At 37.8% G+C, this 142,704-nt stretch overlaps 13 protein-coding genes across 17 annotated transcripts in view; 7 read left to right on the top strand and 6 right to left on the bottom strand.

The window, feature by feature from the left end:
* The window catches only part of LOC120463765 (polyunsaturated fatty acid 5-lipoxygenase), an 8,588-nt gene extending 4,379 nt beyond the window's left edge, over positions 1-4,209 (top strand). Inside the window, exons 6-14 of the mRNA XM_039653092.2 lie at positions 123-295; positions 380-526; positions 615-812; positions 1,045-1,131; positions 1,328-1,497; positions 2,331-2,443; positions 3,395-3,495; positions 3,575-3,745; positions 3,830-4,209. Coding sequence (XP_039509026.2) covers positions 123-295; positions 380-526; positions 615-812; positions 1,045-1,131; positions 1,328-1,497; positions 2,331-2,443; positions 3,395-3,495; positions 3,575-3,745; positions 3,830-4,009 — 1,340 coding nt within the window. The 3' untranslated portion in view covers positions 4,010-4,209. The remainder of the gene's footprint in view (positions 1-122; positions 296-379; positions 527-614; positions 813-1,044; positions 1,132-1,327; positions 1,498-2,330; positions 2,444-3,394; positions 3,496-3,574; positions 3,746-3,829) is intronic.
* A 4,209-nt stretch (positions 4,210-8,418) lies between these two features.
* On the bottom strand, positions 8,419-18,588 carry LOC120463775 (polyunsaturated fatty acid 5-lipoxygenase). Its single transcript, XM_039653103.2, has 14 exons — positions 18,378-18,588; positions 16,566-16,764; positions 12,709-12,790; positions 12,360-12,482; positions 12,059-12,165; positions 11,745-11,917; positions 11,491-11,637; positions 11,205-11,402; positions 10,911-10,997; positions 10,540-10,709; positions 9,679-9,791; positions 8,940-9,040; positions 8,690-8,860; positions 8,419-8,600 (listed from the first exon to the last, which is right to left on the bottom strand). Exons 1-14 carry the CDS (start codon positions 18,525-18,527, stop codon positions 8,421-8,423), a joined length of 2,001 nt encoding a protein of 666 aa, XP_039509037.2. The 5' UTR covers positions 18,528-18,588; the 3' UTR covers positions 8,419-8,420.
* Positions 18,589-24,139: 5,551 nt separating this feature from the next.
* nudt12 (nudix (nucleoside diphosphate linked moiety X)-type motif 12) lies at positions 24,140-33,198 on the top strand. The gene is made up of 7 exons (XM_039653169.2): positions 24,140-24,280; positions 25,390-25,580; positions 28,258-28,784; positions 29,834-30,001; positions 30,075-30,188; positions 31,669-31,868; positions 32,847-33,198. The coding sequence occupies exons 2-7, from the start codon at positions 25,393-25,395 to the stop codon at positions 32,955-32,957; spliced, it is 1,308 nt and encodes a 435-aa protein (XP_039509103.2). The 5' UTR covers positions 24,140-24,280; positions 25,390-25,392; the 3' UTR covers positions 32,958-33,198.
* A 173-nt stretch (positions 33,199-33,371) lies between these two features.
* On the bottom strand, positions 33,372-55,508 carry LOC120463805 (interleukin-6 receptor subunit beta). 2 transcript variants are annotated; one of them, XM_089119930.1, is made up of 18 exons: positions 54,820-55,506; positions 54,688-54,747; positions 54,104-54,139; positions 53,917-54,021; positions 53,727-53,832; positions 52,359-52,486; positions 50,327-50,457; positions 49,990-50,140; positions 41,825-41,907; positions 41,644-41,751; positions 40,987-41,095; positions 39,754-39,936; positions 38,654-38,752; positions 38,442-38,582; positions 36,901-37,041; positions 35,072-35,153; positions 34,915-34,996; positions 33,372-34,341 (listed from the first exon to the last, which is right to left on the bottom strand). In XM_089119930.1, exons 2-18 carry the CDS (start codon positions 54,737-54,739, stop codon positions 34,090-34,092), a joined length of 1,989 nt encoding a protein of 662 aa, XP_088976056.1. In that variant the 5' UTR covers positions 54,740-54,747; positions 54,820-55,506; the 3' UTR covers positions 33,372-34,089. The 2 variants fall into 2 exon arrangements, with proteins under 2 accessions (XP_088976056.1, XP_088976057.1); XM_089119931.1 differs by lacking the exons at positions 49,990-50,140; positions 50,327-50,457 and having other exon boundaries at positions 54,688-55,508.
* A 1,588-nt stretch (positions 55,509-57,096) lies between these two features.
* On the bottom strand, positions 57,097-59,317 carry shld3 (shieldin complex subunit 3). Its single transcript, XM_039653151.2, has 2 exons — positions 59,157-59,317; positions 57,097-58,351 (listed from the first exon to the last, which is right to left on the bottom strand). The coding sequence occupies exons 1-2, from the start codon at positions 59,172-59,174 to the stop codon at positions 57,347-57,349; spliced, it is 1,023 nt and encodes a 340-aa protein (XP_039509085.2). The 5' UTR covers positions 59,175-59,317; the 3' UTR covers positions 57,097-57,346.
* Positions 59,318-59,333: 16 nt separating this feature from the next.
* On the top strand, positions 59,334-60,873 carry srp19 (signal recognition particle 19). Its single transcript, XM_039653174.2, has 5 exons — positions 59,334-59,491; positions 59,729-59,804; positions 59,891-59,962; positions 60,056-60,164; positions 60,426-60,873. Exons 1-5 carry the CDS (start codon positions 59,454-59,456, stop codon positions 60,554-60,556), a joined length of 426 nt encoding a protein of 141 aa, XP_039509108.1. The 5' UTR covers positions 59,334-59,453; the 3' UTR covers positions 60,557-60,873.
* Positions 60,674-74,653, bottom strand: LOC120463918 (protein FAM240B). 2 transcript variants are annotated; one of them, XM_039653183.2, is made up of 4 exons: positions 74,541-74,653; positions 63,522-63,656; positions 63,303-63,427; positions 60,674-61,017 (listed from the first exon to the last, which is right to left on the bottom strand). In XM_039653183.2, exons 3-4 carry the CDS (start codon positions 63,422-63,424, stop codon positions 60,927-60,929), a joined length of 213 nt encoding a protein of 70 aa, XP_039509117.2. In that variant the 5' UTR covers positions 63,425-63,427; positions 63,522-63,656; positions 74,541-74,653; the 3' UTR covers positions 60,674-60,926. The 2 variants fall into 2 exon arrangements, with proteins under 2 accessions (XP_039509117.2, XP_039509131.2); XM_039653197.2 differs by lacking the exon at positions 63,522-63,656 and having other exon boundaries at positions 74,541-74,629.
* lrrc2 (leucine rich repeat containing 2) lies at positions 74,543-81,701 on the top strand. Its single transcript, XM_089119932.1, has 9 exons — positions 74,543-74,700; positions 75,287-75,411; positions 78,698-78,753; positions 78,828-78,984; positions 79,068-79,204; positions 80,462-80,607; positions 80,687-80,839; positions 80,931-81,058; positions 81,245-81,701. The coding sequence occupies exons 1-9, from the start codon at positions 74,561-74,563 to the stop codon at positions 81,292-81,294; spliced, it is 1,092 nt and encodes a 363-aa protein (XP_088976058.1). The 5' UTR covers positions 74,543-74,560; the 3' UTR covers positions 81,295-81,701.
* Positions 81,702-85,668: 3,967 nt separating this feature from the next.
* On the bottom strand, positions 85,669-100,727 carry slc71a2b (solute carrier family 71 member 2b). 2 transcript variants are annotated; one of them, XM_039653229.2, is made up of 12 exons: positions 100,531-100,727; positions 100,006-100,101; positions 99,868-99,930; positions 98,791-98,918; positions 97,666-97,780; positions 96,298-96,516; positions 93,899-94,012; positions 93,652-93,723; positions 92,990-93,102; positions 91,314-91,411; positions 88,271-88,416; positions 85,669-86,658 (listed from the first exon to the last, which is right to left on the bottom strand). In XM_039653229.2, exons 1-12 carry the CDS (start codon positions 100,549-100,551, stop codon positions 86,443-86,445), a joined length of 1,401 nt encoding a protein of 466 aa, XP_039509163.2. In that variant the 5' UTR covers positions 100,552-100,727; the 3' UTR covers positions 85,669-86,442. The 2 variants fall into 2 exon arrangements, with proteins under 2 accessions (XP_039509163.2, XP_039509169.2); XM_039653235.2 differs by having other exon boundaries at positions 100,006-100,098.
* A 438-nt stretch (positions 100,728-101,165) lies between these two features.
* spinb (spindlin b) lies at positions 101,166-105,335 on the top strand. Its single transcript, XM_039653246.2, has 5 exons — positions 101,166-101,337; positions 102,514-102,583; positions 102,661-102,709; positions 102,795-103,279; positions 104,890-105,335. Exons 2-5 carry the CDS (start codon positions 102,544-102,546, stop codon positions 105,081-105,083), a joined length of 768 nt encoding a protein of 255 aa, XP_039509180.1. The 5' UTR covers positions 101,166-101,337; positions 102,514-102,543; the 3' UTR covers positions 105,084-105,335.
* Positions 105,336-106,978: 1,643 nt separating this feature from the next.
* Positions 106,979-117,281, top strand: plpp1b (phospholipid phosphatase 1b). Its single transcript, XM_039653254.2, has 6 exons — positions 106,979-107,327; positions 109,335-109,486; positions 111,636-111,907; positions 112,018-112,075; positions 112,411-112,587; positions 115,755-117,281. Exons 1-6 carry the CDS (start codon positions 107,270-107,272, stop codon positions 115,872-115,874), a joined length of 837 nt encoding a protein of 278 aa, XP_039509188.2. The 5' UTR covers positions 106,979-107,269; the 3' UTR covers positions 115,875-117,281.
* A 305-nt stretch (positions 117,282-117,586) lies between these two features.
* ark2cb (arkadia (RNF111) C-terminal like ring finger ubiquitin ligase 2Cb) lies at positions 117,587-141,003 on the top strand. 2 transcript variants are annotated; one of them, XM_039653264.2, is made up of 8 exons: positions 117,587-117,908; positions 124,814-125,102; positions 129,523-129,651; positions 129,735-129,858; positions 133,009-133,113; positions 133,221-133,316; positions 135,318-135,421; positions 135,505-141,003. In XM_039653264.2, exons 1-8 carry the CDS (start codon positions 117,848-117,850, stop codon positions 135,620-135,622), a joined length of 1,026 nt encoding a protein of 341 aa, XP_039509198.1. In that variant the 5' UTR covers positions 117,587-117,847; the 3' UTR covers positions 135,623-141,003. The 2 variants fall into 2 exon arrangements, with proteins under 2 accessions (XP_039509198.1, XP_039509206.1); XM_039653272.2 differs by having other exon boundaries at positions 117,687-117,908; positions 129,526-129,651.
* A 1,568-nt stretch (positions 141,004-142,571) lies between these two features.
* loxhd1b (lipoxygenase homology PLAT domains 1b) overlaps positions 142,572-142,704 on the bottom strand; it is a 59,961-nt gene continuing 59,828 nt past the window's right edge. Inside the window, exon 40 of the mRNA XM_089119929.1 lies at positions 142,572-142,704. This exon is cut by the window's right edge and continues 410 nt beyond it. Coding sequence (XP_088976055.1) covers positions 142,634-142,704 — 71 coding nt within the window. The 3' untranslated portion in view covers positions 142,572-142,633.

The raw sequence follows: 142,704 nt of genomic DNA, 5'->3' as shown, positions 1-142,704 counted from the left end.
CATTTTATTTTTTATATAAAAATGAGCTGTCAATCTTATAATTGAGTGGATTTTCTTTACATCAAAGCAAAGACACACATCGTTTGCATCCCTAAACTCACTGGCATTATTCCCTTCGACAGAATATGTGATGCACAACTGGGAAAAGGACTTCTTGTTTGGCTATCAGTTCTTAAACGGCTGCAATCCTGTGATGATCAGTAAGTGCACGAATCTTCCTGATGGGTTTGCAGTCACACAGGAGATGGTGAAAGGCTCCCTGGATAGAGGTCTCACTCTACAGGAGGAGTTAAAGGTCAGAAAATAAGTGAAAGAGGGACACTGGAGAAATTCCCATTATTATTCAATGGCTCCAACACTAAATGGCTCTCTAAAACAGGCAGGAAACATCTACATCGTAGACTATGCGATACTGGAGGGAGTGCGAGCCAATGACACAGACCCCAATACCCAGCAGTATTTGGCTGCTCCCTTCTGCCTGCTGTACAAGAACAGCCAGAATCAAATCATGCCGATCGCCATTCAGGTGCCTGTACTTCAAAATATGAAAATATATAAAGTTAGTGCTTGGAGTTTTTACCAAACATTCTGTTCGTTTACTTGATGTGAAACAGCTCAGTCGTGGGGAGGCGAACACGGTCTTTCTCCCGAGCGATAATCGCCACGACTGGATGCTAGCCAAGATGTGGGTAAAATCCTCCGACTTTAACGTCCACCAGCTGGTCACACACCTTCTCAGGACACATCTGACATCGGAGGTTTTTGCCATTGCCATGTACAGACAGCTCGCTGCAGTCCATCCTGTGTACAAGGTAGCCATCCTTTAATGCGCTCACTGCTATGAGATTTGATGTAGTTGATCTGATTTAGGGAATGCCAAAGAAAGAAGGTTTGTGGATATTGAAGTGGCTGAAGGTTACTGTCATTCATGGTTTTTGTGCCATTTCCCATTGCTGTAAATGCACTTGCCGGGGTGTTTTTACCTCCTACTGCTGAGGGAGATTTATTGCTGTATTGAAGGCAAGTCATTTGTTCTCCTCGCAGTTACTGATCCCTCACGTCCGATTCACCATCGCCATCAACACTGCGGGTCGTGAAATACTCATCAGTAAAGATGGGATCGTTGAGAAGGTATCTTAAACATGAATAAATTTCCTTGGAACCACAGTTTTTCTTCATGTTTTGAAGAGGTGTACAGTCTTTACAACTTGACATTTTCATTTAGCTGTGGCTTCCGTTTTGTAGAATTCACTGCACTTCTCCAAAGAAGCATTTACAAAATGTGGTCTGAGACTAGAAGATTCACTGGTGTTCATTTGTTTCAAAGTTTGTTAGTGCTGGTGGAACTGGAACTGTGGAATTGATTCGAAAGGCCATGAAGACTTTAACCTATAAGTCCCTGTGCTTCCCTGAGTCCATAACATCTCGAGGAGTGGAAGATCTGCCCGACTACTACTACAGAGACGATGGCATGATGGTCTGGGACGCAGTGAAAAGGTACTTTACAGTTGTTCAAATTCGGGGTGGAACAGTTCGAATTATTCACGGTTCGGTTTTTGGTCACCGGTTTGGTGTGTGCTTGTATTGTTATAAGGTTTTGACACCAACATTTTAGATGTCAGTGAAAATTTCACAATTCTCCATTCCAGTTTTGAGACCACAGCAAAAACTACGATCCCAACTAGTATAATTTCAAACATTATTAACATTAACAGCCAGTAATAAAATGGAACAAATGAAAGTTAGTCATAGCCAAGAGCAGTGTGTGTGGGTCTTTCCTTGTATTTTCTTGCTGTTTAACATTTTAAAAACACAAACAAACAGAGGCTACTTTCACTTTAAGACATAATGCATGGATCAATATACAGATACTGTACACATGTGCTGCCCTTAAGACTTAACTAACTGTTTATTAGGATACACTCCAAGATGTGCATTTTGAAAATTGTATAACATTGTCCATTCAAGACCAAGAAGACATGAAAGAACTCAAATTAAACGTGCGCACTTCAATGTTTAAATTGGCAAGACTGAATGTATATAAAACATAAATTATCTATTTTTTAAAATGCAGCACTGACTTTTTTATTTATGTAATTTTTAAACCATATTAAGATGCATGGTTAGATTTGAGATTAACCGCTGTGTAAATGCGCACCGAACCGTGTGTTTTATTTTTTCCGAAAATGGTTACATCCTTCGTTTCAGCCATTAGCATTTGAACTAAGAACAAATTAGCAAAGCATTTGATTTGACACCAAGGTGTTTTGTTGTTGTTGTTTTTTTTTTTTACATTTTCTGATTCATCATTTAACTTGATCTTCCTCCAGTTTTGTTTCGGATGTGGTGAAGATCTGCTATAGCAGTGATGAGGCGGTTCAGAAAGACAAGGAGGTTCAAGCATTTGTCCAGGATGTTTGCTTTTCTGGTCTGAAGAATTGTGGTGAGTACATGATCATTTAAAATGTAAACGTTTTTATCCCCCCAACCCCGCGAGAAGTACCGGACGAGCCCCCAATTTTCACATACCTTCCCAGTCTAGAGAGGGGGTAAGACAGGAATTCATATTTGTATTCCTATTTAGTGTGTTAATCTTCTTGGTATCGTTTTAATCCTCTCTAGTTCACAGAGTTACACACATACAGGAAATTACAGTTAAATGTATGATTCTATGTGCAACCCTTTTTCTGGTTAGTAAATGTAAAAGGCTGTAAACTATGCAGATGAGCTGCCTTGACAGGACAAAAGGGAAACTTCTCTCTCTCGAAGGTGATTGGTAGGTTCACTAATCGATGAATGGGATTACTAGACAGTTTATGGCCAGTTATTAAAATGCTTTCCCCTTTTTTGAGCTAAGAATCGCTACACAAAATAGCAATCAAATTGTAAACCGTTTTAACTTCAATCCATCCTTAAGGGTGTCGGAGAACTTAATTAAAAACAAAGTCATCTTCAGTGAACAATATGGTGTACAACAAGATAAAAGCACACTTACTAATGTCTGGGGCAGGAGAAAAGCGCCTCAGCCGCCAGGAGACAAAAAGGCTTCTTCAAACTTTGATTGGCAGCTTTTGGATGAAACTGAGATAAATGGAGTCGGCTAGAAGCAGAACACACACATTCCACTTAAAAAAATGGTAGAATAGTATAAATCAAATCAATAATAATGTCGAATTGCCATCTTGTCAGAAAAACAAACTAGACATGAGTTAGCAGATTAATGTTGGTGGACGTTAAAAAGAAAAAATGGTGAGTATTGACCATTGTAGGTCTTTGCGAATGGTGAATTACACCCTGGGATGTCACGTTTACAATGTTTGTATGATTCCATATGCATTGTTTACACCACTCTAATAATGCATACACAAAGTAAACTCATACCTGATGTTCACAGAGTTCCCGGAGTCTCTGAAAACTCAGGAGCAGTTGATCGAGTTCCTGACTGTTGTGATTTTCACAGCTTCAGCACAACACGCTGCGGTCAACTTTGGACAGGTGCGTTCACACACACTTTTCAGGATGAATATGAACTATCCATAGGCTGATATATCTGTGTTTCTGTCCTGGGTTCCAGTATGACTGGTTCTCCTGGATCCCAAACAGCCCGTCCACCATGCGGAAGCCCCCTCCCGCTCAGAAGGGCCAGGTGGATATGAAGTACATCATGGAGAGTCTGCCGGACCGCGGACGTTCCTCTTGGCATCTAGGAACAATTTGGGCCCTCAGTCAGTTCCAGGACAACGAGGTTTGATGACTGAGTCTTCAAAACTAGTTTGCATAAACTTTTTCCTTCTACAAGTTGTTCTGATTTTGTGCAAATCTTCTCCAGATATTTTTAGGCAACTATCCAGATATGTACTTCACTGAACAACCAGTCATGGAAGCCACCAAGACTTTCCGCAAGAAATTAGCCGAAGTGACCAACATCATCAAGAGCCGAAATGAGAATTTGCAAGTGCCCTATTGGTATCTGTCTCCAGACCGAATCCCCAACAGTGTGGCCATCTGAGAGGACGTCGGTGCGGAAACTAGCAAGAGCCGTTTCAAGGTTTTGCAGAGTTTCTTTCGTAGAGTCACAAGATGAAGATGTGAAGCAGTATTCTGTTTTTCCTTTAGAACAACACTTGTTGAATTTGTACTGGTTAGATGAAACGTGCAATTGAGATTATTCAATAAACCAACTAATTTTCCCCATCACTTCACTTTGGCTCTTCTCTGGCTTTCTCATTCAAACTTCAGATTGTAAATACAGTTTGCATGTCTTTTGTGTTAATCTTCTGGCAGGACATATATTTTGCAAATGTTAGAATAGCTAATATCCACTCTAAGAGCTATATATTTTATATATATATATTCTCGAGGCTGGGGGTGGTCTCTTTCGAAAGGTCTCGGTCCCGTCTCCACTCGATAAAAATTAGGCATCGAAATGCATATGGTTTTGTTCAGTTCGGCGAGACGATTCGAAAGAGCCCGATCTCCGACGGATACGTTGAGTTTTAGCCAAGACATTTGCGTTTATTGCTTACGGAGGAGCTTTGGGGGGCTGTATCGGGGGTCCATTAGGCTGGGGGTGGTCTCTTTTGAAAGGTATCGGTCCGTTCTCCACTCGATAAAAATTTGGTGTCGAAACGTTGATTTTTCGCCGAGATATTTGCGATTTTTCTCCCGAGCTCGTGGCGCCATTTCAGAGCGCGGCCGACGGTTTACAGCTAATATCTCCGTAAATACTCCACCAAAAATGACGAAACGCATATGGTTTGATGGTATGATTTTTCGCCGAGATATTTGCCCAACACTCAGGATGAGCTCAAGGCCGATATCGAAGTATCCTGGGCCTCCATAACACCTCAGCAGTGCCACAGGCTGATTGCCTCCATGCCACGCCGCATTGAAGCAGTCATGCAAAATTATTCCCGACCGAGGCCTATTGATTGCATAATAACTGAACATAATTATTAGAAGGTTGACTTTATTTGTATTAAAACACTTCTTTTATTGGATGGTCAGATGAAATATGCTCATTTTTTGAGATAGCAATTTTGGGTTTTCATGAGCTGTATGCCCAAAATCATTAGTATTAAAACAATAAAAGACCTGAAATATTTCAGTTGGTGTGCAATGAATCTAAAATATATTAAAGTTTAATTTTTATCAATATTACATTATGGAAAATAATGAACTTTATCACAATATTCTAATTTTTTTAGAAGGACCTGTACAACTCATCTGGTATCACAAATTATCATTCCAGGTTCAATAAAAAATTAGAGTTATGTTAAATGCTCAATATTAGGGCTGCACAATATTGAAAACCTTAAATAAAATATTTTGTTTATCTGCTGCTATTTATTTAGAGGAGTGAATTTGCATTGAAAATTATAAACAAATTACAAGCATATATAAATTCAAAAGAAGAAAAATACAATTGAAATAAGTAGTGCATGATGTTTTTTTAGGAAAATCTAACTTATCAGGTACGGAAATTGAATTATCGAATGTAAAATAAGTCTTTACTGAGGTACAGCCTCTCCCTACTCTTATATAATTATAAACAACCAGCCTGAAAAACACATGTTGTGTGAAGACTGTTTAAAACACCCCTCCTAATCCTCACAGAATTTGCAAGACAATGTCTACAATAGTGTGTGTAATTCATTACCGTCAACAGAACCGATAACATCTGAGCTTATCGATACTGCAGTCATCCTTAATTTGGCCCCAGGGCCCATTTAATGTTTAATTCCGGGTTTCGGACCTGCTATCCCTATGTATGGGTGAGTTCATATGGGTGAAGGCCTGTTGTGTTCGGTCTCTTGGTTTGTGGTAGTGGCAGCTATTGTGAAACTCACCTTCCGTCATCATGTACTAAGTGTGGATGGCATCAAGATCTTGTCCTGAAGAATCACATGGTCAAATGATTGATATCTCATCTGGTAACAAGAGCATAGCCATAACTTTAAAAACTCTAATGATATCTTTACCCCCTGATAATGTATTGTGGATATACATACATTTTAGAGTATGAGCCATGAGTAAACTGGACAGATGTTTGTGAAAAATAGTTGTCGACCCCCTGAATTCAGCATTTGAAAATAAAAAAAAAATTCAGTATTTATCAGAAAAAACTACATAAAAAATACCTTTGAGTTGGACAGTATGGTGTCTGTCTCATTGGCCAACATAATTAAAAACACACCTAGAGAAAAAAATATTTATACCAATGACCATTATCCTGTTATAATAGTTAAATGAATTATTATAACTGTGACCATTATAAGTTATAGGCGTTTGTTCCTCCTCATGAAGAGTTTAGCACTAACACACCTGCCTGTAAGTTCTCATTGATCCTAATGACCTTGATTATCTGACTCAGGTGTGTTTAATTAGGGCTGGAGATAAAATGGGACACCCCTGCCAGTGCTCGCTTTTGATATTGAAGCATTAATAGAAAAATAAATGTAAAAAATAGATTTTAACAATACTATATTCATAGTTACAATAATTTGTGCTCAGCAGCTTAAAAAAAGTGAATCGTATTGTGTTTAGTATATTAACATTCTTCAATGTGACTGTACAACTGAATTGACTCGTTCTTGACTAACATCATGTTTTCTTTTTCAGATTTCAGAGAGCCCAAAGGAAAAGAGGCAGAAGTCAAATCTCAGTGAGAGGCCAGTGAGATTGAAGACCTTATTTCAATGGTCCTTAAATTTGCCCCTCACAGGCATTTAAAATGATAAGCAATCATGTCAGTTTTGTTTAAATTAGGGCTGTGCAAAAATTAATTGCGATTAATTGCATCCAAAATAAAAGTCTGTGTTTACATAATATATTTGTGTGTGCTGTATATAATTATTTTGTATATATAAAAACACACACATGCATGTATATATTTAAGAAAATGTGTTATTCATATATAAAATATTTATATTTATATAATATAGATTATGTATTTGTATATATATATACAGAATTTAAGCGCAAATAATTCTTAAATATATACATGCATGCATAGGTATTTATATATACAAAATAATTATATACAGCACACACAAATATATTATGTAAACACAGACTTTTATTTTGGATGCGATTAATCGAAATTAATTTTTGCACAGCCCTAGTTTAAATTTTAAATCTACATAATGCAAAACCAATTTTTCTCATGTCTTTTTTGACATGGTTTATAGGCTGATATTAGTTTTAGCGACATCTACTGATGAGTGGCTTGGAAACTTGGAAAGTATAATTACTAGTTGAGTGTAAATTATTGGTGAAGTGAAATATCATATCATCAGTCTAATCAGCAAAACTTTATTATTGCACACACCACTGATTTGCAGTTTTGAAAACTAACGATAGGGTTGTATTAAGGACATGTTTGCATAATGTTGTAGACACAGGCGATCCTAAAAGAGTCAAAAAGTCGAGACAGGACCCATCGTCAGTTTCTTTGTCCACCACTCTAGTTTATCCAAAACAAAATAGAAAATAGACTCAATACCGGATTTTTTCTTTTAAGGCTTGCAAGTGACTTTAGTTGTTTCATAGAAGTATAATTTTTATGATTATTATTATTTTTTTTGCAGTAAAACTAGGGCAAGTTAAAAACATTATACAAATGTTTAGTAATTGTTGTAGTAACTGCCTTGCAAATAAATTAATAGCTTTTTTTAAAATAACAACTATGGCTGCTAAAATTTATTAATTTACCGGTCATCGGCACACAATTCTTAACTGCACTACAGTTTCATGTTCACCATACACCAGTTTCATGTTCACCATACACCAGTTTCATGTTCACCATACACCAGTTTCATGTTCACCATACACCAGTTTCATGTTCACCATACACCAGTTTCATGTTCACCACCAACCAGTTTCATGTTCACCATACACCAGTTTCATGTTCACCATACACCAGTTTCATGTTCACCATATACCAGTTTCATCTTCACCATACACCAGTTTCATCTTCACCATACACCAGTTTCATGTTCACCGTGTGTAAATGTAAATTTAGTTTAATATAGCCTATGAACGTTTGCGGAACGTTGTGGGAATGATCCGGGAATGTTCCCATAAAGTTTCCAGAACATTCCGTTTACCTTAAGGGAACATTCTATTTACGTTAAGAAAACTTTCCTGGATTATCAATAGGGAAAATTCTTGGGAACGTTCTGGAATCCAAAAACTAACATTCCCAGAATATAAAATTGTTAGCTGGGTCTAAGTTTTCATCCAGACTAGCATTTTTTTATTTTTTTTTACTAAAAATCCTTGCAGTTACTGTAGTATTTATTTTGTTGGTTGTGACATGTTGTGAAATAGCCCAGTTAAGTTTTTCTCTGCCTTTTATATATATATATTGGATAAAATTGCTGCAAAAAGGGTTTGCTGACTTCTCCACCGACGTCCTCTCAGATGGCCACACTGTTGGGGATTCGGTCTGGAGACAGATACCAATAGGGCACTTGCAAATTCTCATTTCGGCTCTTGATGACTTTGGTCACTTCGGCTAATTTCTTGTGGAAAGTCTTGGTGGCTTCCACGACCGGTTGTTCAGTGAAGTACATATCTGGATAGTTGCCTAAAAATATCTGGAGAAGATTTACACAAAATCAAAACATTGCATCAACAAATTTATAGGAGCTTGTGCAAACTAGTTTTGAAGACTCAGTCATCAAACCTCGTTGTCCTGGAACTGACTGAGGGCCCAAACTGCTCCTAGATGCCAAGAGGAACGTCCACGGTCCGGCAGACTCTCCATGATGTACTTCATATCCACCTGGCCCTTCTGAGCGGGAGGGGGCTTCCGCATGGTGGACGGGCTGTTTGGGATCCAGGACAACCAGTCATACTGGAACCCAGGACAGACACACAGATATATCAGCCTATGGATAGTTCATATTCATCCTGAAAAGTGTGTGTGAACGCACCTGTCCAAAGTTGACCGCAGCGTGTTGTGCTGAAGCTGTGAAAATCACAACAGTCAGGAACTCGATCAACTGCTCCTGAGTTTTCAGAGACTCCGGGAACTCTGTGAACATTGGATTACCCGTGTATACATTTAAGAGTGGTGTAAGCAATGCACATGCTAGCATGCAAACCCAGACACCCCTGACACTCTTAAGGAGGGATTTAAGTTGAAACTGTTTACTATTTATTTGTTGTTTTGGAAGCAGTATGGATACGTGTGTTCTCTGTAGTGATGGGAGAAATTAAGTGTTTTGAAACATTGAATCGGTTGCACCACTTGCTTCACAAAATGATTTGAAGCGCTCGAAATGGCACACTGGTGACCTCTGCTGGTCAAAACAGTGTAATTGCTCCAAATTCAAACATGTATAAAAACACCTTTAACAAACCAACTACAAATATTTTAAGATAATCTATTGAATGTAATTAGCCAACCATCTAATAAGGTAAGAATAAGTTTATAAAGTACTCCCCTCAAGGTCAGAACTTTTATTTTTGTTATTTTCGCCAGGTCCCCTGGGACAAGACAGGAGAGCTCGTGATTGCTTGATAAGGTTGTTTTTTTTACCCATAATTTCTCTTGTTATCCCCTCGTCATGTAAGAATTGGGGGCTCGTCCGGGATTTAAGTCCGTGATTTGAGGAGGTAACACGTTATCCCTCACACATTTACATTTAAGTTAAATGATCATGTACTCACCACAATTCTTCAGACCAGAGAAGCAAACATCCTGGACAAACGCTTGAACCTCCTTGTCTTTCTGAACCGCCTCATCACTGCCATAGCAGATCTTCACCACATCCGAAACAAAACTGGAGGAAGATCAAGTTAAATGATGGATCAGCAAATGTAAAAATACATCTTGGTGAATCTTTTTTGTTCTTAGTTTTTCATTCTCACTATTAGCATTTGAACTAGGGATGTAATATTTTCGTTTAAAAAAAATTAACTGAACCAAACTGCTCTTGGCTGACTAACTTTTGTAACTTAAATAAGGATTCATCTACATTTAAAGTTTGATTATTTATTCTTATTTTATTATTTTCTGTGTCTTTAATAATGTTTGAAATTTATATTAGTTAGGTTTTTTGCTGTGAAATCAACTGGAATAAAGGAATGTGAAATTACACTGGTATATTCCCAGACAACAAACTGACATTGAATCAACGTGGAAACGACGTCTCTCATGAGATCGAAACAACGTTGATTTTGCTCATCGAATTAACGTTGAACCAACGTCAGACGCGGCATTCTTCAAAGCTAAATGAAAATCGAAAATTGGTTTGCTTTCATAATGTTGAAACAACGTTGATTTTCCGTTAGTTTTGAAAGAATGACGTGTCTGACGTTGGTTCAACGTTAATTCGATGAGCAAAACAATGTCAGATCAACGTTGTTTCGATGTCATATTTCCACGTTGATTCAATGTCAGTTTGCTATCTGGGTTTAAAACTTTGTTGTCATAACCTATTACAATACAAGAACATTCAAAACCGTGACCCTAAAACCAATCGTGAGTAATTCGAACTGTTCCACCCCTAATTTTATCCCTGTGTATACCTTTTCACTGCGTCCCAGATCATCATGCCATCGTCTCTGTAGTAGTAGTTGGGCAGATCTTCCACTCCTCGAGCTCTTATGGACTCAGGGAAGCACAGAGACTTATAGGTTAAAGTCTTCATGGCCTTTTGAATCACTTCCACAACTGCAGTTCCACCAGTGGCGTTAGCCTTTGAAATACAAGGACACTAGTCAATCTTTGAGTCTCAGACTTCATTTTTGTAAATGCGTCTACAAAACAGAAGCCACAGCCTACAGCTAGATGGCTGAATATCAAATCAAAGACTGTCCCTCTTCAGACCTCAAAGTAACGTGAAAGAACCAGGAATAAACATGAAAAGAAAAACTGTGGAACTGTTTATATGGGGTACCTTATCAAAGATCCCATCTTTACTGATGAGTTTTTCACGAGCCGAAGTGTTGATGGCGATGGTGAAACGGACGTGAGGTATCAGTAACTGTGAGGAGAAAATAAAAGCTTTCTATAATCTGCAAGACAAGGGTCTTCAATAAAGCAATAAAGCAATACCCTTAGCCGTATGTGGTATCATCCCTGTGGTGAACACGTGCCTTTTTTCTTTTATAGCAAAAGCAATATGATAAAGGTTGTTCAATAAGTACTTGGACTTATTGACAGTTATAGTACGAAGAAAGCGGATGGCTACCTTGTACACAGGATGGACTGCAGCGAGCTGTCTGTACATGGCAATGGCAAAAACCTCCGATGTCAGATGTGTCCTGAGAAGGTGTGTGACCAGCTGGTGGACGTTAAAGTCGGAGGATTTCACCCACATCTTGGCTAGCATCCAGTCGTGGCGATTATCGCTCGGGAGAAAGACCGTGTTCGCCTCCCCACGACTGAGCTGTTTCACATCAAGTAAACGAACAGAATGTTTGGTAAAAACTCCAAGCACTAACTTTATATATTTTCATATTTTGAAGTACAGGCACCTGAATGGCGATCGGCATGATTTGATTCTGGCTGTTCTTGTACAGCAGGCAGAAGGGAGCAGCCAAATACTGCTGGGTATTGGGGTCTGTGTCATTGGCTCGCACTCCCTCCAGTATCGCATAGTCTACGATGTAGATGTTTCCTGCCTGTTTTAGAGAGCCATTTAGTGTTGGAGCCATTGAATAATAATAATGGGAATTTCATCCAGAATTGACCACTGCAACCTTACGATCGACACCACTTATTTTCTGACCTTTAACTCCTCCTGTAGAGTGAGACCTCTATCCAGGGAGCCTTTCACCATCTCCTGTGTGACTGCAAACCCATCAGGAAGATTCGTGCACTTACTGATCATCACAGGATTGCAGCCGTTTAGGAGCTGATAGCCAAACAAGAAGTCCTTTTCCCAGTTGTGCATCACATATTCTGTCGAAGGGAATAATGAAGTCAGCTGCCAGTGTGATTTTGGTTGTTTATTTTTGCATTCCAATTATTTGCAAAATGTAGAATTTAGCTCATTTGTGTATAGTTAGAAATTATATATTTTTTCTCCAAGGCATTTCAAACCTGAAACAGGGTTCTTGATTATCGTAAATATTTCTTGAAAATCTGCAAGATCTTTCCAAGAGTGCTGGAACAAACTCTTAAGTTTGTTAAGACCAAGATTCGCAATCCTGAAAGAGATCATGGCAAAATAAAAATAATAATAATAAATACAGCTGAATGCTCATAATTAGATTTTCAATGTTCAGTTTCAGCTACAATTGTTTCTCCTGGTTAAGCAGTCAAACTGTTTGACAGAAAAACAACAACATGCATATTTGTTAGGGATACATGCAAATGGGTGAACACAAACTGTATAACCTACGCTGTAGCGAAGTTTACATTGAAGTCCATAGTTTTTTCAGCTTCAAACTGAACATCAACAGGAAGTTCATTGCTTGAGTTGGCGTCTATGCTCATGGGGAAACCAGGCTGCCACTCCTTCCACCTTCAAGAACAGGCAACATTAGCCTTTCAGATATTGGACTGAGAATTATATTTGGTGATACACCAAGTTTTCCCTCTGGTATAAGTGAAATTACAATATAAGTGTAAGCATTTTTAAACTGTAAATATGAAAAACTGCCAACTGAATCATCTAGAGGAAAATAAAGACAAAATTTACACCACTAAGTGATTGAATATTGTCCAGGATTGTAACTGTAGCCTCGAACCTGAAAAGTTGTTGTCTGGATTCCAGTTCTGTGCGTCTCTGTTCTTTTAGCAAACTGGTTTTATCATCCTGAGGCAATTGAGCTAAAGGAACACACACAAATGAAAGTCAAGTCAGGTCAAGTCAAATATATTTATTTAGCGCTTATCACAATACAGATTGTCTCAAAGCTGCTTCACAGTATCAATAAAAAAAAGACATCCAATTTTGGTAGAGCTGATCAATGGTATGATGTGTCATTTAATTTGAATATCCCCAACTGAGCAAGCCAAAGGCAACAGTGGCAAGGAACCGAAAAACTCCATCAAAGGACCCAATGGTGTCCTAAAACTCCATCAGGTGACCCAATGGTGTCCTAAAACTCCATCAAGGGACCCAATGGTGTCCTAAAACTCCATCAGGTGACCCAATGGTGTCCTAAAACTCCATCAAGGGACCCAATGGTGTCCTAAAACTCCATCAGGTGACCCAATGGTGTCCTAAAACTCCATCAGGTGACCCAATGGTGTCCTAAAACTCCATCAGGTGACCCAATGGTGTCCTAAAACTCCATCAGATGACCCAATGGTGTCCTAAAACTCCATCAAGTGTCCTAAAAGTGTCCTAAAACTCCATCAGGTGACCTAATGGTGTCCTAAAACTCCATCAGGTGACCCAATGGTGTCCTAAAACTCCATCAGGCGACCCAATGGTGTCCTAAAACTCCATCAGATGACCCAATGGTGTCCTAAAACTCCATCAGGTGACTTAATGGTGTCCTAAAACTCCATCAGGTGACCCAATGGTGTCCTAAAACTCCATCAGGTGACCCAATGGTGTCCTAAAACTCCATCAGATGACCCAATGGTGTCCTAAAACGCCATCAAGTGACCCAATGGTGTCCTAAAACTCCATCAGGTGACCCAATGGTGTCCTAAAACTCCATCAGGTGACTTAATGGTGTCCTAAAACTCCATCAGGTGACCCAATGGTGTCCTAAAACTCCATCAGATGACCCAATGGTGTCCTAAAACTCCATCAGGTGACCCAATGGTGTCCTAAAACGCCATCAAGTGACCCAATGGTGTCCTAAAACTCCATCAGATGACCCAATGGTGTCCTAAAACTCCATCAAGTGTCCTAAAAGTGTCCTAAAACTCCATCAGGTGACCTAATGGTGTCCTAAAACTCCATCAGGTGACCCAATGGTGTCCTAAAACTCCATCAGGTGACCCAATGGTGTCCTAAAACTCCATCAGATGACCCAATGGTGTCCTAAAACTCCATCAGGTGACTTAATGGTGTCCTAAAACTCCATCAGGTGACCCAATGGTGTCCTAAAACTCCATCAGGTGACCCAATGGTGTCCTAAAACTCCATCAGATGACCCAATGGTGTCCTAAAACGCCATCAAGTGACCCAATGGTGTCCTAAAACTCCATCAGGTGACCCAATGGTGTCCTAAAACTCCATCAGGTGACTTAATGGTGTCCTAAAACTCCATCAGATGACCCAATGGTGTCCTAAAACTCCATCAGGTGACCCAATGGTGTCCTAAAACTCCATCAGGCGACCCAATGGTGTCCTAAAACTCCATCAGATGACCCAATGGTGTCCTAAAACTCCATCAGGTGACTTAATGGTGTCCTAAAACTCCATCAGGTGACCCAATGGTGTCCTAAAACTCCATCAGGTGACCCAATGGTGTCCTAAAACTCCATCAGATGACCCAATGGTGTCCTAAAACGCCATCAAGTGACCCAATGGTGTCCTAAAACGCCATCAGGTGACCTAATGGTGTCCTAAAACTCCATCAGGTGACCCAATGGTGTCCTAAAACTCCATCAGGCGACCCAATGGTGTCCTAAAACTCCATCAGATGACCCAATGGTGTCCTAAAACTCCATCAGGTGACTTAATGGTGTCCTAAAACTCCATCAGGTGACCCAATGGTGTCCTAAAACTCCATCAGGTGACCCAATGGTGTCCTAAAACTCCATCAGATGACCCAATGGTGTCCTAAAACGCCATCAAGTGACCCAATGGTGTCCTAAAACTCCATCAGGTGACCCAATGGTGTCCTAAAACTCCATCAGGTGACTTAATGGTGTCCTAAAACTCCATCAGGTGACCCAATGGTGTCCTAAAACTCCATCAGATGACCCAATGGTGTCCTAAAACTCCATCAGGTGACCCAATGGTGTCCTAAAACGCCATCAAGTGACCCAATGGTGTCCTAAAACTCCATCAGATGACCCAATGGTGTCCTAAAACTCCATCAAGTGTCCTAAAAGTGTCCTAAAACTCCATCAGGTGACCTAATGGTGTCCTAAAACTCCATCAGGTGACCCAATGGTGTCCTAAAACTCCATCAGGTGACCCAATGGTGTCCTAAAACTCCATCAGATGACCCAATGGTGTCCTAAAACTCCATCAGGTGACTTAATGGTGTCCTAAAACTCCATCAGGTGACCCAATGGTGTCCTAAAACTCCATCAGGTGACCCAATGGTGTCCTAAAACTCCATCAGATGACCCAATGGTGTCCTAAAACGCCATCAAGTGACCCAATGGTGTCCTAAAACTCCATCAGGTGACCCAATGGTGTCCTAAAACTCCATCAGGTGACTTAATGGTGTCCTAAAACTCCATCAGATGACCCAATGGTGTCCTAAAACTCCATCAGGTGACCCAATGGTGTCCTAAAACGCCATCAAGTGACCCAATGGTGTCCTAAAACTCCATCAGATGACCCAATGGTGTCCTAAAACTCCATCAGGTGACTTAATGGTGTCCTAAAACTCCATCAGGTGACCCAATGGTGTCCTAAAACTCCATCAGATGACCCAATGGTGTCCTAAAACTCCATCAGGTGACTTAATGGTGTCCTAAAACTCCATCAGGTGACCCAATGGTGTCCTAAAACTCCATCAGATGACCCAATGGTGTCCTAAAACTCCATCAGGTGACCCAATGGTGTCCTAAAACTCCATCAAGTGACCCAATGGTGTCCTTCAGTCTGTCAGCCAATTCATCAACAAATGCATCTAAAGTTGTTGTCGTCGTAGGATGTCTGTGTATATAATTTAAACGTTGTTTGTATAGTGTGTAACCACACGTTTATAAATATATTTTTAAAGATATTGTATTAAAAACTGCATATATGTTGTTGTTCTGTAAGTTAGCCATCTTCTCACATTTGCCACAGAAGCACCTGTATGACAAGTAAACATGACGCCACAGATCCCTCGCATAAATGCAATTTCGCTTGTACGTAGCAAACTTTATCACAGAATGTGTATGTAGTTTAAAAAAATTGGGCCAGCGTTAGTGTTTGTGTGTATCTGTGTATGTGTGTTGCACATCCATACTTGCAAAAAGACGCGATTACAACTCTACAACTCTAAGTACATAAATGTATCAAATAACCATACCGAGACGTACTGGTCCATTCTCATTTGTGTTTATTCTGCCGGAGTCTCTTCGTGCTATTTATATATTCCGATTCAAACGTACGCTGAATGACATTCAAAACAGCACGTCTCTTAGAACGGCTCTGTCTCTCAGTACCGACTGCCATAGGTATCAAGTTACGCCCTCATCCAAAGGCAGGGCGGGGATATGCAGCTCATTTGCATTTAAGGTGGCATACACCAAAACAGCTCATTTTTAATCAGGCCCCAAAATGACATTTTCAAATGGTTATAATAAATTAACTATGGGGTATTTTGAGCTGAAACTTCACAAATACATTCTGGGGACACCCGAGACCAATATTACATCTTGTAAAAAGGGGCATAATAGGTGCCCTTTAAAGAGCGCGATGGATTGTAGGGCGAAAGTATCTAAGACATGCTTCATTAGTCGGGATAGGACTCACCCGTGCCTTCTCGAAGAACCACTGCATTTTCACTCCCGATCCAGCGATAACAGGGGAAGTCAAAGCGATCTCCAGAGGGTGACGTCACACTGATGCATCTGCAGTACCACTGATCATTGAACACGAAGTTCTCCTTCTCGAGCTTCACCAGCACAATGTCTCCAAGCTTCTCCTTCGCACTGACCTCGATGGGCATCACCTTTAACAACAGCTTCTGTTAGACTAGACATAACCAGAGCCTATGCAATGTGGTGGCCCGTTTCAAAAACCAGTTGGAGCCCAAACTGAGGGTTGTGATTAATTTTTTAATTAATCATAATAACTAACATTTATTTTTCTTGCAGGAACAACTTTCATATGTTTTTGAATCTTAAATGTTTCCAAACCCTTTGGTCGAAACCTCGTGACTTTGAGTGTGTGAGTGTATAGGGGAAATGAAACTAGACGGCTGTCTTGGTTTAAAAACTTGTAAAGTAATCAAGAAAATAGAATTTACTTCTACCTAGTAACAGAAGGGTTTGCCTATGAAGAACAAATCAAATTGTACAAAAATAAAGTAATTTTCGCCACGCTCCTATTCTGTAAAAACTCGTCTCTTTGTGGGACTCTTAGGCGGGGTTAGATTGTGGTCAGGAAACTACTTGATCACTGTGAAGATGGTGAGGGCTGTGAAAATATGAGAAAGCTTCTTTCGAAAGGATATTAGGCTGTCGCCGGATAGGTGAGACAGCGTCAGGAGACCACGGTGTGCAGGCGAAGTCTGCAGAAGAGAGGCTCACTTGTTTCGACGGCGAATCACAGTAAAAAGCTCCGGGACATGTGTACTGTCGCTGAAGGAGTATAAATCTGCCATAAGGGCGAATTCGGGGGTCTATTTAGACTAGGTTACGCCCCCTCTGTGGGCTCTGATGTGGGGCTCCCTCATTGGTCACACGTCAGAGTCGCCCCCGCCATTGGACGTGCAGTTGCTGCAGCAGAGCCTATGAGCGTGTCAGACGTGTGGTGGCGGTCCAGCTGCAAATGCATTTTACATTAGGCTTCAGTAAATCGAGGAAAAGGAGTTTCCCCACTGCGTATAGCAACCCAATACGAAGGGAACTCTAATTCTTGGGCATTTTATTTATGCGGTAAGAATACTGTAACTACGATTCGGCGTCAACGTACTGTACGTGTTCAGAAGCAACTCAACTCAGTATAATATTTTCAGGTGTCAAGCACGCTCGGTTCAACCTAAGTCCGAGTGCGTAGGGGGAAATCTACAAGTACCACAGGTCACTTCTGTTGGTGAAAACATCGGCAACTACCGGACATAACTCAATCACACAGGTTATGTAGCCTACAAAAATTAAAGAATATTTAATTGGGGACGAGACGAATCAAAAATACCGCCCCAATTTTCATGGCAGTCAGGATGCCCTGGTTTTAATTAATCTCATTAGCCATTTTTTTTTTAATAGTATAATATTGTTTTTTTATGATTCTCATTTTCAACAAACATGTAGGTTAAATTAGATGATCTGTCAGATATTGCTGTGAATGAACTGTGAAGGAATTTGTGGAAGCTTTGTAAGGAAAAAGTGGGGTTACAGCAACTTTAAACACCAGTCATCTTTAAGACTGTGATTTCTCAAATTTTTGTGAGGAAACAAAGGTTTTTGATGACACCCACAGTTAAAGGAGAGTGATAATATGTCTGCAAATATTGAGATATCAAGAAATAAATCAATAAATATCATGTTTAAATAGGGATAAACCTTTTCATGTTTTATTTAATTTGAACTGAAATTGAAAGGGGAAGAAAATAATTCTTACCGTTCCTCTTGCCAAATGTTGAAAGAAGGATTCGTCCAGCAGAGTCCGGTCGCTGGATCTCTCCGTGCCCGTCAGCGTCAGGTAAACGTAATCAATGGTCCCAGCATACTCCTGTTTACCAGTAGACACAGAGACTGTGTACGTGAACATTGTGCTCAGATGGGAGGACAAGTATAACTGACTCTCTGCTCTCACAGCTGTGGCTTTGTGAAATTCATTTCTTGATTTGCATATTTTATGGGGGTGTGGTCTATCGAACCAACTTGTGATGACAACTTTGTGATCTTTATCTTATGTTGTTGGCACCAATAATCTACAACTCCTTCAGATTCCAAACTAAAGCCTGATCCAGACAGATGTAGTGGCTGTTAAAGCAATACTAATTAAGATTTTTTTTACCTAAAAATAATGTTTCCAAAATCGTTTCAGCGGTTCATTAAGTCGTAACAGGGTGAAGCATTCTGCCTCGATTTGCGGTCCTTTATCTGCTATAATGTAAGATTGCTAGATTGGGTTGTGTTTCTGTAGTTCTTATGAGACATGAGAAAACTACAAATTTGACTTGCTTTACGTCTTGACTTGCGTTACATTAGTCGTTATTTTGTTTTTCTTCGTTTCTGATGTCGCAATACATCATACATTCATGAAATCATGCAACAAACTCTGCCTTGTCTGTGGACATCGTTCATTTCAAAGCTGCGCTAGGATAAATTATTTACGACAGCGGTAATGGACAATTCTGCTTCAAACCTGTAGGGCGACCGCAGAGGAAAAGTTACTTGGTGTTGCTTTGTCGTTAAAACATTTACAGTGAATGTTTTTCTAGGTTGATCTCTGTTTAATGGAATATACAGTACCAAAGCGTATTGTTTCCAAAAACACATTTGATGTTTCAGTGAAGGAAAAGTATATTCTGCATCTTTGATAAAAAGAACACAAAGAAAAGTTTTAAACATGTTTCCTGTAAGTGTTCTCTCTTCAATGAAATTAACATTTTGGTCTGGAGTTCCCCTCCTGGAATTTATCCAATTTTTCTGACGTCATATGACCTGAGCTCATTGTCTTGTCCCTTTTGGCCAATAAGAATCTGATGAGGAGGTTTTGACCTTGCAAAAAGTGGCTTGTCTGCTTTCTCTAATTCCAGATGCACTTCAAGAAAGATAAGGAAGCCAGCCAGATCATCTGCTCTCACATTTGCTCAGATGGCGAACAGACACATGTTTAGTGTCAGAGCTTCATATGCGCGGATCATGGCGTTTAACTTCAGACATAGACATCAGACCAAATGCACCAATCACATGTTTGACATGGAAGCACATGCACTGATGGCGTTCAGACAAGTCTATGGGCCACACACACACACACACACACACACACACACACACACACACACACACATAAGAAGTTGATGAGAATATATACACATGAATGATAGACTGCAGATGATGTTTGAACGCTGACAAGCGCTGATGAGCGGCCACGCCCCTATAATCAGCACACACACACACACACACAACAATAACAGAACCACGAGACAAGCAGCAGATAGCCTATAGGATTTCTACGTCCACATTAATCCGGATACATTTGAAAACGGCGTTTTCGTTTAAAAACGCTTCCGTCCACAGTAGCGTTTTCAAGCATTTCTCGACATTTCAGTGTGGATGAGAAACTTCTAAATTAACTTTACTGCGCATGCGTGGAACTTCACAAAAGCTCAATGAGATGATACAGATGGGAAAATAAATAATAAAGTTATAGCACAATTCTGTTAGAGAAAACTAAACTGTTATAAACAGGATAATTTTATTTAGCAAAATATCTCACCATCACTGATGCATCCAGGTTGCATGTTTGGTCTAAAACGCAACTGCTCAGCTGTTTTCCCGCAGGACAGCAAATGTGAGTAGACTATTATCTGTCATCTTTACAGTAACGTTATGTGCTATGAAGAATGTGCAAAGTGACATATTTTAGTAATAGTGTAAAAGTCAATAGCACATAACAGGCACAATACCGATAAACATGAAAGCAGACTTTTGCGTTTTAACCGTTGACACGGAAACGCGGCGGTGGAGCGTTTTTAAGATTTCCACTCTGGAGGGTGGTTTCACTTCTTTGCGTTTTTAAGCCTCAAAAACGCCGTCGCCGTAAACGAAAGGCACATCCGATAAAATGTTTTTACGTTTTCACCCGCGAGCGTTCTCGTGTAAACAGGGCCCCAGAGTGGAAATCTTAAAGACGCTCCACCGCCGCGTTCCCGTGTAAACGGTAAAAACGCAAAAGTCTGCTTGACACTGAAGGTTGTACGCAGGCGCGTGGACTTGGTGTTGTTGTAGTATGCACTCCTAGCCGCCTGAAGTGCATACTACATCGAATTTCACACACTTTTGCGTCACCATTTGCACGCGGATTTCCCGCACAAAACGCAGACGCAATGATGACGCAACGACACTTTTGCGTTTTCAGAATCGTTTCCGTGTAAACATAGCCTTAGTGTGGACAAGGCCTTGGACAACGACCAGGACTTCTTGAAGAGCATTTAACAGGAAGGAGATCGTCAAACCATTACTAAATTAAATCAGAGATATTTGCTTTAATATTTTGATTCGTTTGTGTTTTATAGTGGATATTGGTGGGACTCTTCTGAAGAGATCATCATCGGTCTCTTGCTGCTGGTCCAGCTAAAGTTTCTACCGGCACGAGTTTGACTCGCCATTATTAAGTAGTAGAAAAGCAGTAGTGCACAAACCAGCTCAGACCACCCTCATGTGTCCCAATTTACTCTCCATTTTCACTGTCCCACCACCATCCAACAGAATCTGACATTACTGAAGTGTGTCTACACCACTATTATAAACCTGTAATACAAGATTAACGGCACAAGCATTCCATCCGAAATTCAAGTTTAATCTTGAACATTTCCTTGTGCTTTAGCTTTACAAACATTCAATAAGTCATGAGCCAGTATGTCCCATTTCCACGGAAGCGCTGAACCGGCAATGGGGAGAAAACTTATCTCGTTATTTCGACTTAAAGGGGTCATGAACTGGCTTTTTTATTATAAAAAAGCCTTTTTTATTATAATTTTTTTTATTATATTGTTGTCTGAGGTCAACTTATGATGTTCGCTTGGATTTTGCATTTAAAAACATCAAAATGAATAAGTAATACGCTACTTTCAACCCTAGCTTTGAGACCAGCGCAGAATCGCACGGTTTTTAATGGGCGTCTCACTGAAGACTTGGAAGTAAACGCCCACTGCTGTGAGTGGATAACAGTTTTGCATATTATAATGAGTTTCGACTCACCTGTCGATGCTCTTGGGGGAAATGGTTTTGAAAACGTCCGATTCGCCCATAAATGTTTGACCCAGAGTCCGTGTGTTGCACTATTCCTGTCAGATCCAATATAGACGGCACAGCACGAGGTAGACATCTATGTTATTTGACTATGCGTGTAATGCGCGAATCGGTGGGCGGGGCTAAACCGGCCGTGTTGAAGTAGGCGTTGATCTTCTTCTGTGGGGGTGGTGTCTTTTATCCTCTTTGATGTCATAATTCCCCACTTTGAAAAAGTAGTTGTTTGCTGAGCCTGGTGTCAATAAAAGCTTTTATTGGACTAACAAGGATGTTTTTAGTTCTGAAACTTACAGGATATTCTTATGATGACCTCTTAGATGTCAAAAGCTCAAGGAGAATTTGATTTCTCAGTTCATCACCCCTTTAAGTTGTAATTTTTTCGACATAATATCTTGTAATTAAAGGTATAGCGGAGGATTTTCTTTTTCCGGGTGGGTAGTCTATACTATTGGTCGATCTAAGTGTCAATCATTCTGGTGATATGTTTATGTAAGGCCGTCGTACGTGCTCATCCCTATGTAGTTTTCACTTGTAGTGTATTATGTCGGAGTTGCGGTTTCAGCCATTCCTTTGAAAATGGCTGAGGGTCGAAAGAGAAAAAAATGTATACGAAGTGTATGATAAGAAGAGAAAGGCCACAGAATATAGAAACAAGACCAGAGTGATTTTGGGTGAATATCACATGCTGGCGTGCGCTAAAAGCACAGGTTGGGCTTCTCACTGACGCCGCAGTCGCGAAGATTCTACTAGACAGGTAAAGTTTGTCACGCTATTTGGAGAAATCCATTTAAAATCACTAGTAAAAGTTAATGCAAGCTACTTAGCAATGCTAGCCCTGGCACGAGTCATGCACCGCATAGACACGGTAAACATCTCAATTTGTCTAAAGTAGCCTTTTGACCAAATGGTAAATGGTATCACGCTGAAATATTCTAAAACTTTGTGTGTTCATGTGTTCATATTCTAAAACCTTGTGTGTTTATTATTACACAAATGCAACAAGCTACTTCTCCATATGCAACTATGTATAAAAATAACTTATTAATACCTACGTATTAACAATGAGACATATTAGGTTAAGGACCAACGTAATAGCACTGCTTATATGTTGCTATGTAACGTAATTGTGATTTGCAAAATAGTTTCCTCAGAACGTATTTTGTGTGATACAGGGTTGGACATATCATGTCTCGAGTCCTCGGTCTCTCAATCGATCAGTATAATAAGTAAATAAAACACGGAAGGGCATTTGACATGTCTTTTTTATGAATATTTTTGAGTTAGTTTACAATTTGCAACATAATTGTGTAAGGCGTAATAGTAGGCGTTCCCTCTCGGGAGTGTGTGTTTGTGCATGTGCATGTGCATTTTTTTTTTTTTTTTTAAATTGGAGAGGGCGGGTCTTCTCTAAAATTCGGAAAGATCCTCCGCTATACATATAACATCTTGTTATGACATATCTCGTTATTACAACATAATATCTCGTTCTTTCGACTTAATGAGTCATTATCATGACATATCACGTTATTTCGACATCTCGTTATTTTGACAAGTCGTTATTTCAACATAAATATCTCGTTATTTCGACATAATAAGGGGCACATTCTAATGTGCATTAAGCTACATTTAGAGTTCTTATAATGCAGTGTTTCCCAACCCTGTTCCTGGCGGCACACCAACACTGCGTGTTTTCTTTGTCTCCCTAATCAAACACACCCGATTCAACCCATCAGCTCATTAACCCACCTGATTATGAGCTGATGGGTTGAATCAGGTGTGTTTGATAAGGGAGACAAAGAATACACGCAGTGTTGGTGTGCCGCCAGGAACAGGGTTGGGAAACACTGTTATAATGTGTTTCTATGGGAGGAAAATGCTTAACGTCAAATGAAAAGCTTTGTGTTCATATTCTGGATTTATCTGTTTTTTGTAGTATACTTTATGAGTTTAGAATCATATTGATTAAGAAATGCACGACAATAGTTAAATTAATAATATTATAATAATATTTCGCAGACAGTAGGCCTAGTGGTGGGCTAAGGCAGTGCAAGCCAAGTCAAGAAAAACAGAGTCGATCTCTTCTGTCAGGACTCTGTAGTTTATTTGGCAAATGTTAGAAGAAAGTGAAAAATAACGAGTTCAGATCTGTGTGCTCAACCTCGCTTTCCTTCAATGTCCGCTACAACTTCTACATGAAAAACTAAACACTTTTTGTTTTCAAAAATAAAAACAAGAGTTGTATAGGTAGGCCTATAATAGCCTATGTTTGTCTACAAAATGAATTTAAAGTATTTAGGCAGAAACCTGTTGATTTACTGGTTTTGATGAATAAGGGAAAATTAAATTCAGTGTGTGACTGTCCAAACTTTGCAAAATGTTGTAATTGCCGCCTCTCTCCACTAAGTGTCGCGCTTGCGCAGGAAAATGTCACTGATGCTTCAGTGCGTCATAACCGAGCGACAGGCAAACAGACGCGTTACAAAACATCAAAATCACTCTGAACTTCAACCCAACCTATGAAATAAATAAACAGTTTGTCTGGTGAGTAATTATATTTTTTTTTGGCAATTTTAACATATAATAAAATGTCTAAATACTCTATCGTTGTAATGTGGAGGAATACCTATAATAAAATATAGGCTAACATTAATATACAATCATCGTTTATGTCATTATGTCATGGATCAAATTTACTGCCGCGCATTCTTCAAAACAGATTAAAATATCTTCAAATGAAAAAACAAAGTTTTACTGAATACAAGCTGCTGTTACTGTCGTGTGTCATAATCAATCTGAAACAGTGGCGTCCAGATTCAATATCTAGTTCATATCTCGCCCCAAAAATGTAAATTAAAAAAATATTTTTTTTTATTTTTAATGTTTTTAATGTTACTAAACGTTCAGGGAACATTCAAAAGTTCCCATAATGTTTGAAGAATGATAAAATGGAATGTTGCATTAAAATGTTACATTTAAAAAAATGTTTTCATAACTGGGAACACTAACAACGTTCTTAAAACATATTTTTGTTAAACCTGGATGTTAATCCGTGATTTCCTCATAACAGTGATTTACAGGAAAATTAAATAATAAAACGTACTTTATATATAATAAGATTAAATAAATTAAAGTTTTTGCTTATAATGAACGTAACCTTATTTGCTAGTTGTTATTTGAAGGGATTGTAGTTACACATTACTACATGTACTCACTGTAGTAATAACAGTAAATTATGCATAATTACAAGAAATTAAACCAAACCCAAACCATGACTCTATAGTAAGTACATAATTCATTAATAATACTCAGTTCTCATTAGGGATGCAAGCTATATCGGTATCGGCCGATATATGTTAATTGTTATTGCCTTGATAAGAAAATTTGGCTGCTATATTAAAGCTATTAAATAATGTATAATTTTATTTTATTGCACTTTACTCTATTTTCTTATTTGAAGTGATTCCAATCATATTTCAAGCAATTCAAGATCATCAGTGAAATAATACATTAATTATCGGCTTTAATATATTGGACACATTTTTTTTTTATGGGACAATAACGCTAACATAAAAATGAACATATATATTAAATGTGAACTAACCGGACCTGATTGTAAAGTTGTGATGATGAGATCTCGTTGGCGTTCTCAGACGATGTTCTCAGACGAGCTGCTGATGCGGTTCCTGGACGCCTCGTCTCGAGGGGACGTGGAGAAGGTTTCGGCGCTGATGACCCAGTCCGCAGAGCTCCTGAACCAGCGAGGAGAGACGGGCTGGACCGCGCTGATGCTGGCCGCCAGGAACGGACACTACGACGTGGCCAAAGTCTTACTGTCCCACGGGTGAGAGAACGACACTAGCATTCACTAACACTTCATTCAATATTCAACAATAATACAGATCTCCTGCACTGACACTATTATAGCAGAACTGAACTGAGCTGGACGATGACATCACGGTTTACTCCAGAGCGGCTGAATATATATATAAATATATATATGAACCAAATTAATAACTATATTACAACAGAAATGAACATCACTGAACTGACTTTAGCTGGACTGTGACGCTATTCTCTTCCAGACACACACACACACACTCTGTGCTTAATATTGATGACTTAATATTCAAAGCAGTTTCTCAAGGGAACACAAAAGCACTGAAATATTCATATGTCCATTTAGGAGTCGTTCACTTCAGAATTAAAATTTCCTGATAATTCACTCTCCACCACGTCATCCGAGATGTTCAGGTCTGTCTTTCTTCGGTCGGAAAAGAAATGAAGGTTTTTGAGGAACACACTCCAGGGTTTCTCCATATAGTGACGTCAATGGGGTCCAACGGGTCGAAGGTCAGATGTGAGTTTCAGAGTCTCGACACGATCCAGCCGAGGAATAAGAGTCTGATCTAGACAAACCAGCGACATTTACAACAAAACACACATTTATATACTTTAACCACTAATGCTGGACTTGCTCGAGCTGTGATGCGACACATGTTACGTCATCAGGGTGAAAGGTCAAGCGGGACGTAGGCGTAAGAACAGACCCAGTGTTTACACGTTCGCTTTGTAAACACTAACTCAAACGCCGTTTATAAAAATAAAGGGTAAAACGATGTTGGGCGATTTTTAAGTTTTCACCCTTCCTTACATTCCTGAACTGGAACACGCTTGACCTTTCACCCTGATGACGTAACATGTGTCGCATCACAGCTCGAGCAAGACCAGCATTAGTGGTTAAAGTATATAAATGTGTGTTTTGTTGTAAATGTCGCTGGTTTGTCTAGATCAGACTCTTATTCCTCGGCTGGATCGTGTCGAGACTCTGAAACTCACATCTGACCTTCGACCCGTTGGACCCCATTGAACACACTATATGGAGAAACCCTGGATGTACATTTCCAGAAGAAAATGTGAAGGGTGCTGATGTGCTAGGGTGTTATGATTTGTTGTTATTGTGTTACTAGGTGGTTGCTAGGGTGATCTGGGTGGTTGCTAGGCAGTTGCTAGAGTGTTCTAGGTGGTTGCTATGGTGTTGCTAGGTGGTAGCTAGGGTATTCTGCTGGTTGCTAGGCAGTTGCTAGGGTAATCTAGGTGGTTGCTAGGGTATTCTGGGTGGTTGCTATGGTGTTATGATTTGTTGTTATTGTGTTACTAGGTGGTTGTTAGGGTGATCTGGGTGGTTGCTAGGCAGTTGCTAAGGTGTTCTAGGTGGTTGCTATGGTGTTGCTAGGTGGTAGCTAGGGTATTCTGCTGGTTGCTAGGCAGTTGCTAGGGTAATCTAGGTGGTTGCTAGGGTATTCTGGGTGGTTGCTTTGGTGTAGCTAGGTGGTTGCTATGGTGTTATGATTTGTTGTTATTGTGTTACTAGGTGGTTGTTAGGGTGATCTGGGTGGTTGCTAGGCAGTTGCTAAGGTGTTCTAGGTGGTTGCTATGGTGTTGCTAGGTGGTAGCTAGGGTATTCTGCCGGTTGCTAGGGTGTTCTGGGTGGTTGCTACGGTGTTGCTAGGCAGTTGCTAGGGTAATCTAGGTGGTTGCCAGGGTATTCTGGGTGGTTGCTTTGGTGTAGCTAGGTGGTTGCTATGGTGTTATGATTTGTTGTTATTGTGTTACTAGGTGGTTGTTAGGGTGATCTGGGTGGTTGCTAGGCAGTTGCTAAGGTGTTCTAGGTGGTTGCTATGGTGTTGCTAGGTGGTAGCTAGGGTATTCTGCCGGTTGCTAGGGTGTTCTGGGTGGTTGCTACGGTGTTGCTAGGCAGTTGCTAGGGTAATCTAGGTGGTTGCCAGGGTATTCTGGGTGGTTGCTTTGGTGTAGTTAGGTGGTTGCTAGGGTGTTATGATTTGTTGTTATTGTGTTACTAGGTGGTTGTTAGGGTGATCTGGGTGGTTGCTAGGCAGTTGCTAGGGTGTTCTAGGTGGTTGCTATGGTGTTGCTAGTTGGTAGCTAGGGTATTCTGCTGGTTGCTAGGGTGTTGCTAGGGTGTTCTGGGTGGTTGCTACGGTGTTGCTAGGCAGTTGCTAGGGTAATCTAGGTGGTTGCTAGGGTATTCTGGGTGGTTGCTTTGGTGTAGTTAGGTGGTTGCTAGGGTGTTATGATTTGTTATTGTGTTACTAGGTGGTTGCTAGGGTGATCTGGGTGGTTGCTAGGCAGTTGCTAGGGTGTTCTAGGTGGTTGATATGGTGTTGCTAGGTGGTAGCTAGGGTATTCTGCTGGTTGCTAGGGTGTTCTGGGTGGTTGCTAGGTGAACCTTAATTTCTGTTCACCTGAAGAAAGAAAGACATGAACATCTCGGATGACGTGAGTAAATTATCAGGAAACTTTAATTCTGAAGTGAACGACTCCTTTAAGCTGTTTTAGTGGAGGAGACAGAGATTACATCTTGTGATGATTTTAGAAACAATCATTTTAGTCTTTGGAATCGCTCACCTCATTAACAGGAGCGAGTGCAGATTAATCTCATGTCGATTTGAACAATGAGGAAAATGTGAAGGAAAGGAGAATGAAAGCGTTTCTTTCAGATGCGACACCAGCGCCACGAACCGCTCGGGTCAGACGGCAGCAGACGTGGCCCAGTTCTGGGGTCACCGACACATCGCCCGTCTGTTGGCCAGCGCTCCCGATCCCGATCTCCGTCGTCTCCTCCCCGAGTGCGCCGGGGAAGAGCCGGACACGTTCTTCAACAGAGAGTTTCTGGACAGGATGAGCGTCAAGCGGAGCGACTCGGAGTGGCTGGACTCCAAGCGAGCGTCTCCGGAGTCGGTGTTCCTGCTCTTCCACAAGCTGAATCCTCTGGTGTCGTCGGGAGCGGGCGGATCCGGGCTCTGTAAACTCCGAGCGCCGCGAGTCCAGGAGATGCTGAAGAGCCGAGACGCCGTGCTGGTGTTCCTGGGAGTGGAGAGACGGGAGACGGACGATAATCTGCTGGCGTGGTTCGCTCTCGATACCGAAGACGATCCGACAGAATTCCTGAAAGCTGAAGATCCCGGTTGTTTTTTCCTTCCGGGAGCGATGCCGGGACTTTTGAGGCTGAGTGACGATGATGCAGGTGAGATTCCTTAACTTACAGCCAAACCGCACATGATTCAGACTCCAGATATGATGTTGATGTTCCACTAGTGTGATCAGGACACTATAGTTGATTTGTGTAAGTGAGGAGAGCAAAATAAAGTAAACTGTGCCATATTCCACTTTATTTTGCTCTCCTCACTTACACAAATCAACTATAGTGTCCTGAACATATCAACATCATATCTGGAGTCTGAATCATGTGCGGTTTGACTGTAAATATAGTTTATGATGTAAGATGTGCTTTATGTCATTAAAGGGTTAGTTGACCCAAAAATGAAAATTCTGTCAGTATTTACTCACCCTCATGTTGTTCAACCCCGTAAGATCTTCGTTCATCTTCGCAACACAAATTAAGATATTTAAGATATTAAGATCGCTCCTGCATACTAGTCCATAGGCTTCTTGAGGGAATGACTCGAAAAGTCATTAAAGACATCGTTAAAATAGTCCAAGTGACTACAGGGGCTCAATCTTAACTTTATCAAACGACGAGAACACTTTTGTGCGCAAAAATAATGACTTTATTTCAACTATTGGTTTATTTCTCCCTCTGCGCGAGTCAGGTTACTAGTTTAATAGCGTAAGCTTCTGTTGTTGTACGTCACACGCATCACACACACATGACCAGCGTCGGCCAATAGTGAGCCTTCGTGTGACGTAGCTTTACGCAATCACACTACGTTAACTGACTACAGGCCCATGGAGAAGGAAGTGAATAGTTGAAATAAAGTCCTTATTTTTGTTGTTTTTGCGCACAAAAGTGTTCTCGTCGTTTGATAAAGTTAAGATTGAGCCTCTGTAGTCACTTGGACTATTTTAACGATGTCTTTAATGACTTTTCGAGTCATTCCCTCAAGAAGCCTATGGACTAGTATGCAGGAGCGATCTTAATATCTTAAATATCTTAATTTGTGTTGCGAAGATGAACGAAGGTCTTACGGGGTTGAACAACATGAGGGTGAGGAAATACTGACAGAATTTTCATTTTTGGGTGAACTAACCCTTTATTCCTGCTTTGACACACAGGCGTCGTGGCTCAGGCCAGATCGGTTCTCGCGTGGCACAGCCGGTACCGGTTCTGCCCGACGTGTGGCAGCACCACTAAAGTAGAGGAGGCCGGCTACAAGAGGACCTGTTTGAGAGCAGGCTGCAGAAGTCTCCAGGGCGTCCACAACACCTGCTATCCCAGAGTCGGCAAGTAATCTCCCGATTACGGCTCAGCCGGAGCTCCGGGAATATGATCTTTCACTCGTCTGGCTTCTTCCAGATCCGGTGGTGATCATGTTGGTCATTCATCCCGATGGGAATCAGTGTCTGCTGGGACGCAAGAAGAGCTTTCCTCCAGGAATGTTCTCCTGCCTCGCCGGGTTCGTGGAGCCAGGTATCCAAAACCCAACTCTGGATCAACGAGTCTCTAATTCAGTTTGATCACATTTAACACCATAGAAGCGTCCATACTTCTCTTATGCCATTTCTTCCAGGTCATTTCAGAAAATGACAAAAAAAACTTCCAGAAAAGTCATTTTCAGACTTTTCAAATCACAATTCCCACTTTTAGGAAGGCGTCATAGAAATGATTGTGAATTCAGAGATTATGACTTAATTCTGAGGAATAAAATCAATTGCAAGATATAAAGTTTAAAAATGTATTTGCACAAAAAAAAATGTCACAATTACTTTTTTTAATTTTGTTATTCTGTGGTGGGAAAAAGACCCATTAAACCATTAATTAAACCAAATTGCGACGTGTAAACTAAACGCCATACTTTTCTTACACAGCTTAAGACATTTTATGCCCTTAAATTTGATAAAACTGAATTTAAGACTTTTTGCAAAATGTAAACTTTAGTTTAAAAAGGTCACAATTGTGTACAAAAAAAAAAACTAAACTGAATTGTAAGATATAATTCGCAAGTGTGAGAAAAAAAAAGTCGTTAGTTAAAAAGTGTGAAAAACGCTTTACAATTAAATGTGAATCGATTATTTCTGTGGACAAAATTCTGAGGAATAAAATCAAGTTAAAAAGGCAAATTGCAACATTATATCTCAATTTTAGATTTTTTTTTTTTAAAGAAAATTGTCAAAATGTGAGGGGGAAAAAAACTTTTTTTATTCCATGCCGGATACTAGCTTCCATACTTCTCTTATACCATTTAAGATATTTATTTTTACTACTAAAAGTTAAAATACTTTTTATCTCGCAATTCCAACTTTTCCTAGAGATTTTTCTGAAGAAAAGTATAAAATTGTGTGGAAAAACGTCACACAAATGAATGTGAATTCAGAGGTTCTGACAAATCAAATCAAAATTGCAAGATTTAAAGTTTAAAAAACCTTAATTGCACATTTTTCTCCCAAAATTCAGATATTTTTTTCTAGAGAATTTTATGTGGGCGGAAAAATCTGAATTATGAGGTGATATGTCAAAATTACCTTTTTTATTCATTTTATTGCGTGACATGATTTTTTTTTTATCTCACAATTCAAACCTTTTTCCATATAATTTTCTTAGAGTCGTGAGATTTAAACTCGCAATTGTGGAAAAAGTCTGAATTATAAGATACAAATTTGCAAGTGCGAGATAAAAAGAAAAATGAAAAACGCCATAGAATTAAATGTGAATCGAACTGAAATGTAAATTTATTACGTGGACATAATTCTGAGAAATAAAATCTAAATTGTGAGATGTAAGAAGGCAACATTATCTCACAATTCAGACTCTTTTTTTTTTTTTAAAGAAATTGTCAAAATGTGAGGGGAAAACACGTTTTGTGTACACCTAGGATGGCGTGACGGCGCGTAAATCATGGGCTAGCTTTGATTTTAAAGGTAAGTACTCGTGTGATTGATGTGCCGCTCAGGTGAGGCGCTGGAGTCGGCGGTGCGGCGGGAGGTTCTGGAGGAGAGCGGTGTTCGGGTGGGACCCGTGCGGTACCTGTCGAGTCAGGCCTGGCCCATGCCCTCCTGCCTGATGATTGGCTGCCACTGCGTCGCTCTGACCACTGACATCACGGCGGACGAGAACGAGATCGAAGAGGCGCGCTGGTTCACACGGCAGCAGGTGCGTCGCTCACACACTACTTCAGTCACTTCCTCTGCAAACAGCTTTCTGCACTTTATTATTTACATTTATGCATTTTAACGACCCTTTTATCTATTCGACATTTACATTCTTATCAGTTCTTGCTTTCCCTGGGATTCGAACCCATGACTTTTAGCGTTGCAAGCGCCACCGATATCCTGTTTGAGCTCCAAGAAAGAAATTTGTTTTGCATATTTATGTACTTTTCTGTAAATATCTATTTTTTTCTCCTCTCTAAATTGTATTTAATTGTACAGGTGAATCTTGAAAAATGTGAATATTATTTTATTATTATCAGTCATTTAAATTAAAAGGTGAAACTAATATATTTAGTATATATATATCTATATACATGCATGATTATACTTTTCAGAGAGGCGACATTTCTGCATTTAAAATCCTTTTTATATTCTAATTTTCTGAGATTTTGAATTTTTCATAATCATTATAAGTTTTGCATGATATTCTGATTTTCCGAGTTTGACCTGTATATTTTGCACTATTATTGAACGCCTGAGCCTCAACCAATGCCTTCCAATGTACAAATTGTCTTGGACACTTGTAAATATGACATATTAAATAAACTAAAAACTAAACGCCCACTTAATGACAGTTGTCATAAACATGCATAAAACCTCCTTCATATTCATAACGTGTGTCATGTCAGTCTTATGCACACTCCAAGTAAAGTGTTAATGAAATGGTGTAAATGCACCAAACATGCATAAAACACCTTTTACAAATCTTTTATTTTATTTAATTCACTGATCTAATAAGATTATCAAGATATGTTCTTTTATCAATTGTCAGTGTTTGGTTAGTTCTATGAATGGCTCAGCTAAACAACAGGCCAATAAGAGACTATTAACTACCATCTTAATATATTAATGTTTAATGAAAATGTCGAAGTGTTTGGAAATGTTTGTGGCGTAATGAAGCCTCGTTTACTCGTTTCAGGTGATGGACGCTCTGGTGAAGGACCAGCGTGCCGTGTTCAGCATGCCCCCCCGACAGGCCATCGCACACCTCCTGCTCAAACACTGGAGCGGCTGCAGCGCCAACCTCTGACCCCTTCATCAAACTCTTCAACAGTCAACTCAATCAGTCGGCCGTTCTTTAGAGAATATAGAAGTCAAATTAAATTAAAATCATCACATGACCGCAGAAAATGCTCGATATCCTTGTATTGTAATCATTAGAAGCACCAGATTCATCATTAAGGTGATTGACACTCTCATCTGTGTAACGTTGAAACAATGAAGAGTGCAAATAAACTCAAACGGACTGTTTCGTTTCTCTTTAAACGGTTTACCTGTGTATTTTAACGTAGTTTGCTGTTGCAAACCGGAAGCACCATGACTGTGATATTACACAATACTGATATGACACAATACTGTAACTGTAAAATACATGATGTTTCTGAAACGGTTCTCGACCCTTCTGTATACAGCAGTTTTCAACGACGGATCAAGGAGATGGATGTTTTATTTACTCTTAATTTATACCCGATAAAAGATTTCTAGAGCTTGGTATGATTAGAAAAATGTGCATTTATTTTAAAAATGCCCAGGGAACTATACATTTTACATACGATTTTATTCATTTCCATGACTTTTCCACTTTTAAAATAAAGCTTCCTTGATTAAAGACTATTGGAAATCATGGCTCTTCAAAGAAAATAAATTAAAATAAAGCCTTAAATATGGCCTTATATTTGAAAAAACTGAATTCAAGACTTTTTTTTTTTTGCGAGATGTAAACTTGCAATTACGAGTTTAAAAAGGTGATTGTTACTTTATATCGAAAAAGGTTTGAATTGTGAGATTTAAACTCGTAATTGTGAAAAAAGGTCTAAATTGTAAGATATAAGTTTGCAAGAGCGAGATAAAAAGTCAGAATTGTTAGATTAAGAGTATGAAAAACTCTATACAATTAAGAGCCAATTAAACTAAAATGTGAATTTATTTTGTAGCGAAAAATTATTAAAAAAAAAAGTTCAAAAAAGCAACATAGAAAATTACAGCAACTTAAAATAAGATTTTTGTAGTTGTATAATCTTGTTTTTAATTCAATTAATTCAACTACATCAAATGTTATATAGTACATGCAAACGTGAAAGTTGTGTGAGATTCTTCTGATACAGTCGATTGAGACGAGATTAAAAGCGTTCGTGGTTTATCACAGTCGGGAAATATAGATATCAGTCTGAGGGTTTCTCAGAAAACTGAAATACAATTTGTCCATTTTGAACATAATCGGAGCGATCGGCTAATAGGGGTAACTGGACGTACTCGGGCGGGCTGGAGGCGGGGCTCGTGGAGATCTTCGAAGGAGGCGTGTCCTCATGTTCTGATGTCACAGACTCGCGCCGCTCCACGTGTATGAAGCTCTTCTCCTGCTGGTCCAGCGGGAACACACTCTCCAGCTTCAGCACACACATCCGTCCGCTGCCCTGTTAGCATCGCATGTTAGCCACACAAACGGCCTTTTCTTACCGTGTTTTAATTTGGCAAGAAAGTGAAAGTGCCCCGATTATGCTTTCTGTGATATTCCCTTCGGCAGTCGAGCTGTTTATGAGCACCAAGTTAATGTTGAGATTAGATAAATGGAGTTTAAAGTAGATTTGTAATTTGCATAATGCCCGCCTCTGGTCTTGATTGGCTGAGCAGCACCTCTTAGCTCCGCCCTCAAACACTAGTTTATCTGAGACTGGAAGAGTTTAGTTCGTGTTTGTGTCGAGAATAAACTGTTTGATACGCCATCGTCACTGTTCGTATCAAGAGCTGAGATTCAGATATGATAATGACCAATCACAGCAGAGCAGCTTTCAGAGAGGCGGAGCTTAGAGAGACTGAATCCTCGATCGAAGCGTTTCAGACACTGATGCTGTATTGGAGATTATGAGGAAACTACTGTTTTTTTTGACGTTGCATGCATGCAATCCTTTCTAAAAATATAAAAATGGCATAATAGGGACACTTTAATTAAAACTAATGATCGTCAGACACGGGAAATGTTGACCGACCTGCAGATGCGGGTTGAGAAGCCAGCGTCCGATCAGACTGAACCTGGGATTGGCGACGACAGGGAGGAAGTGTTTCCTGTATCTGTGAGCAAACGGTCACACGGTCATTACTGGAGCCAGTAAACACCGAGACGGATCGACACGCGGATCGGCTTACACAGTCACTGACGACACCGAGAATATCCCGAACACCAGGAGCAGGACCACTGGAACGGCAAACCTCGTCCACTCATCCGAATCTGACCAATGAAGAAAGATCGATGAGTGTTTACTAATTATTTTGCAGTAACATTATCCTCGTCTGTTGAGTGTGTGTGTGTGTGTGTGAGTGAGTGAGTGAGTGAGTGAGTGAGTGAGTGAGTCAGTGAGTGAGTGAGTCAGTGAGTCAGTGAGTGAGTGTGTGAGTGAGTGAGTGAGTCAGTGAGTGAGTGAGTCAGTGAGTCAGTGAGTGAGTCAGTGAGTGAGTAAGTCAGTGAGTCAGTGAGTGAGTCAGTGAGTGAGTGAGTGAGTCAGTGAGTGAGTGAGTCAGTGAGTGAGTGAGTCAGTGAGTGAGTGAGTCAGTGAGTGAGTGAGTCAGTGAGTGAGTGAGTCAGTGAGTGAGTGTGTGAGTGAGTGAGTCAGTTAATCAGTGAGTGAGTGAGTGAGTGAGTCAGTGAGTGAGTGAGTCAGTGAGTCAGTGAGTGAGTCAGTGAGTGAGTAAGTCAGTGAGTGAATGAGTGAGTCAGTGAGTGAGTCAGTGAGTGAGTGAGTCAGTGAGTGAATGAGTGAGTCAGTGAGTGAGTCAGTGAGTGAGTGAATGAGTGAGTCAGTGAGTGAGTGTGTGAGTCAGTAAGTGAGTGAGTGAGTGAGTGTGTGAGTGAGTCAGTGAGTGAGTGTGTGAGTCAGTGAGTGAGTCAGTGAGTGAGTGAGTGAGTGAGTCAGTGAGTGAATGAGTGAGTCAGTGAGTGAGTCAGTGAGTGAGTGAGTGAGTGAGTCAGTGAGTGAGTGTGTGAGTCAGTGAGTGAGTGAGTGTGTGAGTGAGTCAGTGAGTGAGTGTGTGAGTCAGTGAGTCAGTGAGTGAGTCAGTGAGTGAGTGAGTGAGTGAGTGAGTGAATGAGTCAGTCAGTGAGTGAGTGTGTGAGTCAGTGAGTGAGTGAGTGAGTAAGTGTGTGAGTCAGTAAGTGAGTGAGTGAGTGAGTGAGTGTGTGAGTCAGTGAGTGAGTGAGTCAGTGAATGAGTGTGTGAGTGAGTCAGTGAGTGAGTGAGTGAGTGAGTCAGTGAATGAGTAAGTGAGTGAGTGAGTGAGTCAGTGAGTGAGTCAGTCAGTCAGTGAGTGAGTGAGTGAGTGTGTGAGTGAGTCAGTGAGTGAGTGTGTGAGTCAGTGAGTGAGTGAGTGAGTGAATGAGTGAGTCAGTGAGTGAATGAGTGAGTCAGTGAGTGAGTCAGTGAGTGAGTGAGTGAGTGAGTGAATGAGTCAGTCAGTGAGTGAGTGAGTGAGTGAGTGTGTGAGTCAGTGTGTGAGTCAGTCAGTCAGTGAGTGAGTGAGTGAGTCAGTGAGTGAGTGAGTGAGTGTGTGAGTCAGTGTGTGAGTCAGTCAGTCAGTGAGTGAGTGAGTGAGTGAGTAAGTGAGTGAGTGAGTGAGTGAGTCAGTGAATGAGTGAGTGAGTGAGTGAGTGAGTGAGTCAGTGAATGAGTGAGTGAGTGAGTGAGTGAGTCAGTGAGTGAGTGAGTGAGTGAGTGAGTCAGTGAGTGAGTGAGTGAGTGAGGGAGTGAGTGAGTGAGTGAGTGAGTGAGTCAGTGAATGAGTGAGTGAGTGAGTGAGTGAGTGAGTGAGGGAGTGAGTGAGTGAGTGAGTGAGTGAGTCAGTGAGTGAGTGAGTGAGAGAGAATTCCAACTGTATTCAGGTCACATTGAAAACAGTCTCTCTTCAACAAACAGCATCACACGTCACTACAGTCAGTGTATATGACGTTCTTTAGAGCTGTACTGATTAAATCACACTCTGACCTCTCCGTGGTGTGCTGACGTCCAGACTGGCCTTTGTGAAGTTCCCGCTCGCAGTTTCTCCATGTATGCAGACGGAGTATCTGCTGTCGGGATGGAGATGGTGGAACGAGTGCTGATGCTGATCTGGAAACACTGAGAGAGCTGAGAAAACACATTCAGACACACATTAAACACACATCCTTCCCTCCGCTCATGAAGAAATTTGACAAATTGAGTTTATCCGAGGAGTCCAAAACCCCAGGACTGGTCTCGCACTTGAGAGAGCGGTCGGCAAACACACGCAATGTCAGATATTTAGAGCTGAATTAAAAGGGTTACGCATGAGATGCGAGTTATTTTGAATTTAAGTTGAAAGAATGTGAGGAATGTGCTTAAATGACAATTTATGTATAATTTACTGATCAAATCTAGTAATTTAAAGGTTAACCCTTGTGCATCCTTATGGACATTTTTGTCCTTTTCAGTTTTGTTTTTTTGATCACTTTGCCTGTGTTAAAGCTAACTGCAAAAAACTTGGCACAGGTGTGTATTTTTATTGGAATTTTACTATTTCACCGTCATTTTCTTAAAAAAATAATTGTTGCATTAGGTACAAAAAATACTCCCTCTCAGTGCCTTTTGGACAAAAATGTCCCCATTGAAATCCATTAAAACTGCCATTTTTAATCCCCGCTTCAGTTAACTAGAAAATTATGCAGTCTTTGTTAAGAGGCTTTCATTCTGATGGCAAGGCTTGAAAATTTTATTTTTTACTATTTTTTTATCAGATGGTGTCATTTTTTTTAAGTTTGGCCTATAAAACAAATGTCGCTTTTTTCCTGTTTTCTGCTTCGGCATACTATAGAGCCAACTGGATAAATTATGCAACAATATTTGTGTGGGTGTGTTGGAATGGATGTCAGAGTGTGGTTAGTATGTGTGTTATAAAAAAATATGTGTGTGTGTGCGCGTGTGTGTGTTTGTCAGACTGAGAGAGAAAAACTGCAAATTCAAATCCAGTCACTGTGAGCTCCAGTGGGGTTTTACTGGCACCCAATGGGGAAAATATGTTACTACACCCAAACAAACTGTTACCCAAAGCTCATTTTTTGAGATATCATCCTCACATTTGGAACACAACCTATTTAGATTTATAGCTTTGATTTTATTGTAGTTTTGAGTTCAACCTGATTTAAAAAATATATATTTTATATAAAATATTATTTTATAAATAATTTTCATAAACTTATTTACTTATTATTATTTTTTTACTTCAGCAATAATCTGCAAAGGGTCTTCTTTAAAATGATACCAAACTTAAGTCTGTGCTCCAAAGAGTCACATTTTTATGACAGTTTTTTGACATGGACATTTTTGTCCTCTTTTTACCTATATGTGTAACTTTTTTTAATTGATGCACAAGGGTTAAAAATGCATTTAAAAACAGAAGCAGTATTATCAAACTGAAATAAGCTTTCTGGACGAAACATTTTAGGGCTTCGGGTGAGAACGAGCAGATTTTCTCCAGACTGAGTTTGATAAGAGTATTGAAGGGGACTCACACTCAGCTCCATGTTCTCCGCTCAACACCAGCTTGTACTGAAGCACTTTTACTCTCGGCTCCGTCTGCTTCCACGTCCACCTCACCGTCAGAGACGAGCGCGACACGTTCACCAGACGAAACTCGTCCACGTCCAGCAGAGCTGAGCAAACCAAAGCACAAACTCAACGTTTCTCAATGGCCTGTGAAGCTTTCATACGAGCGGCTCTTTACCTCCGTGCTGCAGATCGGCCGAGATGGACGTCTGAGGCGCACACACAGAGCCGTACACGGGAAACACACTGATGGTGTAGATCTCCTCCTGTTTCAGGCCTTCCACAACATCAGATCAGATTTAGATGCCATTTCATCTTATAAATAAGCTTTTCATATGTGTATGAGAATATCAAGATATCATATACAGGACACGATTTAACACAACACTGCAAAACATGATGTATTTTTCACTTGTTTTCCAGCACAAATATCTAAACATTCTTAATTCCAGGTACAGTTACTGGAGAAGCAAAATGACTGAAGATATAAAGTTTGTGTTTAAGACAAGAACAAATATCTGACAATGGAGTCAGAAAAAGAAACATAAACTATTATAAATGAGGTATTTTTCTGACCCCGTTGGCAGATATTTGTTCTTGTATTAAGCATTAATTTTGATAACTTTATCAGACTTAATATCTTCTGTTATTTTGCATCTCCAGTAAATGTCTCTTGATTTAATAATGTATAGATATTTGTGCTGGAAAACGAGACGAAGATGATTTTAATATTTAATATTTGTTGCAATTCTCAAAGATTCTCCTTAGGTTTTCATTACGGTAAGATTAATCCGATTAAGAAGTACTTAAGGATGTACTTTAATACTGTAATTTTTACTTGATTACAGGGAACAAAATATGGTAATACAATCATTTATTCTTTAAATTGACAAAGTAGAACAACTTAAATAAAGTAAAAATAATAATGAGAATTGAATGACACAAGTTTATTAGCCATGAACATAATGTTACAATTATATTTAACAATAGTTAACGCATGAACTAACAGTGTGCAATATAGTCTTACGGTATATTTATTAATGTTAGTTCATACAAATCTGATTCTTTAATGAACAAAAACACTAATGTATTAGTAAATGTTGAGAGTAACATTAACTTAAATGCTGTAAAAGTGTTGTTCGTGTTAGTTCATGTTATTTGTTAACAAATAAAATCATATTGTAAATATTAATGCTCTAAAATCAATGCTTGTTTATTTGGTTTGTTGGATTAAAGGTGTGCCAGACACATTAATATTGTTATAAGTCCTCCGCTGACCTGTGAGACGGGTCGTGAAGGTGGACCCGTCGACTCGCTGCCAGTTTGCGTGTTTGGGGTCCTTGACGACGCTCCATTCGATGGCGAACTCGCTGACCTCTACATCAGTGACGTCACGACCCCATCGGACCCGCAGCGACGAGCCGTCAGAGTAAACCCAGAGAGACTTCACTGACCGCACATCTGAGGGAACACATCCAGATCCTCACACAACTCACACAACACTGCATTCACCAACATTCACACTGTGTGTCATCTTATTTATGTAGGCCCAATTCTTATTTGTGTTTAAAGGGATAGTTCAAATTAGCCCATGATTTACTCCCCCTCTAGTCATCCTAGGTGTATAAGACATTGTTCTTTCAGACGAATACAATCAGAGTTATATTATCCTGGCTCTTAAAAATAAATAAAAGTGCATTTATCCATCAGAGGTGAATTTATCCATCATAAAAGTGCATCTATCATCATAAAAGTGCATCTATCCATCATAAAAGTGCATCTGTCCATCATAAAAGTGCATCTGTCCATCATAAAAGTGCATCTGTCCATCATAAAAGTGCATCTATCCATCATAAAAGTGCATCTATCATCATAAAAGTGCATCTGTCATCATAAAAGTGCATCCGTCCATCATAAAAGTGCATCTATCCATCATAAAAGTGCATCTATCCATCATAAAAGTGCATCTGTCCATCATAAAAGTGCATCTATCCATCATAAAAGTGCATCTGTCCATCATAAAAGTGCATCTATCCATCATAAAAGTGCAGCTGTCCATGATAAAAGTGCATCTATCCATCATAAAAGTGCATCTATCCATCATAAAAGTGCATCTGTCCATCATAAAAGTGCATCTATCCATCATAAAAGTGCATCTATCCATCATAAAAGTGCATCTGTCCATCATAAAAGTGCATCTATCCATCATAAAAGTGCATCTATTCATCATAAAAGTGCATCTGTCCATCATAAAAGTGCATCTATCCATCATAAAAGTGCATCTGTCCATCATAAAAGTGCATCTGTCTGACTAAGAATAATTTTTCTTTATTTTTGGGTGAACTATCCGTTTAATGTATTTTAAATCCAGTATTTTATCTGTTATGCACCTGTTAAAATCATTTTTATGAAAAGTACAATGTCTATGGAGTGTGCTATTTGATTAAACTGGCCTTACCCATGAAGTATGCACTACAGATCAATCACACTAACGAGACTACGGCTGCTCACCGTGAGAACGAGACGCGTCGACGAGGAGGCGGCGGTGAGGCGAGTGTCCGGCGCCGTTATAAGCCCATGCGGTCACCTCGTACTCCTCTGCCCGCACCAGAACCACTGCCTTCACAAACAACACCATTCAGTCCAATCTAACACAGTCGGACATTCATGAACACACTTATCACAATCATACCGAACCCTCAGGATTTCTACTTCATCTCTAAAGGTAATCAAAATATAATTGTACAAAATTTAAATTATTTTAAAAAATAATTTAAAAATGAATATTGATAATTAACAAAATATATCAAATAAATTTTAATAAAAATAAAAAATGTATACATTTAAAAATAAAATACATTTAAAATTCAAGTTAAAATATATATTAAAATTTGAAATACAAACTACATAAACAAAAATATATACAATAAATTAATAAAATGTCAAATTAAAATATAATAATAAAAAATAACATTAATTTAGAAGAAATTGTAAATAAAAATAGAATAAAATAAATAAATTGTAAAAAAACAAAAAAATAAAAAAACATAATAAATAATACAAAATAAAACAATTTACATTTAAGATGTAAAAATTCAAGTTAAAATAAACTTGACAATTAAATTGTAATTAATAAAAGAAAAATACAATAAAATAAACAGAATCTACCTTGAGCTCAGTGGTGTGGATGGTTTTCTTCAGAGAGGGCTGTTTGGTGGGCATGTAGGACACTTCATACCCTCGAATGAGTCCTCGAGCATCTGTGACGTCCAGAGCCTTCAGAAACACACACGACTGAAGACTGACGGCACGTGAGAGACGATACACACACACACCTGAAGAATATTACCTTCCAGAGAAGCAGCAGCTGCCGAAGCCCCGAGTTTACATCTGAAGCCACGTGATAACTGAGCGAGAGAGGCGCAGACGGCGCTGCAAACACAAGCCCAAGAACATGACGGCACGAAAACACATTATGAAAATTCAGTCTGTGTGAATGTCAAATACATTAAAGGGATAGTTTACACAAAAATTAAAATTAGCCCATGATTTACTCTCCCTGACATCATCCTAGGTGTATATGTCATTCTTTTTTCAGACGAATACAATCAGTTATATTAAAAATGTCTTGGCTCTTCCAAGCTTTATAATGGCATTGAATGATCTATCCATCATAAAAGTGCATCTGTCCATCATAAAAAGTGCATCTGTCCATCATAAAAGTGCATCTATCCATCATAAAAGTGCATCTGTCCATCATAAAAGTGCATCTATCATCATAAAAGTGCATCTATCCATCATAAAAGTGCATCTGTCCATCATAAAAGTGCATCTATCATCATAAAAGTGCATCTGTCCATCATAAAAGTGCATCTGTCCATCATAAAAGTGCATCTATCCATCATAAAAGTGCATCTGTCCATCATAAAAGTGCATCTGTCCATCATAAAAGTGCATCTGTCCATCATAAAAGTGCTTCTATCCATCATAAAAGTGCATCTGTCCATCATAAAAGTGCATCTATCATCATAAAAGTGCATCTGTCCATCATAAAAGTGCATCTATCCATCATAAAAGTGCATCTATCCATCATAAAAGTGCATCTGTCCATCATAAAAGTGCATCTGTCCATCATAAAAGTGCATCTATCCATCATAAAAGTGCATCTATCATCATAAAAGTGCATCTGTCCATCATAAAAGTGCATCTATCCATCATAAAAGTGCATCTGTCCATCATAAAAGTGCATCTGTCCATCATAAAAGTGCATCTGTCCATCATAAAAGTGCATCTATCCATCATAAAAGTGCATCTGTCCATCATAAAAGTGCATCTATCATCATAAAAGTGCATCTGTCCATCATAAAAGTGCATCTATCCATCATAAAAGTGCATCTATCCATCATAAAAGTGCATCTGTCCATCATAAAGTGCATCCATCCATCATAAAAGTGCATCTATCCATCATAAAAGTGCATCTGTCCATCATAAAAGTGCATCTGTCCATCATAAAAGTGCATCTGTCCATCATAAAAGTACATCTGTCCATCATAAAAGTCCATCTATCCATCATAAAAGTCCATCTATCCATCATAAAAGTGCATCTATCCATCATAAAAGTGCATCTGTCCATCATAAAAGTGCATCTATCATCATAAAAGTGCATCTGTCCATCATAAAAGTGCATCTGTCCATCATAAAAGTGCATCTATCCATCATAAAAGTGCATCTATCCATCATAAAAGTGCATCTGTCCATCATAAAAGTGCATCTGTCCATCATAAAAGTGCATCTGTCCATCATAAAAGTGCATCTGTCCATCATAAAAGTGCATCTATCATCATAAAAGTGCATCTGTCCATCATAAAAGTGCATCTATCCATCATAAACGTCCATCTATCCATCATAAAAGTGCATCTATCCATCATAAAAGTGCATCTATCCATCATAAAAGTCCATCTGTCCATCATAAAAGTGCATCTGTCCATCATAAAAGTGCATCTATCCATCATAAAAGTCCATCTATCTATCATAAAAGTGCATCTATCCATCATAAAAGTGCATCTGTCCATCATAAAAGTGCATCTGTCCATCATAAAAGTGCATCTATCCATCATAAAAGTGCATCTATCCATCATAAAAGTGCATCTATCCATCATAAAAGTGCATCTATCATCATAAAAGTGCATCTATCATCATAAAAGTGCATCTATCAATCATAAAAGTGCATCTATCATCATAAAAGTGCATCTATCATCATAAAAGTGCATCTATCCATCATAAAAGTGCATCTGTCCATCATAAAAGTGCATCTATCATCATAAAAGTGCATCTATCCATCATAAAAGTGCATCTATCATCATAAAAGTGCATCTATCATCATAAAAGTGCATCTATCCATCATAAAAGTGCATCTATCCATCATAAAAGTGCATCTATCCATCATAAAAGTGCATCTATCCATCATAAAAGTGCATCTGTCCATCATAAAAGTGCATCTATCATCATAAAAGTGCATCTATCCATCATAAAAGTGCATCTATCCATCATAAAAGTGCATCTGTCCATCATAAAAGTGCATCTGTCCATCATAAAAGTGCATCTATCATCATAAAAGTGCATCTATCCATCATAAAAGTGCATCTATCCATCATAAAAGTGCATCTATCCATCATAAAAGTGCATCTATCCATCATAAAAGTGCATCTATCCATCATAAAAGTGCATCTGTCCATCATAAAAGTTCATCTATCCATCATAAAAGTGCATCTGTCCATCATAAAAGTGCATCTGTCCATCATAAAAGTGCATCTGTCCATCATAAAAGTGCATCTATCATCATAAAAGTGCATCTGTCCATCATAAAAGTGCATCTATCCATCATAAAAGTGCATCTATCCATCATAAAAGTGCATCTATCCATCATAAAAGTGCATCTATCCATCATAAAAGTCCATCTATCCATCATAAAAGTGCATCTATCCATCATAAAAGTGCATCTATCCATCATAAAAGTGCATCTATCCATCATAAAAGTGCATCTATCATCATAAAAGTGCATCTATCCATCATAAAAGTGCATCTATCATCATAAAAGTGCATCTATCCATCATAAAAGTGCATCTGTCCATCATAAAGTGCATCCATCCATCATAAAAGTGCATCTATCCATCATAAAAGTGCATCTGTCCATCATAAAAGTGCATCTGTCCATCATAAAAGTGCATCTGTCCATCATAAAAGTACATCTGTCCATCATAAAAGTCCATCTATCCATCATAAAAGTCCATCTATCCATCATAAAAGTGCATCTATCCATCATAAAAGTGCATCTGTCCATCATAAAAGTGCATCTATCATCATAAAAGTGCATCTGTCCATCATAAAAGTGCATCTGTCCATCATAAAAGTGCATCTATCCATCATAAAAGTGCATCTATCCATCATAAAAGTGCATCTGTCCATCATAAAAGTGCATCTGTCCATCATAAAAGTGCATCTATCCATCATAAAAGTGCATCTGTCCATCATAAAAGTGCATCTGTCCATCATAAAAGTGCATCTATCATCATAAAAGTGCATCTGTCCATCATAAAAGTGCATCTATCCATCATAAACGTCCATCTATCCATCATAAAAGTGCATCTATCCATCATAAAAGTGCATCTATCCATCATAAAAGTCCATCTATCCATCATAAAAGTGCATCTGTCCATCATAAAAGTGCATCTATCCATCATAAAAGTCCATCTATCTATCATAAAAGTGCATCTATCCATCATAAAAGTGCATCTGTCCATCATAAAAGTGCATCTATCATCATAAAAGTGCATCTGTCCATCATAAAAGTGCATCTATCCATCATAAAAGTGCATCTATCCATCATAAAAGTGCATCTATCCATCATAAAAGTGCATCTATCCATCATAAAAGTGCATCTATCATCATAAAAGTGCATCTATCATCATAAAAGTGCATCTATCAATCATAAAAGTGCATCTATCATCATAAAAGTGCATCTATCATCATAAAAGTGCATCTATCCATCATAAAAGTGCATCTGTCCATCATAAAAGTGCATCTGTCCATCATAAAAGTGCATCTATCATCATAAAAGTGCATCTATCCATCATAAAAGTGCATCTGTCCATCATAAAAGTGCATCTATCATCATAAAAGTGCATCTATCCATCATAAAAGTGCATCTATCATCATAAAAGTGCATCTATCATCATAAAAGTGCATCTATCCATCATAAAAGTGCATCTATCCATCATAAAAGTGCATCTATCCATCATAAAAGTGCATCTATCATCATAAAAGTGCATCTATCATCATAAAAGTGCATCTATCCATCATAAAAGTGCATCTGTCCATCATAAAAGTGCATCTATCATCATAAAAGTGCATCTATCCATCATAAAAGTGCATCTATCCATCATAAAAGTGCATCTATCCATCATAAAAGTGCATCTGTCCATCATAAAAGTTCATCTATCCATCATAAAAGTGCATCTGTCCATCATAAAAGTGCATCTGTCCATCATAAAAGTGCATCTGTCCATCATAAAAGTGCATCTATCATCATAAAAGTGCATCTGTCCATCATAAAAGTGCATCTGTCCATCATAAAGTGCATCCATCCATCATAAAAGTGCATCTATCCATCATAAAAGTGCATCTGTCCATCATAAAAGTGCATCTGTCCATCATAAAAGTGCATCTGTCCATCATAAAAGTACATCTGTCCATCATAAAAGTCCATCTATCCATCATAAAAGTCCATCTATCCATCATAAAAGTGCATCTATCCATCATAAAAGTGCATCTGTCCATCATAAAAGTGCATCTATCATCATAAAAGTGCATCTGTCCATCATAAAAGTGCATCTGTCCATCATAAAAGTGCATCTATCCATCATAAAAGTGCATCTATCCATCATAAAAGTGCATCTGTCCATCATAAAAGTGCATCTGTCCATCATAAAAGTGCATCTATCCATCATAAAAGTGCATCTGTCCATCATAAAAGTGCATCTGTCCATCATAAAAGTGCATCTATCATCATAAAAGTGCATCTGTCCATCATAAAAGTGCATCTATCCATCATAAACGTCCATCTATCCATCATAAAAGTGCATCTATCCATCATAAAAGTGCATCTATCCATCATAAAAGTCCATCTATCCATCATAAAAGTGCATCTGTCCATCATAAAAGTGCATCTATCCATCATAAAAGTCCATCTATCTATCATAAAAGTGCATCTATCCATCATAAAAGTGCATCTGTCCATCATAAAAGTGCATCTATCATCATAAAAGTGCATCTGTCCATCATAAAAGTGCATCTATCCATCATAAAAGTGCATCTATCCATCATAAAAGTGCATCTATCCATCATAAAAGTGCATCTATCATCATAAAAGTGCATCTATCATCATAAAAGTGCATCTATCAATCATAAAAGTGCATCTATCATCATAAAAGTGCATCTATCATCATAAAAGTGCATCTATCCATCATAAAAGTGCATCTGTCCATCATAAAAGTGCATCTATCATCATAAAAGTGCATCTATCCATCATAAAAGTGCATCTATCATCATAAAAGTGCATCTATCATCATAAAAGTGCATCTATCCATCATAAAAGTGCATCTATCCATCATAAAAGTGCATCTATCCATCATAAAAGTGCATCTATCATCATAAAAGTGCATCTATCATCATAAAAGTGCATCTATCCATCATAAAAGTGCATCTGTCCATCATAAAAGTGCATCTATCATCATAAAAGTGCATCTATCCATCATAAAAGTGCATCTATCCATCATAAAAGTGCATCTATCCATCATAAAAGTGCATCTGTCCATCATAAAAGTTCATCTATCCATCATAAAAGTGCATCTGTCCATCATAAAAGTGCATCTGTCCATCATAAAAGTGCATCTGTCCATCATAAAAGTGCATCTATCATCATAAAAGTGCATCTGTCCATCATAAAAGTGCATCTATCCATCATAAAAGTCCATCTATCCATCATAAAAGTGCATCTATCCATCATAAAAGTGCATCTATCCATCATAAAAGTCCATCTATCCATCATAAAAGTGCATCTATCCATCATAAAAGTGCATCTATCCATCATAAAAGTGCATCTATCCATCATAAAAGTGCATCTATCATCATAAAAGTGCATCTATCCATCATAAAAGTGCATCTATCATCATAAAAGTGCATCTATCCATCATAAAAGTGCATCTGTCCATCATAAAGTGCATCCATCCATCATAAAAGTGCATCTATCCATCATAAAAGTGCATCTGTCCATCATAAAAGTGCATCTGTCCATCATAAAAGTGCATCTGTCCATCATAAAAGTACATCTGTCCATCATAAAAGTCCATCTATCCATCATAAAAGTCCATCTATCCATCATAAAAGTGCATCTATCCATCATAAAAGTGCATCTGTCCATCATAAAAGTGCATCTATCATCATAAAAGTGCATCTGTCCATCATAAAAGTGCATCTGTCCATCATAAAAGTGCATCTATCCATCATAAAAGTGCATCTATCCATCATAAAAGTGCATCTGTCCATCATAAAAGTGCATCTGTCCATCATAAAAGTGCATCTATCCATCATAAAAGTGCATCTGTCCATCATAAAAGTGCATCTGTCCATCATAAAAGTGCATCTATCATCATAAAAGTGCATCTGTCCATCATAAAAGTGCATCTATCCATCATAAACGTCCATCTATCCATCATAAAAGTGCATCTATCCATCATAAAAGTGCATCTATCCATCATAAAAGTCCATCTATCCATCATAAAAGTGCATCTGTCCATCATAAAAGTGCATCTATCCATCATAAAAGTCCATCTATCTATCATAAAAGTGCATCTATCCATCATAAAAGTGCATCTGTCCATCATAAAAGTGCATCTATCATCATAAAAGTGCATCTGTCCATCATAAAAGTGCATCTATCCATCATAAAAGTGCATCTATCCATCATAAAAGTGCATCTATCCATCATAAAAGTGCATCTATCCATCATAAAAGTGCATCTATCCATCATAAAAGTGCATCTATCATCATAAAAGTGCATCTATCATCATAAAAGTGCATCTATCAATCATAAAAGTGCATCTATCATCATAAAAGTGCATCTATCATCATAAAAGTGCATCTATCCATCATAAAAGTGCATCTGTCCATCATAAAAGTGCATCTGTCCATCATAAAAGTGCATCTATCATCATAAAAGTGCATCTATCCATCATAAAAGTGCATCTGTCCATCATAAAAGTGCATCTATCATCATAAAAGTGCATCTATCCATCATAAAAGTGCATCTATCATCATAAAAGTGCATCTATCATCATAAAAGTGCATCTATCCATCATAAAAGTGCATCTATCCATCATAAAAGTGCATCTATCCATCATAAAAGTGCATCTATCATCATAAAAGTGCATCTATCATCATAAAAGTGCATCTATCCATCATAAAAGTGCATCTGTCCATCATAAAAGTGCATCTATCATCATAAAAGTGCATCTATCCATCATAAAAGTGCATCTATCCATCATAAAAGTGCATCTATCCATCATAAAAGTGCATCTGTCCATCATAAAAGTTCATCTATCCATCATAAAAGTGCATCTGTCCATCATAAAAGTGCATCTGTCCATCATAAAAGTGCATCTGTCCATCATAAAAGTGCATCTATCATCATAAAAGTGCATCTGTCCATCATAAAAGTGCATCTATCCATCATAAAAGTCCATCTATCCATCATAAAAGTGCATCTATCCATCATAAAAGTGCATCTATCCATCATAAAAGTCCATCTATCCATCATAAAAGTGCATCTATCCATCATAAAAGTGCATCTATCCATCATAAAAGTGCATCTATCCATCATAAAAGTGCATCTATCATCATAAAAGTGCATCTATCCATCATAAAAGTGCATCTATCCATCATAAAAGTGCATCTGTCCATCATAAAAGTGCATCTATCATCATAAAAGTGCATCTATCCATCATAAAAGTGCATCTGTCCATCATAAAAGTGCATCTGTCATCATAAAAGTGCATCTATCCATCATAAAAGTGCATCTATCCATCATAAAAGTGCATCTGTCCATCATAAAAGTCCATCTATCCATCATAAAAGTGCATCTGTCCATCATAAAAGTGCATCTATCCATCATAAAAGTGCATCTGTCCATCATAAAAGTGCATCTGTCCATCATAAAAGTGCATCTATCCATCATAAAAGTGCATCTGTCCATCATAAAAGTGCATCTGTCCATCATAAAAGTTAATCTAGGATGGTTTGAGCCAGGGTGAGTAAATCATGGGAATTCTCATTTTTGGGTGCACTATCCCTTAAAAGCAAGTGTCAGTGAGTAAAAATGATCATAAGCCTGAGATTCAGACACTGGATCTAACGAACAACAGTCAGGGTCAGTGCATCAGTTCTGTTCGGGTCACTCACGGCTCTCGGACGTCTTTACTCGTGTCTCGCTGCTCCAGTCGCTCCACCGGCTGAGATCTTGAACGCAGGAGACGCTCAGATGATACTCGCTGAAGGCCTGTAAACCCTCAATCACGAACAGAGACTCCTCTGAGGCGGGAAAATCTGCAGTCTGACGTGAAACAGAAGCTTTTACTTCAATGAGCATCTCTAAACATCATCAATCAGATTCAAAGATCTAATGAAGTAAAATACAAAAATGTAAAAGTAAAATAAGATAATATAAAAAAGATTTAGAAAAAAATGAAATGAAATAAGCACCCACACAACAAAAATATATTTTCAAGCTATTTCTGACCTCTGTCCATGAATCTGTGTTGAGACGTTTGTAGCGGATTCGGCATTTAGTTGTTCTCCCGCCATTCCATGTGACGTTGACTGACGAGTCTGTGACATTAACAGACGTGATCACCGGCCGAGGAGCCTGGACTACAACATTCAGAAGACAAAAACATCACATCTCAACCCATCACATCACAACTCAACTCATCAAATCTCAACCCATCACACCACATCTCAACCCATCACATCACATCTCAACCATCACATCTCAACCATTACATCACATCTCAACTCATCAAATCTCAACCCATCACAACCCATCACACCACATCTCAACCCATCCCATCACATCTCAACCATCACATCTCAACTCATCAAATCTCAACCCATCACACCACATCTCAACCATCACATCACATCTCAACCATCACATCACATCTCAACTCATCAAATCTCAACCCATCACATCACAACCCATCACACCACATCTCAACCCATCCCATCAAATCTCAACCCATCCCATCAAATCTCAACCCATCACATCACAGCCCATCACATCTCAACCATCACATCACATCTCAACCCATCACATCAAATCTCAACCCATCACAACCCATCACACCACATCTCAACCCATCCCATCACATCTCAACCATCACATCACATCTCAACTCATCAAATCTCAACCCATCACAACCCATCACACCACATCTCAACCCATCACATCACATCTCAACCATCACATCTCAACTCATCAAATCTCAACCCATCACAACCCATCACACCACATCTCAACCCATCCCATCACATCTCAACCATCACATCTCAACTCATCAAATCTCAACCATTACATCACATCTCAACTCATCAAATCTCAACCCATCACACCACATCTCAACCATCACATCACATCTCAACCATCACATCACATCTCAACCATCACATCACATCTCAACTCATCAAATCTCAACCCATCACATCACAACCCATCACACCACATCTCAACCCATCCCATCAAATCTCAACCCATCCCATCAAATCTCAACCCATCACATCACAGCCCATCACATCTCAACCATCACATCACATCTCAACCCATCACATCAAATCTCAACCCATCACAACCCATCACACCACATCTCAACCCATCCCATCACATCTCAACCATCACATCACATCTCAACTCATCAAATCTCAACCCATCACAACCCATCACACCACATCTCAACCCATCACATCACATCTCAACCATCACATCACATCTCAACTCATCAAATCTCAACCCATCACAACCCATCACACCACATCTCAACCCATCCCATCACATCTCAACCATCATATCACATCTCAACTCATCAAATCTCAACCCATCACATCACATCTCAACTCATCAAATCTCAACCCATCACAACCCATCACACCACATCTCAACCCATCCCATCACATCTCAACCATCACATCTCAACCATCACATCACATCTCAACTCATCAAATATCAACCCATCACAACCCATCACACCACATCTCAACCCATCCCATCACATCTCAACCATCACATCTCAACCATCACATCACATCTCAACTCATCAAATCTCAACCCATCACACCACATCTCAACCCATCCCATCAAATCTCAACCCATCACATCACAGCCCATCACATCTCAACCATCACATCACATCTCAACCCATCACATCACAACTCAACCCATCACATCTCAACCCATCAGATCAAATCTCAACCCATCACATCACATAAAAAGACATTAAAAGCAACTATAAAATACTGATTCAACTTTGTTTCATAAATGACAAATTTTGCAACATTAACCGTTGTTTAACTGAACTGAATCAACAATGAACTGAATTGATCTGAATAATGACTCTTGACTTCTTTGGAGCTGCTTTACAGCAGAAATTGTTAATACTGTGAAGCTACTTTGAAACAACCTGTGTTGTTTAAAGCACTGTATAAATAAAGCTAAGTATCTGTATTTTAACTTTCATACAATGTCTACTTTCTACACCCCAGCTGTCATCTTATCTTACCGATTTCCTTAATGATCACTGGATAGACATCAGAGAACCACTCTTTCTGGCTGACGATGCTCTTTGACTTGATGGTTAAATTGAAATATGAATATAAATGTAAAATGGAAGGACAGTTGATGTCAGTTCTAAAACAAAAAAAACAATATCATCATGCCAGTTCGTATGAAGACGGATTAGTTTATTTTCAGATGCTCTAATGGAGGTTTCTATGGAAGTTTGATTTTGCCAAAGGATTTAAAAAAAAATGAAAAATGGTAATTGCAACTTTTTATCTAAGTCTGATTTACTGTATAAACTTGTGATTGTGAGTTATAAGAGATATCCAATAAACTCACAATTTGCGGGAAAAAAGCCACACTTGCTAATTTGTTTTGCAACATTGCGACTTTGTTTTTAAGAATTGCAACATTATTTGTCGAATTTGACTTTATAACTGGCAATTGTGATTTTATATCCTGCAATTCTGAATATTTCTCTGAATTTTGACTTTATAACTCTCAATTGTGATCTTTCTTTGAAAGCGCGGACACGCATTTAAAACACACCGCGATCGGACATGTCGGAGAATAGCGCGGACACGCATTTAAAACACACCGAGAGCGAGCAAGATCGGAGAATTGCGTGGACACGCATTTAAAACACACTGCAAGCAGGCATGTCGGAGAATTGCGTGGACACGCATTTAAAACACACCGCGAGCAGATGTCGGAGAATAGCGTGGACACGCATTTAAAACACACCGCGAGCAGATGTCGGAGAATAGCGTGGACACGCATTTAAAACACACCGAGAGCAGGCATGTCGAGAATAGCGCAGACACAACACAGTCTGATGAAGATGCGTATCTATGTATACCACGAATGTAATTTCTCATGGCATTTATACGCCAAAAATGGTTTTAGCGTATAAACCCTGGGTTAGGTTTAGGGGGAGGGGGGTGGGGAGTTCGTGCGTACTATAGGGCCTACGCTAAAAATTGCGTATCATATGCACGCGAAAAACGCGTACCATATCCACACAAAAAACGTTTTTGGCGTATAAATGCCACAAGAAATGACATTCGTGCTATAGATACGAACTTTCATGAGATCGGGCTCGCGGAGACGCATTTAAAACACACCGTGATCGGGCATGTGACGGATTGCTTGCGGCTGAACTTTGTTTTACAGAATTGTGATTAAAACTTCCAGTTGTGAATATTTTGTGACTTTATTTTTCAGAATTGTGACATCTCGCAATTCCAAGTTTATAGGCTATGTCTTCAATTGCGAGAAAACTTTCAAAATTGTGAGATAAAAATTGCAATTACCTCTATTTTTCATTCCATGCTGGAATCAAGCTTTTATAGGTTTCTGACACTGTTACCTTCTGAAAATGAAGGTTTCCGTTCGGACGTCGTTCATCTGAATCCACCTGCAGGTGATCGACTCCTCATGGGACAGAAAGTGGCATGACGTGTTCACAAATCTCTCTAGAGAACAAAGATGGACATTAAAACTGAACCAGCTGCAGATCTGAGGATAAACCCATGTCAGGCTCATTAAAGCACTCGCACCAGGAGTTGCAGTGAGAACATCTGATTCTGAGGGACAGTCGGCACTGGACATCACACACACATTCTTCCCACAATCCTTCAGGTCCCTCGCAGTCACCGTGAGCTCTGGAAAACAGTCTCATTCACTCACACACTTCATGTGCTGGAATGTTTTTAATGCACATGCGTGTCAACAACAGAAGTTTACCTTGAATGCTGAAAACAGGCTTTCTCTTCAAAGCACCTGTAAATCAACAAAGATAAAATAATCCAACAAAACTGAACTGATTTAAGCTAATTAATGACACCATTGTCTATTTTCTAGATGCTTTACAGTATAAGTTTGCACACTGCAAAAAATGATTTTCTTACTTTCACACACGAATCGAAGTGGGGAAAAATAGCTTACATTTTAATTCAAAGGGAAATAAAACCCAGGTTATTTGTTAGATATTAAGCATATAGTCACTTAGTTTTGATTAATTTTTTATTTTAATCTTCAAGTAAATGTCTATTTGCAGTGCAAAATTGATTCTGTTATTCTGCTTTGAAACAATCTGTACTGTAGCCTATAAAGTGCGGTACTTTATTTTACAGTTTTATAATAACAGTAAATTATGCATAATTACATGCAATTTAAACCACCAATTTACCCAATAATAATTAATTATTATTAATCAGTTCTTAAATATAATTACTCTGCAACAATGACACCTTAAAATAAAGTGTAACCTAAAGCGCTAGAAATAGACACAATAAGAGATACACACGTGAATGAAGAAGGTTACTCACAACAGATGCAGAACACACAGATCAACACACACACAGATCTTCTGCCGGACATGTTCTCATCTGCAAAGAACAAGTGTGAAGTGTTTGTAAAATAAAATCTCCACAGCCAAAAGAACTGATAATCGGACGCACTCGGTTTGATGGACTGAATGCTCGCATGCTGTTGGAAACGCTGGGCTTCTGTGGTTTCTGTCTCAGTTTCTCACAGGTTTAGGGGAACACTGATAACATCGAGATGAAACTGCAGAAAAACACTTCCTTTGACTCTTTCCTTCCATTTCACTTGTGGTTGAATTCAGTCGAACTGAACGAATCGACAGGAGTTTGATCTATTGTCCATCTAAGAAGAGTTTGGGAAAAACTGCAACTTTTAAACACTAATTTAAAATAATATGATTTCTTGGTGCCGCTTTACAATAATAAATCTCATTTGCTAACATTTAATAGCCTATATAAACTAACAATGGCCTTTAATGCTAATGCTAATTAATCAAAATAGGCTAATGCGTAAACTGATGCAATCTCTTAATATGGCCTATTTGTAAATGTTTAGGTTAACATATAAATATTAAATGCTGTAGAAGTGTTGTTCGTTGTTAGTTCGTCTTAACTTCACTAATTTTAACACATGAAATTGTATAAAGTGTTTCAGTTTTTCTGTTCGACTTAAGAATGTTGTTAAAAGATCGTTTAGTCGACCGAACAAAGCAAAATAATCAAATTCTGGGAAAAACAGTCCCAGATAGCACACGTTTGTTAAAGATCACTTCTGGAAACGTGTTTACTAACATTTGATATACATCTTTAAGATGTCAATTTACATACATTCTAAATCGTTACATCTTAAAGACATCTTCTAAACGTCTATTTGACACCTGACTATATAGACGTATTGCAGATGAGAAAACTCTTCCAAATGTAAACACGGAAATCAAATGACGTCACCGTGATCTAAGTGTGCTATCTGAGAATCAATATTTCAACATTTTAACGGTTAATTCCGAAATGCTGATGCCAAGATATAAACGTACGTCACACGAGTTACAACATTTTAAAGTCATATCAACTCATCTTTATTTACACAGCGCGTTTTAGTGTTTCAAAACAGCTTTACAGAGAAAAAAGAAGAATAATGCAACAAAGTTTATCTAGAAGCGTCACATGCGTCACAGTCAGCTTGTAAGTTCAGTGGTTCATTTTTGTTGTAAACAAAGTTATTAATTTAGTTCATATAGCCGCTCTGGAGCAAACCGTGACGTCATCGTCCAGCTCAGTTCAGTTCTTGTATAATAGTGTCAATGCAGGAGATCAATAAAATTGCTGAATATTAATTTAATGTTAAATATTAAGTAGGCAAAACTAAGCAAGCCAAGCCAAAGGCGATAGGGAACCGAAACGCCATCAGTGCCAGAATGGAGGAAAACGCTAATTTCTGCTCTGGCCAATGAGCGATCAGTGTATGATTATGATTCAGGCATCATTAGAAGTCTGATTAGTTTGGAACTATCAGAATATTAGAGCAATATAAAGAGCAGATTAAACGCTTCAAAGCAGCTGGAAGAAATAAAGCAAATGAATCGCATGATCACCATCACGTGTAAAAAGTGTTCAGTCGCAATCAACACAATCATCATCACACCTGGAACAGATGAAGATCATGAGTTTCACAGCAACAAGATACCAACCAATCAATCAGAGTATTGGCCAATAGGAGTTCAAAAGAATCATGATGATGAAATCAAGCTAGTTCACAGATTATTCATTTGATTGCTCGGCTGATGCTTACTGTTGTGTCTAATAAACTGGCTGAATCTCATTACTGAGTTGTAATTTGAAACATTCAAACTGGTTAAAATAGGCTACTTGAGTCCAGTGCAAGTGGAAATCACATTCTAAAATGAAAAACATCGCACAGTAATGTCATGACTTACCCATTTGGATGCAGCAAAAATCAATGGAGAAATGAGTTTCTTCTCTTAATCAGATGAAAATGAGTCTGATCACATGATCCGAGGAATCGTTCTGGGGTGCGTTTCCCCAAAAGCATCAGTGGACAAGACAAATAGGATTGCTATTTCCACTGAACTCTATGGGAACGACGGAACTTGCAACCTTGGTTGGTTTTGGGAAACACACTCCAGATCTGGAAAACAAACGCTGCACACACACTATAACGCAGGTCTACTCTGGACTGTTTCTGTCTTGTTTTCCGGCACAAATATCGAAACACTCTTATTGTCATTTTGCTTTTCCAGTAAATGTATCTTGATTTAAGAATGTTTCGATATTCGTGCTGGAAAACGAGGCAGAAACACTGACAGAACATCAGAGTAATCAGTGCTAGTCAAACATTAGATAGATGGATCCACGACGACAGTGAAACGCACCGCACATTGGGTGTGAAATACATACCATATAAAAACAAACAACATTTATTGCCAATAATAAATATGATATATTTTCACTCTGTTTCACATTTTCAGTAAGTCATTAAAAACGTAATTAATTATCCAAGTTTATTCACCGTCAGTGTGATTTTCCCTGAGAACTGGAACTCCTGCTTCAGGAGGAGCATCATATCATATAAAAACAAACAATTAATTTATGGCCCATTTATAAATACGAGATGTGTTCACATTTCCAGTAAGTCAATAAAACCTCATAGCTTAATTAATTCTCCGAGTTTATGCACCGTCAGAGTGATTTTCCCACAGAGCTGGAACTCCTGCTTCAGGAAGTCCCCGATATCCTCGCAGTAGCGGACGTCGCAGTAAAGCCAGATCTGCGCCAGCGCTCGCTGGAAGTTTGCGTTGCAGGAGGGCATTCGGGAACGCCGGACGGCCCGGATCAGATCCCGCCACAGATCCTCCATGTCGCGAGAGCCACAGTTACGCTCACACACAACCCACTTCACCCGCTGACGCAGATCCAGCCCGTGATCCTCGATGATCCGCCGGAAGGGACGAGAGAAGGAGCGTGGGATCCGGAGCGGAGCGGATCTCTGTGAGATCACACACCACGAGCGCTCGAACCTCTGAGGATCCGGGACGGGTTTACTCTGGGATCTGGAGTCTGAAGCTTCCCGTGGGATCTGGTGTGTGATCTCGTTTGGGATCTGGTGTGTGATCTCGTTTGGGATCTGGTGTGGGATCTCGTTTGGGATCTGGTGTGGGATCTCGTTTAGGATCTGGTGTGTGATCTCGTTTGGGATCTGGTGTGTGATCTCGTTTGGGATCTGGTGTGGGATCTCGTTTGGGATCTGGTGTGTGATCTCGTTTGGGATCTGGTGTGGGATCTGGTGTGTGATCTCGTTTGGGATCTGGTGTGGGATCTGGTGTGTGATCTCGTTTGGGATCTGGTGTGTGATCTCGTTTGGGATCTGGTGTGGGATCTCGTTTGAGATCTGGTGTGTGATCTGGTGTGGGATCTCGTTTGGGATCTGGTGTGGGATCTCGTTTGGGATCTGGCGTGTGATGATCTCAGAGGAGGAGATCAGAGGTGGAGGTTTCCGGGGTCTGATGGGTTTTCGGGAGTCTGACGCTGACGGAAACCAGGGTTTGAATTCAGGCAGGATTGTGTTGGGAAAGTCCTGGAGAACTCTCTGTGTGAGGAGCACGACGTCTCTGAGCTCCAGCAGCGGATGGAAATACACACTCACATCCTCCTGACAACACACACAACTCGTCTTTATGTACACTTTATATGTGCGTGAAAGAGTCTCATCTGCTCACCAAGGCTGTGCAAAAATACTGTAAAAACAGTTAATATTATTGTAATGCAAATCAGCTGTTTCCTATGTAAATATACAGTAAAGTGTATTTTTTTCCTGTGATTTTCAGCATCATTACTCCAGTCTTCAGTGTCACATGATCCTTCAGAAATCATCAATTCAGATTATTATCTATGTTGAAAAGAGTTCATATTTTTTGTTTTTCAGGATTATTTGATGATTAGAAAGTTCATAAGAACAGCATTAATTTGAAATAGAATCGTTCGTAACAATTTGATCAGTTTAATGCGTCCTTGATGAATAAAAGTATTTTTTTTAAAGTAAACATACCCCTAACTTACACAGAAAATATGAACTGTTTTCAACATTGAGAAGAATGTTTCTTGATCATGTAATCCTCATATTAGAGTGATTTCTGAAGGATCATGTGACACTGGAGTAATGATGCTGAAAATCACAGGAATAAATTACACTTTACTATATACTCACATAGAAAACAATGACTATTTTTACTATATTTTTGAGCAAATAAACAGCCTTGGAGAGCAGAAGAGACTCTTCCAGAAACATTTAAAACGAACAAAAATCCTAATGTTTGACTGGTAGTAAATACAGACCTACACAAAACGCGTGTAGTTAGTTACACATAGGAATAATACACAGATAAAATTTTGCTAGTTAACTTTCAGGTTTGTGAAAACGATATATCACATTAACAATCACTTACTCTTTAACTCACCTTCATTTCCTGAGACATATTTCATGATCTTTAAAAACATGTTATCGAGTTTTGTGATCGCGCTCAAAGTAAACATTCAACATGCTAACATGCTAATAGCTAGCTCTCTCTCTGGGCCAACAGGCGACGCTGTGACTGACGCCATACCGGAAACACTGAAGACGAGAGGGAGAACACGCCCACTCTGCCGGATGTGTCGTGTACACACAGAAACACTCATCAGCGTTTCACTTCCACTCGTTAGGAATCAAACGTGTACTTTATAAACAGGGAATACACTGAGGAGAATCTGGAGACATGGCGTATCTAACGACGAACCCGGCGGATAAAGAGCGGTCAGTGTCAGCTGTGCTTACATTATTACATCTGTTAAACTGAGAGAGAGAGTGTATGAGTGAGTGACTGATAAAAGAGAGAGAGAGACAGAGAGTGTGTTTGTGTAAATGTGAGTGTGTGCGCGCGAGTGAGAAACAGAGAGTGTGGGATTGAATTTATGTATACACAAACACACAATGAGAGTGAGTAGTCTTGCATATTGACATGTTGATCTTTAATCAGTGTTTATCCTCCAGGTTTATGTGTATTTATCCATCGTACATCAACAGTAAAAAGACATTAGCAGAAGGCAGAAGAATCGCTGCAGAGAAGGTGAGTGTGTGTGTGTGTGAGAGAGAGAGACTGACAGCATTGCTCGCTAGTGTTGATGTATGTATGTGTGTGTGTGTGTTCCTCAGGCTGTGGAGAACCCGTCCTGCACTGAGATCCGAGATGTTCTGGTCGCCGCTGGACTCAATGTTCTGGTGGAGGTTCGTCTGTCACTCAAACGAGCAGACTCTCATGACGTCATCAGTGTGGATTCTCCTGTATGAGTCATGACATCATCAGTGTTTCTCTCGCAGAACAAGATGTATCCGCGCGAGTGGAACCGAGACGTGCAGTTCAGAGGGAGAGTTCGCATCCAGATCAAACTCGAGGACGGAAGTCTCTGCCAGGAGAAGTTTGCGTCCAGTAAATCATTTTAAAGTGTTTCCATCATCATCATCAGTTCACACACTCCCTCTCTCACATATAGACTCTGTCTCTCTCTCTCTCTCACACACGCACACACCCACACTTCAAACTCACCGCCTTTAAAGATTGAAATCTACAGACTCGTGTGTATTAAGCACTGAGATGTGTGTTTTCTCCACTAGAAATAAAAACAATATTACGCCGTTAAATTCACCGTATAACGAGGGGAAATGACACCACTCTTCTCTCTGCCTCCAGGAAAGGACGTGATGTTTTACGCGGCGGAGATGATCCCGAAACTGAAGAGCCGAACGCAGAAGAGCGGCGGAGCCGAGGCCGGAGCCCAGCCGGGGGAGGGGGGGAAGAAAGGGAAGAAGAAGAAGAAGTAGAGGATGAGGAGGGTCACCGCATCGCGCCTCCATTTTGTTTCTCCGTTGACGGACTCCAGACGGACGCTTTCAATGATAAACACTTTCGTTTAAACATCAGATTTTTGTTTTTTGATCTTTTACTTTCAGGAGACAGAGTTTTGTTAATCACTCATGATGGATTGAGTTTAAACGACGAGCGCTGACAGAGCTTGAAATACTCGTGTGTGTGTGTGTGTGTGTCGGATCAGTGTTTGGGTGTCCTTCACTGCACCTGTTCAGAGCCTGAATATTTCCATCTGTCGTTTGTGAGTGTGAAATAAAGAGAATCGAACACAGCTCAGGAGTGTGTGTGTGTTTATTGTGGCATCGGATCAGTGTGAGCTCCTCGTCATGCGGCGCTCGAGTTCGTCTCGCGGTTACTGAAGTTCTTCAGATGTTTGGTCCGAGCCTCCAGTCTCTCGAGCCACTCGTCACGCAGCCTGAAACACACGGGACGTCCTGTTCATCATATTCAACTCTGCAGAAAACAGTTTATTTCAAGCATATTCACCAGTGACACTTCTGCTCACTAATGCTACGTTTATTAAATCATAAATACAGTAAAACAGTGAAATATTATTCTAATGTGAATCATCTGTTTTCTATGTGAATATACAGTAAAGTGTAATTTATTCCTGTGATTTTCAGCATCATTAATCCAGTCTTCAGTGTCACATGATCCTTCAGAAATCACTCTAATATGAGGATTATACATGATCAAGAAACATTCTTATCAATGTTGAAAACAGTTCATATTTTCTGTGGAAGTTAGGGGTATGTTTACTTTAAAACAATATTTTATTCATCAAGGACGATTAAACTGATCAAATTGTTACAAACGATTCTATTACAAATTAATGCTGTTCTTATGAACTTTCTAATCAAAAAATCCTGAAAAATAAAATGTACTAGTTTCCACTAAAAACATGAACTCTTTTCAACATAGATAATAATCTGAATTGATGATTTCTGAAGGATCATGTGACACTGAAGACTGGAGTAATGATGCTGTAAATTCAGCTTTGAACACAGAAATAAATTACAATTTACTGTATATTTACATAGAAAACAGCTGATTTGCATTAGAACAATACAATGTACAGGATTGTTCAGTGTTCAATCAGTGTTCAAAACTGTTATTTAAATTTTTATTGCAGGATTCTTTGATGAATAGAAAGATTTTGTAATATTAAACACTACCGTTCAAAAGTTTGGGGTCGGTAAGAATTTTTATTTTATTTATTGGGGGAAAGAAATAAAAGAAATCAATACTTTTATTCATTAAGGATACATTCAATTGATCAAGAGTGACATTAAAGACATTTATAATGTTATAAAAGATTCTATTTCGGATAAGTGCTGTACTTTTATTTATAAAGCAACTTCCAGGATACACTACTATAACTCTACATAAAAGATCGAGAACAAAAAAACAAGATAAACAATAAAAAAGTACGACACCATTAACCTTTTTTAAATAAACATGAGCTCAGACAAGTAATACGATGATCTTCATATATTTGTGGAAACTGATACATTTTATTTTTCTGGATTCTTTGACGAATAGAAAGTTCTAAAGAACAGCGTTTATTTGGAATAGAATCTTTTGTATCATTATAAAATGTCAATTTGGTCAATTTAATGCATCCATGATGAATTAAATCTTGCATTTTTGAACTGCAGTGAATAGATGTATTAATTATTTTCTCTTTTTATTTTAAGCTTATCTTAAATAAATCTCTCAATATACTACATGTGGGAACGAGTGTTTATAATATTGTATTTGCTGCACAGCTGTCCTGGATTATTGATTGGAGGCTGATAATCTTCTGTGGTCAGCAGGACGCGGGATATTAAATATCAGCTCAGAAACACACACCCAATGTCCCTTCACACCCGCTTCATGTGTATTATAATAATAATAAAGCAGAACATTTTTTTTTAGCTGAGCAACGGTAAATCGCATTCAAAATAAAAGTGTGTGTTTACATAATATGTGTGTGTTTCATTATTTTGTATATATAAATACACACACATGCATGTATATATTTAAGAATATAAAATATATATTTCTATGTATAAATATATATACAAAATAAGCATGCACATATTTCTTGAATATATACATGCATGTGTATATATACAAAATTATTTTGAAAGTGATTAATCATTGCCAAGCATTAAAAAAATATATATTGGGTTTGAAAAGTTTATTTTCTTTATTTTTTAATTATTCAGGATATATTATACAGGTGAAACTCACCTGTATAAATATGAATATGGTGCAAAAGTTCAGTAATTCAACTTAAAAGGTGAAACTAATATATTATATAGACTCATTACAGGCAAAGTGAGATATTTCAAGCCTTTATGTGTTATAATTGTGATGATTATGACTTAAACCAAATTAAAAATTAGTATATTGTGAAAAGGTTTTCATATCTGTAAGCCATAATCATCACAATTAGAACAAATAAAGGCTTGAAATATCTCACTTTGCATGTAATGAGTCTATATAATATATTAGTTTCACCTTTTAAGTTGAATTACTGAACTTTTGCACCATATTCTTTAATTTTGCGAGGTTCACCTGTATTATATTGTTCAGTCCAGCGCTTTAATATATGCAGAATTGCCTGTATTAACACAACAGTGCTTTGAAGGAAAGAAAACCTCAGTAAGAGTGTACGGTGATGAAAGCGCAGGTGGTGTGTGTGTGACTTACTTGGTGAGAGCGCTCTTCTTCATCCTGTCTTCCTCCACGTCTCTCATGTGACTGTGATTGACGATCTTCTGCTCCCAGAACGTCTTGATGAAGAGTTTGTCATGAATGAGAGCAGAACTCATGTCCTGTGGAGAGAACAACATCATCATCATCATCAGAGGTCAAAGGTCACGTCTCCAAAGGAAAGAATAAACTGAAGTGAGTGTTGTGTGTAGTGACCTGTGATTGAGCTGTTCAGCACGACGACGCGGTGTGTGTGTGTCTTTATACGTGTCATCATCAGCGTCTGTAACGGCGTGTGTGTCCGAGCTCCTCCTCGAGTTTATTTCAGATCGCTCGGCCTTTCTCTCCTCGCTGTCGATGGACAAACAAAACCGTGAACACTAATGAACTTATCACTGCAAACACCTGATGACAGTATCATGTTCACATCTCAGCAACACACACACACACACACTCACAGTGTCACACTCGGGACTTCACACCTGATATCCGCCTGCATCCATTACATGAAGAATGTATTTTTAAGGTGGAAAACATCTCGCATATGTTGTAAAGCACCATTGCATCTAAAATAACCCCGTCTAATCATCAAGTGACAGACGCATTAAAACACGTGTGTCACGGCTCAATCTGCACTTGCGTGTTCAGAGGAACATCTCTCGCATCTGTGCGTCCACCAGCAGCTCATTAAAATTGACCTTTAGTGTAGAATATTGCAGGGTTTGTTCTAAATGACTTATGTGTGTGCGGCGCATCATTATAGCGTTAGTAATCTGGAATCAGAATCAGTTCCTCTTCTCTGATGATGTGGGCGGGGCTATGACCTGTCACTCACACGAGATCAGCCAATAGCAAACCACAAACATCCAATCAATTCCCCACAGACACAATCAAGCCCCGCCCACATTTTTAAGGCGTAAAAAAATAAACGCTTACGACATAAAATGTCCTTAACCCTCCGGGGTTGTTCGTTTCAGAGTCACACTCGGGGTGTTCGGGTCCAAATGGACCTAAAAGGGCGGGATTCATATTTAAAAAAAAAAAATCATGATTTTTTTTTTTTACTCGTTTTTTATAATATTTTTTCTTTTCTTTTTTGGTGTTTTGAGAAAATTTCAAAAATATTTTTTTTTTATAATTAGTATTAATGCATAAATTATGACAAAATTCCCCACAATTGAACATAATAGAAAAAATATATTTTTTTAAATTATTTTTTTTAAAGCTGTATTTCATTTTAGAGTCAAGCCTAGGCCTCATAAAAGCAATTTTTGAAATGAGATGGATGCCATCTGGTGGACAAACTGAGCATTTAAAAAATGCAAAACACATGTATAATCTGATTTTTTTGGTGTGTGTGTGTGTGTGAATGTGTCTGTTTTGCACTCTTGATGTTTTATAGATTCACCCCTTCACTGTTGTGTGCTTTTTTTCAAGATCGTGGCTGATTTGTAGATTGTACGCACAAAAAAACTCAGTATTTTCACATTTTTGCCAATTTCCCTTTTATTTTCCATGTGGGTCCATTTGGACCCGAACACCCCAAGTGTGACTATTTTTTTTTACAACCACTAAGACTACTCACATCCTGTCCCCAATTTTTTTTTGTGCGTTCAAATACCAACAAAGTCACCAAATTTCGGACCATTCCGAGGAAGCTCTGATTTAAAAAACAACAACAATTATTTAAATTCTTCGGGTCCATTTGGGTCGAACAACCCCAGAGGGTTATTAAACATAAGTATTATGGCACTGCACACGTGTGCAAGTTATTTTTAACCCGTTTTTTCCTGGATTATCTTTCAATCTAATTGAAATTTCATCCAGATTAATCAGGTGTTTAAAGGGGACCTATAATGTTCTGAGGAGTCCCAGAATGTGTGTTTGACGTCTCAGCTCAAAATACCCCACAGATCAGTTGTTACACCCTGTTATAAATGGACATTTTTCAGAGGAAGGAAAAACATGCTGTTTTCGCGCATGTGTCTTTAAATGCAAATTATATGTTGCTGCGCCCCCTTTCCAGAAGAGGGCGGAGCCTGTACAGCTCGTGCCTCAAATACTCTGCCGAAAATTTCTATGGTGCTCAGGTGACGTTGCAGTTCTTCATCATCATGATTATTGATTATCTGCATGCGTTTTAAAGTCACATCAGTGTAAACTTGTGAAATATGGTTTTCTGAGCACACACACACGAATCATTTGCGCAGAAAGCTGGATATCCGACGGAGCGTCACGTGAGTATTACACTAAGTTCTCTTTCACGTCGTATTGCGCTTAAACTGTCAAATATGCAAGATACTAATACTAATAGTTTGGAGTATCAGCTTTCTAGCACACAATTTGAGCGAGATTCTGAAGGAAATTGACACGGTGTTTCAGTATTTGCATATTTTACGTCAATTGGCCAGCCCGGCTGGCGTTAGCCTATAAGATTTCAGCAGAAGTGAAGAAGGGGAGGAGTTCCCACATACGACTTCCGTAATAGCCTTGATAGGGAAAAAAAATATCGTTTCTGAATGTTCAAAACATTCAATTTCCTCATTCTTCGCACATTATGGGAACGCTACTTTTGAATGTTCTCTGAGCGTTCGTAACATAGTAACAATATAAACGTATCAATGCATAATATTGTTGCGCTGATGTTTTGAGAACATTATTAAAGACCTATTTTTGTTCATAACGTTCCTGTCCGCTGAGAAGAGTCTGTAAATGAACAGATATGAACGGCGATGGCTGTGGATCTGATGTATTGTTCTGCACATTACAGCACATTAACACCCGCTCGTTTCGTTGCCCTTTTACACAAGGCCAAATGTATCTGGAAAATTTGGGTGCGATACAAATCCGACCACAAGTGTGACACTTCATGTCTTCTGGGCGTGATTTGTCCTGATCTCGAGGTCTTAGCTCTATTTGCGTCTCGGCGGTGTGTCGTTGTGATAGAAGACACTAATGCTGCTTAAGACAGCAGTCGCAGCTGCACAGACTCATGGAGTCATTGTTTTAAAATAACCTTTGCTGGATGGATGTTTTCTGACCCTGCATCGAGGATTTTACACACACACACACACACACACACACACTTGATGTAAGCTCATGAGAGAGTTAGTGTGATGCAAATGTCAATTCATGAGAAGCATGAGCTCAGATCATCAGTGAGGTCCACGATCAATCCGACCCAAACATCCATACAGAACCTGTGCTGACTGAAAGAACACGGGCTGGTAAAAAAAAATATTTGATGATAGAACAGCATTTTGAGAGATTTAGGTTTTTTTTTTTTTTTGTAAGCGGGTAATTTTTGTAAAAAGGTAAAAAATAAATAAATACGAAAGTTATATGTGTGAGAAAAGTAAGTTTTAGTCCAATGCAAAAAATATTAACTAGCATTTTCAGGAAAAAGAAAATCCTCTCCGGGTCAAAATGAGGTTAACATCGAGGGAATCTGAGCGTATGCTTCAATGTCTGAATTTAAATACATTTACTACAATAATATAATTTTCACACTTTTCTTTATTCAGAAATATCAAATGATGTTGTTTTAAAATGTGCAGTGAGACTAACTATTTACATTCATGCATTATTAATCGCTTCTATGACTTACAAAGTTCATGTCAATTTAATAATAACAACAGATAAAATTTTTGATTTTTGCAATATTGAAACGATCATCACCTAGAATAAGTAAATGCATTAAGAAGTAGAGGCCGACCGATGAAGGATTTTGAAGGCCGATACCGATACAAATATTTGTTGGTTTTAAAATCCGATATATCGAAACGCACAACAAAAAATGAACAGATTTCCCTAACATTAGTTATTTGTAGTTATTTATGAGTTTTAACTAATGCATTTTATAAAGAAACTTGTTTCTTTTATTGTCACAACAGAACAGACTGATGACTGAGCGCCCTCTGGTGGACAAACTATACAACTCCAACACTCATGACATGGTTCAAGTGTGTTTCGTCCGTTTTTATTTTATTTTTGAAATATTCATTTATCGGCCATTATAACTGTCGATACCGATAGTTTGGAAAATGCCTAATATCGGCCGATAATATCGGCCTGGCTCTATTAAGAAGTATGTGAGTTGATGTTAACAAATGTAAGCTTGCTGTAGAGTTTAGAGAAAGGCCGGATGAGTTTATTGGCTCTTGGCCGAAGCCGGAGTCACTGACATGGAGATGAGATTAAACAACACACACAAACACACACACTCGCCAGCTTTAACAAGTTAACAGATATCAGATGAAGTGACAGCAGATCCGCTGACATTCACCCAGATCATTGTGTTTCCCTCACTGAGAGAGAGAGAAGAAAAGGTACAAAAGCTGTCATAATGTTCTAATATATGTCAAATGTACGCTTTTGGTGCCGGTATACAGAAGAAACTCGAAAAATTAGAATATCGGACAAAAGCTCAAACTTCAAATCAACTTAAAAGGTGAAACTAATATATTATATAGACTCATTACATGCAAAGTGAGATATTTCAAGCCTTTATTTGTTATAATCCCAAATTCAAAATTATAATATAGTGAAAAGGTTTTCATATCTATAAGCCATAATAATCACAAGGCTTGAAACAATGAAGGAGATTGATTAAATCATCAGAAACTCAAAATATTATAAATTATTCAAGTTGATTTGACAAAAGAAAAAATGTTGTAATTACAAATACCCAAACACTGGGAAAATAACCCAAACAACTGACCCAAAAGGCTCAACCCAGGATTTGGGTAGAAAAAAATAACCCAAGATTTTTTTAGAGTGTATCTTTGAGGTACTAATATAGACTTTTCAGGTACAGCGCTGAACCTATTGAGGGATCACCCCAGCGTCAGCTTTTGGACCTTTTTTTGTTTTTTGAGTGCAGAAGAACAGGAACTAGCCTATATGACATTTAAAGGCTTCAAATACAGAACCTTTCAGGATCATTTCATCCCACATCTTGTATAAACATACTTTGTCAATAGAAAATACATTTAAATAATAACTACAATAAATTCAATAATCTTTCCTTATTTAGCAATTCCTTATTCACTTATTTAACAAATTGTATTTATTAAAGAAAGAAAAGGGTAATCCTCATAGAGAGGAAGAAAGCCAACATGAACGTGACTGAAACATTTACACACAGAGAAGCTTACGAGATAACAGGGAAACAGCAGAACAACAACAGAACTACAAACAGACACAGGAAGCGAAGGCATAAACACAATAAAAGTCCTTAAACACAAAACAGGGGAAAAGCGACATTTGGTAAAAACGAGTCAAGAACCCCAGAGTTCTAGATTGAACCAATGAATCTTTACTCTAATTAAATAATGTTTTGGCTAAATTAAAAAACAACAGTTTGCATACATTGAAAAAACAATAATAAAACTATGTTTAACCAACAAACTACTTTGAGTTTGAGGTTTAACAATCATTTGCAGCATAAACTAATTTTTTGTCGATTACTCACAAATATTAAGTTGTTTAACTAATTTTAAACTATTAATCTGATGTATTTCACTTAGAAATCAATAGTTTTCAGCACAATATCTTTAACATATTTTGAAAAAAAAGTCGAAATAATCGTAAGAATAAACTCGACTTTATTATCAATATTTAATGAGTTAATTCTCAAGATTGTATTTCGGTTTTATTTATCTCGAAATTTAGAGTTTAATTTCGCATTACAATGACTTTAATCTCAAGATGGTTTCATTTTTTTTTATCATCGCTTGGCCCTAATCCTCTTCCGTAGAATGGCCAATTTTTTTAATTATAAAGATAATATCATTAAGTTAGTACAACTTAAAAATAAATCTACTAAATATCTGTTAAAACACAATATTAAGTTGATGTAATGATCAGTGTTTTAATAACTTATATAGTGTTTTTGTCATTTTTATTAGTTTTATCTACAAGTTATTTTAGTAAATCAAGTTAAACTAAAAGAAAATGAAAAAAATATTGATTTCAATGAACAGTAATAATACTGCTGATCAAAATGATGATGACTTGTCGATGAGCCGTGTGTAACTGGACCGAGCTTGCGCTCTGCTGGTCACACTGTGTGTAATCTCATTTCACTAGTTCACACACTTACAAAAAATCAGAGGGAGAAATTTTAATGCATATTTGGCGTGCTGTCCGGGGGAAGGGCTTCGAGCTCGGGATTCATGTGTGTGTGTGTGTGTGTGTGTCACACCTGCAGTCAGTATCCCACATTAGGAACAGTTGCTCATCACTGAAAGGACCGGGCATGACAGGCTGGTGGACCTCACTGCTGATTTAAACACATAGATATACACACTAGATGTCGCCTTGTCTACGGCAGTTCATTGGAACGAATCATAGACATTTTGCCTCCACGTTTCCCCGATTGCGCGCGAGCTTCTTCTCCTGTACATATACGGTAATCTCTGAGAGTCGTGTGGGTATGACGCAATCGTTAGCCTACTTTCACTAAAACTGCTTCTACAGGGCCATAACATAAGCTACAAGGTAATGGAGCCTTTTATACATTGTTGTGTTTCTTTAGAAATAAATAAAGGACAAATGGGGTCTTCAAACGCCTCAGATGTAAAGTTATTTGCTGTCAAAGTGACGCCAAAATGAATGGGAGTCAATGGGAATGTTAACGCAAGTGAAGTTCTGCTACAAGATGGCAGCTCCCGCGAGGCTTCAACTTCCGGTGGATGGATTACCCCCTTGGGGGCGAATGCGTCAATAGAGCCGCCATCTTGGAACAGGGGAGCTCCTCCTCTTTAACGCATCAGCGTCAATGTAGACACAGGTCTAATGGAAATAAAATCAGAATTAATCATCATGAATGCGATTTTCTTTTTTTTCTTTTTTTTTGTTCAGATTTCATTCGTGTGATCATCACACACAGAACAAAAGTCCACCGCCATCAATTAATCCGAAGTAAAGCCAGAGATAGCAGCGTTACCTTTGATTCCAAATTAAATTAACTTGTATTGTGGAATGAAATAAAGCATATAAAATGCGTGTCATGTACGGATGAGTGTGTGGACTGAGACACAAGGCATCAGATCACACCCAGTGAAATATAAATAGACTCGTGTCCAAACAGAAATCTAAATTCAGACGCCGGTAAACAAGCAGCTGAAGCTGACGCACAGAAGCACAGAGGAGTCGCAGGTATTCACACACACACACACACACACACATTAACACGTGTATTATGCTCTTATTAATGACATATTTCTGCTAGTTAGACGTGCTGTGAATATGCGGTTGTGCTGTACTCTGGGTGACTCTTCAAAGGTTAGAGGTCAAACAGACTGTTGCTGAGTCACACCGTCCACACACACACACACCAACACCTCAGACTCCTGCCGCACAACAGATGACCTGAGAACGTATTAAGTTATAAAAATGTTATTTCTGAAAGTTTTCTGAAGATTCAAAACATCCAGTTTTTTATTTATTTATTTTTTTAAATTGTTGGTTATAAAGAAATATTGTATCAATCTTCAAACATTATGGAATGTCACGTTGGAAATGTTCTCTAAATGTTAAGTGGCAACATTTGAAAAACATGATATACATATATATCATATAATTGACTCAGTCTGCCATAGTTTCAATTTGTCTTATAAAAATATAACTCATAATTTTTTATCTTTTTGTCAGAATTTTTATGTATAATTTTGACTGTTTAAGTCATGATTTTTGCTTTTCAAAACATGATAGAAAAAATGTTCCATGAACGATGTGTAAATAATGTTTTTATTTATGCTAACGCTTTGAGAAGATTATTAGAGAGCGGATAACTTTAAGAGTATTCTGTTAGGAATCGTGTTTGATCATAACTTTGAGGATCTTGCCAGACATTCCTGTTCACTGAGAAAGCTTTACATGAACTCCATTATCACTAAACAACTGATTAAAGCTGTGTGTGTGTGTGTGTGTGTGTGTGTGTGTGTGTGTGTGTGTGAGATCACAGGTTCAGTTTATACTTCACCACACTGGATTAAGTATATTCTTTCTCAGTGTCTGATCATGTTTTCCAGCACAAATATTTTTTTTTTCAAAACTTTTACTAAATGATATGAGATATTAAGTTTTAATTGTGTGAGTGATTGAGTGTGTGAGTGAGTGAGTGAGTCAGTGAGTGAGTCAGTGAGTGAGTGAGTCAGTGAGTGAGTCAGTGAGTGAGTCAGTGAGTGAGTGAGTCAGTGAGTGAGTCAGTGAGTGAGTGAGTCAGTGAGTGAGTCAGTGAGTGAGTCAGTGAGTTAGTGAGTCAGTGAGTGAGTCAGTGAGTGAGTCAGTGAGTGAGTCAGTGAGTGAGTGAGTCAGTGAGTGAGTCAGTGAGTGAGTCAGTGAGTGAGTCAGTGAGTGAGTGAGTCAGTGAGTGAGTCAGTGAGTGAGTGAGTCAGTGAGTGAGTCAGTGAGTGAGTCAGTGAGTGAGTGAGTCAGTGAGTGAGTCAGTGAGTGAGTCAGTGAGTGAGTCAGTGAGTGAGTGAGTCAGTGAGTGAGTCAGTGAGTGAGTCAGTGAGTGAGTGAGTCAGTGAGTGAGTCAGTGAGTGAGTGAGTCAGTGAGTGAGTGAGTGAGTCAGTGAGTGAGTCAGTGAGTGAGTGAGTCAGTGAGTGAGTGAGTGAGTCAGTGAGTGAGTGAGTCAGTGAGTGAGTGAGTCAGTGAGTGAGTGAGTGAGTCAGTGAGAGAGTGAGTCAGTGAGTGAGTGAGTGAGTGAGTGAGTGAGTGAGTCAGTGAGTGAGTGAGTCAGTGAGTGAGTGAGTGATTGAGTGTGTGAGTGAGTGAGTCAGTGAGTGAGTGAGTGAGTGAGTCAGTGAGTGAGTCAGTCAGTGAGTGAGTGAGTCAGTGAGTGAGTGAGTGAGTCAGTGAGAGAGTGAGTCAGTGAGTGAGTGAGTGAGTCAGTGAGAGAGTGAGTGAGTCAGTGAGTGAGTGAGTGAGTGAGTCAGTGAGTGAGTGAGTCAGTGAGTGAGTGAGTCAGTGAATCAGTGAGTGAGGGAGTGAGTCAGTGAGTGAGTGAGTCAGTGAGTGAGTGAGTGAGTGAGTCAGTGAGTGAGTGAGTGAGTGAGTCAGTGAGAGAGTGAGTGAGTGAGTCAGTGAGAGAGTGAGTGAGTCAGTGAGTGAGTGAGTCAGTGAGTGAGTGAGTGAGTCAGTGAGTGAGTCAGTGAGAGAGTGAGTGAGTGAGTCAGTGAGTGAGTGAGTGAGTGAGTGAGTCAGTGAGTGAGTGTGTGAGTGAGTGAGTGTGTGAGTGAGTGAGTCAGTGAGAGAGTGAGTGAGTGAGTGAGTGAGTCAGTGAGTGAGAGAGTGAGTGAGTCAGTGAGTGAGTGAGTCAGTGAGAGAGTGAGTGAGTCAGTGAGTGAGTGAGTCAGTGAGTGAGTGAGTGAGGGAGTGAGTCAGTGAGTGAGTGAGTGAGTCAGTGAGAGAGTGAGTGAGTCAGTGAGTGAGTGAGTGAGTGAGTCAGTGAGTGAATGTGTGAGTGAGTGAGTGAGTGAGTGAGTCAGTGAGTGAGTGAGTGAGTGAGTCAGTGAGTGAGTGAGTGAGTGAGTGAGTGAGTGAGTCAGTGAGTGAGTGAGTCAGTGAGTGAGTCAGTGAGTCAGTGAGTGAGGGAGTGAGTCAGTGAGTGAGTGAGTGAGTCAGTGAGAGAGTGAGTCAGTGAGTGAGTGAGTGAGTCAGTGAGAGAGTGAGTGAGTCAGTGAGTGAGTGAGTGAGTCAGTGAGTGAGTGAGTCAGTGAGTGAGTGAGTCAGTGAATCAGTGAGTGAGGGAGTGAGTCAGTGAGTGAGTGAGTCAGTGAGTGAGTGAGTGAGTGAGTGAGTCAGTGAGTGAGTGAGTGAGTGAGTCAGTGAGAGAGTGAGTGAGTGAGTCAGTGAGAGAGTGAGTGAGTCAGTGAGTGAGTGAGTGAGTCAGTGAGTGAGTGAGTGAGTGAGTCAGTGAGTGAGTGAGTGAGTGAGTGAGTGAGTCAGTGAGAGAGTGAGTGAGTGAGTCAGTGAGTGAGTCAGTGAGTGAGTGAGTGAGTCAGTGAGAGAGTGAGTCAGTGAGTGAGTGAGTGAGTCAGTGAGAGAGTGAGTGAGTCAGTGAGTGAGTGAGTGAGTGAGTCAGTGAGTGAGTGAGTCAGTGAGTGAGTGAGTCAGTGAATCAGTGAGTGAGGGAGTGAGTCAGTGAGTGAGTGAGTCAGTGAGTGAGTGAGTGAGTGAGTGAGTCAGTGAGTGAGTGAGTGAGTGAGTCAGTGAGAGAGTGAGTGAGTGAGTCAGTGAGAGAGTGAGTGAGTCAGTGAGTCAGTGAGTGAGTGAGTGAGTCAGTGAGTGAGTCAGTGAGTGAGTGAGTGAGTGAGTGAGTCAGTGAGTGAGTGAGTCAGTGAGTGAGTCAGTGAGTCAGTGAGTGAGTGAGTGAGTCAGTGAGTGAGTGAGTGAGTCAGTGAGTGAGTGAGTGAGTGAGTCAGTGAGAGAGTGAGTGAGTCAGTGAGTGAGTGAGTGAGTCAGTGAGTGAGTGAGGGAGTGAGTCAGTGAGTGAGTGAGTCAGTGAGAGAGTGAGTGAGTGAGTGAGTCAGTGAGTGAGTGAGTGAGTGAGTCAGTGAGTGAGTGTGTGAGTGAGTGAGTGAGTCAGTGAGTGAGTGAGTCAGTGAGTGAGTGAGTCAGTGAGTGAGTGTGTGAGTGAGTGAGTGAGTCAGTGAGTGAGTGAGTCAGTGAGTGAGTGAGTCAGTGAGTGAGTGAGGGAGTGAGTCAGTGAGTGAGTGAGTCAGTGAGTGAGTGAGTCAGTGAGTGAGTGTGTGAGTGAGTCAGTGAGTGAGTGAGTCAGTGAGTGAGTGAGTCAGTGAGTGAGTGAGGGAGTGAGTCAGTGAGTGAGTGAGTCAGTGAGAGAGTGAGTGAGTGAGTGAGTCAGTGAGTGAGTGAGTGAGTGAGTCAGTGAGTGAGTCAGTGAGTGAGTGAGTCAGTGAGAGAGTGAGTGAGTGAGTGAGTCAGTGAGTGAGTGAGTGAGTGAGTGAGTCAGTGAGTGAGTGTGTGAGTGAGTGAGTCAGTCAGTCAGTGAGTGAGTGAGTCAGTGAGTGAGTGTGTGTGTGTGTGAGTCAGTCAGTCAGTGAGTGTGTGTTAGTGAGTCAGTCAGTCAGTCAGTGAGTGAGTCAGTGAGTGAGTGTTTCAGTGAGTGTGTGAGTGAGTGTGTGTTTCTATCAGCTGCTGTATGTGAGGATGTCGCTGCACTGGTTCAATCACATGTGTGTGTGTGTGTGTGTTTTGTTTCTTACGGTGTGTGTTGTTCAGCATCATGAAGGCAGAGCGGATCGGCGTGGACATTCCCGTGTACGACCTCTCGCTGATCCGAGACCTGTGGGAGGGACGAGTGAGGAAGCAGAAGCAGCGGCAGAGGAAGGAGGAGGAGCGCATCAGCCAAAGTGCTCTAGCCAAGTGAGGACCATTCCCTCCACATCCAAACACACACACACACACACACACAGATTAGTTGCTGTTTGAGCATAAACAACATCTGCAAAGTTACAACGCTCAAAGTTCAAAGCAAAGAGAAATATTCTATTTAACAGAAATCGTTTTTTAAGGACTACAACAAACGGCTGGTGGAACTACACGAGCTTCTTCCTGGGTTAGTGACATCACCAACACTAGAATTTACATAACCCCGCCCCCGGGAACACGCAAGCCGTGTTGAGAAGAGGAAGATTCGTTGTAGTCGAGCACGTTTGTGAGTCTGAAGCTCGAGCTCTTGAAGCTCCGCCCACAGTGCCGAGAGCAGCAGCTCATTTGCATTTAAAGGGACAGACACAAAACGACATGTTTTTGCTCAACCTCAAAAAGGGACAATTTTAACAAGCTATAAAACTTTTCCGTGGGGTATCTTTAGTTGAAACTTCACACACACACACACACACACACACTCTGGAGACATCAGAGACTCATTCTATATCTTGTAAAAAGGGGCATTATACCAGCAGCCCTTTAAAAAGCATACTGATATGAAGCCGGTGTGTGTTTGCAGGGTGAATCAGCAGTGGCAGTATCGCATCGCGTGCCGGAAGCTGAAGAGCGCTGAGGTCTCGGCCCTGCAGTGTTACCTGGACCGATCATGTGATCAACTACACACTCAACACACACTACACAACGGTATGCAGTGTTACCTGGACCGGTCGGGTCATGTGATCAACTACACACTCTGCACACAGGGCCGTATTAAGAGCTCATTGGGCCCCGGGGCTATGAGTTACTGCAGGGCCCCCCCACCACTTTAGGTCACCAACTACATGAGCTAAATGTTATATTATTATAGCCTACGAGTCATTTTATCCATCTATGATATACTTCACAGTTAAGTTATGTTACTTTTAACATGATTTTTTTATCATATCAAAATGTATTGACTAAAATTTTATAATTATTGTGACCAACTTCAATATCACCAAAAAATAATAGTAGCTTAAGAAAATAATCTCAAGCTTACTGATGACAAGAGTCACAAATTAAAATAGAACAAAGGCACAATAAATCGACCTATGAAAAACTTAAAGCACTGAATAATATTATATAAAGTAATCAAATATACAATACATGGTTTTCACTATAAATTCAACATTCATTCTTGTTAATTTTGCAAAAGTAATTCAGTCAAATGCAGTAAATTACTTTCTTTCTGATGTTTGATTAACATTATTGACACACATGGCGACAGCAGCTTTAGCAGCGTCTGTCACTTTGACCCCGTTTACACCTGGTATTAAAATGCGATCTGTATCCAGATAAGTTATCCGGATAATAAAAAACGCATGTTAATGCAAGGTGTAAACGCGTTGTGATCGGATCGTGATCGGATCTGCCTGACCACATCTGGAGGTAGTCTGGCTCGCATTGTGTCCGGATCTTTACTAGGTGTAAACGCAATCTGGTTGTTGAAACCACATATGTATATTTTACTCCTCCCAAAAATGCTAAAAAATAAACGAGTGAGAGCGTGTTATATAGGCTATGTCATGTTATAGCCTAGTCAGATGCGACACGCGACACGCATCACCGCAGATGAGCAGCTGAGCGTCTATTTAACGTGCAAACATCGCAAATAAAAGTGAAAGTAAGTCACAGACGCAGTTAACACATCTTCAAGTAAAGAAACGAAATTATCTTACCAGGCCTGTTGCCACTCTCTCTTATTGATGTCTCTGATTTGGAAATTAGCTGATGATCAATAAAATGCCGCTCAGATCTGTTTTTGGTGGCGTCCAATCCAATAAATCTGCATATAACGCAGGAGGTGAAGATCGGATTTATATCCGTTTTGCAAAAACACATTTATGTGGCCAGGTGTAAATGGAATCAGTACTTATTATCCGGATAACTTATCTGGATACAGATCGCATTTTAATACCAGGTGTAAACGGGGTCTTTGAGACCTCAGAGTCGGATTCAAGTGCGCTGTGCAAAACCGTCTCAAGTTCACCACAGTCTATGGTTTACCTTGGTCTCAAAACCAGCATTTACAAAATAAATTCTCCCGCTGCTCACTGTGCCTGAGCAGTTTGAAATAATTTGTATCCAAACCACAACGTTTAAAAACGCATTTAAATGATAAACTTACATCATGATGGCGCAGCAAAATTTAAATATTTCTACCGGATATATTATCGCCAGTCCTTTAGGCGAATATAGAGTTTAATCAAACACAAAAAGCAAAATTATACATCCATCAAGTTAATATTCAAACTTACCGAAAGTTTGTGGGGTCGATGACGCTGTGTTTTAAGAATAGACTAGATTAGAATGAAGAGAAGAGTAAAGGCGATTTATTGGTTGATGTATAACCTATTCTAATAAGGCGCAGGCAGCAATCATCTATAGGCCTACGTGCAGCAGCAGGTCGGTCGTTCACAAGTTAAATATAGAATAAATATATTTGTCATATCAAATTAAAACCTGACGTTTCAATTTACCATGCCCTGCTCAGAGCCGTTGGCATGCCTACGGGGGTTTGATTGACAGGTGGCCTGGCCAATCATAACGCCGAATACGCAACTTTGTCCGACAACAAAGCTGTCAGTCGGTGGACATGAACTTGAAAACGGTAATGTTTAAATTACTTAAATGACAATATTTGAAAGTTGAGACTTTGTTTCATATCAACAGTAAGCTGCTCTGAACTCTCTCGTAATCACTCGGTGTAACGTTAGTCTTTGCCCCGCGAAGTATTTTTCACTGCGTGAGTGCATGAGAACATGATGTGCGTGACTCGCGAGAGCCGCCTGGCTCGTGGCCCGTCACATAGTACCTAAAAAAGGCGGGTCTTTGCGAACGTCTCTATTAATGATAATGATTCCATGATAATGCATGGAATATAAGGCAAAGTGCAACTAAATAACAGGGCTAATTTGTGGGGGACGTTGCGTGGTAAGGCTTTGGTAATCAGATGGCTTGCAGTATCTGCTCCACAGCCAATCACGGGCCCCCTCCTTGCTTGGGCCCCGGGGCTTAAGCCCCGCCTAGCCCTATGGTTAATGCGGCCATGTCTGCACACACTACACAATGGTTATGACGTCCCCTTTAAGGCCCCGTCCACACTACTGCGTTGTCGTTTAAAAACGGAGACCTTTTGCTACGTTTGCACCTCCCGTCCACACTAAAACGGGAAAAACGAAGACCTAAAACGGAGAAGTTTAGAAACGCTGCAGCTGCGTTTTGCGTTTTAAATCTCCGGAGGGCGTTTTAGTGTGGACGAGACAAAGCGGAGGAGTTTACAAACGATGACGCAGTGGCTCACACTCGGCTCTATGATTGGGTGTCATCAGTTATGACGTGTCCTTTCCTGATTCGCCAACCACTGTTTACACCGGCGCGCGCATGCCCAGTGTTGGAGAATGGTCACGTGATCCGTGTTTTCAGTCGTTTTAGTGTGGACGGAGATAAATTCTAATACGCAGGTAAAACGCTAGTGTGGACGGAGATCGTTTTCGTTTTAATTCTCCGTTTTTAAACGAAAACGCAGTAGTGTGGACGGGGCCTAAGTTATGAAATCATTATTTCTGAATGTTCTCAGAAAGTTTTTCTAAATGTTTAAAAAAACACATTCAATTTAGCAACACATTTAAAAAACGTTAGGTCGAACTTCCAACTAAATACTTTTATAACTTTTAAACTTTTTACACACACACTGAACAACATGAAGCATTGCTTGGTCACTGGTTAAGCTAAACTGGTATTATCTAATTGTGGACAGCTGACAGATATTCAACATAATTCATGTGTGAGAGTCCAACAGAAGGACGGACCAAACCAGTCCAATATCAAACACTGAGTTCTGCTTACATTTATCACCAACTATAGCCAATACACTGATCACGTGAGAAATGTTCTGAATATATTGTAGTTTAATATATTTCCCTGACCTCTGACCTTCTGCCTCCTCCAGACACTGACGGCGAGAACAAGAAGTTCATTTTTGAGCTCAATGGAGACAAATGGATGGTAACTCTCTGAAAACGCTTTTGTTTGTCGAGCGCATTTGCTCTCCGTGACTTCGCTATGATTGCGATTTGCAGAAATTACCTGAAGATCTCCAGTTTATGACGTATCTGAGGGAATGGCACATCCACGCGACGAAGATTCGCGAGATTCCCGCGTACATCGAGGCGTTCGTGGATCTGCGTGTTCTGGACGTTCCCAAGAACGGACTGACGAGGATTCCTGTGGAAATCGGTATGTGTCGCTAAACCTCGGATCTCACACCGAATTAAACATTCCACACGGTAGAAATCACACAAACGTCTCGTCTTTCACAGGGAAACTGATCAACCTGAGGGAATTAAATGTGAATTATAATAAACTGAAGAGTATTCCAGCTGAACTCGGAGAATGCGAGAATCTAGAACGATTAGAGATGACGGGAAACAGAAGCCTGTCTGAGCTTCCCTTCGAGGTACAATCCTGCAGTTCTGTCATTCATATAACGTTAGATTCTTTCTTTTACAGATATTTGTGTCTATCCCAGCAAACCCTTCTGTTAAAGTGGTGGTATAATGCCCTTTTCACAAGATGTAAAACAAGTCTCTGATGTCCACAGAGTGTGTGTGTGAAGTTTAGCTCAAAATACCCCAGTTTTTCTGAATGTTAGTTTACGATTTTATGTATTTTTTTTTTTCTGTACGATTTTATGTATCTGATGTGGAGTTAGTCATTGATGACGTCACTTTGTAGGACAACTCGGAAGCTAGCGGCGCATATGGGTTCCCTCGGTCGAAAAGCTATGCATTTTCCCCATAGACTTTTGGAAAATCGCAAAAAAATAAGATCTGTGTTTAACAAAGAGTTGTGACCCTTACACGTTTTGTCTATCAAGATAATCTTTACAAGTTATTTCAAAATGTATCATTTTGAAGCCTATATAAAAATTTAAAAAGAAAAACACAATCAGACACAATAAAGTTTAAAAAAAACCACAAGCAGGTTATAACTGTGTGTTCTAGATCAAAACTTGAAAATATTTAGAGGCTTTTGTAATTAGGATTTAGCAAAAACCCATTCAAAAATCCCACAGGCTTTAGAGCGAGAGAACAGGTGTTCCCCATCGAGATTTCCTACTTACCGGTTATGCGCATGTGCAGACTCATAGTTTTTTTTTTTTTTAAATTTTTTTACAAAAGGTACATTTTCCTGTTATAATGTATAATTTCCCTTTAAAAAATGCTTACTACCATATGAATATTTGTACGGTCAGCCGGCTGAAAAGGAATAACTGAAAGTTTCAGTTACTATAAGAAAAGGTGTACTTTGACAAGTCAAAGATGAATATTTTATGATAATTTTTACTTTTCACACCGTTTTAAAAATAAAAACAGTAGTCTACAGTATACAGTAGCTACTCATAACTTAGAATTGTATTTCATACGACTTTAATCGGCATTCTGTGATCAATTCGCGCTACGGTAGCATTTTTCGACAAGGCAGCAAAAATCGACAGAACACCGGTAGTGCTAAAATGCTAACTCACTTTCGCGTTTTGGCCTACAGAGTGACGTCGTAACTTCGGCACTCTATTTATAAATCTCGTTCCAGGGGGCGGGGTTTATGTAAATTCTAGGGTTGGTGACGTCATCAGCACAACAACATTTTAAATCGATGTTTTGAAATATAGTTTCGATAACTCAATGGAAATGTTTTTCGGTTCTTCTTTCAGCTGCGGAGTCTGAGGAAACTGAAGCACTTGGACGTGTCGGAGAACCAGTTTCCCAGCATCCCGATCTGTGTTCTGCGCATGGAGAACCTGAAGTGCTTAGACATCAGCAACAACAGACTCACAGACCTGCCTGAGGACATCGACCGGTGTGTGTGTGTGTGTGAGAGAGTTTCTGTTGAGGCACACTCACACACTCATCATGAGACGCTGTGATTCTCTCCTCAGACTGGAGGCTATAGAGACGCTGTTCCTCCACAGGAACCGAGTGCGCCGCGTCCCGATGGCGATGGCGAACCTCACGCACCTGAAGATGCTGGTCATCAGCGCCGACGAGCTCTACAGCATCCCGTCCAAGATCGTCGACAGTCCCGACATCAAGTGTGTGTGTGTCAGCAGAAATACCCTGTCCTCGTGTGATTCTGAGAGCGTTGATCCAAACTCACTCGGTCTGATCCTGATCTTTCTGTAGATTAATCCGACTTTATGACAACGCCATCAGCGCTCCGGCCGAGGACGTGACGGAGACGGACGCAGAAGCCCAGGATCAACACGAGAAGCAGTTCATGCAGACATACATCCAGTCTCTTCAGGACAGAGGTGACGTCACACACACACTGGCCATCCACCTCATGGGTTTGGTACTGTTCTTTACATTTAAACCACAAAGTCCTGGGGTCTTGGACTCCACTGATGGATAAATATTTTCCAGAGGGATGGATGACTTAAAATATGTGTTTAAAAATAATACGTTTACAGATATTGAGCTTTAAATGTTCCTTTCAGACACGCAACCGGTGTACACCACTAAAGTGTCCTTCAGCTGCTCGCTGTAGAAGATGAAGAACACACACCATCATCATCATCATCATCATCAGTGTGATCCGGTCATTAGTTCTCTCATTCCGAGTGCAATCCACATTTAAATGCAGGTTATACTGTAGATGAGTTTGAGCATCTAAATGGTTTCGATTTCTGTTGTAGCAGCACTTTTCTATTGTTTTATTGTTGTTTTCCAAATATCTAAACATTCTTAAATCATTTACTGGAGAAGCAAAATTACTGAAGATGTTAAGTTTTGTTTAATGATAAATAAAAGTGTGTTTAAAAAAGAACAAATGAAGAGTTCAGATGCAAAAGCCTCTAAATGCCATTTGAAATTTTCTTCTTTAATGATGATTTTTATCAAACTTGTATATTTAAGTTCAGTGATTTCACTTAAATAACAATTAATTGGTAATTATCATTGCCATTTAAGTGAAATTACTGAACTTAAATATACAAGCTTGATAAAAATGATCATTCTAGAAGAAAATTTCAAATGGCACTTCAAACTCTTCAAATAGAAGTAAACGCAATATATAAGGGCAAATACGATTTCTATACGACTCTTTATCTTGTTTTAAGCAGAAATCACTTTATATCTTCAGTCGTCGTTGTTCTTCCCCAGTAAACGTCTCTTGATTTAATGTGTAGATATTTGCGGGTCAGATGTGTAACACTGACTGACAACGTTCACGTTTATCATCATTAGTTAAAACGCTGATGCCAAACCCATTTTGATCTGGTTTTCGTTGGAGATCCTCATTAAGTTTGTTTTGATGTGACCAAATGTTTAACAGCATGATTATGATCCTGTTTGATAGAACTCAATGTTTTATAAGAAATGTCATTAAAAAGAAGAGCCATTTTAATGAATTGCAATTTCAATGTTTTCATCTATTTTGCCTTCTGCCATAAATATAACCTGCAAATCATGACGTTCTTCCTCAGTGTTTCTGTCTCAAATATCGAAACATTTCTAAATCAAGCCACATTTACTGGAGAATGACTGAAGATATGAAGAAAATGAAGTGAGTTAAAACCAGAACAAATATCTGCCAGTGGAATATTCAAACGGATATTTGTTCTTGTGTTAAGGACATTTTTGATGATTTTTTTTTAATCCTAATATCTTTAGTCTCTCCAGTAAATGTCTCTTGATTTAAGAATGTTTATATATTTGTGCTGGAATATGAGACAGAAACACTGAGGAAGAACGTTGATTTTTTTAAGAGCTGTCGATGGAGAAAAACACAAATCAATCCTGGAATATGAAGTGGTTTATTGAAACATTGATTCACGAACTCGTCTGGTTGCTGTGATCCGCAAACCAATGCTTAAAGGAGTAGTTCACTTTAAAAAAAACTTTTGCTGATAATTTACTCACCCCTGTGTCATCCAAGATGTCAATGTCTTTCTTTCTTCAGTCGAAAAGAAATGAAGGTTTTTGATGAAAACATTCCAGGATTTTCTGCATATAATGGACTTCAATGGGGTCCAAACAGTTCAAGGTTCAAAATGAACGAATTTGGTTCATTCAATGAACAGAATGAATCGAAAACAGATTCATTCATTTTGATGAACGATGATCCTTCACAAATCACTCTAATATGAGGATCTGATGATCAAGAAACATTTATGATTATGATTTTCAACATGAACGAATTTCTGAGTCAATTCATTCTTTTCGTTCGTTGAATGAACCAATTGACTCGAAAAAAGATTTGTTCATTTTGATGAACGAGTTCGAACAGGAGAGTCACGAACGTGCATCACAGAACAGAGCAAGGCGAGCATTTGAGCTTTTAAAACTTAAACTTTGTTATTTATTTATTAAACGAGCGCTCGTTTCGCTTGATAAGACCCTTATTCATCGTCTGGTGTCGTTTAAAGCCCTTTGAACAGTTTGCACTGAAACTGTCTTCTGGACCTTGAACCGTTTGGACCCCATTGAAGTCCATTATATGGAGAAAATCCTGGAATGTTTTCATCAAAAACCTTCATTTCTTTTCGACTGAAGAAAGAAAGACATGGACATCTTGGATGACACAGGCGTGAGTAAATTATCAGCAAAAGTTTTTTTTAAAAGTGAACTACTCCTTTAATGTGCGCTGAATGCATTGATGACAAACTGAGAGTCTGCATAGACATTGAGTCGAGACATCGTTAAAAAACAAAGTGCATTTCATCGTAAAACATCTAAAATGACTTTAGTGGGGCGACGAGCTTATCCTTCATAAATACAGTCACATCAACACTTCATTTTCAAGTATGCATAATCATAATCAGGTCCCCAAGATTGGCGATTAAAGGTTTGCTGTTCTGTGCTGCTGAAACACACACACACACACACAGTCCTGCTTGATAACGCAGTGATCGTCGCGGAGTTAGGTGTGTGTTCATGATGTTATTGCTGCGGTTTATACATCATATAATGCAATCAATCAGATCATCTTAAGCTAACGACACAATGAAACTGAAAATCGTTTAACATACAATAAAAAAAAACTATTTAATTAAATACTCGCATAATAATCAATTCTGTTAGGAAGCAATGATAAATCAGTAACCGTGATGATTGGAAATTATATACATCGATTGATTAAATCGCACACAAAAAATGCTTTTTGTAACTCAGTATTTGTCTCGTTTCCAGTCCAAATATCTAAAAAAAATATTAAATCAAGATACATTTACTAAAGTAGTAATATTATGTCCTGTTTTCCAGGGGGATTCATCAAAATAAAGTGAGTTTTTGCTTGAAAAAAACCAAAATGATCTGCCAATAGTGTCAGAAAAATAATGTTAACTCAAACTGAAACCAGATTATTTTTCTGACCACATTGGCAGATCATGACCCTAACAGATCAACTCGCTTAATTTTTTATTTATTTGGCCAGAAAACAAGACTTAATATCTTATGTAATTCCACTACTGTGATAAATGGATCTTGATTTCAAAAATGTTTGATATTCGGACTGGAAACGAGAGCCTGTGTTGTTGAGTTGTGAGGCCGCTCTGTGTCGAGTCATTATGAATATAGATCCAGTTTACTTTGTAATAATTCATCTATCAAAGCTGCATCTGACTTTAAAGGGTAACGTTATAGTTCACTTTGAAATTAATTTTGATATGTTTTAGCTTACCTCAAGGGCATCCAAGATGTAGGTGTCTTTGTTTCCACAGTATTCTCAATTTTGACATTTTTTAGTCAAACCGGTGTTGTCTGTCAGTCATACACTGGAGGCTAAGGGGGTCCAAATTAAACATAATTTAATGACTCGTGAATGTAAGTACACATTGATGGTCTAAGACACGAAACAAGCGGTTTGTGTGAGAAAACGAACAGTTTTTATATAGTTTTTTACCTCGTTAACAGCCGTCGAAGTGATCTGAATCAGATGTCCAACTGAACTGAACCGAACCGTCTCCAGACGTTACGCCTGAAGTGATCTCTCGCGCGTCTACGTCACGGAGATTTCTGAAGTTTTACCCTCCACTAAACATATTTAGATATACCGAAATCGTCTTCCATTGCGATTTCCCGTATCTAAACAGGTTTAGTGAAAGGTAAAACTTCAGAAATCTCCGTGTAAACAATGCGGGACGTAGACGCGCGGCGCGAAAGATCACTTCCGGCGTAACGTCTGGAGACGGTTCGGTTCAGTTGGACATCTGATTCAGATCACTTCGACGAAGAGGTAAAAAAAAAAACTATATAAATACTGTTCGTTTTCTCACACAAACCACTTGTTTCGTGTCTTAGACCATCAATGTGTACTTATATTCACGAATCATTAAATCGTGTTTAATTTGGACCCCCTAACTGTATTAATATATGACTGACAGACAACAATGGTTTGACCAAAAAATGTCAAAATTCAGAATACTGTGGAAACAAAGACACCTACATCTTCGATGCCCTTGAGCTAAGCTAAACATATCAAACATTAATTTCAAAGTGAACTATCCCTTTAAGACGATGATTATGTCTGTTTTGTGCTATTTATTAACTTCTGATAAAAAAAAAAGCTGAGGTCTCGCTGGACGTGAATCCTGCAAAACATGACGTTTCCCAGCACAAATATCGAAATATTCATAAATCTGTAGATTTACTGGAGAAGCAAAATCACTCAAGATATTAAGACTGAAAAGTGCATGAAAATGGAGTGAGTTTGTGTTTAAAACAAGAACAAATATCTGACAGTGGAGAGAAATAATCTGAGCTCAAAGTTGGCAGACATTTTGTCCTGTTTTAACCATTCATTTTTATGCACTTTTCATTAAATAAGACATTTATCTTCCTCTCCAGTAAATGTCTCTTGATTTAAGAATGTTTAGATATGTGTGCTGGAAAACCAGACTTGAATGAAAATTATGTTTCGCAGTGTTTTTAAAACGTTGCACACTGACTTTATTATTGCAGTCTGTCCAAGTTTAGCGCAGAGGTTAAAGGTCATCAGTAATACATTATAGCATTACACTTACATTCAGAGACACGGCAGCACATAAACTATACGCCAAAATATGAAGAAGGCACATTCTCTTTCAAAGATTCAAAACCAGAAGGATAAAAAATAAGATTGTAATCTTTAGAATAAGGTTTCATTTGTTAGCATTAGCTTTCCACATTAGTTAGCAAGAACTAACAATGAAAAAGACTTCTACAGCATTTATAAATCTTGTTCATGTTAAATCATGATACATTAAAAATTTCATGCTCAGTTCATGTAAAATTAAAAACATTACATTACGTTCTTGCACTGTGGGCTAATATGGACAAACAATGACCAGTAGTCCACATTTGAAGTGGATCAGAACACGAGTTTTGAACAATACCTGTCGTAGGACAACTTTGACTCACTTTTTTGATCCACTACTAATGTTGACTATTGTATTTGTATTAACTAACATTGATCAAGATTAATAAATGCTGCAGTTAAAGCGATAGTTCACTTTGAAATTAATTTTTGATATGTTTTATCTTACCTCAAGGGCATCCAAGATGGGCTAATTAAAATTTTTGGGTGAACTATCCCTTTAATGTTAGCTAATGCAATGTTATCAAATGAGACCATGTCACCAAAAAGACGTTTAGACATCTCATACAAAGCTTTTTCAGACACACTGCTGGAATGGAGACCTTGCTGGGGTTCAGTGGTCTATAAGCTGCTGTCCTGTAGAAGAGGCTCGTTGTCTTCGTCACTCACAGGAACGGAGCCGTTCTCGGGGCCGCCGCTCACCGGCTCCGTCATGATCCTCGTGCTGCACGTCTTCACGACCGGAGTGTGTTGAGCCGGGATGAAGACCGCCACCAGAAGCGCCAGCACAACCGTACACGCGCCGAACAGGAACGGGGGTCCAGGAATAACGGACTTCTGAAACACAAAACATAAAATCCCATATTACGAACTTTCAAGGCCAGACAAGGCCAGTAATCAGGAGAGGTCGTTATGTAGAGTAAGACTACACGCCGGCAATCAAAACTATTTATCTGGACAATAACTTTATTGTAGATCTGCTGTAAAGCCTAAACACTCTCTGTGACTGTAATCTCCTGTTATCACTGTAACGCTGCTGTGAGACTCTACACTCTCAGAAAAAAAGGTACAAAAGCTGTCACTGGGGCTGCACCTTTTCAAAAGGTACACTTTTGTATCCAAAGGCTACATATTGGTACCTTAGTGGTACATAATAGCACATGAAATGTACATATTAGCACATGAAATGTACATATTAGCTCATGAAATGGACATATTAGCACCTAAAATGTACATATTAACACCTAAAATGGACATATTAGCTCATGAAATGGACATATTAGCACCTAAAATGTACATATTACCACCTAAAATGTACATATTACCACCTAAAATGTTCATATTAGCTCATAAAATGGACATATTAGCACCTAAAATGTACATATTAGCACCTAAAATGTTCATATTAGCTCATAAAATGTTCATATTAGCTCATAAAATGGACATATTAGCACCTAAAATGGACATATTAGCACCTAAAATGTACATATTATCGCCTAAAATGTACATATTAGCACCTAAAATGGACATATTACCACCTAAAATGTACATATTAGCACCTAAAATGTACATATTATCGCCTAAAATGTACATATTAGCACCTAAAATTGACATATTACCACCTAAAATTGACATATTAGCACCTAAAATGTACATATTAGCTCATGAAATGGATATATTAGCACCTAAAATGTACATATTATCGCCTAAAATGTACATATTAGCTCATGAAATGGATATATTAGCACCTAAAATGTACATATTAGCACCTAAAATGTACATATTAGCACCTAAAATTGACATATTACCACCTAAAATTGACATATTACCACCTAAAATGTACATATTAGCTCATGAAATGTACATATTACCACCTAAAATGTTCATATTAGCTCATAAAATGGACATATTATCGCCTAAAATGTACATATTAGCACCTAAAATTGACATATTACCACCTAAAATGTACATATTACCACCTAAAATGTACATATTAACACCTAAAATGTACATATTACCACCTAAAATGTACATATTACCACCTAAAATGTACATATTACCACCTAAAATGTACATATTATCACCTAAAATGTACATATTACTACCTAAAATGGACATATTAGCTCATGAAATGGACATATTAGCACCTAAAATGTACATATTATCACCTAAAATGTACATATTATCGCCTAAAATGTACATATTAACACCTAAAATTGACATTACCACCTAAAATGTACATATTAACACCTAAAATGGACATATTAGCTTATGAAATGGACATATTAGCACCTAAAATGGACAAAAGTTTACCTTTTAAAAAGGTACAGCCCCAGTGACAGCTTTTGTACCTTTTTTTCTGAGAGTGTATACTGTTAAAGCGCTGTATTGATAACGCAGTAAGCTGCAGGAATATCGTACAGAAAGAATAACACTGGAAGACTCTGACCTCTTCGGTGCCGGGCGTGACGGGGTTCGGGACGGGGCTCATCTCCTTCAGCTCCACATTGAAGAGGAAGAATATGAATCCGAAGAGAGCCGGGCCGAGTCCGTTACACAGACCTCGAATCCCTGTGATCATTCCCTGAACCGCTCCTACAACACACACAAACCATGATCAACTCAGAGAACCAGAGGTTTTCCACCCTAAAATTTAATTTGCTACTTCCCGTTTAATGTGGATTGATATTTTAATCACTTTTATTTGGTGATCAATATTATTTATTATAAGTTAACATACCAGATACAAATCAAGGTTCACTGAACTATATACAAACAGATGCCATGAAAACTCTCCACATATAAGAATATATATATATATTTTTTTTCTTTACAATATATAAATATAAATAGATATATATAGAAATTAGGGCTGTGCAAAAATTAATTGCGATTAATCGCATCCAAAATAAAAGTCTGTGTTTACATAATATATTTGTGTGTGCTGTATATAATTATTTTGTATATATAAATACAAACACATGCATGTATATATTTAAGAAAATGCGTTATTCATGTATAAAATATTTATATTTATATAATATAGATTATGTATTTATAAATATATACAGAATTCAAGCGCAAATAATTCTTAAATATATACATGCATGCATAGGTATTTATATATACAAAATAATTATATACAGCACACACAAATATATTATGTAAACACAGACTTTTATTTTGGATGCGATTAATCGCAATTAATTTTTGCACAGCCCTAATAGAAATACATAAATATTAATATATAATAAATATAGAAATTACAGAGAGACGGATGAATTAATATTTCTTGATAATTTACTCTCCACCACGTCATCCGAGATGTTCATGTCCGTCTCTCTTCAGTGGAAATTACGGTTTTTGAGGAACACACTCCAGGGTTTCTCCATGTAGTGTCTTCAATGGGGTCGAAGGTCAGATGTGACCTTCAGAGTCTCGACACGATCCAGCCGAGGAATAAGAGTCTGATCTAGACAAACCAGCGACATTTACAACAAAACACACATTTATATACTTTAACCACTAATGCTGACTTGCTCGAGCTGTGATGCGACACAAGTTACTGAACGTAATCAGGGTGAAAGGTCAAAAAACACTGAAAAATCGTCCAACATCGTTGTTTTACCTTTTATTTATTTTTTATACATTTTGTGAATGCCGCTTGACTCAGTCTTTGCACGTTTGCTTTGTAAACACTGGGTCTGTTCTTACGCCTACGTCCCGCTTGACCTTTCACCCTGATTACATAACGTGCGTCACATCACAGCGAGAGCAAGACCAGCATTAGTGGTTAAAGTATATAACAGTGTTGTAGTACTCGAGACTCGGACTCGTCTCGGACTCGGTCTCGAGACCATATTTTAATGGTCTTGGTCTTGTCATGGACTCGTGTCCATTTGGACTCGGAATTGACTCGTACTCGAACATTTTTTTTTTAGGACTCGGAATTATTCCCGAGTCCACTCGAGTTCAATTAAAAATATTTTTCATGATTATTAATGTATGTTAATAAAATATTTCTTGACACGCCCAGTGATTGGTGATTTTCTAGTTCTCAACTGCGCATGACAAATTGTAATACAATTACTTTTAACACCACCTACTATGTGGCCTTTTTACCCTAAACTGATCATATTTTTTAAACTCTAAGTAAATTCAGTAAAAAAAAAATAATAATAAAGTAAATAAAAGTAAATTAGGTAATCAACCCTCACTGGTCTCGGTCTCGACTCGGACTCGACCGTCTCTGGTCTCGGACTCGACCCTCACTGGTCTCGGTCTTGACTCGGACTCGAGTGAGGTGGTCTCGACTACAACACTGGTATATAAATGTGTGTTTTGTTGTAAATGTCGCTGGTTTGTGTAGATCAGACTCTTATTCCTCGGCTGGATCGTGTCGAGACTCTGAAGCTCACATCTGACCTTCGACCCGTTTGGACCCCATTGAAGACACTACATGGAGAAACCCTGGAGTGTGTTCCTCAGAAACCTTCATTTCTTTTCCGACCAAAGAAAGAAACACATGAGCATCTTGGATGACGTGGGGGAGAGTAAACTTAAATTCTGAAGGGAACTCAAATCATTGTTAATGTACATAATTTCAGCTCTCAGGCTGAGAAAACCGTCTTCCGCAGCAGGAGTGTGTCGTTACGGAGGCGTATTGCATTCACTTGAAGAAAAAAAATCTACTCTGTTTTTCTGAATTAATGAGTTAATTTTTCATGAGAAAAAAAAAATTGCCCTGTTTTTCTGAATTAATGACTTAATTTTTCATGAGAAAAAAAAATTGCTCTGTTTTTCTGAATTAATGACTTAATTTTTCATGAGAAAAAAAAATTGCTCTGTTTTTCTGAATTAATGACTTAATTTTTCATGAGAAAAAAAAAATTGCTCTGTTTTTCTGAATTAATGACTTAATTTTTCATGAGAAAAAAAATTTTTTCTCTGTTTTTCTGAATTAATGAGTTAATTTTTCATGAGAAAATTTTTTTTGCTCTGTTTTTCTGAATTAATGAGTTAATTTTTCATGAGAAAAAAAGTTTTTCTCTGTTTTCTGAATTAATGAGTTCATTTTTCATGAGAAAAAAAATTTTTTCTCTGTTTTTCTGAATTAACGAGTTAATTTTTCATGAGAAAAAAAGTTTTTCTCTGTTTTCTGAATTAATGAGTTCATTTTTCGTGAGAAAAAAAGTTTTGCTCTGTTTTTCTGAATTAACTCGTTAATTCAGAAAAACAGAGCAAAAAAAAAAATTCCATGAAAAATTAACTCGTTAATTCAGAAAAACAGAGCAAAAAAAAAAAATTCTCATAAAAAATTAACTCATTAATTCAGAAAAACAGAGAAAAAAATTTTTTTCTCATGAAAAATTAACTCGTTAATTCAGAAAAACAGAGTAGATTTTTTTTTCTTCAAGTGAATGCAATACACCTCCGTATGTCGTCAGCGTCACACACACACACACACACACACGCTGTGGTCGGAGTCTTACCCTGCTGGTCATGATCTGTGCAGTGAGAGACGAGCGCGCTCACGGCGGGAAAGGTGATACTGGACATGGCAGCGACGGTCCCGGCCGCCCACATCATCCTGAGACACACACACACACACACACACACACACGCTATTTTAAACCCAGCGAGTCACCGGCCGGCAATCCCTTCACAACAGAGCTGACCTCACGTGTTCAAGTGCTTTTCCATTACAAACAACGCCAGTCATTCAGATCAAGACAAACCTCATCCACAGGGCTGGGCAAAAAATTTTTTTTTTTCTAATTAATCGGTTTTTTAAAATGTGGTCGAATCAAAATCGATTAAACAATTTATTTTTTTAATCTAACACCCAATAGCCAGTATTAGTGTTCCTGCACGGGTCATAGGCTTGAGCCTCCATGTTACCAAGAATGCTGGGAGATTTTCTGTGTGTTTAATCTAAAACATAAAATAAGCGTGCGACTGTTCTGACTGTTCAATTTATCATCCTGCATCAAAATCCTGTCTCTTCATTGTATGCATCTGAAATATAGAGTTGTGTTCTGTTTTAATGTACCTAACATAAAAAGGTGTCCGCGGGGTTTTAAAAAGTGATAAATCAAAATTGTCAAATTTAAGGCCATTAAAAGTGTTAAATGTAGTCTGAGAGGTATTATTTTTTTTAAATTAGGTATTATTATTTTTTTTCAGACTATCAGGTGTCCTATTCTGTGTTTGCGTTAGTCCGTATAAATATGGGCTTTAGCTTATCTGGGCACAATCAAAGATCGTTCATCTCTGTCTGCGGTTGATGCTGACGTCATATTCACTGGCTGGACGATATATAGAGGCTATATAACCCTGTTATAAGTGATCACCCGGATTTAGACCGACCTATATTGTATTTATATAAAGCGTTCACAGGCAAATTTGCTTTAGCCTATGTAGATCTATATATTGAAATACCCTTTTATTGAAATCAGGCAAACATAAATGTCAGGCGACACGATTGCTGGCTGCATGTCAATATCCACGGATCACTGGATCTTTAGTAAGTCCAACTATATTGAGTCCAACATTTAGTTTAAATTGATCAAATTGTTAGTTTTAGTCGCATTTTCGTTTAATAGTTTCCCCTATTAAATCCAATCACGCAGCAGATCAGTCAGGTTGAGGGGGGTTGTACCGGCGGGAAAGTGATGTCAATGCAATCCCTGTATTGTTTGGTGTGTAAAAAAACATCAATGTCGACTGGATGGGAGCTAATGCAATCCACTAAACATAAAAATGTAATGCGTGCTCTAAATCTATTCATTTTTGTATGTTATAAATGTCAAAATCTGTGTAATAGAAAGGTCGCTGGTTAACACTTGCAATTCGGTGTCGTGACGGTTTTAAAAAAAATTCTGAAGGTAGTAAAATAGGTATCAAAAAGTAGTAAATTTAACTTAAGGATTACTGTATACACCCTGGTTTAATATACAGGTTTGTGGCTAAGCTATTAATTAACCCCTTGTAAACTTATGTTCACTGCTCTTTGTTATAAATATAGGATTTGTATTAAATTTAAAAAATATTTAAAAAAATAGTAATCTAAATGAATTAAGAGCTTGTGAATCGAATCGAATTGGAACATGTGACTCGATGCCCAGCCCAACTCATCCTAAACACTCAGATTGGAGACGCAGCTCACCATGGTTCTGACCCGAAGCCGTACCAGGCCAGCTGGAACAGCTGAAACCCCAGTCCCAGAAGCACTGTGCTTTTATTGCCGATTCTCTTCATTAGAAGGCTTAAAAGTAACGTCTGCAAAAACACAATCATGATCATGAACGGGGATTCACCAATGTCACATCGGCTCGACGATCAGGTCCGATTTAGGCTTTTATTCACATATGTGAGCCACAAAACCAGTCACATGGGTCATGAGATTTATATACAAGTATAAACAAGCTTGTCATTGATGTACGGTTTGATAGGATATGACAATATTTGGCTGAGATACACGATACACCATAATCTGAGGGTGCAAATAAATCTAAACATTGAGGAAAAGTTGTGCATTTATGTCACGTTTGTGCTTCATCCACTCACAGAAACAAATGTTTGATATAATTACTGGAGGAAATTTACTTTTAATTTAATCTTTACTGATTTTCTGCATGAAAGAAAAATGGATAATTTTGTTATTGCCACAGATATACCCGTGGGTCATGTGACTGGGTTTGTGGTCCAGGGTCAACACGAGAATGAACCGCATTGTGTTCACAGTTCATTAGCTAGCAATAAAAAAAGTTTATTTACTGTTAATTACAGATGCATGTTTGAATAAATGTGTCGTGAAGATGAGTTTACCTGTGCAATGATGGACAGGATTCCCACCATCGCTATATACGCCGCAATTGCTTCAGATGAGAAGTTAATGACCTGAAACACCAACACACAGTCTCTAATGTTTGTGCGCATAACAGGGAAATGAACACACATTCATAAGGGTGGTTATGAATAATTCCTTTGAATCATAATTAGTCTATTTCTTGTTCAATATCCTGTTGCGTTTGGGCAGACGCCACATTGCTAGATGCTATAAAGCGTCGCGCACCTGTCCCAGGTAGAGGAAGAAGCTGGAGTACTGTCCGGCCTCCGGAAGATACGACAGGAACACGGTGACGCAGATGAGCAGCACTGTGGAGTCTTTCCCAACCTTCCTCAGAGACTACACACACACACACACACACACACAGAGTTACACACTGCAGTGACGTTTCTGAGGTATATTTTTGGTAGTAAAGACATCGTAACTTCAGTGGATCAGCCTTAATCAGTCCCTCCAGGATTTCACGATTTTTTTTTTGTGATTTTTGCGATCAAAATGACTGATTTTGTGGTGGTAATTTCCAAAAATTTGTGAAAAAATTTGCGATTTATATATAACATTTACCATAATAGTATTCAGTCCTTCCAGAAAACCGCAGAGTTTTTTTTTTCCGTTTTTTTTTGCGGGCAAAAATTAATTGATTACGCGGCCCGTTTTCTTTAAAAATGCGATGGAATATGTGGGATATTTATGCAATTTTATGCGATGAAATTGCAGGAATTTGCACAAATTGAGGGAACTTGCAAAAATTGCGGTTTGATGAAAAAGAGAAAAAAAGTGATTCCCCCCCTGTTCTCACTAGGCTATTGTAAGAGTCATTTCTTATTACTTCCTTTGATAAGCAAGCATACTACATCATAGAAAGTGCTGGGAATATTTAATTTCTCATCTTGTTTAATTTCAGACTGTAACGAGTGTAAATAAGGTGTGGCCCCTTTAAGAGCTGTGCGCTCCCTGTTGAACTCTCTGCAGTGTTCGAACGCCCCATGTGTGCGGGTAATTTCTGTTTGATGCTACTTCTTTTATCTTCTGTTGTTTATTAAGTAACGATGTGACGGTAGAACGTGTGACAGACAGTTATACGAGTTCGATTTGTGAGATGTCAATCGCCTCCGTGAGTCTGTCTGGCGTCGCGTAATTGCGTCACTTCATAACGTTCCCATGGAAACAGGGGGAAATGGCTGCTCTTGTGTGAAGCAAACGCAACATTTTTCAACTTTCTGCTAAGATACATGTGACTTTTTTTGCAACGAAAATGCGAGGATTATGAAATTATGCAAACCCCGCATATTTTGCACGGAAATCGGCAATTTATGTGGCGAAAGTGCGGCGTATTTGAAAAAATGCGGCCCCCGCATAAATATGCGGACTTTGGCTGATTTTGCATTGAATTCAGCGATCGCATAATCGCGTTTTTCTGGAGGGACTGATTAATGGTGCATTGCACAAGTCTCAGAGTTTTTGCAGAACTACGCCCCCTCTGGCGACAAGCGGAACTGCAACCAGAGGTGTGCACACACACGCTTGCACATCTTTTGCTACAGTCATAATGTCCTCAGAGGTGATAAAGTTATAAATCTGCAAGTCATTTTAAATACATGAAAGGAAAGGCATTGGAGTAAATTACACACTTATGTGTGTGTGTGTGTGAGAGAGGGGGAAACGGACGGTTTTTGTTTCCGTCTATCTCCAAGTTGAACTGTTTTATGTGTTTACTGTATCCACTTATGACTTGAAAAAATGACTTATCTGACGTCCATGTTTCGAGTGGATCGAAGTGAAATATCAATATGTAAAAATCAGAAGGATGTGGCGTTTACGCTCCCGACACAAGAACGAATGCTTATACAATGTTCAGGGAAAGAGCCGTTCTGTACTGTGATGTCAATGTGTCATTCATAGAAAAGGGAAACTATAGTCTCACATAGCCAGATCTATTTAGTCTCAAATGTTGTTTATAATTAAACTATCATAACAGTGATTAATGAGCTCATCTGCTGGTGAAACATCCGCATCTCTGTTATCAGATGCTTTCTGAAATGCTATTTTCTCATTTTTGTGTGTTTATGTTTATGAAGAACAGAAAATAACTTCTCGAATCATGTTCTTTCGTACGTTACGATCATGAACAGTGAGTGCAGTTCGCTAAACGGCCACCGGTGGCGCTATAACACAGGTTACTGGAATCTACATACAGGTGAAACTCAAAAAAAGTTCATTAATTTCAGTAATTTAACTTAAAATGTGACACTAATATATTATACAGACTCATTACAGGCAAAGGGAGATATTTCAAGCCTTTTTTTGTTATAATTGTGATGATTTATTGCTTACAGATATGAAAACCTTTTCACAATTTGGGGTTTTCATAGCTGTAAGTCATAACTATCACATTTATTAACAAATAAAGGCTTGAAATATCTCACTTTGCATGTAATGAGTCTATATAATATATTAGTTTCAGCTTTTAAGTTGAATTACTGAAATAAATGAACTTTTAATTTTTTAGTCTAAAATATCCTTTAAGATCACTCTGTTATGACAGTTCGATTATAATAATGACCTCATCTGTCGACATGATGAATTTTAGTGTTTATTGTGTGTATGAAGAGTGTGTAGCTCACAGCGAACGGGTCCGCCTGCGCCCAGGAGATGGGGAAACCCCACGACGACAGCCTCATCTTGTCGGGCAGAGACTCGGGCACCACCAGCAGGATGAAGAGGATGTCGGCCACTGCGATGATGGTGGCGAGCAGAACCACCAGCCTGTCCCCGTACCGGGCCGACAGGAACGCGCCGATAGCCGGACTCGTCACCAAACTCGCTGCGAACGTCGCCGAAACCTGAAACACCAAACAACCCGAGAGATGAAACACAGAGACTAAAGCTTTCCTGGAGCTCAGACTGTCGCTTGCAACGCCAAGGTCATGGGTTCGATTCCCAGGGGAAGCAAGCACTCATAAGAATGTACATGTGGAGCTTGAAATGCAATGCGAGTCACTCTGGATAAAAGCGTAAATATGTGAAGCATATGGAGATTTAAAGCAGCTTCACAGTAATAAACAGGAAAACAACAAAATCAATGATGCAAACTTTATCTAATATGTACGGAGGTGTATTGCATTCACTTGAAGAAAACAAATTTTTCTCTGTTTTTCTGAATTAATGAGTTAATTTTTCATGAGAAAAAAACATTTTTCTCTGTTTTTCTGAATTAATGAGTTAATTTTTCATGAGAAAATTTTTTTTGCTCTGTTTTTCTGAATTAATGAGTTCATTTTTCATGAAAAAAATTTTTTTCTCTGTTTTTCTGAATTAGCGAGTTCATTTTTCATGAGAAAAAAAAATTGCTCTGTTTTTCTGAATTAATGAGTTCATTTTTCATGAGAAAAAAAAAATTTCTCTGTTTTTCTGAATTAATTAGTTAATTTTTCATGAGAAATTTTTTTTGCTCTGTTTTTCTGAATTAACGAGTTCATTTTTCATGAGAAAAAAAAATTTTCTCTGTTTTTCTGAATTAACGAGTTCATTTTTCATGAGAAAAAAAAATTTGCTCTGTTTTTCTGAATTAACGAGTTAATTTTTCATGAGAAAAATTTTTTTTTGCTCTGTTTTTCTGAATTAACAAGTTCATTTTTCATGAGAAAAAAAAAAATTCTCGGTTTTTTCATGAGAAAAATTTTTTTTGCTCTGTTTTTCTGAATTAACAGCAAAAACTTTTTTTCTCACGAAAAATTAACTCATTAATTCAGAAAAACAGCAAAAAAAAATTCTCATGAAAAATTAACTCATTAATTCAGAAAAACAGAGTAGATTTTTTTTCTTCAAGTGAATGCAATACGCCTCCGTACATGAGACTCATTTCAATTCTATGATGCAAAAGTACATCTGCATATGAGCTGTGTGTGAGTGAGAGTGTGTTTATGTATGTATGCGTGTGTGTATGAGTGTGAGAGCGTGTTTGTGTGAGGTGTGTGTGAGGTGTGTCTCACCAGTCCATACGCTGTGCTTCGTTCATGCTCTTCTGTAATATCAGCCACATACGCAAATATCACAGAAAATGTAACAGAGAAAAGGCCAGACACCGACATCAGAGCAAAGAACCACCTGATGGAGAGAGACAGGAACACACACATCACTTTTATGCTGAACCAATCAGTTGATTTTAACGGCAGAAACACGGACAGGTCCTAGGGTGACCACCCGTCCCGCTTTGCGCTGTACTGCACAGCATTTTCACCTCTTGTCCCGCACGTCGCATACTGAGGAAATGTCCCGCATTTTCATCAGTCTATTAGTTTTTAATATCAAGAAAACTCGCATGCGTTCTTTTGCCTTTTTAAGAAAACATTCTACTTATTACTTTTGCTGCGTAGTTTGCAGCGCTTCGTCATGAGTACAAATACAACAGCTGTGTTTTATACACTATCCAATGGTTGAAAAGAAAGGAGTAAACACGGTCACTCGTTGGACCAGTAAATGTGGACCGGTAATTCGTTTCATATATGTTCCCTGTCAGAAAACAAATGGATAATTCGTTAAATTAAAATTTTAATTAACGGAATTTATCTGTTGTTGTTTAACCCTCAGAGGGTGTTTTAATTCACATTTAACATAATCGTATAAAAGACCGTCTATCTAATTTCATGCTGTTTTATATTTTATTTGTTCATTGTTTATTTTGTTGGATTTTTGTTGGACTTGGTCAGAACTGTTTCTAAAATATTTGTATACATGATTCCTGCTGCCTTTGGGCTCAGTGATGCTGCGTTTAAATGACTTTTTTGGGGGGGGGAAATAATTTTTTTCTGGAAGGGACTAAAAAACAAATCATTTTTATCAGCTGAAAGGCAGAATATAAATGTTTTTTCTAAGTTATACAGACATTATATAACAGTTTCCGGGTATGTTTTAGTGTTGGTAACATGTCCCACACAAACTTATAATTGTCCCACATTTGGTTTGTTTGGTCCGGTGCTGTAGAAGAGCTCAAACTATCGACCAATCAGAGTCAGTCTGTGAATCAGTGCATTCATCCTCACTGGAGTACAAGAGACCAGTCACAGGAGAGTCATGTGATGGAGCTCTCTCTCTCACACACACACACACACACGTACCACGGGCTGATCCTCATCAGTGGGATTGGGGCGCAGGTGAAAAACACAGTGAGCAGCAGGAAACTCTTTCTGCCCCAAATATCAGACAAGGCCCCGATCAGAGGAGCGCTCATGAACGACAGCAGACCCTGCAAACACAGCACACACACTCCGGTTACGACTACACACACTCCGGTTATGACATTCAATGCAAAACTGGCTTTTACACAGTAAGAGAAACAGGACAGTTAAAGCGTTAGTTGACCCAAAAATGAAAATTCTGTCAGTATTTCCTCACCCTCATGTTGTTCAACCCCGTAAGACCTTCGTTCATCTTCGCAACACAAATTAAGATATTTAAGATATTAAGATCGCTCCTGCATACAGTCCATAGGCTTCTTGAGGGAATGACTCGAAAAGTCATTAAAGACATCGTTAAAATAGTCCAAGTGACTACAGGGGCTCAATCTTAACTTTATCAAACGACGAGAACACTTTTGTGCGCAAAAAACAACAAAAATAACGACTTTATTTCAACTATTCACTTCCTTCTCCATGGGCCTGTAGTCAGTTAACGTAGTGTGATTGCGTAAAGCTACGTCACACGAAGGCTCACTATTGGCCGACGCTGGTCATGTGTGTGATGATGCGTGTGACGTACAATAACAGAAGCTTACGCTATTAAACTAGTAACCTGACTCGCGCAGAGGGAGAAATAAACCAATAGTTGAAATAAAGTCCTTATTTTTGTTGTTTTTTGCGCACAAAAGTGTTCTCGTCGTTTGATAAAGTTAAGATTGAGCCCCTGTAGTCACTTGGACTATTTTAACGATGTCTTTAATGACTTTTTGAGTCAAGAAGCCTATGGACTAGTATGCAGGAGCGATCTTAATATCTTAAATATCTTAATTTGTGTTGCGAAGATGAACGAAGGTCTTACGGGGTTGAACAACATGAGGGTGAGGAAATACTGACAGAATTTTCATTTTTGGGTCAACTAACGCTTTAATATCTAGCCCATAATGATGGAGAACTGTCTGTCACACACACTAGAACCACAGCGAACACAAATGACATGCAAATCTGTGAGCGGCTGACCTTGACGCCCTGGATGAGGCCGTTCATGAGGAACGTGTGCTGTGGGAAGGTTTCGTGCAGCACCTGTAATGAAGAACAGGTCAGAGAACAGCGTGTGTGTGTAGTGTGTGTGTGTGTGAGAGAGAGAGAGAGACGCACCGTCAGCATCGGCGTGGTCAGGAGACCCCAGGCGAAGAACTCCAGGAAGATCACAGCCACCGCATGAGACACCCTCGCCCGGCCCACACTGCGCTGCTGGAACACACACACACACACAGCTGTGAAACATGACAGTGTGAGGGGGGGTGTATTTGTATGTGTGTCTGTATGAGTGTGTGTGAGAGAGAATGTGTGTGTGAGAGAGAGAGTGTGTGAGTGTGTCTGTGAGTGTACCTGTAAGTGTGGGAGTGTGTGTGAGTAGTATGTATGTGTGAGTGAGTGAGAGAGAGATAGAGAGTGTATGTGAGTGAGTGTAATTGTGTAAGAGTGTGTGTGTGTGTGTGAGAGAGAGAGAGAGAGAGAGAAACCATGAACATGAATCTGTCATTATAGCTCTTTCTGAGCACGTGACAGAATTAAACATCACACAACACAAATAAAAAGCCTCGATCGTCATCATTTCCTTCATGTACAATAAAAGCACCGTGTTTAATGAGAATGTTGAGGTGCGATGACGTCACTCACCCTGATGTTTTTGAACGGCATGATGTTTTCCGTCCGACCCTCACATTCTGCACGAGATCTCAATCATCCTGATCGGATGTAATTGATATTAATTAATTAACTCTAGCAGCTCTCGTTATCGCTCTTCTCTTCCACTTTCTAACATCAACATTCCTGCGCATCAACGTCCGGCTTCCGGGTCTGAGTACTTCAGAGTTCGTTTCAAAATAAAAGTCTTTATTTATTTATTTATTTATTTTTTTAACTGAGGAACAGCAAATCTGAAGTAAGTGCAAATACCGAACCTTATGTGTGGACGTACACCTTATATGGCATAATAATATAAATGTAAAATATACAAATTAAAATTTCGACTTTTATAGTAATACATTCAAATTTTTATGTCACAATTACGACGAGACAAGACAGCTAAATTTAAGCTGAATTTGTTCACTACGTTTTTAATTCACTTTCTTATTTTGTTCCAGACCAACTGATAAAGATACATTTACTTTTTATTTATTTTAGTATGAGAAATATAAAATATTTATTTTATGAGTAAAATACAACAGATCGGGGGAAACAAATACCATTCTGTATTTACTGAGAAAATAACGTCGCTTTCAAACTTATATTTTGTGTCGCGTGCGTTTGATTGTTTTGAGGCGCGCTCACGTCAGCCGGCCCGTTCCCGCGCTGTGCAGTGGACACGCGCTCTCGAGGGAAACTGGCTTTTGCCGAATTAGTTTGTTAGATTCGTGCATTGTGTAAAACAGTGTGAAGAAGTGCGACAGTGGCATAAGTTTGCAATGAAACCCGGACAGTGAGGTGTGTATGATTGAGTTGTGTGTGTGAGTGAGAGAGACTGTCTGTGTGTTTGTTGTTTGTGTGGGCACGCGCATGTTTGCATTGTGTTGAAGCAGAAGCAGCTTTTACCACTTCATTCACACACTTCTTAAGTTAATGTAATGCCTCATAATTTAATTTACTGACGTCAGCACGACTTAAAAAGCATTTGTACTTTATAGAAGTACCTTTAAAAAAATACCATGGTAAGTTACATGTCCGAACTCACGGTCTTTTAACACGTAGTGCTGTTTTGTTAGTGCATGCTCAAAAGTGCTGTCTAGGTAGGGAGCTCAGCTCACTAGGTTTCTTGATAAGGGCTACACAATAGGGTTGCATTTGTTAACTTTAGTTGACTAATTTATCTTTAGTTAACATGAACTAACAAAGAAAAATAGTTCTGTTAAATGTTATTTGATGCTAGGCTTTTCAATAGAGAAACATATGATCTGTCTCATGCGAGAGACTATCATTCTAAAATGTAAAAGTACATTTAAAATCTATAAAAAGCCTATTTGTACTGTGAAAATGTAAAATAAATGAAATTATTTTGTTTTTATTAAGTTTTACAATATTTTTTTTTCAACATTATAATAAACATTGTTTTTGTATAAAACACGTATTTATTATTATAATTATGATTTTTTTTTTTTGTACATGTTTTTCTCTAAACTTCCCTTGTTAGAAAATCCCTGATTTAATTGATTTAAGCCTGCAAGAACCGTCGGGGGAAAAAAAAAACATAAATATGTGTAAAATAAGGCTGAAATTATTTAGTTTCTATTATGTTACATTATTCTTTTTTCTTCCTACTCACTATAGTATTACACTGTTAGATTAATTATTTAATTAAATCAAATTCATATTCATTTTATCTCAATAGTTTTTTTTATTATTATTATTTTAACCAAGTGAATTAATTTATTTTTTACTTTATAGATTTAATGGATCTGAGCTGACATGAATTAACAATGAACAGCTGTAGCCTATTTTACTTTTTTTAACTAACTTTAACAAAGATACTGTAACAAATGCATTACTCACTGCTAGTTAAAGGGATAGTTTTCTAGTGTGTATGACACTCTTCTATCAGACGAACTCAGAGTTATATGAAACATGTCCGGGCTCGGGTAAAGTGTGTCTGATTTCTGCGCACAGGGTCGTCAGCGGCGGGTTTGATTGGGTCAGATGGAGAGTTCGTACGGGGGTCGTCCCAAACACACTGCAGGTCAGACGCCGCCTCAGTAGTGTGCACTATAAACCTGCACTAACGCGTGACCTCATCTGGTGTTTTGTTCTGCTCAGTTGGAGAGTCGGGCGGCCGGTCCGTGATGAAGAGGAAGAGCGCGCACAGGTGAGTACAATAGTCAAGAAGTCTTCTGTGTGTGTGTGTGTGTGTGTGAGAACTCGCTCCTGTCATGCGGTGTGTGCATTAACAGGCACAAACACACACACCCCGTGGGCCCGTCCTCGTGTCCCGGTGGCAGTGTGGTGGGCTGTCGGATCCGGCACCGCTGGAGGGAGGACGGCTCCGGGCCGAGGTCGCGCTGGACCGGGACGGTTCTGGTCCAGGTGTCGGTCAACGCCTCCCTCTACCTCATCAAGTACGACGACGTGGACTGCGTGTACGGCCTGGAGATCTTCCGAGACCCGCGGGTCCAGGATCTGGAGGTTCTGCCCGGGGAGATCGCCTCGTTCCGGGTCAGCGACACTCGTCTGGCGGACCGGCTCCTGGGGCGGCCCGTGGTCCACCTGTTCGAGACGGACGGCGGGTCCAAGGACGAGTGGAAGGGGCTGGTTCTGGCCAGAGCTCCCAGCATGCCTGCGTGGTTCTTCATCACCTACGAGAAGGACCCGATGCTGTACATGTACCAGCTGATGCAGGACTATAAAGACGGAGACCTGCGCATCCTCCAAGAGTCCGGTGAGGACCGACTGCGGCAGTGACCAGCACACATCCCACTGACAAACTCCTAGAAACCTACTCGCGCATATATATATATATATATATATATATATATATATATATATATATATATGTATGCCATTAAACAATATATGCCATACATTTTTATATATATATATATGCCATTAAAATAAATATATCCCATACATTTATTTATATATATATATGCCATTAAACTAAATATATCCCATACATTTATTTATATATATATATATGCCATTAAACAATATATGCCATACATTTATATATATATATATATATATATATATATATGCCATTAAAATAAATATATCCCATACATTTATTTATATATATGCCATTAAACTAAATATATCCCATACATTTATTTATATATATATATGCCATTAAACTAAATATATCCCATACATTTATTTATATATATATATATATGCCATTAAAATAAATATATGCCATACATTTTATTTATATATATATATATGCCATTAAAATAAATATATGCCATACATATATATATATATATATATATATATATATATATATATGCCATTAAACTAAATATATCCCATACATTTATATATATATATATATATATATATATATATATATATGCCATTAAACTAAATATATCCCATACATTTATTTATATATATGCCATTAAACAATATATGCCATATATTTTTATAAATATATATATATATATATATATATATATGCCATTAAACTAAATATATGCCATATATATATATATATATATATATATATATATATATATGCCATTAAACTAAATATATGCCATACATTTTTATATATATATATATATATATATATATATGTATTTCGCAACGATAGTTTATTCTCAAGACTTTTTTGAGAGTATTAGGGCCAAACAATAATAAAAAAATTAAACAATCTTGACATTAAAGTCATTATAATGCAAAATTAAACTTGTTAAATTTCTGGAAAAATGTTACATTTTTCGCAATCTTGAGAATGAACTCATTAAATATCGAGAATAAAGTCGCGTTTTTGGAGAAAAAAAGTTTAAATACAATCTTGAGAATAAACTCAATAAATTTTGAGAATAAAGTCTATTTTAGTTGAGTTTATTCTCACGATTATTTTGACTTTTCGAAGTTTAATTTCGCATTATAATGACTTTTTAATTGTTTTATTTTTTATTATTGCTTGGCCCTAATCCTCTTCCGTAGAATCATATTCCACGAAGAAGACCGCCGTATGAGTTATTGTAACATTTGATGTGTAATACAATCTTGAGAATGAACTCATTAAATATCTAGAATAAAATTGTTGTTGTTTTTTTGGAGAAAAAAACATTACATTTTGTGAAAAAAGTTGAAATACAATCTTGAGAATAAACTCATTAAATATCGAGAATAATGTCTATTTTTTTTCTAATGTCTATTTATCAGTTTAATTTCGCATAAAAATGACTTTAATCTCTCCTCTTATTATTGTTTGGCCCTAATCCTCTTCCGTAGAATCATATTCCACGAAGAAGACCGCCGTATGAGTTATTGTGACATATTTGATGTGTATTGAATGTCTGGTGTGGTTCTGACCCGCAGAGGATCCGGCTGAGGTGCGGGAGCCCGGAGAGGTCAGCGAGTCGCTGGTGGGGAAGCAGGTGGAGTGCCAGAACCCCGAGGGCACGCAGAGGATGGGCACCATCATCCAGCAGGTCCAGGCCAAACCCTCCGTCTACTTCATCAAGTTCGACGACGACTATCACATCTACGTCTACGACATGATCGGATCGTGAGGAGTCCTCGTCATGTTCAAACTCACTTTAAATACACTTTATCAGAGTAAACACGGCTGTTCTTCACACACACGGAGATGTGTTTATGTTGGACGTGTGACGGACGGCCAGTTCAAGTCTCTGTTTTGATTATCGTCTGTTTTCTAAAAAGTCTCTCTCTCTTGAGATCTTTATGTTCTGTGTATTAATTAAAAACATAAGCAGCGCTCTTCACATCACTGTGTTCATTAAACAATCAAGTGTGTGACTGCACTAATGTGTGCATTTATTGTGACGCGTCACATTTAATTGAACGGGAAGAACTTCTTTTTCTAGCTGAAAACTGCGTGTGTGTGTGTGTGTGTGTGTGTGTGTGTGTGTGTGTGTGTGTGTGGTAAAACACGTTCATTTAAAGTTATCTGGTCTTTAACTCTTGTGCATCAATTAAAAAAAGTTACACGTAGGTAAAAAGAGGACAAAAATGTCCATGTCAAAAAACTGTCATAAAAATGTGACGCTTTGGAGCACAGACTTAAATTTGGTGTCATTTTAAAGAAGACCCTTTATTGCTGAAGTAAAAAAATAATAAGTAAATCCAAAAAAAAGTTATATAGGTTTGTTAAGCTTATGACAATTATTTATAAAAAATATTTTATATAAAATATATATTTTATAAATCAGGTTGAACTCAAAACTGCAATAAAATCAAAGCCATAAATCTAAATAGGTTGTGTTGCAAATTTGAGGATGATATCTCAAAAAATGAGCTTTGGGTAACAGTTTGTTTGGGTGTAGTAACATATTTTCGCCATTGGGTGGCAGTAAAACCCCACTGGAGCTCACAGTGACTGGATTTGAATTTGCAGTTTTTCTCTCTCAGTATTACAAACACACACATTTATCTTTTTATAACACACATACTAACCACACTCTGACATCCATTCCAACACACCCACACAAATATTGTTGCATAATTTATCCAGTTGGCTCTATAGTATGCCGAAGCAGAAAACAGGAATAAAGCGATATTTGTTTTATAGGCCAAACTTTAAAAAAATGGCACCATCTGATAAAAAATAGTAAAAAATTTATGATGAAGAATGAATGAAAAGAATGAAAGCCTCTTAACAAAGACTGCATAATTTTATAGTTAACTGAACCAGTGATTAAAAATGGCAGTTTTAATGGGTTTCAATGGGGACATTTTTGTCCAAAAGGTGCTGAAAGGGAGTATTTTTTGTACCTAATGCAACAATTATTTTTTTTAAGAAAATTACGGTGAAACAGTAAAATTCCAATCAAAAATACACACCTGTGCCAAGTTTTTTGCAGTTAGCTTTAACACAGGCAAAGTGATCAAAAAAACAAAACTGAAAAGGACAAAAATGTCCATAAGGATGCACAAGGGTTAATAATGTTCTCAAAACATCAGCATGGGACTTTTTTTTTTTTAGGAAACAATTTAGTTAATCAAAAGTATAATATTTGCAAAATGATAAAATAGATAAAACGCTGCCTTAATGTTCCCTCATTAAAAAGAAAAATGAACTGAAGTTTGCATAATTGATTGTTATTACTTCCCTTTTTATTAATGTGAAGCTGCTATGAAACAGTCTGCATTGCATAAAGCGCCATTTAAATGAACTTGCCGTGATCATATACATATATGACCTCTGTTTGGCTATTTAACTTGTCTTAGTAGCTTGTTTTTTATTTTTTTTAATTTTTTTTTATCTCCGTTATGTTTCACTGTCCCGCGAAATCGCTATCATGTTGTAGATCTGTACATAGAAAAAAAAATGCATATACTATCACTTCAGTTTTAACCGTATTTTGAGTGTAATGAAAGTGAGTGAGAAAGCAGAAGCATCTGAGGAAGAGGAAGCGGTGGGCGGGGCGTGTAGTAGATGATTGACAGATGGAGGGATTGACCTCATCATCGTGCGATATGAAGTAACCGGAGATGTGGATGTAACGGACAAACATCGGAACACTTCCATAAAACTCTAGATTCGCGCTCGTTCATAACGGCAGGAACGGAAACCCCAGCCGGGTGTTTTTTCTCGCTCGATGATCAATGATCTACATCTTAACTGTGTTTCCGTTAATAAGTGAAATAGCGTCGCACATCTTTCGTCTTTTTATCTGTTGAAGATTGATGTTCAACTGTAAGTTCTTCAGTCTCCGGTGTTTCTGAGGAACTGAGAATGTTCGAGACTAAAGGATTCTGGAGCATTAGTGTGGACGTCAGCTGTCTGCTGCTCGGTGAGAGTTCACACACACACACACACACACACACACACACACACTCCTCTGCCCGCGGTTCGCCTCTTTAATTCGCCGTATCTGATTATTTTCGTCATTTGATCGGATTTATTTAATGCATTGTTTCAGATTCCTATTGATCTGTTGAATGTAACAATGTTCCACAGTGATGAAGATCCGCACAATGAACATTAGAGAAGCTTTACTGTATTGACATGCATATTCATACTCTCAACATGTATACGTCACTCTCAATCCACATGCAGATTACCTTTACACACATGTGATGAAATCCAACATCTTATTATTATACTCAGAAAACTGCAGAAGTTTGTATAGAGATATTGTTCTTTTATGAGGTGAGATAAGAGAAGGTGTTCACAGATAAGTTGCGTTTACATTCACACGTGTTTGTTTAGTAAAGCACATACATTTTAGCTATAAACGTTCTGGAAAAAGAAACAAAGTTAAGAAAAAACGTTCTTCCAGAGCGTTTTGGTCTTAATATTCTCAAAACATCAGCACAAAAAACATTATTTATACATTCGTGGAAGGTTTTTGTCTTAAATGTTTTAGTTCGACATCATTGATAAAACGTTAAGTTGCTACTTTCAGAACGAACATTTAAAAGTAACGTTCGCATAATGTTTGAAGAGTGAATGATACAATAGAACGTTCGCGTCACCAAAACTGTTGTTTTTGACATTTAAAAGTAGCGTTTTCATAACATAATGGAAACATTAGTTAAATGTTTTAGAACGAATGTGAACCTGGACCACAAATCCAGTCTTAAGGGTACATTAAAAAAGATTTATACATCATCTAAAAGCTGAATAAATACGACAAAATTAATATTTATGAATGATTTGTTATGATAGGACAATATTTGGCCAAGATACAAGTATTGAAAATCTGAGGGTGCAAAAAATTCTAAATATTGAGAAAATCACCTCTAAAGTTGCGCAAATGAAGTCCTTGATGTCGCTGCATCCACTCACACAAACATTTTTTGGATATATTTACGGTACGAAATTATCTTCATGGAATATGATGTTTACTTAACATCCTAATGATTTTTGGCATAAAATAAAAATCGATAATTTTGACCCATACAGTGTATTGCCACAGATACACCCATGGTTTTGTGGTTCACATGGGTCACACAAGCTTTTTGTTCACTTACAGCCACTTCACTATTTGCTCAGTGTTAAATGCATTATTAGATCTTGAATAGAAATGCATAGAATGTTTGTGGGCAAGAGATTGTAATTCCCAGTGAAAGTGGATGCCGAACGCTAGAATAATAAGCCCCGTCTGGCCAGACAGAATACAGAGGCTTTGTCTAACCTCTATTGTTGAACACTTGATTGAAATCATGTGAAGTCATTTGATTATCACACTGAATGTGCACTGAAACACTCTGTTCCTCTTATTGTATAAGAAAAATTACCCAACGATGTTTAAAATTACCCAACATAATGACCCAATATGCGCAACTCAATGTTTTTTACTGTGATAACATGAAATAAAAGTTCTTCTATGCCATGTTTCAGCTGGAACGGTGATATACAGTCAAACCAGAATATATTCAGACAGCTTCAACATTTCTCCTATCCCGGTTTATTCGCTATAGTGTATAAAATGTGAGCAGAACTCATTTTGTCCGTCCTTCTGTTGGACTCTCACACATGAATTATGTTGAATATCTGTCAGCTGTTCAATTGAACTCCACAATTAGATAATAGCAGTTTAGCTCAAGCAATGCTTCATGTTGTTCAGTGTGTGTGTAAAAAGAGCAGAAAACACACTTCAGCTCAAAGTGGAGGAATCATTGTTACTGTAGTCACTGGATGAAGAAGATTTGGCTGGAATATGGCACAGTTTACTTTATTTTGCTCTCCTCACTTACACAAATCAACTATAGTGTCCTGGCCATATCTGGCGTCTGAATAATGTGCGGTTTGACTGTATACAGGCCTGTAAATGTGAGACGTTCTTCTTTTGCAGCTGGACTTCCATTCGCGGTCTTGAATATTCGGCACACGCCGTTCAAAAGAGGGTTTTTTTGCAGCGACGAATCCATCAAATACCCTTTCAAAGAAGACACCATATCTTACCAGTTACTGATGGGAATAGTGATTCCCTTCGCTCTGCTGCTGGTGAGCCTTCCACTGCTTTCTTCACCAGTAGAGCCAGTGTTCATTTTGTTGACGAAAATTATTCGTTAAACGAGACGATAACTAAATAAAAACTAATTTTGAATGACAAAAATCTATTGACATTTTAGTCAACGAATAAAAACTAGACGAAAATGTTAGATAGTGACGATTTGGGAAGCGATCCAGTCAGAACCAGTGTTAATTTTGTTGACGAAAATAATGACGAAAATTATTCGTTAATGACATTTTTTCACAAACGAAAACGAGACGATAACTAAATAAAAACTAATTTTGAATGACAAAAATCCAACCCGATCTCACGACCAAGTCGTACGAATTCGAAGAAATGGTTAAAAAGTGGCTAATTCGTAACAATTCATACGACCTCACTCGTACGAATTAATACGATTTTGCTAAATCGTACATATTTTACGAATTGGCCAATTCGTATGAATTCGTACGAATGACCTACCCCTTACCCCGCCCCTAAACCTAACCATCACGTGGGTTTAGAGAAATCGTACGAATTAGTACGAGTACGAATTAGTACGAATTAGCCACTTTTTAATCATGCGTCGAATTCGTACGAATTGGTCGTGAGATAGTGTTGCAAAAATCTATTGACATTTTAGTCGACGAATAAAAACTAGACGAAAATGTTAGATAGTGACGATTTGGGAAGCGATCCAGTCAGAACCAGTGTTCATTTTGTTGACGAAAATAATGACGAAAATTATTCGTTAATGACATTTTTTCACAAGCGAAAACGAGACGATAACTAAATAAAAACTAATTTTGAATGACAAAAATCTATTGACATTTTAGTCAACAATAAAAACTAGACGAAAATGTTAGATAGTGACGATTTGGGAAGCGATCCAGTCAGAACCAGTGTTCATTTTGACAGCAAATTTTGATTTAGTTTTAGTCTTTTGACTAAAATGCCATTTAGTTTTAATCATATTTTAGTCATCTGAATTGTTTTAGTTTTAGTCTAGTTTTAGTTGACGAAATCCAATATGATTTAAAAAAAATAAAATATAATGGGTTTAGTTCAATTGTAATGCATTAATTTAGAATTTAGAAGAGAATCAAATGTACAAACCCATATACTCCCGAAGAAAACATCTATTAACCTGTTAATATGAATGATTTAGAAGTCTGAAACATGCAATACAGATACGGATTTAACTACTGTGACTTAAAAAATATCTTAAAATTAAATAAAAACACTTTTCCTTAAGTACAACACAGTCTTTTCAATGAATGATGTATGCATTCTTTATAACTACTTGCATAGAGCCCGACCGATAAAGGATTTTGAAAGCCGATACCGATACAAATATTTGGGGGTTTTAAAATCCGATATTCCGATATATCGGCCGATATATTTTATTTATTTTTTAAAAAACTGGACATGATAGTCACAAATTTTGTCCTGCTTATTTGAGTTTAGAGAACTGATGGGGATGTTCTATAAATTGTTATTCAAGCAATGTATGTCTCGTGACCAACTCAACGAGTGTTGCCAACAGGAACGGTGTAGAGTGCCCTCTGGTGGACAAACTATACAACTCCAACACTCATGACATGGTTCAAGCGTGTTTCGTCCGTTTTTATTTTATTTTTGAAATATTCATTTATCGGCCATTATAACTGCCGATACCGATAGTTTGGAAAATCTAATCTAATATCGGCCGATAATATCGGTCTACCGATATATCGGTCTGGCTCTGTTGCATGCATCATTGTTTATTCTTTCAAGCAGAAATATTTATTTGTATAAATTAAACATAATTAATCCTTATTATACTAAAGCTATTGACAAACAGTGAATGCTTTTCTCTTTTTCTTTTGTTGCTTGATCAATATTAAGGACACAGACCGCATTATGTTTATTGCCACTATCTAGAACAAACGCTTCATTTAATAAACAATAAAAATGAGCATGCTCAGTTAGAGTCATTTGTACGAAAGCTTGCTTCCACCTCAGATTAGAAAAGGAAACTGGGGCTTTTTATCTCACAATTCTGCTATCTCAATATTCCCCTTGTTTGTGAGTTTAAATCTCACAGTTACAGAGACAGAAATTGAGTTGTGTGATATAAAGTCAATTTTAATTTTTTCCTGTGTTCTCTTCTTCACACAGATCATCTTCGGCGAGTGTTCTTCGGTCTATCTGAGGTCCAGAGCTTCTTTAAGTTATGAATATATAGTGTGCGTGTACAAGGCCGTGGGATCCTTCGTGTTCGGAGCGGCGTTGAGCCAGTCGCTGACCGACATCGCCAAATACACCATCGGCCGCCTGAGACCGCACTTTCTGACCGTCTGCAAACCCCACTGGAGCCTCATCGACTGTACGTCCGGTTACATCGAGAACTTCACCTGCACTGGAGATCCACGCCTCACCAATGAAGGCCGGTGAGCCAAACCCTGACAATCTCACCGCATTTCTGATGTTTTATCAAACGCATTGTTTGATTTAGGCTAATGCAATTGACTAATAATGACGTGCAATCTTCTGCTTACAGGCTTTCCTTTTACTCTGGTCACTCATCGTTCTCCATGTACTGTATGCTGTTCCTCGCTGTAAGTGTGCTCTTATGAGAATATGTAATCAAATTTAAGGTGAGACAATACATTTCGCTTCTATAACATGTCTTCTTTTAAACCAGTGAAAAGAAAACATCCAAAATACACATTTAAGTCTTTATTTCATTGCATTTATCTGTAGATTTCAGTCTTTAAAAATATATATAACTTTAGCAGTTTTACACACTCCAAACTTTACGGATTTTAATTGTCTTTATGGGGTAATCTGGTCATATCTATTAGTGTGTAGTATTGTCTTGCCTTAAGTGACATATTTATATAAGTCAATATATTTATTTATGCTAATATCTGGTGTGTTTTCCTCTGTGAAGCTGTATCTGCAGTCCAGACTAATGGCTAGATGGGCTCGACTGGTGCGGCCGACTCTCCAGATCTCGTTTATCGCCGCTTCTCTGTATGTGGGTCTTTCCCGCGTCTCGGATTATAAACACCACTGGAGTGACGTCCTGACCGGACTCGTACAAGGAGCCGCCGTGGCGCTGTTTACTGTAAGTGGCTTCATGAACGTGTGCCGTACGGCCATTAATTAGCCCATGATTTACTCGCCGTCAAGCCATCCTAGGTGTACATGACACTCTTCTATCAGACGAACACAGAGTTATACTGTATAAAAAAATGTCCTGCCTCTTCCAAGCTTAATAATGGCAGTGAATGGCTGTTTCTGTTTTGAAGTCCATAAAAGTGCATCTGTCCATCATAAAAGTGCATCTGTCCATCATAAAAGTGCATCTATCCATCATAAAAGTGCATCTGTCCATCATAAAAGTACATCTATCCATCATAAAAGTGCATCTGTCCATCATAAAAGTACATCTATCATCATAAAAGTACATCTATCATCATAAAAGTGCATCTGTCCATCATAAAAGTGCTTCTATCCATCATAAAAGTGCATCTGTCCATCATAAAAGTGCATCTATCCATCATAAGTGTATCCGTCCATCATAAAAGTACATCTATCATCATAAAAGTGCATCTGTCCATCATAAAAGTGCATCCGTCCATCATAAAAGTACATCTATCATCATAAAAGTGCATCTGTCCATCATAAAAGTGCATCTATCCATCATAAAAGTACATCTATCCATCATAAAAGTGTATCCGTCCATCATAAAAGTGCATCTGTCCATCATAAAAGTACATCTATCCATCATAAAAGTGCATCTGTCCATCATAAAAGTACATCTATCATCATAAAAGTGCATCTGTCCATCATAAAAGTGCATCTATCCATCATAAAAGTGTATCCGTCCATCATAAAAGTGCATCTGTCCATCATAAAAGTACATCTATCCATCATAAAAGTGCATCCGTCCATCATAAAAGTACATGATCTGTCCATCATAAAAGTACATCTATCATCATAAAAGTGCATCTATCCATCATAAAAGTGCATCTATCCATCATAAAAGTGTATCCGTCCATCATAAAAGTGCATCTGTCCATCATAAAAGTGCATCTATCCATCATAAAAGTGTATCCGTCCATCATAAAAGTGCATCTGTCCATCATAAAAGTGCATCTATCCATCATAAAAGTGCATCCGTCCATCATAAAAGTGCATCTGTCCATCATAAAAGTGCATCTATCCATCATAAAAGTGTATCCGTCCATCATAAAAGTGCATCTGTCCATCATAAAAGTGCATCTATCCATCATAAAAGTGCATCTATCCATCATAAAAGTGCATCCGTCCATCATAAAAGTGCATCTGTCCATCATAAAAGTGCATCTATCCATCATAAAAGTGTATCCGTCCATCATAAAAGTGTATCCGTCTATCATAAAAGTGCATCTGTCCATCATAAAAGTGCATCTATCATCATAAAAGTGCATCTGTCCATCATAAAAGTGCATCTATCATCATAAAAGTGCATCTATCCATGATAAAAGTGCATCTGTCCATCATAAAAGTGCATCTATCCATCATAAAAGTGTATCCGTCCATCATAAAAGTGCATCTGTCCATCATAAAAGTGCATCTATCCATCATAAAAGTGTATCCGTCCATCATAAAAGTGCATCTGTCCATCATAAAAGTGCATCTATCCATCATAAAAGTGTATCCGTCCATCATAAAAGTGCATCTGTCCATCATAAAAGTGCATCTATCCATCATAAAAGTGCATCTATCCATCATAAAAGTGCATCTGTCCATCATAAAAGTGCATCTGTCCATCATAAAAGTGCATCTATCCATCATAAAAGTGCATCTATCATCATAAAAGTACATCTATCATCATAAAAGTACATCTATCCATCATAAAAGTGCATCTGTCCATCATAAAAGTGCATCTGTCCATCATAAAAGTGCATCTATCCATCATAAAAGTGCATCTATCATCATAAAAGTACATCTATCATCATAAAAGTACATCTATCCATCATAAAAGTGCATCTGTCCATCATAAAAGTGCATCTGTCCATCATAAAAGTGCATCTGTCCATCATAAAAGTGCATCTATCCATCATAAAAGTGCATCTATCCATCATAAAAGTGCATCTGTCCATCATAAAAGTGCATCTGTCCATCATAAAAGTGCATCTATCATCATAAAAGTACATCTATCATCATAAAAGTACATCTATCCATCATAAAAGTGCATCTGTCCATCATAAAAGTGCATCTGTCCATCATAAAAGTGCATCTATCCATCATAAAAGTGCATCTATCATCATAAAAGTACATCTATCATCATAAAAGTACATCTATCATCATAAAAGTGCATCTGTCCATCATAAAAGTGCATCTGTCCATCATAAAAGTGCATCTGTCCATCATAAAAGTGCATCTATCCATCATAAAAGTGTATCCGTCCATCATAAAAGTGCATCTGTCCATCATAAAAGTGCATCTATCCATCATAAAAGTGCATCTATCCATCATAAAAGTGAATCTGTCCATTATAAAAGTGCATCTGTCCATCATAAAAGTTAATCTATCCATCATAAAAGTGCATCTGTCCATCATAAAAGTACATCTGTCTATCATAAAAGTGCATCTGTCCATCATAAAAGTGCATCTGTCCATCATAAAAGTGCATCTGTCCATCATAAAAGTTCATCTATCCATCATAAAAGTGCATCTATCCATCATAAAAGTGCATCTATCCATCATAAAAGTGCATCTATCCATCATAAAAGTGCATCTGTCCATCATAAAAGTGCATCCGTCCATCATAAAAGTGCATCTATCCATCATAAAAGTGCATCTATCCATCATAAAAGTGCATCTGTCCATCATAAAAGTGCATCTGTCCATCATAAAAGTTCATCTATCCATCATAAAAGTGCATCTATCCATCATAAAAGTACATCTGTCCATCATAAAAGTGCATCTGTCCATCATAAAAGTACATCTGTCCATCATAAAAGTGCATCTGTCCATCATAAAAGTGCATCTGTCCATCATAAAAGTGCATCTATCCATCATAAAATCGATGATGCACTTTTTTGGACTTGAAACCAGAAACAGTCATTCACTGCCATTATAAAGCTGGGAAGAGTCAGGACATTTTTAATATAACTCTGATTGTGTTCGTCTGAAAGAAGAGTGTCATGACTTGAGGGTGAGTAAATCATGGACTAATTTTCATTTTGGGCTGAACTATCCTGCAGATGTGCAGTATAATGATTTTTCGCCTTCACATCGCAGGTGTTCTTTGTGTCGGATCTCTTCACCGCTAGATGTGTGTCAAATAAAAACGAGGAGAATTCCCACACGATCCTCCGGGAAACGTCAGATTCCTCGAATCACTACGGCAGCGCACAGTGAGAGCGAAGCACTGCGGGGAACGAAGGAGGACTACAGTAACATGCAGATCCTGTCCACACACAATCCACACAAATAGATTCACTTGTGTAATACTACGGGCAAAAAAGTTGGCTTCGTCATTTTTCATAATGCAGGAACCAACCGTGGAGACATTTAGCACAGACTGCACGATAAATACAGCGGAAGTGCAACTATTGATGTGACCACATTATTTATACACGCTTAAAAATAAAAGTAAAGGTTTCAAAGGGAAGGGTTTTGATTAAAAGAGTATGCGCGGTTCTATAATTATGCAAATGAGCCCCGCCTCCACTCAGAGATTCACTGGTTGTCAATCACCCGTTGATCTGATTGGTTACAAGGTGGTTTGTGGCGTCAGAAACACCAGCGATTTCAAAGCGTGTTTTTGAGACTGTCTTTGGTTCACTGCAGTTTTAAGGAGGAAATACTCAGCAATGCTGTCCACTTATCAACGCACACACGGTTTAAGCGGATTAAACACACCACACACACACATAAACAATATTAAACGCTGGATTTACACCACAGGGAGACTTTAGGAATCTAAAGATCTTTTTTTACTGTAGCGTCATAGAACATTGAGAACGGTACGGCATAATAACATGAAGAAATCACTCCTGTCGTGCCACTAAAAGTTAACAAAATATCAAACTCAGACCAGTGAGCATTGAGTCAGACGACCCAGAGTCCAGTTTGCTGTATTCCCGCTTGATTTCAGATCAACACGCCCTTTTTAACCCTCTCAGATCTGAGCCTTTGCATCCCGATCCATCAAACGCTCCGAACCAACATATGCAAGCAGTGTTATATTTCTTCAGATGTTTTGCATTGTACACTTGACTGTAAGACACTTTTTCTGTTTATTGTATGTGTGTATGTGTAATATTTAAGGCCTGTTCACACCAATAATGATAACAATGTTTTGCGCTGCTAGTTTTTCGTCTCTGCACTCCTTAAAGTTCCGACAATGTCGTTATCATTCTTTTACATTTAGAATAATTTTCAAAACTACAGTTATTGTTTGTGTTGTGAACAGGCCTGTTTGATGAAGTTTTTTTGTGTCAAATTTACATAAGAAAAAGTAAAGGATGAATGGGCCAAATATGAACGACCAAATAGTCTATGGCATTGAATTGTACTGTCTGTGCATATATTTTATTGTTGTTTTAAATGCAAATTGTAAGGCCACACGCTGTAAATATCAAAGCACTTGTATACTATTTTTTTTTTTGTGCCTTTTTTGTTTAATAGCAGTATTTGTAACATCGTACATTATCTGCATTTTTTTGCATATACGTTTTTTCTGTTTATATTTTAATTAATTGGTGACCGTTCTATTGAGAACCAGTGAAACATTTTTTTGCAATTAAAACTTCGCTTAACCAACTGTGGTGTGGTTATTGACACTAATCATCTGAATCATTTTGTCTTCACAGCATCAGTGGCTACATTTATATTCATGAACCCAAAATAATCCATGCATTTTGGTGTTTTTCTTGTGTGGAATTCACGAAAATTAATGTTTGAATTGGATTGCAATTCGAATTCGAATTAGAGAGCTTTCTGAATCTAAAATCGGATTGGATTCAATCAGACTGGCGAAAATGAGTGTAAAAACACACATACTGATGACAGTGGCGCCCCTACTGGTCAGATTATGTCATCGCTCCAACTGCAATCTGCTGCTTTCGAGCTTCGAACAGTCCAATTCATTCGGACGGCTCATTCCAATCGAACGTGATTCACTGATTCATTTGAGAGATACAAACTCCTTGTGGATCGGTTCGATTGAATCATTAAGACGAACCGATTCATTAGAACGACTCGTTGGCGAATCGAATCTGGCCGCCACTCTTTGTCCTCGCGGTGACTGACTGCTTATGATCCCGCTGAATGTACATTATTTATTCATCCGTTTACACTCTGTATTCATCAAACAGACGATCTGAAGGATGGTGTTAGTTCATGTCGGATATTTGGTTCTTCCTGTCTTTGGCTCAGTGAGAAATAGAGGTATTTATAACACATTATTTCACGATAAGATCACATCTAAGGCCTTTTTGCTTGTTTAATGCGTGACTATTAACGTTAAACCTCATGACTGATCTATATCCTGCTGTAGGTCCATACTGAGGGGATATTCATTAAATAAACAGGTGATTTGGTATTTATTTAACGTAGCGAATCAGTGAGGTGTGATTCGGATCTGAGGTAATCTGTTAGCTAGCTGACCCTATGGACGCTTTCAGCTTCAGATTTCACTTTATAATACATTTAAAATCAATTGATTGGCTCATATGAGGGGCAATTGGTATATTTGATCGATTTTCTATTCGTTTTATCGTGTACTTGAGCGCTGTGTGTATTTGTAGAGGTTTATTTGTGAGTTTGGTTTTACCTCAGAAAGCTAACGATGCTAATTCAGGCCTGAGCTTAACGGACAACAAATAACATAGCTCAATCATTTATTAGAGTGATTTAATGCTCATTTCAGTTAAATAAGTAAGATTTTGTGTTGAAGCCCCAGAATGCCAGTATCTTCATTTCATCAGACAAAAGCTGATTTGTTTAAAGCAGTTTATTATTTTTACTAGTACACCTCATGAACTGAATCATTTAACATTACACACCGATGTGCTGATTGTCCAATGAGGAAAAGCACGAAACTTGTGTCGAGATGAGCTGCTAACTTTACCGCCATCACTGATTTCATGAAGCTTTTTTGATTTCTGTTTCTGATCTTCTGTCTCATAGTTTGATTTCATGTGCTTTATTTCTGTTCTTATCTCCTGTCTCATAGTCTATGGAGGCTGAATCTACATTCTGCATTATCAGATCATTGTGTTTTAATGATCATCTGTGTTCTGATCCCTCCTCATTTCCTATTTCCATCAGAAGACGACAAACATCTCAGATCTGCTCCCTTCCTGAGAACAAACACACTAAAACCAGAGCTAACACATTTAGAGCGTGAACTACTGTCTGTATGTCAAGCGCTGTAGTTTAACCCACATCCGTAGCTCTAGAAGAGTGACTCATGTATGTCCCATCCAGCTTTGGTAGTCAACATGTTTGTAAATTCCTGTAAAATGGATGCATTTTGTGCTTTGACTATCACCAAACCCACACACCTATAGCCGTCACCTATGGAAGCTTGTTTCCATCACGGAATATAAAATAAAAAAGATAATGGCGCATTACATCGTATGGAAGCTTGTTTCCGCCACTGAATTAAAAAAAAGGCAATTGCAAGTTAATATCTCACAATTCTGACTTTATATCATGCAATTCTGACTTTATAGCTCCCAATTGCGTGTTACAAAGTCTGACCTTTATAACTCACAATTCCTAACTTTATTACACACAATTGCGACTTTATATCACGCAAGTCTGATTTTATGACTCACAATTGCGACTTCATATCATTGTCGCAAATGAATTGCAAGATAAAGAGGCACAATAATTAAATTTAAATTCATTAAAAATGTTATTCAGTGGCGGAAACAAGCTTCCACGATATCTCGCAATGCTGACTGACTTTTTAGTCTTTATAAAGCTGAATTGCAATAGCGAGAAAAGTCCGAATTGTTTTTTTTTTTATTCCGTGGCGTAAACGAGCTTCCATAGTCACCTGCATACCGTGTGCTTCATTCATCGCCTTCTGATTTTACACAATCATTCACAATCATGTTTAGAGGAAAAGCAAAAAACAACAGACAAAAACCCCCCAACGATTGGCTCGTCGCGTCGAAATTGTCCAAATTGCCAGCGTCCAAAATGCCATCCATTTGGCAGGGATGTTGATTTCCTGCACTGCTACTGAGATCCTCTATTAGAGCAATGCAAATGTCTATTGTTTGGTTGTGGTTTCTCTACCTTTTGTTCTGGTAATAGACTTGAGTGCATGAATCACATTATTATTATTATTTTGATTCTACATTGAATAGACTCCAATGTAATCTTTCTGTAGTAAAGATGAACCCTGCTGTACTGTAATGTGCTGTAGCCGATGCATCTGCTCATTGGATGTTGCTTTTGTTCTGTTAACCCTGTACTGAGCATGGTGGGCCTTGCTATTGGTCAATGTTGTTTTATTTGTTGCATGGACTTATTATTATGACACAAATCCACATATATATATACTAATATTTTTCAATAAAGAATATAGTATTTTTCCTAACCTCCAGTGTGCTTCTTGCTGATTTCCATTTATTGTCTCCCCCCTCCACCTCCTCCCTCTGCTGTGACCGATAGACTGATTTTCCCGGCTTTCTTCATCATGAGACCTCGATGAGTTGATCCGTGGTCATTTATTGCCGTCGTCGAGGCACTTGAAGGTGCAGTGTACGTTCCCAACTGTCCCGATAACCAAAGACTTTCCACATCTGAGAAAGAAATCAGATCCATTTCCAACGAGTCTTGCCCGTAACGCTGCACCTTTAAGTCTTCTCGCAGTAAATGATCCGGATGCAATGTAAACGTGGCCTTTCTCTGTGGTGTGTCCAGGTATATCCACACATTTCATCTCCCATGAACACATGCAGCACATTATACATGATTTCGTCTGGCGACTTCAGCTTGTATGTTTTCAATTCCCTCATTCTAATCAGAAGTAGATGGGAGAGAGTGGCCATTTTTATTCATTTCTACTATTTTTGTTCATCTGGAGTTTCTTTCTCATAATGAATATTGACGTATTCTCATGATTTTTAAACCCATAAATTGGTGCGTTTCTTCATTTGCCCATTCCCTTGTTGTCTTGTAAATAGCCGACAGATTCCTTTATCACAACACCACAAACTCAGTTTAGCATTCAGTAATCTTTTGTTAATAATATAAAATCTCATACTGTTGTACTTCTGAATGAAGGGCGTTTTAACTTCTATGTGGCCTATTTTAATTAGGGATGCAAGAGATGTATCGGCAACGTATCGGTATCGGACGATATATTAAAGCTGATAAATACTGTATTATTTCCTTCAGATGAAAAATAGAAAATACAGTTCAGTGCAACGTTCTGTCATATCGGCTCGTAAAATTATAATGAGGACATTATAATTGTGTGCTTGGAACATGGATTTAACAGTTTGTTTTTGTAATAGTTCTCTCAAAAATGATATAAAAATTTAGATTTAGATTTATTGGCCGATATATTGGTTTTCAAATATAAACATTTATCGGTTCTCGATATCCGCCAAAATTTGCATATCGTTGCATCCCTAATTTCAATGCATGGTGCAAAGTTATCTTTTTTTCTTGATATTTCATATTTAGAGTAATGCTTGCTTTATAAATAAATATTCTCATACAGTGATAATAAAGCATGCAAACTGCATGTAGCACAAGCAAAAGCCTGATTTCTGATTTAATATTTGCTCTATGGACAGAGTTGAAGGGTTAATCTTCAGAGATGTTGATCTTGGATAAATCCCAGTAAACATATTTATGAAGATGAGGAGCGTCCAACATTCTTGTCGGTCCCAGAACGACATTCCTATCAACCAATCAGATTTTAGACTTAAGAGCTTCAACAGCGCCACAGTGATTTTGATGTTTGGTGGGATAATGTTTAGGACTGAGATTGTTTTTCCAGTACCAATAGAGGATGTTGATTCAGGAAGATGTCCTACTTTGGCCATCGGGTTTTAAAAGAGACCGTGCTTTTGTGAAACGGTTCACACACACTTATCCAAAGTTCTGTCATTGGAAACCGCAAAGCTTTCATTGATAATGCTTGACAGGCTAACAGCTGCATTAAAATACATCTAAATCCAGACGTTTACTGCATGCTCAGACATTTGGCTGAGAAGTTGAAGCATCTGTGGATTCCTTCAGCCGTCCAGCTTTAGTATTGGCTAAATAACTCTAGACCGTTCTGGGGTGCATTTCCCAAAAGCATCGTTGGCCAACTATGATCACAATTTCCATTGAACTCTGGGTAACGACGGGACTTGCTACTATAGTTGGCTTTTGCTAAACGCACCCTAGATCTGCTGGGACTATGGCTGTCAATTGTGTTTTTAGAGCATGATATACACTCACTCAATCAAGAAAACATTTGGAAAAACAGTACATGAGAAACAGAAATCTACAGCGAACAAATTGGTGTAGAATTAATTTGCATCAAGTCAATTTCACAAATAATTATAAAGAATAAACTTGTTTCCGCCACAGAATAAAACATTTTAAAAGAGAAGTGCGACTTTTTATCTCACAATTGCGAGTTTATATCTTGAAATTCTGACATAGAATACATACAATTCCATGAAATAAAGTTGCAATTGCTAGTTATAAAGTCCCATTCTAGACTGACTATTTTACTATTTTCTCTCTTTATATCTCGCAATTCTGACTTTATATCTCGCAATTCTGACTTTATATCTCGGAATTCTGACTTTATATCACGCAATTCTGACTTTATATCTCACAATTCTAATTTATATCTCATATCTGAATATATCTCGCAATTCTGACTTTATATCTCACAATTCTAATTTATATCTCATATCTGAATATATCTCGCAATTCTGACTTTATATCTCACAATTCTGACTTTATATCTCACAATTCTGACTTTATATCTCGCAATTCTGACTTTATATCTCGGAATTCTGACTTTATATCACGCAATTCTGACTTTATATCTCACAATTCTAATTTATATCTCATATCTGAATATATCTCGCAATTCTGACTTTATATCTCACAATTCTGACTTTATATCTCACAATTCTGACTTTATATCTCGCAATTCTGACTTTATATCTCACAATTCTGACTTTATATCTCACAATTCTGACTTTATATCTCACAATTCTGACTTTATATCTCATATCTGAATATATCTCGCAATTCTGCCTTTATATCTCACAATTCTAATTTATATCTCATATCTGAATATATCACGCAATTCTGACTTTATATCTCGCAATTCTGACTTTATATCTCACAATTCTGATTTATATATATCTCAAATCTGACTATATATATCTCGCAATTCTGACTTTATTACACATATTTCTGACTTTAACCAATTCTGAGATAAAAAGTCAGAATTGTGAGATGGAAAAAAAAAATCACAATTACTTTTTTATCTTTTATTCAGTGGAGGAAACAAGCTTCCATAACAAGCAACACATTGAATTAAACACATTTTTTTCAGTAGAAAGACTGAAACAGTATTTTCCTGTAAAATGGGCACCAATTGTCTTGTTTTATTCACAAATTTACAACTGTATCAGGGTGTTCTAGCAATGTTATACTAAGACTAGGTTTAGGGTTAGTGTTTTAGCACTGTGTGTGCAATTAACTTTACTGATTAAATCTGGTTTGGGTAAAACAATAGAGGATTCACACACATTTTGCAACAATATTCTGCAATGAATGTGACTACCAGAGAAGTTCAGTGGCCAGATGCATAAACTGATTAGACTAATTAGTTATCGAGCTTTTTTCTTTAAGACTAATCCTACCTTTTTATGTTAGTTAAATAAAAAGGTATATTGATCCAATTTGAAATTGAAAAGTAGGACTGATTACCCATTGGCTACTGCTAGATGTCCAGACTAGTTCTTAAGACAGATGTCAATGCAGCAGAAATACCCCATGGAAAGTAGACTTTTAAAACTATTTAAGATGCAAGAAAGTGTGTTATTGTAGATACTATGGCACGCGAAGGGTTAATCACTGGCACGTGGCAATAGCTAAAGAGTTGTGTCTATTTAATGTAATCATCGTTCCCTCGGGTCATTTTTACCCGAAACTAATTTTTTAGAAATTAAAAAAAAATGACGTGTTCATCAGAGGAGTCCAAGACCCCAGGACTTTTGTCGCACTTGAACCATGAATACACACAAAAAAAGTTTGAATGGATTCGAGGAGTTTTGTGGTTGAAATAAAAAAAGTAACAAATCCTTCGCTATCGGGTCAATCGGACGCCCTTAGGAATGAGTGGAATGCTTCAGTTCACATATAAAACCCTAAAAATGCTCAAAATTCAAACTAAAAATGCTAAAACTTCACCAAAATATGATGTTCTACTGTCTACATGTGTATTCTGAACGCACACCGAAGAGAAACTGACTTCAGGACCCAGAGGAACAGCTCATTTACTCCATATAGAGATATAAGCCCATCTAGAGTCATGAAATGTCATCTTATTATATTATTATTTTCCACAAGAGGTCAGTAAAGACACACAATGTCAGATATTTAGAGCTGAATTAAAAGGGTTATGCATGAGATGAGAGTTATTTTCAATTTTAAAAAACTGCTTAAAATTTTTGTATCAAAATGAAATAAAATAATCTTTCTGGTCAAAAGAAATTAAGTATAATTTTAGGGCTTTGGGTCAGATTTTGGAGGATGTGTTATAAAGTGCGAAGGAAGGATGAAGGTTAAATAAGGTCCCTCGAACTTGCACACAGACTTATATTTTGAGGTAATCATTCCTCATAGTCACAGCCTATTTTATCAAGTTAGGTACTATAAATAGTGTGCGATTTTAACAAACCAACCATTGCTTCAGTGATTATCCTTAGGAAAAACCAACAAACTAAACCATAGTTCTGACCACAAACTGATGAGGATAAACTAAAGTCTTGATATTTCCTCACTTGTCAATATGTTTACAGGCATGACTTAGTGAAGTGGTTTGACTTCAGTTCCCTGTTCATACTGTCTCTCTCTGTATGTATCCGACAGTAAATCTGATTTACACTCTCAAACACTGACTTGTATGTAACCACATTCACTGCTAACAGACTAACACATCTCAGTCCCCTCCACTCTTCATTCCCCATCACACCCACTGCTGACCATTCATTTCTTCTGGAAGTTCGATGAAGACGATGAAGGCCAAGCCTCCAGCATTAGTTTAATCTCACTCATAATTGGCTGTGATGTCATTGTTCTTGCAGGATCTCATTTTAACAGGCATCAGCACAGTCATGCTACCTCTTGCCGGCATTTCCACGTAGGCCCTCAGGCCCAGATCCCTGTTGATTTCCCAATGCCCCATCCAGGACAATCTCCCACGGGAATGAGCCCTCACCTGGGTCAACCACACGCCCCGCTCAACCATATACCAGCGCCTCCGTTCCAGGACATCTCGACCCCATCATTCCTACCTCAGGCTTTACACCAGCAATACCTCATCCAGCAGCAGATCCTGGAGGCCCAGCACAGGAGGATACTCCCACAGCACAGGTGTGTTCAACTAACACAAGTCCAATCACTCATTTAAATCACAATCAGTAATGTTTTAAATTAGAATCAGTCATCTGTAAAGTTTTAAATCAGTAATTAGTAAAGTTTTAAATCAGAATCAATAATACGTAAAGTTTAAAATCAGAATCAGTAATCTGTAAATTTTTAAAACAGTAATCCATAAAGTTTTAAATTAGTAAACAGTAAAGTTTGTAATCACTAAAGTTTTAAATTAATAATCAGTAAAGTTTTAAATCAGTAATCAGTAATTAGTAAAGTTTTAAATCAGAATCAGTAATACGTAAAGTTTAAAATCAGAATCAGTAATCTGTACATTTTTAAAACAGCAATCCGTAAATTTTTAAATCAGTAATCCGTAAAGTTTAAATTAGTAAACAGTAAAGTTTGTAATCGGTAAAGTTTTAAATTAATAATCAGTAAAGTTTTAGATCAGTAATCAGTAAAGGTTAAATCAGTAACGTTTTAAATCAGTAATTAGTAAAGTTTTAAATCAGTAAAGTTTCAAATCGGTAATCAGTAAAGTTTTAAATCAGTAAAGTTTTAAATCAGTAATCAGTAACGTTTTAAATCAGTAATCAGTAAAGTTTTAAATCAGCAATCAGTAAAGTTTTAAATCAGTAAAGTTTTAAATCAATAAAGTTTTAAATCAGCAATCAGTAAAGTTTTAAATCAGTAAAGTTTTAAATCAATAAAGTTTTAAATCAGCAATCAGTAAAGTTTTAAATCAGTAAAGTTTTAAATCAGTAAAGTTTTAAATCAGTAATCAGTAAAGTTTTAAATCAGCAATCAGTAAAGTTTTAAATCAGTAAAGTTTTAAATCAGCAATCAGTAAAGTTTTAAATCAGTAATCAGTAAAGTTTTAAATCAGTAAAGTTTTAAATCAGCAATCAGTAAAGTTTTAAATCAGTAATCAGTAAAGTTTTAAATCAGTAATCAGTAAAGTTTTAAATCAGTAATCAGTAAAGTTTTAAATCAGCAATCAGTAAAGTTTTAAATCAGTAATCAGTAAAGTTTTAAATCAGTAATCAGTAAAGTTTTAAATCAGCAATCAGTAAAGTTTTAAATCAGCAATCAGTAAAGTTTTAAATCAGCAATCAGTAAAGTTTTAAATCAGTAAAGTTTTAAATCAGTAATCAGTAAAGTTTTAAATCAGCAAAGTTTTAAATCAGTAAAGTTTTAAATCAGAAATCAGTAAAGTTTTAAATCAGTAATCAGTAAAGTTTTAAATCAGTAATCAGTAAAGTTTTAAATCAGCAATCAGTAAAGTTTTAAATCAGTAAAGTTTTAAATCAGTAATCAGTAAAGTTTTAAATCAGCAAAGTTTTAAATCAGTAAAGTTTTAAATCAGAAATCAGTAAAGTTTTAAATCAGTAATCAGTAAAGTTTTAAATCAGTAATCAGTAAAGTTTTAAATCAGCAATCAGTAAAGTTTTAAATCAGTAAAGTTTTAAATCAGTAATCAGTAAAGTTTTAAATTAGTAAACAGTAAAGTTTGTAATCAGTAAAGTTTTAAATTAATAATCAGTAAAGTTTTAAATCAGTAATCAGTAAAGGTTTAAATCAGTAATGTTTTAAATCAGTAATCAAATCAGTAAAGTTTTAAATCAGTAATCAGTAAAGTTTTAAATCAGTAAAGTTTCAAATCAGTAATTTTAAATCAGCAATCAGTAAAGTTTTAAATCAGTAAAGTTTTAAATCAGTAATCAGTAAAGTTTTAAATCAGCAAAGTTTTAAATCAGCAATCAGTAAAGTTTTAAATCAGTAAAGTTTTAAATCAGTAATCAGTAAAGTTTTAAATCAGTAAAGTTTTAAATCAGCAATCAGTAAAGTTTTAAATCAGTAAAGTTTTAAATCAGCAATCAGTAAAGTTTTAAATCAGTAATCAGTAAAGTTTTAAATCAGTAAAGTTTTAAATCAGTAATCAGTAAAGTTTTAAATCAGCAATCAGTAAAGTTTTAAATCAGTAATCAGTAAAGTTTTAAATCAGTAATCAGTAAAGTTTTAAATCAGTAATCAGTAAAGTTTTAAATCAGCAATCAGTAAAGTTTTAAATCAGTAATCAGTAAAGTTTTAAATCAGTAATCAGTAAAGTTTTAAATCAGCAATCAGTAAAGTTTTAAATCAGCAATCAGTAAAGTTTTAAATCAGCAATCAGTAAAGTTTTAAATCAGTAATCAGTAAAGTTTTAAATCAGTAATCAGTAAAGTTTTAAATCAGTAATCAGTAAAGTTTTAAATCAGCAATCAGTAAAGTTTTAAATCAGTAATCAGTAAAGTTTTAAATCAGTAATCAGTAAAGTTTTAAATCAGCAATCAGTAAAGTTTTAAATCAGCAATCAGTAAAGTTTTAAATCAGCAATCAGTAAAGTTTTAAATCAGTAAAGTTTTAAATCAGTAATCAGTAAAGTTTTAAATCAGCAAAGTTTTAAATCAGTAAAGTTTTAAATCAGAAATCAGTAAAGTTTTAAATCAGTAATCAGTAAAGTTTTAAATCAGTAATCAGTAAAGTTTTAAATCAGCAATCAGTAAAGTTTTAAATCAGTAAAGTTTTAAATCAGTAATCAGTAAAGTTTTAAATCAGCAAAGTTTTAAATCAGTAAAGTTTTAAATCAGAAATCAGTAAAGTTTTAAATCAGTAATCAGTAAAGTTTTAAATCAGTAATCAGTAAAGTTTTAAATCAGCAATCAGTAAAGTTTTAAATCAGTAAAGTTTTAAATCAGTAATCAGTAAAGTTTTAAATTAGTAAACAGTAAAGTTTGTAATCAGTAAAGTTTTAAATTAATAATCAGTAAAGTTTTAAATCAGTAATCAGTAAAGGTTTAAATCAGTAATGTTTTAAATCAGTAATCAAATCAGTAAAGTTTTAAATCAGTAATCAGTAAAGTTTTAAATCAGTAAAGTTTCAAATCAGTAATTTTAAATCAGCAATCAGTAAAGTTTTAAATCAGTAAAGTTTTAAATCAGTAATCAGTAAAGTTTTAAATCAGCAAAGTTTTAAATCAGCAATCAGTAAAGTTTTAAATCAGTAAAGTTTTAAATCAGTAATCAGTAAAGTTTTACATCAGTAAAGTTTTAAATCAGCAATCAGTAAAGTTTTAAATCAGTAAAGTTTTAAATCAGCAATCAGTAAAGTTTTAAATCAGTAATCAGTAAAGTTTTAAATCAGTAAAGTTTTAAATCAGTAATCAGTAAAGTTTTAAATCAGCAATCAGTAAAGTTTTAAATCAGTAATCAGTAAAGTTTTAAATCAGTAATCAGTAAAGTTTTAAATCAGTAATCAGTAAAGTTTTAAATCAGCAATCAGTAAAGTTTTAAATCAGTAATCAGTAAAGTTTTAAATCAGTAATCAGTAAAGTTTTAAATCAGCAATCAGTAAAGTTTTAAATCAGCAATCAGTAAAGTTTTAAATCAGCAATCAGTAAAGTTTTAAATCAGTAAAGTTTTAAATCAGTAATCAGTAAAGTTTTAAATCAGCAAAGTTTTAAATCAGTAAAGTTTTAAATCAGAAATCAGTAAAGTTTTAAATCAGTAATCAGTAAAGTTTTAAATCAGTAATCAGTAAAGTTTTAAATCAGCAATCAGTAAAGTTTTAAATCAGTAAAGTTTTAAATCAGTAATCAGTAAAGTTTTAAATCAGCAAAGTTTTAAATCAGTAAAGTTTTAAATCAGAAATCAGTAAAGTTTTAAATCAGTAATCAGTAAAGTTTTAAATCAGTAATCAGTAAAGTTTTAAATCAGCAATCAGTAAAGTTTTAAATCAGTAAAGTTTTAAATCAGTAATCAGTAAAGTTTTAAATTAGTAAACAGTAAAGTTTGTAATCAGTAAAGTTTTAAATTAATAATCAGTAAAGTTTTAAATCAGTAATCAGTAAAGGTTTAAATCAGTAATGTTTTAAATCAGTAATCAAATCAGTAAAGTTTTAAATCAGTAATCAGTAAAGTTTTAAATCAGTAAAGTTTCAAATCAGTAATTTTAAATCAGCAATCAGTAAAGTTTTAAATCAGTAAAGTTTTAAATCAGTAATCAGTAAAGTTTTAAATCAGCAAAGTTTTAAATCAGCAATCAGTAAAGTTTTAAATCAGTAAAGTTTTAAATCAGTAATCAGTAAAGTTTTAAATCAGTAAAGTTTTAAATCAGCAATCAGTAAAGTTTTAAATCAGTAAAGTTTTAAATCAGTAATCAGTAAAGTTTTAAATCAGCAAAGTTTTAAATCAGCAATCAGTAAAGTTTTAAATCAGCAATCAGTAAAGTTTTAAATCAGTAAAGTTTTAAATCAGTAATCAGTAAAGTTTTAAATCAGTAAAGTTTTAAATCAGTAAAGTTTGTTATAAGTAATCAGAGGGACTTAAAAACTAGATCTTTGTTATGCTTTTACAATTTGGTTCTGATTTTTCCCAGCAGACACGCTTCAGACCGAACTCTTCCCCATCCGCAGACGCTGCGTCCGCCCTATGATTACCCACAATCCTTTCACATCCCGGCGCCGGTCCCACAGCAGCCGCGCTACCTTGCCGAAGGAACAGACTGGTGCGTCTGTGTTCAGATACGGCATAAACTAGTCCTCAGTTTGGGCTCTGATCTACTGACATCTGTGGTGTGTTTGTGTTCAGGGATCTGAGTGTGGATCCAGGCCTGCCACAGTATCACGTCTCTCCTCTCACTCAGCATTATCAGCATTACCTGACCTCTCCACGCCTGCATCACTTCCCCAGGAACAACACCTCGGCACAAGTGGTCAGTCCACGCCTTTGCAATCACGACTTGCATTGCGTTAAACCTATACATTTGATCCCTGGCAATCGATCGTTTATGCTATTTAAAGGAGTCCTATTATGGACTTTTACTAAGTCTTGATTTTGTTTTAAGGTGTACTAGAACATGTTGAAAAACACATTATTTCTCACATATTTTACATTATTACAGCTCCGCTCTCCTCAGTCCGGTTGAATGTGTCGTTTTCGCTGAAGCCCCTCCTTCTGAAATACGAAATGTGCTGTGATTGGTCAGCTGGCCCAGTGTGTTGTGTGTTCAGGAAATGTCCCGCCCCTTCATAACCGCAAGCTCTACTCGGATGTAAATATTAACAATTTCAAAACCATTTCAAGCCCGATTCAGACCCTGACGATGATTTCACAGGACATCGTGGTATTTTTGTTTTGTAATTTTCTCATGGATACGATTCTTATCCACCATTTAATTATATTTGTCAGAAAAGTATGGTTATACAAACAGTAATCGATCACAGAATCATGGATAATTTTCCTAAGGGCCGGTGAACCGTCTTACAAAAGCAAGAGCTTACAACTCCCTACTATACCTAGGTAAAGGCTACACAAAAGAAAGGGGTTCTAGCTATTGAAAATTGGCAACAGGTCATGAGAGAACCCTCTAACTTAATGCTGCTTAACTACACGGTGAAATGAGAAAAAAAAAATAACATTCAAAAATAGCCATATGAATTAACAAAACATTGAAAAAGAAACCAAAAGAAAACACCAATAATTATACATTGACAATCCCCAAGCAACTTGTTTCACTCTCAGATGGACACAACAGTAGCAGTCCAATATTACCCGTTCATTTAAAGGGTAACTAAACCCCTGGTCTGGTCAGAGCCTGACTCCACCCACTGGTAATATTTGAAAAATGCTGAAAAAGTGGGCAGACCCCCGGAAGAGATAGAGGGGACGAAATATATGCTAAAACACTCTATCCTGGTCGTTTTCAATATTCACAATTGCAATTCCTGACTCCCTACAGTGGTTTTGACGAAACAAGCTGGTTTTTATACTGCCGCTCGTACCAAGAGCGTGGTGAGCTGAAACCTGCGTACGTCACGAAGTGCGGAACATCCAATAGGAAAATTCAACTGCAGAAAAAAAAAAAAAAAAAAATCAACTGCAGTTGCCACTGTTCAACCTGAAGAGGGCAGCACTAAGACGCTTTTACACCATATATGCACGCATAAGTTCCGCATTCCGGTTGTGGAGATTTAAGCGGAGGAAAACCTTTCTTTTACGGTCTATGAGGAAAACCGAGTCTTCAAAATTTACCGTCCTCCCGTCTTTGAAACGAAACGTACATACTTTAGATGTAATTTTATATATAGTTATGTTTATTTAATATAATTAATTTTAAAAATAAGCATAAACACAACGAGGGGTGTCTGTTTTATCTGTTTTTGTGACTAACGTTTCATTAGTATAACCATGGAGTATAAAATTCAATATAAACTCTCGGTATTGCATTGGACGATCGGCGGAAGTTATCGAGCATCCTTACACCTTGACCGGAAATACCGCCGTGCATAGAGCCCATTGTAGAAATAAAACACTTTTTACACAAATATCAAAAAAGTTACTTGAATCAATGACTGGTATTAATAAAGATCCATTCTTACAGGTCATTAACTTAAAAAAAATACTCTTTAAATACTCCTCAATTCCATAGACAACATTACTTAGGCAACCACATAATAAAGCATGACTTATCTGTTTGACTTTGACTCCAAAGATGCATGAAAGACCAAGTCCAAGTCTCTGCTGAATTTGGTTCGAAAAGTCTGATGTCCAAGCAATAGTAGAATAAATCCAATCCAAAAATGGTGTATGGAAGAAATCAGAATCCACTTTAATCCACAGTCCTTTTTTAATGTAGCCACCTTTCTCATTCCTGCAGGCGTTTTCTACAGACTCCAAACAATACTCTTTCAATGCATGTCTGTCAAGCATAAAATTACATTCACTTAACATTGTGTCCCATTCAGTAGTGGAGGGAGGCCCTCTAACAGTCAAATAGCACCTGTTCTCATTAGTACTTCTTCTCTGCCTCTTTTATGAAACCACGTCCTAGACAACATTCTCCCCGATGACCCCTAGTGGCCGGGAGAGAAATTACCCCTGGTAATAGTGGAACTGTTTCAACACTACATCAATACTGTAATGTTCGTTTGCAGGCGAGCAGAGGTAGCAACTACATAATTATTGAAACTGTTAATAGAAAACACAACTATAAATAATAAGACATACTAACAAGTTGTGATCCATAAACAACAGATGGTCCCGACGGCACGATCTTGAAAAAAAGCACACAACAGTGAAGGGGTGAATCTATAAAACATCAAGAGTGCAAAACAGACACATCCACACACACAAACACACTTTTATACACAAACGCACCAAAAAATTCAGATTATACATGTGTTTTGCATTTTTAAAATGCTCAGTTTGTCCACCAGATGGCATCCATTTCATTTCAAAAATTGCTTTTATGAGGCCTTGGCTTGACTCTAAAATAAAATACAGCTTTAAAAAAAAAAAAAAAAAAAATGTAATATTTTTTTCTATTATGTTCAATGGTGAGAAATTTTGTAATAATTATTGCATTAATACAAATTATACATTTTTTTAATTTTGTAAATTTTCTCAAAACACCAAAAAATTAAAAATATAAAAAAAAACGAGTAAAAAAAAAAATCATGTTTTTTTTTTTTAAATCATGAATCCCGCCCTTTGGGTCCATTTGGACCCGAACACCCCGAGTGTGACTCTGAAACGAGCAACCCCAGAGGGTTAACACTTTTTAGGGGTGTAAGAACAGTGATAGCAACTCTTCCTCTTCTCTAAAGCAGGCCAACAATTACACACTCACTACAGTTAGAAAACTAGTGAAATCATAATCAAGGACCCCTTTAAGCTACCATATTTTTCAAAGTCCCATTTTTTTAATCATTTAAACCATGCTGCGACTTATATAAGTCATGCTGCGATAGCTAAACACATTGTTGTTGTTTTTTAAATGCATCTCTCACATGCTCTTCTGAAAGCCTCAGGATCCAGTTGTTCATTGATGTTGTGTGTTAATGAATGGTGTTGTCCTGCACAGGTTGTCCATGAGATCAGAAACTACCCATATCCTCAGTTACACCTGCTGGCTCTCCAAGGCCTCAGTCCGTCTCGACACGCGTCTGCCGTGCGGGAGAGTTACGAGGTACGTCACGTCTTATCTGATGCTCTTCATCACACGTGTTTAGATCTCAGATGATGTTCTTCATCTCACGTGTTCAGATCTGATGTTTCTCTGTGGTTTTCTTCCAGGAGCTCCTGCAGTTGGAGGACAGACTGGGAAACGTGAACCGAGGGGCTGTGCAGACCACCATTGAGAGGTGTACATTTCCTCACAAGTATAAAAAGGTAAACATGACTAAAATGTATATTTTTATTTATATATTTATGCATCACATGATTGTAGTCCATTACTGGGAAATAGTCGGAAATCGGTATAGTAGTAGTAGTGTAACTAAAGTGTAGTTCTTCCATAGTATTTTTTTGTTTCTACTATGGAAGTCAATGGTGCCGAACAACTGTACCACATAATCCAACTACATAGATTATTTTCTACCAAACTTGTTTATAGCTTTCAATAGGTAGATAATAGATATAAAAATGTAAAAAATGAAATATATTATGTGTATGCTCACGTCATGTGATCATTAACCAACATCATAGAACCGTGTCCATGTGAATGTGGAGTTAAATTATTGAAATATAAGCAAATCTCAGTGGCGCTGAAATTATATTTGAAGTAAATATTTTAGTTCAGAGAGGTTCGGCTGACAAAAGAAGTGAAATTTACTGCTTTTGTGTGGATATGTGATCATGAGACCCGTGCAGGCAAAAGCTACGGGAATGCACACGGGATAGTTTCGACAGGTAAAACAAGCGAAAAATTCGTTTGTTTTTTTAGGTTTTCACAAAAAAAAAATCTGAATAAAGGGTTAGTTGACCCAAAAATGAAAATTCTGTCAGTATTTCCTCACCCTCATGTTGTTCAACCCCGTAAGACCTTCGTTCATCTTCGCAACACAAATTAAGATATTTAAGATATTAAAGGAGTAGTTCACTTTTGAAAAAACTTCTGCTGATAATTTACTCGCCCCCGTGTCATCCAAGATGTCCATGTCTTTCCTTCCTCAGTCGAAAAGAAATGAAGGTTTTTGATGAAAACATTCCAGGATTTTTCTCCATATAATGGACTTCAATGGGGACCAAACGGTTCAAGGTCCAAAAGACAGTTAATAACAGTTTCAGATGCAGCTTCAAATGTCTTTAAACGACACCAGACGATGAATAAGAGTCTTATCATGTGAAACGATCGCTTATTTCAAAACTTATTCCAAAAATGTAACTTTTCTAAGGACAAATGCTAGCCTTGCTCTATTCTGTGAGGCGCGTTTGCAACGTCACGTAATACGTAATTACGTTCAAAAGGTCACGGTTGACGTAGCCGGAAGTACAGAATCAAAATCGTCCGACATCGTTGTTTTACCTTTTAATTCCTTTTTTTGTAAACGGTGTTTGAACTAGTTTGCACGTTCTACCTATGCGTTCAACTTGTAAACACTCTGACTCTGTACTTTCTTGGATGACATGGGGGTGAGTAAATTATCAGCAAAAGTTTTTTCAAAAGTGAACTACTCCTTTAAGATCGCTCCAGCATACAGTCCATAGGCTTCTTGAGGGACTGGCTCTTGCTGTCCCCAAAAAGTCATTAAAGACATCGTTAAAATAGTCCAAGTGACTACAGCGGCTCAATCTTAACTTTATCAAACGACGAGAACACTTGTGCACAAAAACAAACAAAAATAACGACTTTATTTCAACTATTCACTTCCTTCTCCATGGGCCTGTAGTCAGTTAACGTAGTGTGATTGCGTAGAGCTACGTCACACGTAGGCTCACTATTGGCCGACGCTGGTCATGTGTGTGATGATGCGTGTGACGTACAATAACAGAAGCTTACGCTATTAAACTAGTAACCTGACTCGCGCAGAGGGAGAAATAAACCAATAGTTGAAATAAAGTCATTATTTTTGCGCACAAAAGTGTTCTCGTCGTTTGATAAAGTTAAGATTGAGCCACTGTAGTCACTTGGACTATTTTAACGATGTCTTTAATGACTTTTCGAGTCATTCCCTCAAGAAGCCTATGGACTGTATGCAGGAGTGATCTTAATATCTTAAATATCTTAATTTGTGTTGCGAAGATGAACGAAGGTCTTACGGGGTTGAACAACATGAGGGTGAGGAAATACTGACAGAATTTTCATTTTTGGGTCAACTAACCCTTTAAGCCCTCGTCTAGTTGGATTAAACAAAAAAGCATGTGTCTAATAAGTGATCATGTGATCCGCAGAGAAGACCTCTGGATCTGAAGATCGGCATGTATGAAGAGGAGCTCGACACGGACGAGAAATGCACGATATGCCTCTCGATGCTCGAGGACGGAGAGGACGTCAGGTAGTTGTGCTCGACACTTGCTTTCATTGGTCGCCTCATGAAACCGGTGACATCATCTTCCGTTTTTGTTCTTCTTTTCTCAGGAGATTACCCTGCATGCACCTCTTCCATCAGGCTTGTGTCGACCAGTGGCTGGCGACCAATAAGAAGTGCCCCATCTGCAGGGTAGACATTGAGACGCAGCTGTCGCCTGATAGCTGATGTCTCGTGTAGCGCTAGCGAAAGCTCCTGTCGTCTCTCTTCGTCCCCTCGTGGGCACTTTGCCAAAATGTGTGTCATCTCCATCACCACTCTCACCTCTGACCTTTGCCTTCTGAGCCAAATGACCATGAGAACAGAGAAGAGTGGAGAAGAACGAGTCTGTCGATGAAGATGGTTTCAGTCAAAGTGCTCTGTGTGTGTGTGTGTGTGTGTGTGTGTGTGTGTGTGTGTGGGAACGATGACCAACCAAATGTTCTCAGTGGGTCACAAATGAAGCATTACGGCATATCACGCGTGGTTGGTCACGAACGTAGTTGAACGAATCATTTGTGGAAAAAACACATCATGAGCGAATGAGAGAAAGTCGTCGTCGTCGTGTCTGTAATTATCGGAGATGATGCTTGGCGTTCGTTTGTAATCGTGAGGCCAGGCTTGATGACGAACTGTGACGGTGTGCATTTCGTCCAGCGCTTGTCAAACGTATCCACTAAATGCATGTTGAAGCGAGAGCCTTCTGGGAAACGTGACGTGAGGACGTCCTGCTAGTCCTGAAGACACTGTGTTCTGGAAGTGAGTGAAACATGTACCATAATGCCTGTAGCACAAGCACACGTCGAACAGTAACGGCATAACTCTGTGTTTCCATTCGCTCTGTGACTCGTGGTCTCGCTTGTAGAGTCGTGACGTGCATGAAACCTGTTTGCTGCCATTTCTAGAGGACATGACAAGGGAGTAAAGCCATTTGTTTTATAGAAACCAAACATAACTTTTCTAAGGCTGTTCTTCACGATCACTCTTTCTGGTTTTTCTTTGTCTTCTCTTGCCAAGCTGTGTGTGCGGGGCTGGTACAGGTTCTCAACATAAGTAGCTGCGATGCTGGAAAAAAACAAAACAACTTATTTATTGTTGTCTTAATGTAGTTAGTGGTTATTTTTGTAAATGCACTCACGTTCTGATGGGGTCGTGTGATCGTTTCCCTGCTATTTTGCATTTGCACTCGAGTAAGCTGTTTCCTTGCATATCGTGCACTCATCCCCCCCCCCCAAAAAAAAACACACACACACACACAAAAAAAATGAGGAAGCAGACTTTAACAGCACAGTTTCTTTGCGTAACGATAGTAGGGATGCACCGATATGAAGACTTTGGCGATACAGTAACCGATAACTCTTTATATTTGAAAGCTGATAACCGATATATTGGCCGATAAATCTAGATCCAAACTTTGGTCGATACCGATAACTCTTTATATTTGAAAGCCGATAACCGATATATTGGCCGATAAATCTAGATCCAAACTTTGGTCGATACCGATAACTCTTTATATTTGAAAGCCGATAACCGATATATTGGCCGATAAATCTAGTCCAAATTTTGGTCGATACCGATAACTCTTTATATTTGAAAGCCGATAACCGATATATTGGCCGATAAATCTAGATCCAAATTTTGGTCGATACCGATAACTCTTTATATTTGAAAGCCGATAACCGATATATTGGCCGATAAATCTAGATCCAAATTTTGGTCGATACCGATAACTCTTTATATTTGAAAGCCGATAACCGATATATTGGCCGATAAATCTAGATCCAAATTTTGGTCGATACCGATAACTCTTTATATTTGAAAGCCGATAACCGATATATTGGCCGATAAATCTAGATCCAAATTTTGGTCGATACCGGTAACTCTTTATATTTGAAAGCCGATAACCGATATATTGGCCGATAAATATAGATCCAAATTTTGGTCGATACCGATAACTCTTTATATTTGAAAGCCGATAACCGATATATTAGCCGATAAATCTAGATAAAAATTTTGGCCGATACCAACAACTCTTTGTTTGAAAGCCGATAACCGAAGTATTTTGGTCGATACCAATAACTCTTTATATTTGAAAGCCGATAACCGATATATTAGCTGATAAATCCAGATCCAAATTTTGGTCGATACGATAACTCTTTATATTTGAAAGCCGATAACCGATATATTGGCTGATAAAACTAGATCCAAATTTTGGTCGATACCGATAACTCTTTATATTTGAAAGCCGATAACCGATATATTGGCCGATAAATCTAGATCCAAATTTTGGTCGATACTGATAACTCTTTATATTTGAAAGCCGATAACCGATATATTGGCCGATAAATCTAGATCCAAATTTTGGTCGATACCGATAACTCTTTATATTTGAAAGCCGATAACCGATATATTGGCCGATAAATCTAGATCCAAATTTTGGTCGATACCGATAACTCTTTATATTTGAAAGCCGATAACCGATATATTGGCCGATAAATCTAGATCCAAATTTTGGTCGATACCGGTAACTCTTTATATTTGAAAGCCGATAACCGATATATTGGCCGATAAATATAGATCCAAATTTTGGTCGATACCGATAACTCTTTATATTTGAAAGCCGATAACCGATATATTAGCCGATAAATCTAGATAAAAATTTTGGCCGATACCAACAACTCTTTATGTTTGAAAGCCGATAACCGAAGTATTTTGGTCGATACCAATAACTCTTTATATTTGAAAGCCGATAACCGATATATTAGCTGATAAATCCAGATCCAAATTTTGGTCGATACGATAACTCTTTATATTTGAAAGCCGATAACCGATATATTGGCTGATAAAACTAGATCCAAATTTTGGTCGATACCGATAACTCTTTATATGTGAAAGCCGATAACCGATATATTGGCCGATAAATCTAGATCCAAATTTTGGTCGATACTGATAACTCTTTATATTTGAAAGCCGATAACCGAAGTATTTTGGCCGATACCAATAACTCTTTATATTTGAAAGCCGATAACCGATATATTGGGCGATAAAACTAGATCCAAGTTTTGGCCGATACCAACAACTCTTTACATTTTAAAGCCGATAACCGATATATTGGCCAATAAATCTAGATCCAAATTTTGGTCGATACCGATAACTCTTTATATTTGAAAGCTGATAACCGATATATTGGCCAATAAATCTAGATCCAAATTTTGGTCGATACCGATAACTCTTTATATTTAAAAGCTGATAACCGATATATTGGCCGATAAATCTAAATCCAAATTGAGAGATATGATGGATCAGCGCTGTACGTTGCACTTAACAGTATTTTCCTTTTTGAAGTAACTTTAACAATATTTCAAATCAATTCAACACCATCACGTTGAACAGTGCACATCTGAAGTGTCTACGCTGAAGGAAATAATACAGTATTGACACAGCTCTGAAATATCGGCTAAATTTTCTTATACCGACACCGATATCGTGACGATATATGGTGCATCCCGAAGCGATAGTTGTTGCCTCACTGACCACTTTATATGTCCGTGACTGTTTTCCGTAGCAGATGTTCTTGACTTTGCTTTTGCAACTTTTCCCGAATTCAAGCGTTCAGCTGCTTGGAGCGGAAGCCAGGAAGTTGGAAGCATTTTCTTGCGTGATCTTTTTTTCATCGTCCGTCCGCGTTTTATAGTTTACACATGATATTGTGCGTCGAAATGCCTTAAGTATTTAACAATCATAATTTATGACTAACTTCACCTACTATGGGTGCGTATTTAACTTCTGAGCTAGTATCGCAATGTAATCGATTGGTTTATTTATTTACGTCAGCATAACTGTATAAATACCTCATTGTGCTATACTTTAATGGGAGTGCTTTGCATGCGGTTGTACTTTAAGGGGCCTAGGTGTCAAAACAAGCTCAAGTCCCCAGCAGGGCGTGCTGAAACGTGCTAGTATGTGGTGCTGTAGTGTTTTGGTTACATTCCATTAATGCGATTTCAAAGAGTCGTTCGGCCGTGAGCTCGTAGACCAACTGGACTTGTTTTGCATGTGTCTGCTGTTTTTGCACTCTCAGCTTCGCTGCCTCTCACTGTCGTCCTGCGAGCGGTGTGTGTTCAGTCGTGAGGAGCGAGTTCGGCGCTTACTGTGATTGATTAAAGCTGCTTGTCTTGTGCCCATGTGGCTTTAACTTTAAGTTATGCTTATTTTTTCACATTTTTCTTTGCCTTTGGATTCGTATCGGTACTTCATGTAAGGGGCTTTAAATGTTGAATGCAGGTCGTGTTGTAGCTGCCGTATAGGTCTGTCATATTTCACCACGTCAGGTTGTTTACAGGGTTCGTACAGATACTGTAAAATCAAATTTCACTTTTCAAGCACTACTTTTTTGGCTAAAGGACTACAATGAAATCAAACAATCTTTCAAGTTCTAAAAAAAGTTACCGTGGAAACTTTAACCATTGAAAGGATAGGCAACTACGACAAAGATATCACTTTCCTCTTTCTTGAATATATGATTGACCTGAAGAATGAAAGCGTGGATATTTTTATGAGCAATATCACACTCATGGCCATGTGAAATTACTCTATATCAATATCAGACGCACTGCAGCGTTAATTTTGTGTGAAAAGATTTATCAATAAGATCAAACACTACTTTTTCACATATATTGTCTTTCAATAATTCAAGCATTTTTCAAGTACCTTTTCATAAACATTCAAATTTCAAAAAGTTAAATTCAAGCACTTTAAGCATCTTGTACGAACCCTGTATTTAACTTCAATAATCTGTTGTGTTTTTACACTATCGCTCATTGATAACTCTTGTTTCCAGTGAAATAATTGTGTTTCCTGCCATGCAAAACAATCTGTACCTGGAATAGCAGTTCCTTTCGATTGTTTCCTATACGTGGAAAAAGAAAAAATGGCTTTATATCGTATGATTTGTGTTTCTAGCCTGTGTAGCCTTAAAGTCTCTTGATTTGATCCATCTCTCCAGCAGATTTTGGACATAAGCAATAGTAGTGTCATGTTTCGCTAACAGACTGAACCGTAGATCCTAAAGCACAAGCTCTGTAATGCATGTCTTTCTCAGGTTTTAATATGCGTATGAGAATGGATACATATGTTAAAATATTTTACCATAAATATTTCTGATGTTTTTTCTGCTGCTGACATAAAAAGAAAAAAAAAAAGAGAAAAAAATAGTTGAATAACCTGCCAGTGAAAGGGAAGTGGCTCTTTGTACAAGACACTGCTGTGTGCTGTTACTGCGCAATGTTTTCTGACATGAATATTTTATAGCTCAAGTAGAAAAATATGTATTGACAATATTTAAGCAATAGCTTGGTGATTATAATGTATGATAACTAGATAAGTGTATATTGCGTAAAAAAAAAATGAAGAAAATCTTAGATTCACTTTTGGTGGATTTTGTACTGTATTTATTACTAATGATGATGCAAAAAGTTGCATAGCTTAACCCAAAATTTTCTTTCTTTTTTAATTTCTTGTCTTGTATATGACCCTTTTTGTATGTGTTTTTTCAAATAAAATGTTGAAAATGCCTAAAAAAAACATCATTGCTGCTTATTCTGGGTATTCTTTGGCTCACAACAAACGTAAATAAAGAAAACAGAAAACATGTATAGCCTTACTTCCAATTACAAGATCACGTCTAATAAAGGCTATTTTCAATTAAAACAGAGTAATTTTACCCCAAAAAAAGAGAAAACTTTTCATCACTGGATATTAGTGTCGGTCATTTATAGTATACACATCGCAATTTAGTGGTCAAATATTAAAAGTTTAGCTAGATGCATTTTAGAAAGTGTCAGGATTTTATTTGAGGATAATGACAAATATACAAAGTTTATTTAAATTTCTTTAAAAAAAAAAGTGCAAATAAGTCCAAAAGTTCAATATCAGAAGCGAGTGTGTGACCTCCACACACTTATTTTAAAAAGGATTAGGAATAATTTGTGTAGAGTAAAAGTAAACAACTTAAATTTTACATCGCAACCATATTAATATACAAGTGAAAAATGTTGAAAATCTTTAATTGGTGCTTACACCAATTAAAACCAAGGAAAACTTCCAATTACAAAACAACATAACTGAGAAAGGCTATATTTTCAAATAAAAAAAGCGTTTTAAAAGCGTTTTAATTTTAAAAAGAAATTGCTGGATTTACATTTAACATTTACATCGCAAACTAGTCGTCAAATATTAAACCTTCCGTCTGAACTCGAATGCAAATGCTGCAGTTTTTGGCTGCAATACTTGGAGAAAGTGACAGGATTTCAAAAGAAGTTTATTTTAATTTCTTTACAAAAGTACAAATAAGTCCCAGAGTTCAAAAATAACATATATGATTTAAAACAAGTTCAAGGCGATCGGGCTTTAGGGAACCAAACACATTTAATGACGAGTCACGAGGGGAAACAATTGATATACATTTATAAATGAATTGCTCCAACACATATTAATGGTTTGAGAGTTGACTAAAAGGCTAATAATTATTCATAAATCATAAAAATATAAAAAGGATGAAATATTTAATTTGTTTAACTAAAAAATAAACGTAAACAAATGTGTATTAAAGGGATAGTTCACTTTGAAATTAATTTTTGATATGTTTTATCTTCCCTCAAGGGCATCCGAGATGTAGGTGTCTTTGTTTCCACAGTATTTTCAATTTTGACATTTTTTGGTCAAACCGTTGTGTCAATCAGGTAAAACTATATAAATACTGTTGGTTTTCTCACACAAACCGCTCGTTTCGTGTCTTAGGCCATCAGTGTGTACTTACATGTACGAGTCATTAAATCATGTTTAATTTGGACTTCTCTGTGCTGCTCTTTGGTGGACCCCCTTAGCCTCCAGTGTATGACTGATAGACAACAACGGTTTGACTGAAAAATGTCAAAATACTGTGGAAACAAAGACACCTACATCTTGGATGCCCTCGAGGGAAGATAAAACATATCGAAAATTAATTTCAAAGTGATCTATCCCTTTAATATCTCATTTTTGCTCAAGCGATTGCATAATGAAGACGTCTCGCTGCAGTTTTAGGTCTGCGGCTCCGAAACCTTGAGAAAGAGACAATGACGACGGCAGCACTCATCGATACAAATACAAAGGAAGTTTATTTGAATTTCTTTAAAAAAGTACAAACAAGTCCCTGCGGTTTCAGTATTTGGGATACAGAACCCTTTGCGTCTGCCCGTCGGCTTTGTTCCGGTCGAGCCACTTGGCGCAGG

The sequence above is a fragment of the Pimephales promelas genome, chromosome 14, assembly GCF_988280905.1.
Source record: "Pimephales promelas chromosome 14, fPimPro1.hap1.1, whole genome shotgun sequence".
In the NCBI taxonomy this organism is placed as follows: domain Eukaryota; kingdom Metazoa; phylum Chordata; class Actinopteri; order Cypriniformes; family Leuciscidae; genus Pimephales; species Pimephales promelas.
Note: the sequence above shows the minus strand (reverse complement) of the source record. Positions and strands in the feature narration are given on the sequence as shown.

Coding starts and splice junctions, on each gene's coding strand:
- LOC120463775 (XM_039653103.2), bottom strand. CDS start 18,527: ATGTTCACGTACACAGTCTCTGTGTCTACTGGTAAACAGGAGTATGCT. Junction 12,791..16,565: donor GGTTCTTCGAGAAGGCACGG/GTGAGTCCTATC, acceptor GTGTTCCTTTAG/CTCAATTGCCTCAGGATGAT. Junction 11,638..11,744: donor CTCTACAGGAGGAGTTAAAG/GTCAGAAAATAA, acceptor TCTCTAAAACAG/GCAGGAAACATCTACATCGT.
- nudt12 (XM_039653169.2), top strand. CDS start 25,393: ATGTTCTCAGACGAGCTGCTGATGCGGTTCCTGGACGCCTCGTCTCGA. Junction 28,785..29,833: donor GCTGAGTGACGATGATGCAG/GTGAGATTCCTT, acceptor TTTGACACACAG/GCGTCGTGGCTCAGGCCAGA. Junction 30,189..31,668: donor CGCCGGGTTCGTGGAGCCAG/GTATCCAAAACC, acceptor TGTGCCGCTCAG/GTGAGGCGCTGGAGTCGGCG.
- LOC120463805 (XM_089119930.1), bottom strand. CDS start 54,739: ATGTCCGGCAGAAGATCTGTGTGTGTGTTGATCTGTGTGTTCTGCATC. Junction 54,140..54,687: donor CTGTGTGTTCTGCATCTGTT/GTGAGTAACCTT, acceptor GTTGATTTACAG/GTGCTTTGAAGAGAAAGCCT. Junction 34,997..35,071: donor TCGGTGTCGTCAGTGACTGT/GTAAGCCGATCC, acceptor GTTTGCTCACAG/ATACAGGAAACACTTCCTCC.
- srp19 (XM_039653174.2), top strand. CDS start 59,454: ATGGCGTATCTAACGACGAACCCGGCGGATAAAGAGCG. Junction 59,492..59,728: donor AACCCGGCGGATAAAGAGCG/GTCAGTGTCAGC, acceptor TTTATCCTCCAG/GTTTATGTGTATTTATCCAT. Junction 59,805..59,890: donor GAAGAATCGCTGCAGAGAAG/GTGAGTGTGTGT, acceptor TGTGTTCCTCAG/GCTGTGGAGAACCCGTCCTG.
- LOC120463918 (XM_039653183.2), bottom strand. CDS start 63,424: ATGAGTTCTGCTCTCATTCATGACAAACTCTTCATCAAGACGTTCTGG. Junction 61,018..63,302: donor AAGAAGAGCGCTCTCACCAA/GTAAGTCACACA, acceptor CGTGTGTTTCAG/GCTGCGTGACGAGTGGCTCG.
- lrrc2 (XM_089119932.1), top strand. CDS start 74,561: ATGAAGGCAGAGCGGATCGGCGTGGACATTCCCGTGTACGACCTCTCG. Junction 78,754..78,827: donor TCAATGGAGACAAATGGATG/GTAACTCTCTGA, acceptor TGCGATTTGCAG/AAATTACCTGAAGATCTCCA. Junction 78,985..79,067: donor GAGGATTCCTGTGGAAATCG/GTATGTGTCGCT, acceptor CGTCTTTCACAG/GGAAACTGATCAACCTGAGG.
- slc71a2b (XM_039653229.2), bottom strand. CDS start 100,551: ATGCCGTTCAAAAACATCAGG. Junction 98,919..99,867: donor GCCTCATCCAGGGCGTCAAG/GTCAGCCGCTCA, acceptor CTGTGTTTGCAG/GGTCTGCTGTCGTTCATGAG. Junction 94,013..96,297: donor CGCAGGCGGACCCGTTCGCT/GTGAGCTACACA, acceptor GTGTGTGTGTAG/TCTCTGAGGAAGGTTGGGAA.
- spinb (XM_039653246.2), top strand. CDS start 102,544: ATGGAGAGTTCGTACGGGGGTCGTCCCAAACACACTGCAG. Junction 102,584..102,660: donor TCGTCCCAAACACACTGCAG/GTCAGACGCCGC, acceptor TGTTCTGCTCAG/TTGGAGAGTCGGGCGGCCGG. Junction 103,280..104,889: donor GCGCATCCTCCAAGAGTCCG/GTGAGGACCGAC, acceptor TCTGACCCGCAG/AGGATCCGGCTGAGGTGCGG.
- plpp1b (XM_039653254.2), top strand. CDS start 107,270: ATGTTCGAGACTAAAGGATTCTGGAGCATTAGTGTGGACGTCAGCTGT. Junction 111,908..112,017: donor CGCCTCACCAATGAAGGCCG/GTGAGCCAAACC, acceptor TTCTGCTTACAG/GCTTTCCTTTTACTCTGGTC. Junction 112,076..112,410: donor ACTGTATGCTGTTCCTCGCT/GTAAGTGTGCTC, acceptor TCCTCTGTGAAG/CTGTATCTGCAGTCCAGACT.
- ark2cb (XM_039653264.2), top strand. CDS start 117,848: ATGGTGTTAGTTCATGTCGGATATTTGGTTCTTCCTGTCTTTGGCTCA. Junction 117,909..124,813: donor TGGCTCAGTGAGAAATAGAG/GTATTTATAACA, acceptor TTGTTCTTGCAG/GATCTCATTTTAACAGGCAT. Junction 129,859..133,008: donor ACAACACCTCGGCACAAGTG/GTCAGTCCACGC, acceptor TGTCCTGCACAG/GTTGTCCATGAGATCAGAAA.